General features: G+C 46.9%; 1 protein-coding gene, 2 long non-coding RNA genes and 1 pseudogene across 3 annotated transcripts in view; 3 read left to right on the top strand and 1 right to left on the bottom strand.

The window, feature by feature from the left end:
• Window positions 1-5604, top strand: part of LOC109026558 (uncharacterized) — a 6987-nt gene extending 1383 nt beyond the window's left edge. The window contains exons 2-4 of the long non-coding RNA XR_002005569.4: window positions 1217-1318; window positions 2101-2284; window positions 5485-5604. This is a non-coding gene — a long non-coding RNA (uncharacterized lncRNA). The remainder of the gene's footprint in view (window positions 1-1216; window positions 1319-2100; window positions 2285-5484) is intronic.
• An 8834-nt stretch (window positions 5605-14438) lies between these two features.
• Window positions 14439-18686, top strand: MSX1 (msh homeobox 1). Its single transcript, XM_004038381.5, has 2 exons — window positions 14439-15128; window positions 17477-18686. Exons 1-2 carry the CDS (start codon window positions 14660-14662, stop codon window positions 17917-17919), a joined length of 912 nt encoding a protein of 303 aa, XP_004038429.1. The 5' UTR covers window positions 14439-14659; the 3' UTR covers window positions 17920-18686.
• A 30265-nt stretch (window positions 18687-48951) lies between these two features.
• Window positions 48952-49961, bottom strand: LOC101135025 (L-lactate dehydrogenase A chain-like; annotated as a pseudogene).
• A 28597-nt stretch (window positions 49962-78558) lies between these two features.
• On the top strand, window positions 78559-139521 carry LOC109026501 (uncharacterized). Its single transcript, XR_002005495.3, has 3 exons — window positions 78559-78911; window positions 91555-91680; window positions 139332-139521. It is a non-coding gene; the product is annotated as an uncharacterized lncRNA (long non-coding RNA).
• The last annotated feature ends 4658 nt before the right edge of the window (window positions 139522-144179 follow it).

The raw sequence follows: 144179 nt of genomic DNA, 5'->3' as shown, positions 1-144179 counted from the left end.
AACGAGGTCAGGGCACAGTGGCTCACGCCTGTAATCTCAACACTTTGGAAGGCCAAGATGCGTGGATCACTTGAGGTCAGGAGTTTGAGACCAGCCTGGCCAATATGGTGAAACCTCATCTCTACTAAAAATACAAAAATTAGCCAGGTGTGATGGTGCAGGCCTGTAGTCCCAGCTACTCGGGAGGCTGAGGCAGGAGAATCGCTTGAACCTGGGAGGTGGGGGTTGCAGTGAGCTGAGATCACACCACTGCACTCCAGCCTGGGTGACAGAGCAAGACTCCATCTCAAAATAAATAAATAAATAAATAAATAAATAAATAAATAAATAAATAAATAAATAAAAGTGAATGGCATCAAGTCAGTGAAGCACTGGCCCACTTGGCAAGATTGTTAATTATATGACATTATCACAATCGCTGATTTATTTTTCTTTTTGAGATGGAGTCTTGCTCTGTCGCCCAGGCTGTAGTGCAGTGGTGTGATCTCAACTCACTGCAACCTCCGCCTTTCTGGTTCAAGTGATTCTCCCGCCTCAGCCTCCTGAGTAGTTGGGACTACAGGTGTGTGCCACCATGCCCTGCTAATTTTTGTATTTTTAGTAGAGACAGGGTCTCACCATGTTAGCCAGGCTGGTCTCAATCTCCTGACCTCAGATGATCCGCCCCCCTTGGCTTCCCAAAGTGCTGAGATTACAGGCGTGAGCCACCGCACCCAGCCACAAGCACTGATTTTTTAAAAGCCCTCATTGGGAGGCCCTGAATGCCCCATCTTAGGGCCTTGCATTCAGCAGCAGTAGGCTGAGCGCCTCGAGGGTTCCTCTTTGAAGGCGGCAACCCCACCTAGGCCCCCACCCCACTAGGGTACAGCAGACCCTGGTGGATCCAGGAGGCGGGTGGCTTTGATGCGCCTTCATTTCCTCCTCTTCCTGCTCCATCTTCCTCCCTCTCTCTCCCTTTCATCCCGGCTCCCTCCCTAGGGGAGACCCAGCCCCTGGCTTGGGATTTCAGAGCAATTCTGTCCCGCCTTTGATATCTTTGCACATGTGGAGAGGGGGCAATCCCAGGGGGCTTTTCCTGCCAGGGAAAAAGGCAACAAAAATGTTTGTTTCCTTTCATTGTACTTTCACAAGCCTGCCTAGTCTTCCCTACAAAGGGGCAGCTTCCTCTTGGAGGAGACTCTTTCAGAGGCTAAAGTCCTCCCTTCTCTTCCAGTAGTTGAATGACCTTGGGTGAGTGACTATTCACCCCCATTATATTCTCCATCTGTCAGATGGAGACTGTGATGTAAACCCCATGTGGCTGGGAGGACTAACCAAGGTAATGTGTGTAAAGAGCCTGCCCCTAGTAGGTGTTTGGAAGCTTCATGGTGGTGATCATTATGCCATTAATTTTCTCCACCTTCCTCACACGCGAGAAGCAAACACCATTCAGGAGGACTCTTGCCATAGACCACAGACTCTTGTGCCTCTGTTTTCTCATCTATTGAATGGGTTCATAGTGCCTGGGTATCAGGGTTGCTGGACACATTCAATGAGATACTAACAGTGCCTCACACTGAGCCAGCATCACACCTCTGCTTTCCCTTCTCACCACCTGTCTTTGAATTGTGAAGGCAAAGCCTAAATGTCAGCCCAAATTTGCCTTTCAAGACAGAAACTCCACAACACCCCCCACCCCCACCACAGGCAACCGGGGGCTACCAAGATCACTGCCAGCCCCAGGAGAGTCCCAGGGAGGGTTTGCGTCTGCACCCAGAGTGCAGAACTGGCACTCCTGCTTAGGAAGTGGGGAGGGGCATGCTGGGCTTACTTCTGTTGTCTGGAAAGCTTGTAAAAAGGAAAATGAAGGCTTGAGCAGGCAGCTGCAACGACTATCATTACAGGGGAGATGGAGTCCATGGAAGCCCATAACGGCCCCCTGACCTCCTCTGACCAAAGGCTGAGTTGGTAGAAGGGTCAGAAGCAGGGTGGGTTGCCGGAGCCTTGGGGTCACTCACACCCTGCATACCCTGCACCCTCCACCGCCCTGCCTTTGTCCTTTCACCCGCACCTGCTTAGCCCCCTCCACTCAGCTTGGCCAAATCCCGACCCTTCCTCCAGGTCCACATCTCCAGGACCGCTCTTAGCTCAGTCTTTCTGAGGGAAACTGCCTGGCACCAGTCCGTGTTGAAGGTGTCAGCCTATTGGAACCTGCCCTCTCAGATAGGTAAGATCCAAGGATGTCAGCCGCAAGCTTCCAGTCCCTGGATGAGAACTTAGAGTAGGGCCAAGAGAGCTCTCTCAGGTATGTGAAAGAGCTGCTTAGCTGTGTGACCTCTGGGTTAGTGTGTTGACCTCTCTGGGCCTTGTCCTCCCACTTACAAAAAGACCTAAACATCACTTGGCCAGCTCATAGAGTCACTGAAAGGCTCAGATAAAATACAGGATGGGAAGTGGCTTTATCTTCTGGGGTGAATGATAAAAACCTGGAATTAAGGTTGACCCTGCTGCACTAACTTCACTCAAGAGCAGAAACCTTCTGGAAAGTCCACTCACCTTTTTTAGTCAGGAAAAAACAAAAACAAAACAAAACAAAAAAACAGTTCTGCAGGTTTCCTTGGTGCCAGGCACTGCACCACGCACTTCCCATGCGTTCTCTAGTTTATTCCTCACAACAATATAAGATGCATAGACTTATTAGGCCCATTTTACAGATGAGAAAACTGAGGCTATAGAGGCCATGAAGTTACAGTGCGTATGTGAGAGATTTATTCAGTCATTCAAAAATATTTATTGGGCCAGGTGCGGTGGCTCATGCCTGTAATCCCAGCACTTTGAGAGGTCAAGGCGGGAGGATCGCTTGAGCCCAGGAGTTTGAGACCAGCCCGGGCAACATAGCGAGACCCAGTCTCTTTTTAAAATTTTTTATTAATTATTTACTATGTGCTGGGCTCTGTGCTGACTACTGGGGAGACAGCCATGAGCAAAACATAGTACCTGTCCACATGCAGCTGAAGTTCTAATGGGGAGAGACAGATAAGCAACTAACCGGAGATAATAATAAAATGTTGGATGGCAATGCATACTCTGGAGAAAGTTAAAGCAGGATTTTGGAAAAGATTGCCTGGGTGGGGAGAGGGTTGTCTATTATTTTAGTGAAGGTGGTCAGGGAAGCATTCTCTGAGGACATACCCACTAAGCAGAAACCCTGAAGGGAGGGATCAGGAGGATATCTGTGGGAACAGCATGTCAGGCAGAGGGAACAGCCACACGGGAGTCCTGAGGCAGGAGTGTGCTTGGCATGTGGGTCTAACTGCAATCCAAGAGTGTGACTGTTGGATTGAGCCAGACATGGTGGTGGAGGTGGCAGGGAGCGGGAGACGCGGAGAAGGGAGGGCGGCTCCTGTGGAGACCTGAGGCCCAGGACTTCGGGACTGGGAGGAGGAAGAGGCCAAGGACCTACATCCCCAGATGCGCTGTGCTCTGCCGCTGCCTACACTGGGCGGGTGCTGGATCCTGACTCAGATTCTGAGTTAAGAGCTATTCAGTGGCCTGGTGGGGTAGAAAGAACACCTGCCTGGGGCCACAAGCCTGGGTGGGGACACAGTCTCCAGACATTGGCCAATCTCAGTCACTGGACCTCTCTGGCCCCTGGCTTTCTCGCCTGTAGGGCAGCACAGGAGTAACCACATTCCGGGGCTGTTGTGATAGCAAAAAGGACTTGCTGGGCACCTGGATTTTCAGATCACTGAGCCCTGAGTCTGTGCCCACACAGCTCCAAGAACTTTAGAAGTGTTCATGTTCATTGAATCCTCACCATAATGGCAAACCAAGGCCCAAAGAACGTCAGTAATTTGTCCAAGGCCACAAAGCTGAAAGGGGTGGAGGCAGGATTTGAACCCACGGAGCAAGCTCCAGAGACTCCTCTGTGTTCTAAGAGTGGATTCACCCTGTTCTCCCCACACCACCTTTGCCTCCTCTGTGCTCTTGGCTGCCCCACCCACCATCTGAACCGCTGTGCCTTACCTGGCAACTGCCCTCCAGGCTGGCTCAGGTTACTGAAGGCCCTGAGGGGTCTGTTTAAACAAGTGTGTCTGAGCAGGAAAGTCAAAGAGACAGGGACCCTCCGGGCGCTGAGGGGACCACCCCAGGGACTACAGCCTGAATCTGATAAGGCCGGATCTATTTTCACTTAATTGGACTGTGGCCAAGGGTCCAGCATTTGATCAGATAGGGGGTCTCCCCAGGGATGGAATCTTCCATCAGATGGGGTGGTCCTACACCCTGGCTGGGACAGGAGAAGCTAGAGGGGGTTGGGAGAACCCTAGACTGGGGAGGGTCTGTCAGGAGAATAATTCTCTCTCCTCCACCAGAAAACCCATGGAGGGAAACGTGGCCTTCCTGGAAAGACGGGGCCACTGGATGACAGACGCTGCCACATCTTCCTAGGGGATGCTCAGCCCACCTTCCACTCCCACAGCCTGGCTCTGGACACTGGCGAGGCAGCAAGCGGCCGTGGGAGGTGCCTTGGGCAGGGGCAGGCTGCCTTGTGGGGACAGCCACTGGGCTTGGAGGCCACACAGATCGTTCTGTGTGACACCAAGCATGTTGCCTGACCTTTCTGGGCCTCAGCTTCCTTTTCAGTGGAGGAAGGGGTAGCTAGACACATCTTCAAGTGCAAAGGAGATTTAGGCCAGCCTCAGGGGCTCCCACCTGTAATCCCAGCACTTAGGGAGGCCAAGGCGGGAGAATCGCTTGAGCCCAGGAGTCTGCGACCAGCCTGGGCAACATAGTGAGACCCAGGCTCTACCGAACACTTTTAAAAATTAGCCAGGTATGGTGGTTCGAGCCTGTGGTTCCAGCTACTCAGGAGGCTGAGGTGTGAGGGTCGCTTGAGTCCAAGAGGTTGAGGATGCAGTGAGCTGAGACTGTGCCACTGCACTCCAGCCTGGCCAGCAGAGTGAGACCCTGTCTGGAAAAAAAAAAAAGGAAATTTAAACACAGGAGAATAAGCTATCGAAGAGGGGTGACTTCAGCTTTCTTTTTAAAATGTCATTCAAGAAACCTGGGACCAACACTCCAATGGATTTTCCCCACCCCTTACCCCCAGGCTCTGCCCTCAGGGCTTACCCACCACCCGGGTGCAGCTGCCCATATGTATGGGGTGCTCTGGGTTAGGAGCCCAGCCTGGTTGATGAAGGGTTGACTGCCTGGTAGTCAGCCATTCATCCCCCTCTGAGGTCCCCTCTTTATGTCAGGCTTTGTACTGGTCTCAGGGACCCATATGGGCTCACTCTGAGGAGCCACCCCATGGCCACACACAGGGATTGGCACTGGGGCAGCGAGAAGCAGCCTTCCCTGCCTTTCCTCATCAGGAAGTCCACAGCAGGGAGTCTCCGAAGTGGGACTCATCCCTGAAAATCCTGAGCGCCAGGAGATGTCTTGTTTTATGCTCATTTTTGCTCGTATAAACTGTTTAACTCCAGTTTCTCCTGCGTAACCTAGGGATAAAAATAGAGTTGCTATGAAGATGAAGTAAATGAAGACATGCTGAGAACTCAGAACATGCTTGGCAACAGTAATTGTTTCATACGTGCTATTATTAACAAGTAATAGTCTTTCCCATCCTGGTATTCGGCTCCTTGATTTTCCAGTCTCCTCGGACTCAGATCCTCCTCACACAACTTCAAGGAGGAAGACAGAATGGGGCTTAGCAGGTCCATTACACGGATGCAGCAACTGGGATCTGGGGATGGTCACTTCCTCAGGTCAGAGGTGGAGGCTGGCACCCCTACCCCCTCCCGCAGAGCCCAGTGGGGTGAGGTGGAGGGTGAGGCTTCTCAGGGAATCACTGTCCCGCCCCTTCTGCGTGCCCAGGGGACCTGCGAACACTCTAGACCTGGGGGGCCCAGGAAGTTCGAACCTCCCTGACCTTCGCGGTACAGGGAAAACCAAAGTCTGAGACATTTGCAGCCCCCAGGGCCAACCCACCTCATGCAGAGGCTAGAAGGCCTACAACCAGAGCCCCCTCCAGCCCGTGGTATACAGGAAACCACGCAATGGCGCCCATGGGTTCCAGTCCTGGTGGTCCCTATGCACAGCTGCGCTGCCAGGACCTCGCCGCTTCAACTCCCGGGGTGTCCACTTTCTCATCTGAAAAGTGGGGTGCTCACCTCTGGACTGTCATGAGAATTAACTTTGGTGGTGCATGTGAAGCACCTAGCAAGTAAGAGGAGCACGTAGTCAAAGTAGGTTTTCTCCAGGCGCCCCCTGCTCCAAGAACTGAACTCGGGCCCCTCCTCCCACACCAGGGAGCAGAAGAGATGCTCTCTGAACCTACGGGGCCAGAGTGCTGCAGGGTGCCCCACACTTTGCAGCCTTTTGCACCCCAGTCCTCACGAATGGGCATGGCCCTCTGCGAGGTCGCGAAGGTACAGGCCACATGGCACAGGTGGCTTCTGCTTAGAGAGGCTGCGGAATGCCCCAGGTATCTTGACCTTCCTGGGGACGGGGAAGGATAAGCACCAAGTGGGGGTTGGAAAACCTGCACTTAGTATCAGTTCTGCCAGTTTCTGGCTCAGAGACCTCCGGGAAAATGACTCCTGTTTGGGCCTCAGTGTCCCTTTCTATGGAGGATGGATGTTGCGCCAAATGTCTAGTTTCTTGCAACCCCTGTGTTTTTTTTTGTTTTGTTTTGTTTTGTTTTGTTCTCCTGGGCCTAAAGGAAGGCCTGCGGAGGAGTGAGCATGAACATCCCGCCCCTCCCCTCCCCTCCCCAGTCCCTCAGCTTGGTCTCAGCTGTGTCAGTGACCCTGGCTCAGAAAAGTGCAAGGAACAAAAAGGGTCACACAGCACCCACACCCCACCCCGGGGTGGGGAAGGACTGCCCTATTCTCCATAGCAAACCCAGGTTGGGGTGGGGGCTGTGGTGAGCAAGAGGCGGTGGCTGGAGGAAAGAGGCAAGGGAGGAAGAACCTTGTCCAGGTCTCACCGAGGTCACAGGGACCCTGGGTCATTCGTTCTCCACCTCCCCAACTTTCTCCACTGAAATGCAAACTCAGTGGACCCTCACCTTCCTCCCTTCATACTCAGCGAGCACTGATTGAGCACTTACTGCATGCGGGAGGCTTCCCAGTCACCGTCTCCTCTGGACCTCTGTTCTCTACCCAGAAAGGCCCTCCGGTAAGGTGAACACCCCTCCATCTTACTCAAGGGCGAGGAAAGTCAGGCCCAAAGATACAGGGCGTAGGCCTGCTGCTGCCTATCCTGGGCCGGCTGAGGTCTGGGCGGTAAGCCCAAGAGGGAAGAGGGCAGAGACTCTAGGTGGCCGGGGCTGTGGCTCTTCCAGCCCTGAAGACAGCGAGCCAGCAGCCAAAAGGGAACGTGCTGGGGTCCAGCCTGGGTGCCCTGAGCTGTGCCAGCTGCCCCTCCAGAAAACAGACGCTGCCTGCTGCCTCCAGCGGTGGGCTGCCTGTGGGTTCCCGGTGACCCTTTCCCCCTCCTCGAGATGCTCTGCATTGCGCCGCTCGCACACTCCAGTTCCCATCCTCGTGTTCTAGGACGGTAGGGATGAATCACTATAGGCTGGCTCTTTCTAGCTCAGCCCGGCCTGCTGCGGCCTGGGCCACTGCTCCTGGGTCCTCAGGGCTGCCTGGGGGAACGTAGTGCATTGTGCAGCGCGCGGTCCAGATGTGAAAAGGGAGGCGCGGAGATAAGCTGCCGGCAGGAGTTCCCTCTCCTGCCTGGGCCGACCCGGCGCTTTACTGCTTCTCACGAAGGTGCGCCGGCTGCTCCAGAAATCGCAGACTGCCTCCAGGAAGAACTTGCTGGAGTCACAGCAGCTTCTCAGCGACTTGACAGCAGTGATTCAGACTTAAACTTGGGCGGAGGGGCGGGGGAGGAGAAAGAGATTTCCAGAGAAAATGACTGAGCGGTAGGGAGGGGAAGAGAGACCGAGCCACGCGCCTCGAGAAGCAGTGCAGAGAGTGGAAGAGACAGAGGCTGCGAGACCTACCCACAGAGACCAAGAGAGACGCTCGGAGGGGAGACCGCCTTAGGCGCAGAGATTCAGAGGCAGACAGACAGGCAGACAGAAGGATACAGGAAAGGAATGTCGCCGAAAGGCAGGGACGAACCTGAGTCCTAGAAAAATAAGAGACTCCTCCCACCCACCAGGCTGTCCGCGGGCCGCCTTGTCACAGAAAGGCAGCTCCCCAGCCCCGCAGAGTCCCGACAGCTGCCCCCGCGAAGGTGGGGCGAGGGGCGGCTTTTCCGGGGGAAACTCTCTCCCTGGACGCCCCTCTTTTCCAGCCTCAGCTCTGGTCTTTCTCGGCATCCCCAGCTTGCCTTCAGTTTCACTCAATATCTGGGTCTCTCAGAGGAGTCGGGAGGTCGCCGTGTCCACGGAAGGACCCTCCCCAACCCTCTGTGGCTCTGCGCCTCTTGGGCCGGGGCATCTCTGTCTTCCGGAGTCTCTTGATCATTGCTCCTGCCCGTCCTCGCCCATTTCAAAGTCGACAAACAGAGGCTTAGAAAAATTGGCCCTCCACCCTCGGCTGGTTACCTGGCTCGCAGCCCTGGGTCTGTTTTCTTCTCAGAGACACCTGAGATCCTCGACATTTCCTAAATCCATGGAAAACCTCGACAGTGTTCAGGACTCCCAAAGAAGGTGGTGAGCGGGAGGGGGAGGAGCATAAGAGAAAAGTAGTGAGTACGGGCCCAAAGACCCATTTCGTGGATTGGGGGAGGGACGGGGAGGCTGTTCCACAAAAATACTGCGAGCATCCTATGGTATTTTTTTTTTTTTTTTTTTTTGAGATAGGGTCTTGCTTTGTCACCTAGGCTGGAGCAGTGGAGCGATCGCGGCTCACTGCAGCCTTGACCTCCTGGGCTCAAAAGATCCTCCCGCTTCAGCCTCCCCAGTAGCCGGGACCACTGGCGCGCGCCACCACTCCTGGCCTTTATTTTATTTTATTTATTATTATTATTTTTTTTTGGTACAGGCGAGGTCCCTCTATTTTGCCCAAGCTGGTATTGAACTCCTGGGCTCAAGCGATCTTCCCGACTTTCAAAGTACTGGGATTACAGGCGTAAGCCATCGTCCCTACTCGCTATATTTTAATGCATTTCCTCTTTTGAAAGCGCCCCGAGAGAGGCTGCACCCAGGAATGAAGGGACTGGATTCCAGGCGTTCAGACCCACCTGCGAACAGATCCTGATGCCACTACTAACTAGCTGTGTGACCCTGAGCAAGACACTTAACCTCTCTGATTCTGTTCTTTCATCTGAGGGGGAGCGGGGGGAAATCTGACAATAATACCTACCTCCCAGAGTACAGAGTAGAGAGGATTATAAAGAGATAAAGTTTGTGAAACCTCTGACAAGGGGCCTGACACCCAACTCAATATAAGTCAGTTATCTTCCTCGCATTCCCTCCCACCCCCTGCCGGAACTGAGATGGGGCCCACGGCGGGCTGCGCAGGGCAGAGCTGGAGGGGAGAAGGGCCAGCCTTCCTCCGCCGGGGGTGGGCAGAGCCAGAATGGAAGACGTTTGGTCGACCCTGGAGCCTCGGGGTCTGCCTGACATCTCCGGGCTTAAATAACCGTGCGCCTTTGTTATTCGTCGGCAGCAAAGTGGTTCGTTACGCCTGATTGGTCTAATTGCTTTGAAATGGGATATATTATCTATAATTATAGAGCTCTAGGAGAGCCGGCCGGCCTCTCCTTTCATCTTCCCAAGTGCACCCTCACGTCGCGATCACATTAATTTGGGCCATTTGAAAGGGGGGGGGGGAGGTTGGGGCTCTCTTCTCCTGCTGATCCTGGCCCTGCTCACCCCCTTCCAAATTTAAAGACACAAGGAAGCCCGGGCCTGGGACGGTAGGGAGAGCAGACAGTGGGGGAAGTGGGGGATGGGGGCAGAAGCCGGGAGTGGGGCTTGTCAATTTCGCCCTGGCGCCGGGTGAAATCCACTCCACGCGGACTGTACCACCCCACAAGTTGCACCCACTTTGAGGAGGATTTAGCAAGAAGGAGGAAACATTTTCACAAAGAGTTTGTATTTTGACTTCGCTGTTAAAAGGAGGTACCAAAACTCCTGAAAAGCGCAAGTTCTGCCCAGGTCTCCGGCAAGCAGAACGCTGTTTTTCTCCAGGTCTGTGTCGTGGATCTTCAACCAGTAGCTGAAGACTCCCTGGAGTGCTCAGGGCTCGGAGTTTTTCTCTGGAAAGCTGTGAAGTCCTCCCGAAGTTAGTGACTCCCAGACAGTTTGCTGAACCTGACTCCCAGCCCCTCACTTCTAGGCGACAGAGGCCAAAAGAGTGGAGATGGCTGGGTCGGGAGGCCCCCTTCGCAGATTGGGAGACCCCGTGACAGTGCTTTCTGTCTGCCCGTCAACCCCCACCCCCTCCCCGGGACCCCGGGACAAAATACCTCCTCTCTCTCCCCCTCCGTCGCCCTCCTGGCGATTGGTGAATTCCCACCAAAATAAATCGTTCCGGGTAATCGGTTTTCATAGCACATTCATTCTATTAAAGAGGACTGTTTGGGGCTCGCTAATTGCCGGGGGATCCCACTGAGCTGCACATTTTAAAAAATGCACGCGGGATTCCTGGGCCGAGGTCACAAAATGCAGTGGAAAGAGAGGGAGGGAGCATAAACAAAAACCCGACGGAGGCGACAACAAATGCCGAAGTGAGAAGTCAGCCTCCAGGCTCTTCCAACCGGTGCAGCAATACCCAGATAGGGATAACCGTCTTTAGGACGGGGTCCTTCTAAAAATTAATCTTTGCACGGGAGTGGTGTATACTTAGCAACACCACCATCCCTGCCTCCATCCCCCCAACCCCCGCAAAATTTTAGGAAAAAAAAAAAAAACACCTAAACCCACCACCAGTTTAGTTGCCCAGAAAGTAGACGAAGGATAATCCATCTTCAAGATCCGAAATGCAGAGGCCCTCTACTTGGGGGCGGGGAGTGCTTTAGGATGCCTGAAAATGAGGGGAGATGGAGCGAGAGGTGAGGGGAGAGAAGTCTAGAGGATGGAAGCGGAGCGCCAGTCCCCGAGCTTTATCTGCTGCGGGCCAGCCCTGCCCTTGCCAGGCATGAATTACTGCCCGGATTTCTCGGCTGCAGCGGCAGCGCAGAGAAATGCCGGGGGTACAAACGCCTCGAGGTTAGAGCTGGCGGCGAGATAACAGGCTCAGCCCCCGGGCCCGCCTGCTCGCTGAACCCCTGGGCCGGGAAATCGGTAAAGGCCTAGACAAAAAATAACTCAGAGAAGGCTCCCTCTCACTGCCCCTGTAACTCGTGCCTTTCCTCCCGCGGGAACAAACAACGCCCTGGGAAACAGGCAGACATTTTATTTCTTTTATCTGACTCCTTTCTCTTGAGACTGCCGGCACCTTTCTCTTGAGACTGCCGGCACCTTTCTCTCGCAATCCAGGGGCAGAGCAATGGGAGAGCCTCGCGCTTTTCTGACACGGAATCCAGTCTGAACCCCCTTCTCTGCCGATGCACTCTTCTCGCCTAGCAACGTTTACACGAGGTTAACCTGCCGCGCGGGGCGACAGCAGACACGAACCCAGGCCGAACCTATAAAGAAGACACCGTGGCGTTCAGACCCGGCTCGGGAAGCCGAGGGGCTGGCTGCGGGGCCGGTGCTGCGGGGCCAGGCGATTTGCTCCCTGGAGGCAGGGGCGCGACTTCAAGGGCCCGTGCGCCGGGTGCAGCCTTTGATCCGGCCGCCGCTGGCGCCTTAAAACAACATCCTAGTCTGCCTATTAGGCGCGCTGAGGAATCGTGACACATTGTTTATCCCCGCAATTAGCGATGCGGCCCTTTTCAGGCCGCCCGCCCCCCGCCCCCCCCACCCCCCCGCGCGGCGGAGTCCAGGCCTTGCTGCGCTCCTCAACTGCGACCGCCGCAAATTCCACACTAGCCCCCGCTGCACCCTGCGGCTTCACTCTCTGAGTTCAAGCCCCCGCTCAGCCCTAAAGCAGGGGTTCTTAACTGGAGGACTCCACTTGGGTCCAGAGCCCCTGAAGTTGTCTGCCCCGTTGCTTGTAATGTGTTTTTGTAGATGTGCATTTTTCTAGGGAAGAAGTTCTTGGCTGTATCAGATTCTTAAAGAGACCTGGGAGCAAAACATTTGCAGAAGGAGGGCGAGGGCGGAACTAAGCAAAGACTCGAAAAGGCACACTGCTCGCTTTTTAAATGGCCCCAAAAGCAGATAGGCCTCTGTTTCCTCTCCCCCTTTAACCTGGCCACAAAGGGAGATTCTGGCTGGGTGCAGAGGGGGTTGTTCTGACGAGAGTTTGATTAGAAAGGGAGCAATAGAAGTTCGCCGTCCTGGAATCGCTTGAACCTGGGAGGCGGAGGTTGGAGTGAACTGAGATCGCGCCATTGCACTCCAGCCTGGGCGACAAGAGCAAAACTCCGTCTCAAAGAAGAGGAAGAGGAAGAAGAAGGAGGAGGAGGAGGAGGAGAGGAGGAAGAGGAGGATGAGGAGGAGGAGGAGAAAAAGAGGAAGAAAAAGAGGAAGAGGAAGAAGAAGAAGAGGAAGAAGAAGAGGAAGATGTTGTTGCTTGCTGTCCTGGCTGGGCTACCAGCAAGGTATTTGCCCTACAGCCTTGCTCAGCCTCAGCGAGCTGAGCTTCAAAATTGGGTCTTAAGGTCTTCTATCCTTGTACCCTCTCGGGCAAACCTCCGGAGGCTCCGGTGCACCGCGCGTCCAGCCGGCCCAACTCGAGCTAGAAGCCCCAACCACTGCCCAGTGCCTGAGTTGCAGTCTTGGGTCCTTTAGAAACCTGGAGATGCGCGTAAAATTCAGATGCAGGTATTCCCGAACTTCCCCAGGCCTCAGCATATCTCGGCGGCCTGTGGACAGATGGGAGGCTACCAATCGCTCCGGCGTCCGCAGCCCGACCCCTGCCGCCAGACCCCGGACGTCTTCCGGATAATAAAGTTCCCGCTCTAATTCATTTTCCCTAATCTGGACGCCCCTAATCTACAGCTTTTATTGCGCCCAGTTAAAAGTCGAGGGAATTCGCTGTCCCTCCGCGCTCGGATAATTACCCCTAAATGGCCACGGCAGCCCCTTGTGTTTCCTGGAGATTAGAACCCCGCAGTCATCAATGGCAGGGCCGAGTGAGCCGCCAATCACCTCCGCTCACTCCCTGAGAGCCGCTGGCCTGGGCCGCGGAAGGAGAGGCCCTAAAGCGACAGGCGCAGAAAATGGCCAAGCCCCGACCCCGCTTCAGGCAGATCTTGCATCTCCCCTGACCCCAACTCATTTTTTCTGTCTTTATTATTATTATTATTATTAACAGCAAACATTAAATCACGTTTTCTCCGAAACTGGCAAAAGAAAAGTTCTCAAGTCCCACACTAGAGTCCACCTCCAGGAACTTTCCTCTTTTCCCAGCCCCCTCCCCCAAATGTGCCTCTCCCCTCCAGGATCAGCGACCCAGAGATAGGGACATGTCATTGTTTCCGAGGACGCGTTGTTTGAGGTCACCTTAAGACCAGATCGGTGTTTCATTGACGATTCTGTTGGTTTTATTTCAGTAAGTTCTATATCAAGAGGATCTGGCAGCTCCTTTCCCCGCCCGGGCGCTATAGGTGTTGTGACCCTTGGGACAGAAGTTCAGAGCGAGGGTGGGGGGAAATACACATCGTGTATGAAAACCGACTGCAGATTCTAGATAATCTTACGTATTCTCACATCCTTGGCACTACAGGAAGCTAGCTTCTTCCCGCAAGGTTTACTCCAGCTCTAAGTTAGAGACAAAGGCCCACTTTTACCTCGAGGTAAAGTTTAGAAGATTTCAGAACAGGAAGAAAATGAAAGTTTGGTTTTGTTTCGTTTCTTGAAAAGAAGTTAATAGTATGTCTTTCTCCTAGGATAAATAGCCATGCGTATTTTTTAAAAATATATAAAATGAATGTGTAAGAAATAACCTCAACTCAAATTATTGTGGTAGAAGAAGGTGGGGGGGTCAGACAGTGGAGAGGGGCACAGGGAAACCCAGCCACAGACTAAAGAGAAAGGTAAAAGAAGCAGTAGAGGAGAGAAACAAGGACGGGGGAAAAAAAGAGGAGCGGAAAAGAGGGCTGAGGAGGGGAGGGGAGGAGAGGAGGGCAGAAGAGAAGGAACGAGAACAAGGGAAAATCCCCCGGGAACACAGAAAGCTAGAGACCCAGGGGACTCCCGCAGAGAGGGCCTCTTGGGCTTCAGCGCAGAGGAAAGTTTCCCTGGCACCCCCTCTCCTCCCCTGCCCTCCGCCTCCTGGGCCCTGCCCTGCGTGCCCCCAGGCCCAGCGCGCCTCCGGGCGAGTCCCCAGGACCGCGGCCCAATGGATCGCTCCGGGCCCGCCCCCTCGCGCGCTGATTGGCCGCCGCCGCGCTGGCCTCGCCTTATTAGCAAGTTCTCTGGGGAGCCGCGGCAGGGCCCGGAGCCGGCGAGTGCTCCCGGGAACTCTGCCTGCGCGGCGGCGGCGACCGGGGGCCAGGCCCAGCACGCCGGAGCTGGCCTGCTGGGGAGGGGCGGGAGGCGCGCGCGGGAGGGTCCGCCCGGCCAGGGCCCCGGGCGCTCGCAGAGGCCGGCCGCGCTCCCAGCCCGCCCGGAGCCCATGCCCGGCGGCTGGCCAGTGCTGCGGCAGAAGGGGGGGCCCGGCTCTGCATGGCCCCGGCTGCTGACATGACTTCTTTGCCACTCGGTGTCAAAGGGGAGGACTCCGCCTTCGGCAAGCCGGCGGGGGGAGGCGCGGGCCAGGCCCCCAGCGCCGCCTCGGCCACGGCAGCCGCCATGGGCGCGGACGAGGAGGGGGCCAAGCCCAAAGTGTCCCCTTCGCTCCTGCCCTTCAGCGTGGAGGCGCTCATGGCCGACCACAGGAAGCCGGGGGCCAAGGAGAGCGCCCTGGCGCCCTCCGAGGGCGTGCAGGCGGCGGGTGGCTCGGCGCAGCCACTGGGCGTCCCGCCGGGGTCGCTGGGAGCCCCGGACGCGCCCTCTTCGCCGCGGCCGCTCGGCCATTTCTCGGTGGGGGGACTCCTCAAGCTGCCAGAAGATGCGCTCGTCAAAGCCGAGAGCCCCGAGAAGCCCGAGAGGACCCCGTGGATGCAGAGCCCCCGCTTCTCCCCGCCGCCGGCCAGTGAGTAGCCAGAACCCAGGCGCAGAGGGAGGGGGCCTGGCGGGGTGTGGGACCCGAGGGCTCCTGGTGGCCTCCGGCGCCTGCGTACCTGCAGCCGGTGCTAGGGAGCCGTGGGCTGCAAGGCCGGGTCTTGCGCCTCCCTCCACTCCCACCCAGGAAGAATGTTCCAGACCTCCTCGCCTTGGCCCGGAGATGCTGCGGGTGGGAGTTAACGGATAGGACACCGATGTCTGGGCACCCTGTCCTCCTGCCCCCACCAAACGACCTCAGGGGTCCATGATCCCTCATCTGATCCCAAACTCTGTTTCATCGGCTTCACCCCAGCGGATGAATGTGTGTGGTGCGGATATGTTCCCTGCACCCGGAGTTTCACTTTCTCGCAGTAGGAGCTGGTGTCCCCCAGCCCCTCTTCCCTTTCAAGTACCTCTTTGCCTAGAGGTTCCGAAGCTCCTACAGAATTCTACCTCCCCATGCCCTTTGAGTTTGAGGCAGATAGTTGGTGCTTTGGGCGGATGGATGATTCAGGGGTGGGGACATTCAGGTTCCAGTGGAGGGGGCGGGGCACCAAGTCAATTAGGGGAAGGCGCCCCCTCTAATCCTATCGGAAGCTCCCAAACGTCTAGGACTGAGCCATTAAAGTGGACTCCAGGTGCCCAAGGCGGTTCGCTCCAAGGCCTCACGGCCCCCTGGCTGCTCTACTCAGAGAACACGCTCGGAGATATTTCAGGAGCACGGGAAATTCCCAAGTTTTCCTCGTTTCCTCCGATTATTTTGCTCGGCATAATAGCAGCCAGATTTCAATGGCGTGATGCTGAGGAATGATTTTTATCTGGGGATTAAACGTCTTTGAAAGGCCAGTCCCTCCCTAAGCCTAATGGCCGGAGAAGGTGGCCCCGCTCTGGGTTGTCGCCGCTGAAGGGAGTGACGTTTCTCTCGGCGCCCGCCCCTCAGGCGGCCCGGCGGAAAGCTAGTTGGGGGCCAAGCGCTTCCCGGACTCCCGGTGGCCTCCAGCGGGGAAGAAGCGGGGTGTTAACACGAGATTTCGTTTGACTCACATCCTGGTGGTCTGAAAGTCCAAAGGATCGTTGTGTTTTCTTTGATTGTTTTGTTTTTTCTGTTTGTTTGTGGTTGTTTTTTAGAGAAGTGTGAAAAAATGCATACTTAGGCAAAACCCGCGTGGTGAAACATCTTTGATTTGAATTCACTTTCTGCCGGGAAAGCTGCTGCACAGGCAAAGTGTCCTTTCCAACGCTTAGGGCCTTGGGCCCCAAGACCCCGAAGTCAAAGCGATCCCGGCTGTGTTGGGATAATTTGTTCCACATTTTATCCGGGGGTAGTCCCCAGCGGACCCCATCCCCGACCTGCACTAGTCCTGCGCTCCGATACTTCTTCACTGTCCACCCTTGAGGTTTATTTTGAAGCCAAAAGAAAAAGACAGCTGGGCATGTTGGTGTCTGCTGACTATGCCACAGGTTGAGGGGAGAGGCGATCTCAACACTCCCACCCCCAACAACATCAACACACACACACACACACACACACACACACACACACACACACACACACACAAACGTTTGAGTGGGGCCAGAGGGCCCTGGCGCCAGGGGTGAACGCGATCCAACAGAGGACTGAGACAATCTAAAGAAAAAGCCCATTAGAATAAAGCAGCCCCTCGTTCTCCGCTCCAGATGACACTTTCTATTTCTAAGAGAGCTGGCCACAGTGCACCCTCCATGATGGTCTGCGCTGCTCCATCTCTGGTCTGCGGGAACTACTCCTAGAATCCCGTAGGAGCGAAGTGTTCCGGGGAAAGTGTAGAATTTGATTTGGATTCTATGCCACAAAATGGCCTAGCCCCACACTGAAGCACTCCGTGGGCACTGATAAATGTTTGGCCAACGCGTAAAACTAAATGTCCCCTTGGGCTGGGCGCAGGGCCTCTTTCTGCATGTTTCGTCAACTGTATTAACATCCACCTTTCCTCTGGGTGGCCCTGGGAGGAGGCCCGCCATGAAGGCCTTCCTAAGCCGCCGGGCAGCACAAAGGTGATTCCACATCTTCCCAGCTGTTTAGGCCTAAGACGTGGACATCGAGCCTTCAACATGGGTATTTTTCTCCTGGAATCTCAGTTTCTTCATTTGCAAAAAGTAGACAGGAACTTCTCCCCTGCGGGGTTGCAATGGGAATTGGAGAAAATATATTTCAAGTGCCTTGCGCGATGCCCGGCACCGAGGCACTTGGCGGCACTCAATATCTGGTATTGTTTGGCTATTATTACTACTTCTTGGGCTGATCATGCTCCAATGCTTCTCTCTTAACCCCTTGCTTTTTTTTCTTTCGACCCTCAGGGCGGCTGAGCCCCCCAGCCTGCACCCTCCGCAAACACAAGACGAACCGTAAGCCGCGGACGCCCTTCACCACCGCGCAGCTGCTGGCGTTGGAGCGCAAGTTCCGCCAGAAGCAGTACCTGTCCATCGCCGAGCGCGCGGAGTTCTCCAGCTCGCTCAGCCTCACTGAGACGCAGGTGAAGATATGGTTCCAGAACCGCCGCGCCAAGGCAAAGAGACTACAAGAGGCAGAGCTGGAGAAGCTGAAGATGGCCGCCAAGCCCATGCTGCCACCGGCTGCCTTCGGCCTCTCCTTCCCTCTCGGCGGCCCCGCAGCTGTAGCGGCCGCGGCGGGTGCCTCGCTCTACGGTGCCTCTGGCCCCTTCCAGCGCGCCGCGCTGCCTGTGGCGCCCGTGGGACTCTACACGGCCCATGTGGGCTACAGCATGTACCACCTGACATAGAGGGTCCCACGGTCGCCCACCTGTGGGCCAGCCGATTCCTCCAGCCCTGGTGCTGTACCCCCGACGTGCTCCCCTGCTCGGCACCGCCAGCCGCCTTCCCTTTAACCCTCACACTGCTCCAGTTTCACCTCTTTGCTCCCTGAGTTCACTCTCCGAAGTCTGATCCCTGCCAAAAAGTGGCTGGAAGAGTCCCTTAGTACTCTTCTAGCATTTAGATCTACACTCTCGAGTTAAAGATGGGGAAACTGAGGGCAGAGAGGTTAAGAGATTTATCTAAGGTCCCCAGCAGAATTGACAGTTGAACAGAGCTAGAGGCCGTGTCTCCTGCATAGCTTTTCCCTGTCCTGACACCAGGCAAGAAAAGCGCAGAGAAATCGGTGTCTAACGATTTTGGAAATGAGAACAATCTCAAAAAAAAAAAAAAAGAGACTAGACAGCCAGGGAGATGAATCCTAGCTTCTTCCATTGGAAAATTTAAGACAAGTTCAACAACAAAACATTTGCTCTGGGGGGCAGGGAAAACACAGATGTGTTGCAAAGGTAGGTTGAAGGGACCACTCTCTTACCAGTACCAGAAACACAATTGTAAAATTAAAAAAAAAAAAAACAAAAACTCTTTCTATTTAACAGTACATTTGTGTGGCTCTCAAACATCCCTTTGGAAGGGATTGTGTGTACTATGTAATATACTGTATATTTGAAATTTTATTATCATTTATATTATAGCTATATTTGTTAAATAAATTAATTTTAAGCTACAAAAATTATCTCTTTACTGATTGAGTCTTTTATTTTAATTTTGATTCTTGCCATCTCTTTATGTGTACAGTTGCTTTTCAGTTTCACGGTAGTTTTACGACAGCAACTTTGAAAGGTGATAACAGGGTATGCAGGGACAGAGGGGGGTGTCTTTTTGAACACACACGACAGATCTGCGTTAGGAAAGTCAAGTGGAGAGTTGAAGTAATTACCTAGGATAATTAGGCTCAATTTTCCAATTCACTTTAAGCTGAAATCGACACTTACTCGGGCAACCTATAACCAACTCTTGCTTTCTTTCTCTCCTTTTAACCTGTCTATGAAAACAAAGCAAATCTCCCAAATGGTTTGATGAGTGTGGACAGCTAATCCAGACAATTCCCACCTCCGCAAATCTGTTTTTCCCACGGGAGGCCAGGTGGGGGATGGAAGCGATTGCCTTGCCTCTCTAAATTACCCCCAGTGTAGACGCGGTTTGTGGAACTAATTTTGAGCTGCCAGAATATAAGAACCTTCTCACCCCCTATTCTGGCCGCTAAAAACACAACACAACCTAACAAAGTTTACAGAAAACCCAGGGCCACCTTCCACTCTCGCCTGGAAAGTCCTCGGCAGGAGCCCTGTTACCAAACCCTCACAAACTCGGTTTTTCTTAAGATCAGTCTTCCAGGAGAATATATTTGCACACGCGCCAAGTTTAGCTTTCCGGGGAGTTCTGCGAGGACGCCGAATGCAGAAAATTACCCCCTGATTAAATAAAGCCTATTAAGCTCCAGGCACCGCTCTGTTGTCTTTCGTGTTCGGGCGGCGGCAGACCTGCGCATCCCTCTCCTCCTTCAGCCTCTGTCCCGCGGTGACCCGCTCCTCCAAATTCCACGCAGGATAGCGCCGGAGAGTCTGCAGTAAGCCGTTAAGCCGGAGGTCAGTAGACTAAAGATGGTTCGAAACCTGGGTACCTGGCGTTGGACTTGAGCAGGGGTGAACAGCTTCACAGATAGAGACGTTAAAAACAGAGCCCTAAGGGCAGCGCGCGGTTTCTAGCCCCAGGACCCTGCGGTCGGTCTAGGAATTCCCAGCGAGCCCAGGGTTGCGGGAACGCGCCCTGGGCAGGTTCTGCACGGGCGCCGGGCACATTCCGGGGCGTCCTGGGCTTCGGATCCTCCAGCCTCTGCAGCTCGGGCAAAGGTTCTGTCTTCCCTGGCTGGAGCTGCAGTATGAACTTGTTACAACCCCGCTCCTTAAGAAGAAAAGCTTGCTGTGGAGGGCAGTTTCGCTCCTGGGGAGCCCCGGAGCTGTTGCCCTCGGCCCGGGAACTTCTAGAAAAGCACCAGAGCCCGGGTCTGGGCCTTTTCGCCCCCCAAAGGGGAGCTATGCATAACAAGGTCTCAGACTCCCACGCCACGCAGCTCTCTAAAGGTGCTTTAAGGCTGAAGTGCCTCGCCGCGTTTTTTTTCTTTTTTCTTTCCTCTATAAATTAAGTAACCCTCGAATGACGGCGCGCAGGACGCCCGGCTCTGGCAAATCTGGGTTCTTTTCTGGAACACGCTAGAGATGTCCTCGTCGTGGGGTTAGTATTGAACTTGGAGTCAGAGAGCCAATGTGGTTCAGTGTGGATCAAGCCCGCCACTTACTATAAAAGATCATATCATCTCTCTGCACCGCCGTTTTCTCGTCTGTGAAATGGGCCTTGGACCCTTCCCCCTACACCCCAGGATTTGGGGGAAGTGTCGACAAGCCCCCGCGCGGGAGGGCACCCAGGGAATACCGGGTGCATCTGACTTTTCTTGGCTTACTGCGCGTCCGCACCACCGAAGTTTTTTTCCGCGCGTCCGTGATAGGGAAATGGCAGGGCAGGATCGGGTGTCTCCCCCGGCCCCAGTTCCAGGGCCTCCTGGCTCCTTGGAGTTTGGCAATTTAGGGTAGAGGCAAATTTAGAGCAACATAATTGCGGTAATGAGCAACGGCTCACGCTCTGCAGACGCGTCGCGGCTCCAGCGAGGCGGTAGCTGCAGGCGAGGCGGGCACGCCTCCCCGCCCCCTCCCTGCGCCGCAGCCGGGGTGCGAGGGCCCGGCCGCCCTGGGACCCCGGCCCGCGCGCGCCTCCGCCTCTGGTTGCTGGCCTTGGATAGGGGCTTCCTTCCACTTCTGGGCCTCCGAATCTCCCCATTTTTGTTTCTGTCCGTCTAGCCCATTCTTTGCCCGCCTTTTGTTTCCGCATTCCCTCTCTGAACAGGGTGTGCACACACAAGGTGCTCGATAATTGTTTGCTAGATCGGAGCGGCACGCTGGTGTGGGGAGAACACCCAGAGCCACAGTCAGCCGGGTCCGGCCGGAAATCGCGGCTGCGCTTCCGGCACTGCTTCTCATCCATCCCAGTCCTTCGAACTGTGTTCCCTGGTTTATCAACCGAGGGCGGAGTGGGCAGGGGTTTCCTGGGCCTGTTCCTTTACGGACCAATTTCCTTCTCTGGCAAGAAACATGGGATCTACCAGGCGGAGAGGTCGGCCACCTTCCGCGCTGGGAGGTAGTGATGGAGCAGTCTGCACTCACAGCCTACTGTGTGCCGGGAGTTCCCGCTCACGCTGACTCCCAACAAACCTAGGAGATTTTTATAGCGCAAAGGACTGCAGCTCAGAAAGGTGACATGGTTTTCCCAAGGTTACACAGTTAATGAAGGACATAGCAGGAATTCCAACACGGATTCCACTCGAGGATCCGGTTTTTCCCGCATTGCCCATCTCCATCTGGTTGAGGGTCACCTGGTGCCTGAGCAGCTCTCCCGCGAAGTGCGCGTCGCGCTGGAAAACGGAGCGCAGAATCCGGGAACTAGTTCTGAATTTAACTCCTTGCGCTCTAACCACGAACAGGCACTGTCCCTTGAGGAATGAGAGGGGCGTCTCACCGGCCCTGCACGCTGTGAAAGCGTTTTCATTTTGTTGGGGAGGAGACGGAAGCCTCATTTTGCAAATTCAGCTTCTGACCACGCAGTCAAGACCAAAGCAGTCCGTGGCATGGAAGCGGGGCAGAAATGAGGTTACCTGGCGGCAAGGGACCTGGGGCGCCTCGAGCTTTGAGCATAGGTCCGCAGGGCCGGGGCAGTTGGGCACCGGGAGGCTGGGGTGGGTCTGAAGACCTCGCGCTAAGAGCGCCTTACTTTAAGGTTAGTTCCTCGGATCGCTGAACCCGGGGCTGAAGGACCAGATTGAGCAGGAGGCTCAGTGAGGACAGTTACTGGTAAGTCAGGGGCCCCGAGTGCGAATCCTACCGCTGCGCCCTCCTTAGTGACCCAAGGCCGGGAGGTGAGCCCAGCCGGGTCCAGGCCTGCGCCCCGCCTAGAGCCCTCGGGGGCGCAATAGGAAGCGGCGAGGAGAGGCCGCGGCCGCCTTTCAACTCTGCGGCTGGCGCCGGCCTGGCCAGGCCCCCGAGGCCGCGCGGCCTCCAAGGTTCCGTCCCGCCCTCCCAGACGCTCAGATCGCATCGCCCCACAGTGGAACAGTCCCCCGGCCCCGACGCCGGACGCCCTGGGAAGCCCCCGACCCCCAAGTGCCACCACCAAGTGCCCACTCTCCAGAGCACTCCCAGGCCCCCACTCCAGACTTGTGGAATTTTTTTCCGCTCCACTCAACAGCTCCCACGCCTGCCGCGCACTCCGCCCCCTTCCCAGGCCTAGGGGGACCCTGCCTCCACCCCGCCTGCCTCCCCCACAGCGCCCTCCCGCGGCCCTCAGCTCACAGCCAGCTCTCCCAGCGCCTGCTCACTGTAGTTCCGGTGCTGGACGCTGGCCTTGGCTCCCTGCGTTACAAGTAGATCCTCAAGTGCGCACACGCACACGACCAACACACGTCATCCACACGACATACCAACACACACCGAAACAGACACACATGACACTCACATGCAACACACATGTATAACCCATATGCAGACACCAACACACGCGGTACACACAAACGAATCAACACACATCACCCCACCACACATACCCAGCACATACACACAAGGCTGACAAATACAAACACAACACATAAATCAACACGTATCACCAACACACCCAGCCACGCACAACCAATACATGCTAGACACAAAACCAACACACACCCAACACCCACAATCAACACTCACATCCCACACCCACAAGCCCTAGTTATAGAGGCAACCATACACACTCAAGGCCACTCTCTAACATCTCCACAGGGGTTCTGGTGACACAGACACATATAATATTGGGAGAAAGGGGGAGGGAGACCCCAGAGATAGACATAGATGGGAGAGAGAAACCAAGGAGGTGCTGTATTGAGAGGCGTTCAGACTCAGGGACTACAGGGAGGAGGAGCAAAGCCACGCGAGACCTGAGCGGCGGAAGCTCAATACAGCAAGCGAGAAGCTCAGCTCAGAGCGCAAGGTGTGAGAGCGCTGGGTGTTCTGCTGTGCTGACACCAGAGGGTAAGCGCGGAGCCTGGCTCTACGCACGTGGGGTCAATCCCCGGACACAGACCTTTTACTGGAAGGCCTGGAGAATCGCCTGAGGGAACGCTGGGAGCTCCCCTCACCCCGCACAAGAACAGCCAGTGACTTCAGCTCTCCTTTCTCCCCCTGGGTACCCTCCTCTGGGACCCCCTTCGGCCCCACCTCGTCCTGTACACCCACCTTCTCCCATCTAGGCATAGGGTTTCAGAATGCCTTGATCAGACCCAACACCCTGCTTATTCGCCACGGACCAAAGCCAGAGATCAGGAATGCCCATCCCACCTCCCCTGGACAGAGAAGGCGGTACTTCAAGAAGCAGTCTCAGACCCTGGTTAGCGCGGGTGTCGAGTCGCCGGCCTGGAGTCAGATCATCTACTTATAAATTCTGGTTTTGGTACTTACTGTGTGACTTCGGGCAAGTTCCTTAACTTCACTGAGCCTCACTTTTTCCATATAAAGTGTGGAATCGTCACAATTGCTTCTATTGTTAAGGGAATAAAATGAAATGCTCTGTGAGATGCTTGGCCCTGACAGCAATTAACATTGATTATGAGTTCTGCACTTAGACACTTAGATCAATTTCAAAGGCGGGAGGGTTATGTCTGTACCTCCCTGGAAACTCCCAAAGAGTCAAGGCCGGCCATTGACTCGGACATGGGGCTCGAATCTAGGTTTCCCCCTCAGGATGAATGTCTGCCCCTAATGCCAGGCTCGCAGGGGCTAGCGCACCAGCGGGGTGCAATAAAGATCGGCACTTGTGTGTGTGTGGTGGGGGGGAGGAGTGGGGGGTGGGTAGTTAAAAGCGAATTCAAAAGCCCGCCCTCAATTTGGGGCCTGATTAGGGGCAGATGGAAGGAAGGGTCCCCGACCCTACGTGGCAGCCTTTGTTGCACATTTTACAGGCGAGGAGACAGTGGTGGGATCCAAGCCCGCTGCTGTGCGACCTCAGGAGTTGCTTTCTCCTTCACTAGCTGGGTGGAGATTTTGATGATGCACAGGGCGCGGCCTGACAGTGCGAGTGTGCGCCCACCGGGCGCTGCTGCCAGAGTTTGCGGGGTTCAGGGAGCGGGAGGAGGGTCTGAGAGACCCCAAAGCCTCCCCTTTGCGAGACCACTCCTTGCTTCCCCCGCCTGGCACTTTCCATAACCCTCTGCGGCGCCCTGCCTCTTTGTTGCCCCTTAGATGAGCTGCCCCAAGGGCGGGCTGGACTCTAGTGCTTTGAGTCCCTGTTTCTCTGACGATGCTGCTTTTAAAAAGATAACCCCGTTTCCTCTCTGATGACTCTCGTGGCCCCTGGGTGGCAGCAGGGGCTTCTCCACCGGAGAAACAGCCACATCGACTAAAAGGGAATGTGTGAGGCAGGCTGAGACCTTGGGTGGGGCCCCCCACCTCTCGAGTTTTCCAAGACTCAGGTTCCATCTCTGTTAAATGGACACAATCATGACCCCTGGCAGGTCCTGAAAGAGTAGAAGGGAAGGGGTTCTCCACGGGCTGTACCATCACTTGCGTCCCCAGTTTGGTGATGGTGGTGAGGTCATCACAGTTGTTCCGCCTGCGGTGACTGCAGCTGACATGTATGCGCGCTTGCCTACGGATCACAACCCTTAGAATCTAAGTTTTCCACGCGGGTTATCCCAACGAATCCTCACTACCAGGTGGGCACGTGCCATTGTGACCCGTTTCATAGACTGAAGCATAGAGAGTTGAATGACTCAGACAAGATCACACAGCTAGTGAGAGTGAAACAGAACTTCCAACTCAGACAGCCGGTGCCACCATCTGGCGCCCCTAAATCTCAGTTCCCTGGTCCGCGGAATGGGAACACTTTCGGGCTGGTGCAGAGGAAACTATGGGTGACTCCAAAGGCAGCGCGCGGTAAGAACTCCGGGTGAGAAGGGGAGCGCCCGAGGAGAGCGCCAAGCGTAGCGCGGAGCATAGAGGCAGGATGGGGACCTGAGCGCTCTTTGCTGGCCGGCTCTGCTCTCAGCAGCGCCATTGGAAGTCCTTAGGCTCCAGTCCCCCGAGGGTGTGTGTGGGTGAGGGGAGGTCCCTGAGGCCGAAGGGATGAGCGGAGTGGAAGCGGAGGAGAGTGTTCTTGCTCTTGGAAAGTGTCAGGAAGGGTGGAACACCATTTTCTGTGCGCCACTCTGGACCCGGAATTAAGACACCTTCACCTCTTTTAGTCTTCTCCCTGTGACGCAGGCACTCTTATTAATCTGTTTCAAGTGAGAAAACCGAGGCACAGAGAGCGTATGTGACTTGCCAAATGTCACATAGGTGTCTAAGACCCGGCCTGTATTTCCCACCAACCTCTGCCGCTGCTTCTGGCATGAATGCAGAAAGCAGCCAACGGCCGACCGGCAACTGGGAAGCAAGCGCCCAGGCCAGAGCCGGTTCCTATACTTGGCAGAATTCCCCTTTGGCCATGGTCAAAGTTGACCAAGTTTGCCTCACTCTAGATGCTGTCTGAATCCCTAAACCCACACTGGACTGGGAGAAACTGCTCTGAGCGTTACCCGAGTGATGCTCCATTGTCACCAATGGGCCAACATCCTTCTTTACGGATGAGATACTGAGGCTCAAAGGGGGTTCGTGATTTGGCCGAGATCCGGCAGAAAGGCTGGACAGAACCGGCATCCCCAATTTTGGTCCAGCTTCCTTAAATTAATTCATTCGGCGGCGTTGAACAAGACCAGCACACTAAGAAATACGAATTCGGGTAGAGCTTAATGCTTCTAAGGGGAAAAGTGACAAGACGGGGACAGGAAGCACAGTCGGAGCCTATTTTTGGCAGAGCGGTCAAGGCAGGCCTCTCGGCGGAGGCGACTTAAGGGTTGAGATTTGAAGGGTGAGGTGGGGCCGTAGTTTGAAGAAGGAATCTCCCATTGAGAGGGGTCGGCAAATGCAAAAGCCCCAAGGAGAGCTGAGGCCGGCGCGGCTGGAACCGGCCTTAGGCGAGAGTTTGGAGTAGGCTTAGCGTTTTGTGATGCTCTGGCGGCCACTTGGAGGAGAAAGATGGGGGCGAGGTAGAAGGGGCAGCGTGCCCTTGTAGGAGAGGGAAGTGTCAATGGCCGGGACCAGGGGTGGTTGCCTGAGACGTGCCTCGTCTTTGGTGATTCCCCTACCCCCAAATCCGAGAGGGTTCCGGAAGAAACTTCGCAGCCTTGCAGAGTGAAGCATCGCCGGGACCCAAGGATGTTTCTCTTCCCTACGGAGCTCACCCGGATTCCTTGGCGCCCAGCTGCGGCCCCGGAGTCCCCGAACTCGGCTGTGCCAGCCCGGGGCGGGGCCAGCTGAACCTCAGTTGTGGGGCGGAGTCCGTTGCGGACACCCTCACCCTCCGGGCAACCGCAGCTCCCAACTCCGCTGGCTTTCCCCTCCCTCTGACACCCTGCGCGGCTCCTGCGACCCAGCTGCGTGCCAGCTGTAGGAGCCTGCTCCGCCTGCGCTCCTGGAACGCAGTCATCCTCCAGGCCCTGCCCGCGCCCATTTCGCGGCCCAGGAAACTGAGGTCTGGAAGCCTGTGAAGGGAGGGACTGCTACCTATCGATTCCTACCGGATCCAGACCCTGTGCTAAACGCTCGGCGTGCATGGGGCCCCTTAATCCTCACAAAAGTCGAGCGACTTAGGGAGGAATATTATCCCATTGCACACATGAGCACACTGCCGCGCAGAGGCACGAAGGTACCTGCCCAGGGTCTCAGCTAGTCCCATTTCCAACCCAGGAAGGCAAGGGAGCAACCCGGGAAGCAAAATGTAAGGAGATACTTTCAGGGTTGTGCAAGTGTGGGGTGGGCACCTGGAGAGAAGGGAGGAGGGATGAACTATCCAGAGAGGAAGGCACGCCCGGCCCCGACTTATCGGAATAATTGTCTCAATTCTGCTTCGGCGGTGTCTGTTGTGTCCATTTAACAGAAGCAGAACGTGAGTCCGTATCTGCCCCTCGCCACCGCCACCAGCACCTGGGATTTGACTCACACTTCAATTCCTGCCCGAGGAATTTATGCCAGCGCCCGGTATGGCCCCGCGTGGGGAATCGAGCGCCCCATCCCTCGGTGAGGGCTTACTCTGAGCCTGAGTCTGCGGCAGGACCCCCCATAGCTACTGTCTGCCTTAATCCACGCCAAGGCCTCTAAAGGAAAACATTGCCTTGGTTCTTTTTCACAGACGTGTCAACTGTGGACCAGAGATGTCAAGCCATGTGCCCAAGCTCACCAAGCAGTTTCTGGGTGAGCCCTCAGGGAATCCGAAATCCCGACCCAAACCCGGGATTTCCCCTCGCCCTCGGGGGCCTCCAGGGGGAGCTGCGAGAGGCGGGGACGCAAGGAGGCGCTGGGACCAGTTTGCTCTGAGTGCTCCTGCTCCGGACTGCTCCTTGGAGAGGCGGGGCCTTGGGCAGCAGAATCCCAAGCTCCTCCCGGCGGGAAATCCGGCAGCTCCCGTCTGAGGGTAGGGCCAGCAGACCACCTGGCCCAGTAAACTCCACCGGCTTCGGGGGTGGGGAGTTGGGGCAGGTGCGCCCCAGGAGCTCGGTATACAAAGCCATGCCTGAGCCACGTCCTTAATTTCCAGGAGGAGAGCCCTGGATTTCCTGACAGCCGGGCTGGGGGAGGCAGGGGAAGCAGGCGGAGACCCCTGAGAGTACTTCTTCCTGCCCCTTCATTTCTTCCCTAAGTTTCTTCTTCCTTTATTGTCTGTCTTTTCCCTCATTTTATTTTAATACAATGACTATAATTTCTTATATTAAAAGGTGTGGCGTGGGCAGTGGTTCCCGGGACGCTGGCTCATTCAGCCACTCCTCCACGTGCAGGGTCAGGGTGAGGTGCTGAGGCCCCTGCTGTGCTGGGAAAGGGTCCCTGCCCCGCAGCAGCGCAGGATCTGAGTGGAAACTGGTGGCACTAAGAAGGAACGGAAAAATAACACTACCAAGCCAGGCAGTATATAAAACAGAGCGGCGAGATAGCGATCGGGGTGGGGGTTTTCCCGAAGAGGGAACATGGGGGACATTTGAATGGAATAAAGGAAGTCCAGGCCACGGGACCAGCAAATGCAAGGTTCCCCAAGTCAATGAGTGGGCAACATTGTGAGGCTGTGACCAGTCTTCAACCTTCAGATGACCCTGGCATGATTTGCCTCGCTGAAGGGACTCTGTGCTGTTCATGTGAATTCACAGACCTTGTCTCCTCTGGCCTTCATCATCTAGCAGGCAGCAGGGACGGGATCTCACTGTGCCCATTTTCTAGATAAGTGAACTGAGGCTCTGTGACCTGTCCGTGAGTGAGGAGGTCAATCTGGGATGAGAAAGCAGGCCTTGGTCATTCCAGGACACCCAGCTGACTCCAGGCAAACAGGTTTTGGAGAGTGCTGAGGTCTATGGCTGCATCTCACCAGCACCTTCATTCCAGGAGGAACAGGGCGAGTGGTTTGGATGAGCCGCAAGAAATGTTCCAGAGCATGGCGCACACAGAACACATCACCCTCTTGCTGAGAGAGAGGCCCCTGGAGGAGATCAGGAACTGTTGGTTTCAGAAGGGCGTTGATCTCAGGGGGTCTTTCTTTTTCCTGTATATGGTCTGCCCTACCTGGGTGGGATTCCAAAGATGTTTGGGTCCTTGTTCCTTCTGGGAGTAAGCACCTGCCACTGGGGTCCATTCACAGTCAGGTGGGACCAGCGTGCACCCGGCCAGGCTCACCGGGATTGTGTGGGGTCTCTGAAGTCATTTACCTGAATGAACCCCTGACCACTGCTTGGGGAGTGGCAGGGCCCAGTCTGATTTCATTCCCCCATGCTGGCTTCATGGGCATGGGGCCTGCGCTCAGAAGGGTGCCATGCTTGGGGTGTAGTGCTGCAGTCACTATCTTGGAGTTCTTAGTGATTTTTATCTTTGAATTTATGCGTTATAAGTGACGTTTGATGGGACAATGGAGTGTGTTCTGGGCACTTAGACCTGCCTCAAATGCCTCCCTGGGACAATTCTTGGCTGCTTGCTTTCCACTCCCTGGGAAGCCACCCCCTGCCCAGCCTCCAGCTCCCTGTCCCCAGTGTGACTGCTGCTGCCTTCCACCTGGCAGGGACCTGGGTGCCAGTGTGAGGAGAGTCAGGGCTCAATGTTCAATCCCCTGGCATCACCAGGTGAGGCATGGTGGGCACTGATCGTTCTTGCCCTGGGCTGGCAGTGACATATGTTTCATTGGCAATGTGGGTAAGGGTGAACCTTTCACCCAACCCTGATCCAGGTACCCAGCACATCCTAGCACTGAAATTGCAGTGCCTTTGGAGGTTACCCATCTGCCATGGCTTGGGGCAGTGGCCTGAGGGAAGAGGAGGTAGATGCTTGACTTGACTTCTTCACCCTGGGTCAAATTTGTCAGCTGGTGGAGAGCCCTGTGCTCCCATGCCAAGTCACTGTTGGGGGCCCCTAGGTGCCTGCAACAGTCTGCACTCACTTGCGAATATCCCTGAGAATGCATGAGTGAGTGTGGCATTAAATAGGAAACTTAAAAACAACAACAACAACAAAAATCATGACAGGTCAAGAGCAAGACCACAAAGAAAGGAAAAAGCTTTACATGAGAATACTTTTAGCAATGCTTCCCCCCTACTTTAAAACAGAGGCCCTGCATTTTCCTATTGTAGTGGACCCTACTGATTATGTAGCTGAATCCTGCCCCCATGTACTGGGTGTCTTGACCTGGTCAGCAGGGCTGAGCCACGAGAGGTCTGGGTACAGGCAAGAGCAGCCTCTCAGCCAATAAACATGTCTTCATAAAATAGGATGCCTCCCTTCCTCTGGGGCCCTAGCTTTACAAGGAGACACACTTGGCAGCATGCCAGCAGGAAATGCTGCCTGGTCAGGGCTGACATATCTGCAGCAGGGACTCTGGAAGTCCCAGGCTCGGAATCAGAGAGCTGGCAGGGCATGAAAACAGCCATGGGTACATGTCTTGAGGGGCCACCGGAGGACACTGAGGTTAAGAGGAGTTGGTAACAGCATTACACAAGGAGGTGGAGCTGAGCGGGATAGGGCACTCACGTGGTCTGGTCCAATTTCAGCCTCTTGCTTCACAAATCTACCCAGAGAAGGGACGGCACCCCAACCCCGGTTCCTTCTGAAGTCGTCGAGGGAGGAAAGCATCTTCTAGCTGGAAGGGATTCTCAAATCCCCCAATTTGAAGAATCCAAGCGCCTCTTTATTTGCACCTTTTCCAAGATCACATGGGGTCCTCTGTAGCTCCCGGCATTACTTCTCTTACTCCTAGCACTCATCATCCCCAGATGTCATCTATTGTTTCCTGTCTCTTTTAGCCCCACTGGAATGTGCAGGGGCTTCCCAGTTTCGCTCATTGCTGTGACCCTGTGAGTCCTTAGGGCTGATACATGGGGCAGCCCAGCAATGTTTGTTGAGTGAATAAATGAAACCAATCTCTGCTCTGATGCTTTCTTGTACGTTTCTGGGTATGGGGCACTCACCACCTTGGGGAAACAGTTAATTTTTCTGTCTATCTATCCACCTATTCAGTTAGCATTTATCTTACCCATAATGAGCGCCAACCACTTATTGAGCACCAACTATGTACCCAGGACCTGGGCTAGTGCTGGGGACACACTGGCAAAGAGGGACAAAAGCAAGATCTCTGCCCTTATGGAGGCTAGAGTCTAGGTGAGACAGATATTAACTAAAGATTATGAAAATACACTTCAAATGTTCATCTTCGTAAGTGACACTGTGCTGAGAGAAAACTCAACATATATTATATTATTTAATAATCACCTTGGACATGAGGTCACCACAGCACATGAAGACATTCTTACCCCTGTTTTATGAGAAGGAACACCAAGGCCAGAGAGGAGGAAATTGAAGTTCAGAGACGGCAGGTCACACAGAGGGAGCTGAGCTGCAGAAGCTTCTTTTTTTATTATAAATTTTTATTTTACTTTAAGTTCCGGGATACATGTGCAGAACGTACAGGTTTGTTACCTAGGTATATGTGTGCCATGGTGGTTTGCTGCACTTATCAGCCCATCACCTAGGTGTTAAGCCTCACATACATTAGCTATTTGTCCTGATACTTTCCCTTCCCCCACTGCCCCCTGCCATCGAAGCTTCTTGATGACTTATTTTATTTTTTGAGACGGAGTCTCGCTCTGTCGCCCAGGCTAGAGTTCAGTGGTGCCATCTCTGTTCACTGCAACCTCTGCCTCTCGGGTTCAAGTGATTCTCTTGCCTCAGCCTCCCCAGTAGCTGGGATTACAGGCGCCCACCACCATGCCCATCTAATTTTTTTTTTTTTTTTTTTTTTTGCATTTTTAGTAGAGACAGGATTTCTCCACGTTGGCCAGGCTGGTCTCGAACTCCTGACCTCAAGTGATCCTCCCACCTCGGCCTCCTAAAGTGCTAGAATTACAGGCATGAGCCATCATGCCCAGCCAATGACTCATTTTATAGATGGGGAAACAGAGGCTCAGAAAGCTTAGAGAACTTTTCTAAGGTCACACAGCTATTGAATATAACAGCCATAGTCTGAACCTTGTCTGGTTGACTTTGAGGCCTGGTTCTATACTATCCCTTGTCCTCCTAAGTCTTTTCTTTTGCTAAATGTTCCCCTTCCTCCAGTGTCCCTTACCCTGGCCTGCAAGTCCCTACAGGATGTAGCTCCCCTGCCTCTTGTGATTTCAATGACTGATGCCATTGAGTGATTCTGGCTGTCTCTCCAGCACAGTGCACACATCCCTGCCACAGGGCCTTTGAACTTGCTGTTCCCTCTTCCTGGAATGCTGTGCCCTGGTTATTTGTGTGCTTCTTTCTGTCCCTTTTTTCCCTGGCTCAAGTACCTGCTTGGTGGCTCAGAGAAGCCTTTCCTGACCCCTTGCCTAAAATTGTGCTGTTGTGAGTCTTTACGATCCCTCCTCACCTTGCTTTGTTTTTGTCCATTTAAACCGCTCCATGGCAGCAGAGGTCATGCTTACACGTTTGTTTATTCTTTATCTGTCCCTCACTAGGCTCTGGGCTCTGTGAGGGCAGTGGCTTCATCTGTGTAATTCCCTGATCTTCCCAGCACCAGGAACAGCACCCAGCACACAGTAGGACTTTGATATTTGTTAAGTGAATGAAGGATTTTTTTTTTTTTTTTTGAGACAGAATCTTCCTCTGTCACCCAAACTAGAGTGCAGTGGCGTGATCCCGGCTCACTGCAACCTCTGCCTCCCAGATAGGGTTCAAGCAATTCTCCTGCTTCAGCTTCCAAAGTAGCTGGGATCACAAGCACATGACACCAGGCCCAGCTAATTTTTTTATTTTTTAGTAGAGATGAGGTTTCACCATGTTGTTCAGGCTGGTCTCAAACTCCTGGCCTACGTCAAGTAGGTCTGCCTGCCTCGGCCTCCCAAAGTGTTGGGATTACAGGTGTGAGCCACTGCTCCTGGCCTGAAGGATTTCTGTCCTTGTTCTGCATAAGAGGAGCCTGAGGCTTGGAGGAGCCTCAGGATGGCAAACTGGACCCTGCTGAGCTCTGAGCCCAGCTCTAGGGCCTGTCCTTCCTGCCATCAATACTCGGAGGAGGCCCCACGGAACCCAGGGAGGCCCAGGAGGCATGGAGGTGGGTGCCGAGAAGTCAGCAGCCTCACCCTTGACAGCTGGCCATGGCAGTCAAGTCCCTGGAACCTGGATTTGGGGGAAAATGATAAAGGTGAAAAAGTTGGCCCTCATTTCCATGTAGGCCTGCCAGCTCCACGAATATCTTGCTACTTACCTGTCCTGACCAGACACAGGACACTTCAAGATTCCAAGAGATGGACAGGCTCAGGGTGATGGGGCTTCCGGGGCTGGTGCTGAAGGGAAGTGCCAATCTCCGAGGACTTCCATAAGCCAGAATGTTTATTTTCTAGTTCAATCCCCACAGTGATCAAAGAAGTTGGAATCTTAATACCACCTCCCCTTGGCTCTGAGATGGTGTGTGAGGACCCACAATTCCCCTTCTTTTCCTTCCATTTGGGAAACTTCTCTCAATTTTCCTAAAGGTTTACGTTTTATGGTGTGAGAGGAAGTATGAACACAGGAATTGGCTGAGTCTGGGGGCTCAGGAGCCAGGAAGCTTGAGTTCAAATCCTGGCCCCTCACTCCCTGGCTGTGTGACCTTGGGTGGATTTCTGAACCCCTTTAAGTGATCACGATCAGTTTTTTCATCTGGATGATGGGCTGTAATAACTCCTGCCTCATAGGATTGTTCTGAGGATCAAATGAGTTGATGCACGTGATGTGCTTAGAACAGTGCCAGGGACTTAGTGAGGCTGAGATAAGCTGTCTCTCGTGGGATTCAGAAGCCAGAAGCCCTGAGGGCTCTTTCCTGTCCTCCCACCCTACAGAGCCAGGGTAGGAGCAGAAAAGAGGAGGCAAGGAAAAACTGGAAGAAAAGACATACAGATAGTACCCTCACCTGCTCCCTCACCTTGTAAACCTCGTCACAAACCAGTGAGCTTGACAAGGCAGGGGTGTGATTCCCTTTAGCCAGATGAGGAAGCCACAGCCCGGAAAGATGGAAGGATTTGCCCAAGATTGCACGTGAGGGATAAGCCAGAATCGGAATCAGACATTTGGATTCCGGGGCCAGTGCTATATTCTGGTCACATTTGCACATGGCACCGCTTTTCCTTGGATCTGCCTTCTGAATGGCAATGGACTGATCATGACTCAGATGAGCTAGAACCTGAAGACACGATAGGGAGTTGGACCCTGTTTTACTGCTAATCCTAGGTCAGAGCACAGCCACTGAACTCCAAGGCTTTTCTAGAAGCTTTCAGCAGGCACTATCAGTCTGTAATAGCCGTGAGATATGTATGGACAAGGAGTTCCAAGAAATCCTCAAAATGTAGGTGGACGGATGAAATTCCACTCGGCCACAATTGTGGTAAAAGCCATTTAAGTAATTAGCATCTGAGTACTTTTCTGTATATGTGGATGGGGGAAAGGAAGAGTAATTTCTGTTTGCTAAGTACCCAGCAGGTTCTTCAAGTCTGTTCCTTAATCAATTAATTAATTTTTTTTGAGACACGGTCTTGCCCTGTCGCCCAGGCTGGAGTGTGGTAGCACGATCATGGCTCACTGCAGCCTGGACTTCCCAGGCTCAGGTGATTCTCCCATCTCTGCCTCCCGAGTAGCTGAGACTACAGGCACGTGCCACCACACCTGGCTAATTGTTGTATTTTTATGTAGAGACAAGGTTTCATCATGTTACCCAGGCTGATCTTGAACTCCTGGGCTCAAGCAATCCCTCCGCCTTGGCCTCCCAAAGTGCTGGGATTACAGGCATGAGCCACTGCACCCAGCCTTGTTCCTTAATTTACTACTCACATCAATAGCTGGGGAAATGAATGTCTGGTTCCAGTTTTTCAGGGAATCCTGGAGCCCAGTGAGAATGAGTCAGTTGCTCAGGATCACACAGTTAATAAACCAGTATCTGGAATTCATATTAAGTTCTGTGTGTCTCTAAAGCACATACCCTTTCAATCCACTCACGCTGAGGGACCTACGCTTGCATAAGTGCCTTTTTAACACATAAATAAGCTCTAAAGGCAGTGTGGAAAGTGGTTGCAAAAATATAAATCAAATAATATGCTTAGAGGAAGAACAAAGAATGTTAACTGAAAAAAATAGCAAACAACGAACAAACTCTGAACCCTCTCTTGGTGTTGATGACTTTCACTGGAGATCATAAAGAAATAGAAACTCTTAAAACCGGTCATCGGACTTGTTAATAATGGGCTGGTAGGAGAATGCTAATGAAATGTGATGAGTTTTTTTCTTGTTAAAATCTCATTTCAAATAACTCCGTTCGTCATCCATTTTTTACAAGGAACGAAAACAAATGTTTTCCAAACTTCAAACCAAAATCTCTGTGTGGGTTTCTTGTTTTGAGCCAAATATTCTGTGTCTTTTCCCAGCTGGGAATTCCCTCCCCCTCTTTGTTGGTCCAAGTCCTATGTGTCCTGTGGGTGCAACTCCTCCCTCCACCGTCCTCTGACAGAGAGTCAAAGTCCTGGGTTCAAATCCAGTATCCACCCCCCCTTTTTTAAATTAAAATTTATTTTTTGTTTTAATATAAACAGTTTTTAAATACATTTCCCCTGTAAAGGGTTACATATGTTTATAAAGCCTGTTTCCACTTCTCCCTAGAGGTTGTTTTTAAAAGTTGTTTGTAAAATTAATTTTGATTTTTTTAATTAAAGAAGTCATATATGATTTTAAAGGTCAAATGGTTTTCAACAGCATATAATGAAAAAGAGCAGCGCCACCCTGTGCCTGCCCAGCCCAAATATTTTCCCCAGATGGAGCATTTTCAACCTTTAGTTATTTCTCCCGGCATTTTCTTACCTCTTTCTAAATCACCTCTCTGCACTGATAATCCTTGATTTTTTAGTATTAAATATTATTGATGGACTTTCTGTTATGAAGATTAGCTCTTATGCTGCTTTCCCAAGTACCCTCTCACCATTCTCATAAGAGTATCATTTTTTGTTAGATCAGTATTCTGTGGTTACTATTATGACCACATAAATAGTGTCCATAGTTATGCCACATAATATGCTTTAATTACATTTCCTATCTTGTATAACCTTTTTTTCTTGAAGTTGATAATTGCCTTTATGCTTTCTTTAGTTACCTATGTGCTTGTCATTAATTTCACCTCTTCACTCTCTCAGAAATGGAGAACTATTCTGAGCAAATTTACACACGCCAGGTAACATCCCCATTCCCTTTCTCCTCTCGGAGTCACTTCTCTTGGAGAACGTTGCCCTCCTACCACTGGTTGTCCTGGAAGCCATCAAACAGCTGTCAACCCTGGACTTCCCTGCTCCATCATCTGAGAGGTCCCTTTTGCCCATTTCCTGAGTTGGAGCCCTGATTTCCTGGGTTTCAGGCCTTCCTTTTGCTTCATTGATTTCCTTTCTTGGAGCATCTCCTTCAGTAGCTTCCTGAGAGAAGCTGCATGGAAGGTAACATTTTCAAAGTTTTGCATGTCTGAGATTGTCTTTATCCTCCTCTTACATTTCAGTGATAGTTTGCTTGGATGTAGCATTGTACCTCCTCCAACCGTGGACCATTTCTCTGTGATCTTGTTTCCAGCTATTGATAGTCTGATGTCATTCTAATTCTTATTTTCTTTCCCTGTGGGGATTTGGATTCTTTTCCTTATCTCTGTTGCTTGGGAATTTCATCATCCTGTGCCTTGGTGTGGTTCTATTTTGTTGTTTGTGCTGGGCCCAAGTGAATCCTTTCAATCTGGAAACCTGTGGCCTTCAGTTGCAGGAAAGTATAGGTTAAGCATCTCTAATCTTAAAATCTGAAATCGGAAATGCTCCGAGATCTGAAATGTCTTGAGAGTGGACATGATGTCACAAGTGGAAAATTCCACATCTGATCTCATGTGACATGTCACAGTCAAAATACTGGTGCACAATACATCGTTTATTTCATATCCCCAAAGGTAAAAAAGGCCTTCTCAGCCCGCTTCAGTGGTGATATATCTTTTCCACGCACATCCAGATTCCCTCTGCCCCTCAAGCACTCACACAGGGAATAAAATAGCACTTGCACAGGCCGAGGCACCAATAACACGTTCCCCACTATGCCCCACATGAAGCCAAGATCTACCTGCATTACTCACTTGGTTCTTTTTCTTATTCTCTGCTGCGTGGTGTAAAGTTATTGATTAAGGCCAGGAGCGGTGGCTCACACCTGTAATCCCAGCACTTTGGGAGGCTGAGGCGGGCGGATCACCTGAGGTCAGGAGGCCGAGACCAGCCTGGCCAACATGGTGGAATCTCATCTCTATTAAAAATACAAAAATTAGCTGAGTGTGGTTGTGGGCACCGGTAATCCCAGCTACTCTGGAGGCTGAGGCAGGAGAATTGCTTGAGCCTGTGAGGCGGAGGTTGCAGTGAGCCGAGATCGTGCCACTGCACTCCAGCCTGGGCAACAAGAGCGAGACTCCATCTCAAAAATAAATAAATTAATTTAATTAAATAAAAATAAATAAATAAAGTTATTGATTAAAATTTTAAAGGCCTGCTGATACTCCCATGGGCTAAAAAAAAAAAAAAAAAAAAAGGAAGTGATAAGAAAAAAAGGAAGCATTTTGTGTTTATCTATAACATGGAAAGTCAAGCTGTTGGAGAAGCCGGACAGTGCTGCAGATGTAAAATATCAGATGGAAGAGCTCAGTGTTGGAATGACCATGGCACATGGCACATGACCTGAAGAAACAGAAGGATGAACTGTCAAAGTCCTATGCCACAAGAAATGAACAGAAGTTAATGAAACTAGAAAAAAACTGCGTAAAGCTAAAAATGAAGATCTCAGCTGTGTACTGAGAGTGACCCCGTCAGTGTTGTATGATGGTACCCTGATCATTAAAAAAGCAAGGATCGGTCAAGCTGAACAAAAAATTGAAGGAAACTGTGAATATTTAACAGGCCGGATGCAGAAATTTAAGAAAAGACAACATTAAGCTGAGCTCGGTGGCTCATGCCTGTAATCCTAACACTTTGAGAAGCTGAAGAGAAAGTGTTGCTTGAGCTCAGGAGTCTGAGCCAGCCTGGGCAACATAGTGAGACCTCGTCTATACAAAATCTTTTTTTCTAAGATTTTTTATTTCCACTGTATTTTTATTTCACATCATCCCAGATTCTTTTTATCTCCTTAAAAGACTGACTTACAAGATAATTTAAATATTTTAAAGCAGTTACGGTCAATTCCCCACTGTGTCTGCAATGAAAAAATACATATCCTGAATATTTGGGGATGAGAATTCTGTTTTGATTTTACTCCAGAAAAACCAATTACTGTACAAAACTTTTTAAAAATTAGCCAGGCATGGTATGTGCCTATAGTCCTAGCTACTTGGGAGGCTGAGGTGGAAGGAAGGCTTGAGCCCAGCAGGTTGAAGCTGCAGTCAACCATGATCGCACTGCTACAATCCAGCTTGGGTGAGAGAGTGAGACCCTGCCTCAAAAAAGAAAAGAAAAAATACCAAAATTAGCTCGGCATAGTGACTCACACCTGTAGTCCTAGCTACTCAGGTGGCTGAGGCAGGAGAATCACTTGAACCTTAGAGGCGGAGGTTGCAGTGAGCCCAGATCACGCCATTGCACTTCAGCCTGGAGACAGAGCGCAACTCCTTCTGGAAAAAAACAAAAACAAACAAACAAACAAAAACAAAAAAAAAAAGGAAAGAAAAGAAAAGAAAATTAAAGACAGCATTAAATTCTTAAAGATTTGTGGTGATAAAACATTTGCTGATCAAGAAGCAGTGAGGAAATTCATTAATGAGTTTGCCAAGTTCATCACTGATAAAACTCTACAGACACAAGAGCAACTCTACGATGCTGATGAAACATCACTGTTTTGCTGAGCTTGCCCCAGAAAGACACTGACTACAGCTGATGAGACAGCCCCTGTGGGAATGAAGGATGTCAGGGGCAGAACGACAGTGCTGGGATGTGCTAATGCAGCAGGCACGCATAAGTTTGAGCTTGCTGTGATGGGCAAACACTTGCACCCTCACTGTTTTCATGGAGTAAATTTCTTACCAGTCTAATTGTTATGCTAACAAAAATGCATGCAGCACCAATTCTGATTGATTTCACAAACGTTTTGTTTTTTAAAAACTCGATTTAATTTAGTTTAAAAAAATAGAGACAGGGTCTCATTATGTTGCTCAAGCTCGTCTTGAACTCCTGGGTTCAAGCAATCCTCCTGCCTCAACCTCCCAAAATGTTGAGATTACAGGTGTGAGCCACTGTGCCCGGCCTATTTCACAAACATTTTGTACCAGTGACTTGTGCTCAGGGAAGCTGAGCTAGATATGACTGCAAGATTTTCTTATTCCTTTTTTTAATTTTATTTTAAATTTTTAGAGACAAGGTGTCTCTCGGTCACCCGTGCTGAAGTGCAGTGGTGTTATCCTAGCTCACTGCAGTCTTGAACTCCTAGACTCAAGTGATCCTTCCACCTCAGCCTCTCAAGTAGCTAGGGCTACAGCTAATTTTTAAATTTTTTGTAAAGACAAGATCTCATTATGTTGCCCAGGCTGGTCTCAAACTCCTGGGCTCAAGCACTTCTCCCGCCTTGGCCTTCCAAAGTGCTGGAATTACAGGCATGAGGCACAAAACCTGGCCAGGTTTTGTTATTCCTTGACAACAGTTCTGCTCATCTTTCAGCTGAGATTCTCATAAAAAATGCTTATGCCATGTACTTTCCCCAAATGTGACTTCATTAATTCAGTCATGTGACCAGGTTATCCTTAGATCAATGAAGAGTAAATATAAAAACCCTTTCTTAAACAGCGCGCTAGCAGCAGTGAACAGTGGTGTGGGCGTGGGAGATTTTCAAGAGGAGTTGAGCGCAAAGGATGCTGTAAACCCTGTTGCCAATGCTGAGAACACAGTGACTAAAGACACAGCTGTGCATGCCTGGCACAACCTCTGGCCTGTGACTGTATTCAGTGATGATAATAAACAAGCTGGTGACTTTCAAGGATTCCGTAAGTCAAATGAGAAAAAAAAAATCATGTCTGACCTTATATGTGCAAAATACAGACCTTCAGAGTTTATCAGTAAGCTGGAAAAAGTGAATATAGAAGTTTTTAACATTGAGAATGGGCTCCAATTGTTAATTTATTGACTGATGGCAAAATAGCTGAAATGTTTCTGAATCAAGGTGATGGTGATAATAGTGATGATAAAGATGATGTTAGCACTGCAGAAAGTGTCTACACACGACATGATGAAGATGCAGGATGGGCTTATTGAAGGGCTAGAGTGCTGCACATTCACAACAGAACAAAAAAATCATGTCCTTTGATAAAATCAAAGAGAGACTCTCAGAAAAAAAACCTTATTAAGGAGGCAGAGGACTCTGCAGGAAGTGTTTAAAAAGCCATCTCGCAGAATGCGTCCTCATTCTGCCTGGAGGACTCACTTTCTTGTTCCTCAACTGCTTCTCATGTTTTTATTCGCCCAAAACAAACCAAAGCAAAAACAACAACAAAAAACATTTACTGGGCCAGGCACTGTGGCTCACGCCTGTAATCCCAGCACTTTGGGAGGCCAAGATGGGTGGACCACCTGAGATCAGGAGTTTGAGACCAGCCTGGCCAACATGGTGAAACCCCATCTCTACAGGGTATGGTGGCAGGCACCTGTAATCCCAGCTACTAGGGAGGCTGAGGCAGGAGAATCACTTGAACCTGGGAGGCGGAGGTTGCAGTGAGCCGAGATCACGCCATTACACTCCAGCCTGGGTGACAGAGCAAGACTGTCTCAAAACAAACAAACAAACAAAACCAGTTATTAGTAGCCTTTTAATCAGGCAACGCGTTGCTGGTGAAGTCGAACGCCGCCTTTGCTGGCTGCTGCTGGTTAGCGGTGATGCAGGAGTTCTCCTGATGCTGCTGCATGGGTGCCCCGAACACATGATTTTTCACTGTTTTAATGGCATATCTTTTTTTTTTTTTTTTTTTTTTTACTGTTAAAGTACTCGTGTGAATAAGTGTAAGAAAATGGTTATTTATTGGTAGAATATAAATTCAGAGTCAGGAATGTTGGTGATGCCAACCAACCATAGATTGTCCACATTGGTGGCTGAGATAATTACACCGTTGCTTTCTTTCTTTGTTTATTTATTTGTTTATTTATTTATTTGAGATGGAATCTTGCTCTGTCACCCAGGCTGGAGTGCAGTGGCACGATCTCAGCTCGCTGCAACCTCCGCCTCCCGGGTTCAAGCGATTCTTCTGCCTCAGCCTCCCGAGTAGCTGGAATAATAGGTGTGCACCACACCAGGCTAATTTTTGTATTTTTAGAAGAGACAGGGTTTTGCCATGTTGGCCAGGCTGGTCTTGAATTCTTGACCTCAGGTGATCTGCCCTCCTCGGCCTCCCAAAGTGCTGGGACCACAGGGGAGCCACTGTGCCCATTCCCTGCACCTTTGCTTTCTGATGTTTTAGTGTACACAAACTTTGTTTTCAGCCCAAGATTATTAAAATTATTGCATAAAATTACCTGCAAGCTATGTGTACGAGGTTTATATAAAACATAAATGAATTTATTGTTTAGACTTGGGTCCCACCCCCAAGATATCTCATTATATGTATGTAAATATTCCAAAATCTGATAAAAATTCTAATATGGTTTAGCTCTGTGTCCCCACCCAAATCTCATCTTGAATTGTAATCCCTACATGTTGAGGGAGGGATGTGGTGGGAGGTGATGGGGTCATGGGGGCTGTTTCCTTCATGCTGTTCTCATGATAGCGAGTGAGTTCTCACGAGATCTGATGGTTTCATAAGTGGCAGTTTCCCCTGTTCCTTTCCTCTTCTGCCACCATGTAAGACATGCCTTGCTTTTCCTTCGCCTTCTGCTGTGATTGTAAGTTTCCTGAGGCTTCCCCAGCCATATGAAACTGTGAGTCAAACCTCTTTCCTTCATGAATTACCCAGTCTCAGGTATTCTTTATAGCAGTCTGAAAATGGACTAATACAAATCCTAAATGCAGAGCACTCCTTGTTTCAAGAATTTCAGATAAGGGATACTCAACCTGTACCCTTAATTGCTAATCATTTCTCTTCCCAGAATTCCTATTACTTCCTATTATTTGGATGTTTTGCTGATTAGATCAATCCTTTAATTTTAAAAAATCTTTTAAAATCTCTCCTATGTTCCATTCTGAAGATTTTCTGCATTTTATCATTCATTCATTTCCTTGATGGTTTCATTTCTGCTGTCATATTCATAGTATTTAAGAGCTCTTCCGTATTCTCTGAATGTCACCTTTATTATAGCATCCTGTTCTTGTTTCACAGATGCAATATTTATCTCTCTGAGACTTGGAATTACAGATTTTTTTAAAAAATAAGTTTATTCTGCTTGCTGCATTTTCTCTCTTTTCTCTGAGTTCCTTCTCTCTCTCTCCCTTTCTGCTTTCATCTTCCTCTTTTATATCAAGAGATGCTTCCCAAACGACTGGTGACATTTGCCCAAAAACATGAAATAAGAGCTCTGTGGGCATAATCTGGGTTTGTGGGCAAGTCAGGCAATGAAGCAGTGATCCATCATTTCACTGGTGCTGCCGAAATGGCAGTTTGTGTAGGTCTTTCCCCTTATGCCAGTGGGTTTCCCTAGAGGGGGATCCTTCAGTTTCTTCCCAGGGGAGGGCAGCAAGGGCACAGCCTGGCTGCCAGGTTTCTGGGAGCCAAGTTGAGAAAGGTGCCCAGAGGTCTCACCATTGTGAGTGCAGAATTCCTCCACATGTTCTGGGATTAGCCAGGTGTCAGGACACCTCTTTCAGATGTGTTGGTGTTCCTGAAGCCAAAGCCTGTTTGGGGCAATTCCTCCAGAGAGGAAACCAGAGAGGTGGCTCATGAGGACAGGTGGTACTCATCTCGCTGCCTGTGATGAGGACCTTCCCACCAGGCCTGTGTGCTCCCCATTCATTTCCTGCCCCTGGGCCTCTCATTCCTGGGCTATTATTCCTGGATCTAGGCATAAGTGGCTTACTTGTGGTCACTCCCCTCAAAGGCTGGGATGGAACTGTGAGAGAATACATTTACCATGTTAAAAGACACCCAGCTTGTGGTTAATTGGTCACAGCAGCCTCAGGGAACTAATGATGCATTTGGGAAAAGTTTTCACAACAAAGGTATGAGTTTAGAACATCTCAGGATTCTCCCACACATGACCAACTGGACACCTGCTGAAGTATGACCTGGTTTCTAAAGACCCAGGGCAGCAATCTCAGGCTGATGTTTCTTTCCAGCTTAGGCTTGGTTAATTTATTGCAGGCTCTGCAGTTTTCAATGCAGGGTGTATGTGGAAACCACCTGGTTTCCATCCCAGAAGCTACCTGGTCTCCATCCCAGGGCATTTTAAAAGAGGTTCTGTATGTGCTTCGGGTTACACGGTCCTGGTGAAGAGTCATGGCTCTGAAACCAGCATTGGCCCCCAACATACAGGATAGAGGAGAGCAGACCCAGAGGGAGTCTCCTGGCCTGTTCTTGAATAGGGAGACCTCTGGGAGTGTCAGGGAGGAGGAGTGCTTTGGGACCCAACCTTGTGATTGAGAAACAGAGGCCCAGAAACTCATGAAGCTGGCAAGTGATGAAGCTGGAATTTGAACCAAGCTAGAAGTTAGGTCTCTTGACTCCAACCTCTGGTTTTCGTTTCCTTTGGGCATGTATCTCTGAGACTGGAAAATGTAACCTAATGGATCTATTCATGGTCTGGGGCCATGTGGCCAAATCCCACATAGGTCCCCTCCCACAGAGCCCCAAGATAAAGAATAAGGCAGAATAAAATGAACTAACTTTAATCAAAAGGAAATTCTCCTTGCGCTTCCTCTATGCCTGGCCGACACTGGGTGCTGGGACTAGGGAGTGAGGTGGTCCTTGCTGTCAAGGATGGAGGGAAGGAAACTCCCTAAGAGCAGCCTGTGCTGAGCCCATGACACGTGCACCAGACACAGACTCAGGGCCACTCAACTAGCAGCAGGTGTCGCCACTGAACAGGTAGGAAAGCCAAGGCTCAAAGGGTAACAGATCCTAGCAAGGGTCACCCAGGTTTAAAGTGGGGTTATGGGTCAAGTGCCTGTCCATATGCATATGCTGAAATCCACAACATTATAAAAATCCTAGTTCCCAGGTCAAGAGATGCCTACATAGCCCACAAACAAGCTCAAATTCTTGTGCTGATATCTAACCCCCTATGTGACAGCATTTGGAGGTGAGGCCTTTGGGAGGTGATGAGGTGATGAGGGCTGAGCCCTCATGATGGAATTTGTGCCTTATGAGAAGGGACCAGAGAGTCAGTGTCCCCTCTTTCCACCATGTGAGGATCCAAGGAGAAGTCAGGATTCTGCAACCCAGAAGGGGGCCCTTGCCAGACCTTGGCCATGCTGGAGCCTTGATCTTGGACTGGTGGCCTCCAGAATTGTGAGAAATAGGCGTCCATTGTTGATAGACCACCCAGTGTGGTACTTTGTTATAGCAGCTGGAGCTAAGACAAATGGTGAAGCCAGGTTAGAACTCAGCTCTCTCCGATTTACAACTTGTTGGGGCAGAGGGAATGAGAACAGGTCATTGCAGCCTTCCCCAAGATGTACTATCTCAGGTGGTCCTTCTTCCCCAGAAATTCTGCCCATCGCTAGCCCCAGGGGCTAGGATTGAAGGAGTGGAGGGGAAGAAGGACGTGCCCTCTGAAAAGGCATCTTCCCATGCCTGTGGGCAAAGGTAGGGCCTGTGTTGAGTTACAGGTCTTTGGCATAAGGTGTCACAGAACTGGGCTGTGTTTATGAACTACCTAGGGATCTCCTGACCTGGGAAGCAGGGTTGTTATAATGCTAAGCCTGGGGAAGGCAAGGGAACAGGGGTGATCAGAGGATACCTTGGTGGGTCTGACTCAGTCTCCCATATCTGTTTCTCAGACCTACTGAGTTCGCGGAGAAGACCCTTGAGTGAGCGGATGGCAGGCAGGTTGCTTCCTCACAACGAGGAGTAAGTCAGCCCCAGCTGTGGCAGGCCCTGCCCACCTGCCCTCAGCGGGTGAGCAGAGGAGCCTGGCGCTGTACCGAAGGAGGGCATCTCAGACCTAGGGGCAAACACACCTAGCTTCTGGGCTGCCCTGTGTGCTCCTCCACTTCTCTGAGCCTCAGTTTCCTCATCTCCAACATGGGATGACTCCGATGATAACACAGTAATGCCTACCTTACAAGGTTTTTGTTTTTTTTTTTTTTTTTTTTTTTAGAAGATTAAGAACTGCAGTGGGGGAGCATGTTTTGTAAAAACATCAAATCCAAATAAACATCAGATTTCCCTGTCTTATGCGCTCCCATGGCCCCTTCAATAGCACTGAAGTCTGCTACGTCACTGTCAATTTTACTGCATGTCTCCACGGTGAGGATGAAAGCTCTCTGCCAGCAGGCACTCAGGCTACTCTGCCCATTGTCAAATTCTTGCCTGATGCTTAGGTGCTTAATAAATATTGGCTAAATGACTATATGCAAATGTTATTGTTAATATGATTGCACAAGATAGGATTAATACATCTTTTGTCTTATGAATAGAGCATTCTATACTAGATTTTGTCTTCTAGGATATACATAGGGACTCCTCGACAGTCAATATCTCTCTCTTTCTTTCTCACCCTCTCCAAATTCCACCTCTGTCCATCTATCTGTCATCCCTGAGTCCAACCCAGCACAGATCCTTCTTCCTCAGCCCTCCCAGGCAGCTCCTGTCCTTTCCCACAGGGAATTTCCAGGCCCAGGCCTGGCAGAGGTCAAACTATCTGGACCTGGGACCCTCTTGAGCCTGGCAGAGGTCAAACTATCTGGACCTGGGACCCTCTTGAGTCCAAAGGCAGGCTCTGGTCTGACCCAGTACCGGTCTCAGTGATGGACTGAAGCCATCATAGGCTGTGGCTGGGCACAAACCTCCTGATCAACATGAAAAAGACATCAAGTATCGGAAAAAATCTATGTTTTGGCTGCAGGCTCGCCTTAACCCCTCATGAGCTGCCTCTGTTGAAAGGCTTTTTTTTTTTTTTAATTTTGTTTTGTTTTGCGTGTAGATTATCTGAGAACTGCTTGGCACTTGGGAATTTTCCACTGGCGCGAGCTAAGCCTGCTAATGCCAAGAAAGGAAAGAAGAAAAATCAGACAAAATGGGTCCCGCTCTCCTGCCAGTCTCAGTTTGGGAGACTTTTTCCATCCTTGGGGCCATTTGTGAAAAATCAAGCTCTGAGGCCTTCTAGGGAAAATCTCTGGGCTTTTGATTCTCCAGTATGGAAATTCTCCGCATTTGAATATTAAGTAGTGAAATGAGAAGGGTGTGGGCTACTGATGCCAAAACAGTTGTGTGCACTTATTTATTTATTTTTTTCCTTTATCATGGGGAGGCAGCGTGGTTTCTGTAGTCTGAGAAAGCTTAATCAAACTGTGACTTCGTTAGTTACTGCGTGGGTTGGAGAAATTACGTTGTTTCCCGAGCCTCAGTTTATTGCTCTGTAAAAAGAGCTAATGGTACTCATTTTGATGAGTTATTGGGAGGAGTTACTGTGTGGATTCTGTGTGTGTTCTGTGGTCTTCGTCTTCCTAGGGTGTGTGTGTGTATGTGTGTGTGTGTGTGTGTGTGTGTTTGTCTTTTATGAATGAGGGGCTAGGTGGAGATGGTGTTTTCCTGTAGGGGTTTCTGAGCCCCACTACCTAATTATCTCTAAAAGGCCCTTCCAGTGTTAATCAAATGAAGAGCTGTATCTTCAGCTGGGAAGCTGAAACTTGGAGGGTGGGCCCTGGGCTGGTAGCGGGGGACTTGCCTGAATCACTTCAGATTATCATTCCTCAAGGGCAGGTGTGTCTGGCAGGGTGGTCTTTCGGGCAGTGGTTGCTAAGATGGTAAGCAGAGCAGGTCAGAAGCCAGGATGGCATAGCCTGCTGAGATGATGCTGTTTTATGTTCCTCTCCATATTTATTTTGGACTTTAGGGAAAAAAATCTTCATAAAATAGAACCTTTTATTCATGTCTCAACTGTGCTATGGGATTTTAAAGGGAAGAATCTCTGTAAAGACAGCGAAAATGTGTAGGGGCCCTGAGAAAGCAAAGAGTTTGTCCTCCAAACTCATGTTCCCTAAATGTTGCCTTCATATTCATCTGGGGGTAGGAGTGGCAGATATGGGGAAGTAGGAACCCTGATTCTATATCTCTTTTGCTGTCAGAACAATTCTGCTCTGGCCCAAATTTGCAGGCTTTACAGAATAAAATAAAACTATAATTAACTCAGGCCCCTCTAATAAGATTAGATCAACCATCTGTTGATCATCAAGCCTGCCTTTGGGGGTCTTATTTTTCAATCCAGGAGGCCCCTCAAAGAATTCTTTCCTGTCACACTGCCCTTGAGATAATTTTGCTAAATATAATTCCCTCCATCTTACTCTCCCTGGAATGATCTGGTCCCTCTCATAGATGGCTTCAGAGACATGCTCAGCTGTTGGTTCTTTTTTCTCTCTTTCCTTTTATAGACAGGGTCTTGCTCTGATACTGAGACTGGAGTGCAGTGGGGCAACCGTAGCTTAGGTGAGACCACAGGTTCATGCCACCATGCCTGGCTAATGTTTTTTTTTTTTTAATCTTTGTAGAGGTGAGGTTTCACTGTTTCCCAGGCTGGTCTTGAACTCCTGGGCTCAACTGATGCTCTCACTTCTGCCTTCCAAAGTGCTGGGATGACAGGCATGAGCTATCATGCCTGGCCTTGTTGGTTCTTAATCTGGCTCTGTGAGGCTGTCTAAGGGGGACAACCAATCTCCCCTAGGCCAGAGAGGTGGATCATGGTAGCAGAAACCAGCATCATCCATGAAGTCAAGAGGATTGGGACTGTGAGGTCCCAAACCCCTTCCTTGATGGAGATTCTGTGTTGCAAACTTGAAAGTTAAGAGTTTGTTTAAATTAAGGAAACTGCTAGCTTATTATAGTTTATAAAAGAGCACAGGACTGGCATGTAGTAGGCATTACATATGAGACAACATGGTGCAGTGGTTATAAGAGGGGGTTTTAGACCAAAACTCTCTGGTTTCAAATATAATCACTATCAGCCATGTGACTTTGGGAAAATTACATAAGCGCCATGTACCCCATTTCCCCATCTGCAAAATAGGGATGATGACAGTACTACTTTACTTGGTTGTTCTGATGACTAAATGAGATAATACTTTAAAAATGCTATCAGTGGGTATGACATGCTGTGGTAGGCAGAATAATGGCTCCCAAAGATGTCCACTTCCTGATCTCCTGGACCTGTGACTACATTAGGTTCATGGCAAAGGGGAATTAGGGCAGCAGGTGAAATTGAGCTTGCTCATCAGCCATCCCTGAGATGCGGAGCTCATCTGGGATGATCTTGGTGGCCTGATGTAATCGAGAGGGTCCTTATAGGTGGAGGGGGGAGGCAGAAGATAGAGAACCAGACCGATTGTAACCTGAGAAGATTGTGGCCCACAATTGGTTGTTTTGATATGGAAGAGGAGGTCATAAACAAAAAAATGGAGGTGACTTCTGGAAGCTGGAAAAGGCAAGGAAACAGATTGACCCCTGGAGCCTCCAAAAAGGAACATAGTCCTGCTGGAACCTCGATTTAGACCCGTGCTGGATATTTGACCTACAAAACTATAAGAATATCTATTGTGTTGTTTTATTTTTATTTTTTTTCACTGTTCAAGGTTTATTGGGGGTTTTAGTTGGTATGACACTTGGATAGTTGGTTGCATTGTTTATATGTAGATGTTTCTTTTTGCACTATATGGCAATGTGTACTACTGATATATATCGTCCACAGAATAAGATCCTTTGGAACAATTATGCACAAGACATGCAATATTGGATTTATACACTGGATCCTAAGATGTGACTGATTGGAAAAAAATGTTGGACTAGGCATGTTCGGTGAAGGAGCCAGGAAGTTATATAACACACAGTAAACATCCATCTGGCTCAAGGGGTAACTGCAGCATTTGCAGCATTGGCAGTGGTGCCTCAAAGGTGGTAGACTTACAGGACTACGCGAGATTAGTACCATGAAGCATCAGGATATAGCTGTAGGATTTTACAAACCATGCCTCTTTCTAACTTTAGGAATTGATGCTTTTCCCAGTCTGTCTTAATATTACTGCTTTAATCACAGATCAGATAAAAAGGACAACATGCACAACCTCCAACTAAAATCCTGTTGTAGCCTAGACAGTGAAGTGGTGTGACCTCAGAAAACTTTAAAATTGCAGCTCTTTTTGGATCACCCAAAGTATCTGCACTCTTATTCAAACAGGCCTCTTCCTCAGGAGTCAGAGTCACCTTCACAAGGTCTGAGATTCCATTCTGTCCCAAGATGCAAGGAACACTAAGGAAGACATCATTCTTTATTCCATAGAGACCCTTAATCATGATGGAAATTGGGTGTCCCACCTAAGATTCAAAATACTGTCTGCCAAATCTGCCACAGAGAGTACAAAGGCCCAGGATGTGTAGCCTTTCAGTTTAATCACCTCATAAGCACTCTTGACCACCTGCTTTTGAACCTCTTTCCACCATTCCTTATCTGTATCAGTCCCTAAATCTGGATGCAGAGTCCTCAGGGAGACAGCAGCAACGTTCACTCCACTCCATACAGACACAGTAGAGTATCCATGTTTCCCAAGGACTCACCTATGACAGCTTAATGGGTGAACACCCAGCCTTTCCTCCATCAGGTAACGGAATTGGGCTGAATCCAGACTGCAGCCACTTCCAATAACACGGCTTTTGGGAAAGCCACTTATCTTCCAAGCCACATAGGTCAAGATATCCACTGGATTTAAAACAATAAGCAACTTGCAGTTGGGCTGTATTTTACAACATTAGAAATGATGAATTTAAAGATGTTTACATTACACTGGACCAAATTAAGAGAGCTTTCTCCTTCTTGCTGATGTGCCCCAGCTGTGATAATGACCAGCTTGGAATTTGCAGTTACATTATAGTCTTTGCCAGAGACAATCTTTGGCGTTCCAAGGAAAAGGCTGCCATGTTGGAGATTCATCATCTCTCCCTTCAATTTGTCCTCCATGACATCAACAAGAGCAAGTTCATCTGCCAAGTCCTTCATTAAGATACTGATGACACAGGCCACGTGAACAGCACCAACCTCAACAACTATAATCATATTCTGGGGGGTCTGTTCTTCCTTTAGAAGATTATGAATCAGCTGATCCTTGAGAATTGCCATATTGGACTTCAAACCAAAAGGAATCGGGAATGCACATCAGGTGGCCATCGGGGGCACGTGGCAAGGAGATCTGGACTTGGTGGCAGCAGCTCCAGACATTGTGTTGTTTTAAGCCACAAGTTCTTTGTAATATGTTACAGGATCAATAGAAAACTAATCACATATGGTAGGCATTGAAGAAATATAAACTTTCAATTTCCCTTTACAACTGTTCAGATGTTTCTTTTCTCACCCCCTAGAGAGCAGACATCGTAAATTTATTTGCAATTACCAGAACCACGCCAGGCATACAGGAGGCACTCTAGAATAGATGAAAAAACAAACTAATGAATATGGGTGTCTTGGTAACAAGCATTGGTTGTGTTCCTAAGGTGTGATGATGCGGTAGGCTGAATAATGGCCTCCATACATGTTCATGTCCTAATCCCAAGAATTGGTGAATATGTTACCTTAGAGGCAAAGGGAATTTGCACCTGTGATGAAATTAAGGTTTTTGAGATAGCATGATGGTTAATTTTATGTGTCAACTGATGGGGTCAAGTGATACTCAGATAGCTGGTAAAATATTTCTGAGTATGTCCGTGAGGGCCTTTCTGGAAGGGATTAGCACTGAATCAATAGACTGAGTAAAGAAACTCTGCCTTCACCAATGTGTTTGGGCATCAAACAATCTATTGAGGACCAGGTAGAACAAAAAAAGTGGAGGAAGAACGAATTTGCTCTGTCTTCTTCAGCTGGAACATCCATCTTCTGCCCTTGGACATTGAAGCTCTTGGTTCACGGGCCTTTGGATTCCAGGACTTGCTGGGAGTTACACCATCAACTTCCCCTGGATGGGGGTGGTCCCGGTGGTATAAGTCCTGGAGCCAATTCCCATAATAAACCTCCTTTTCTATCTCTCTGTATATCCTACTGGTCTGTTTCTCTGGAGAACTTTGACTAGTACACACAGTATTAGTTTTCTGTTGCTGTGTGACAATGTTACCGCAAATTTAGCAGCTTAAAAGGGCACATATTTACGAACTATCCTGGATTATCTGGGTTGACCTAATGTAACCATAAGTGTTTTTATAAAGGGACACAGAAGACTCAGAGTTAGAAAAGTGATGTGATGATGGAAGGAGGGGTTTGAAAAAGCTACACTGCTGGTTTCGAAGAGGAAGGAAGGGGCCATGAGCCAGGGAATAAAAATGGAATTTAGAAGCTGCAAAAGATAAGAAAATAATTCTGCCTTAGAGTCTCCCCAGGAGTAATCAGCCCTGCCAATGCCTCGATTTTAGCCCAGTGAGACTGATTTCAGAATTCTGACCTCTAGGACTGCAAGCAAGTATATTTGTGTTGTTTTAAGCCACTAAGCTTGTGGTACTCTATGACAGCATCTATAGAAAACTAGTAAGCTGAGTATAGGAGAATGGCTTCCTTCCCACTGGCTGAGTGTACATCTGAAAGGTGGTGTATTTTGCCCATTTTCAGAGTGGGAGACTAAGACTGTATTAGTTATGTATGATGGTGTAACAATGTTACTATAAACTTAGCAGCTTAAACCACTTCACATTTATTATCTCATAATTCTACGGGTCAGGAGTCTGGGCACAGAATGGCTGGGTCCTCTGCTCTATGCCTTCACAAAACTGCAATCAAGATATTGGCTGGGGCTGTGATCTCATCTGAGGTTTGACTGGGAGGATGATCTTCTCTGCTCATAGGTTTTGGCAGTTCCTTGTAGGCTGCTGGACTGAGGGCCTCACTATCATTTTTGGATGGAGGCTGGAGCTGCCCTTAGTTCACTGCCATGTGGCCCTCTCCATAGGACATCTTACAACATGGCAGCTTGCTTCTTCACACCCAGCAAGAGAGGTTGCAATCTTTTGTATCGTAATAATGTACATCTCGTCACAAATCATAGGCCCCACTGACACTCAGGGCAGGGGATCACACAAGAGTATAAATGTATTAGTTGTTTTCACACTGCTATAAAGATACTACTTGTGACTGGGTAATTTATAAACAAAAGAGGCTTAATTGACTCACAGTTCCACATGGCTGGGGAGGTCTCAGGAAACTTACAATAATGGCGGAAGGTGAAGGAGAAACAAGGGCTTTCTTCACATGGTGGCAGGAGAGAGAGTGGGGGGGGGGGAAATGCCACAGACTTTTAAACCGTCAGATCTTATGAGAACCCACTCACTATCACGAGAACAGGAAGGGGGAAATCCACACCCATGGTCCAATTACCTCCCACCAGGCCCCTCCCCTGACATGTGGGGTTTACAATTCAACATGAGATTTGGGTGGTGACACGGAGCCAAACCATATCAATAAACATCAGCTTATGGGGCCACCCCAGAGATTGTCAACCATAATGACCCAGAGAGGGTCATTATGAGTTGGAAGAGTTGGAAGCAGGAAGTTAGTGGCTCTCAAAGGGAGGCAGTGTGACAATGGAGTCAAGAATATTTGCCCAAGGAGACTGTGTTATATCAAATTCCAACTATGGCACTTCTTGACCTTGAGAACATTACTTATTCTGAGCCTCAGTTTCCTCATCTGTAAAATGGGAATGATAGAGCACAGGCCTCGTAGGACAGCTCTGAGGTTACTAGTTGATCTGAATGTAAAGGACTCTGCTCCTTGGGGGCTCTGAATCAATGCCACTCATGTTCACTATATTTCCTCCAAATTGGTTTGTTTTGCATGGTAGGGTGTCTGTAGTTGTAGATTCCTGAAAGCAGTTTGATTGGCAGCAGAGGATGCTCTTTTCTCCCAGTATCCATCAATCCAGTTTCCCTTTGATCATGGGATCCACGAGTTTGGGTTGGGAACGTGGCCATATAGCTGAAACCACTTTTCTTAACACCCCTTGCAGCAAGGGGTATGACCAAATTTTGATAACAAAATTTTGCGTACAAATTTCAGTCAAAGGGGTGTGAGAAGAGCCCATAAAAGGAGCACTCTTCCTCTTCTCTCTTCCTGCAGGTAGGAATGTGACAAGAGCATGCTTTGACACCAGTCATGGTGACAGCTGAGAATGAGCTAGAGTGCCCTGCTTCCCAGCTCCTCACAAGCCCTGGGCCATCTACTCAGACTCTACACAAGTGAAAAATAAACTCTTTCCTTTTGAAGTCACTGTACTCAAGGTTGCTTGTTAAAACAGCCTCATCTGGATCTTATTTAGTACATAGTTGTTCACTGGCTTTAGCTGTGAAGAACAATCACATGCAGCCAGATGGAGTAGCCCCTGCTTTAGAATCATGTGTGAATCCTGCCTGAGCCTGGATTCTCCAAAAGCAGAGCTGGAGACAGAAGCTTTTGTTCAAGGACTGTTAGGCAGTGTGGTCCCAGGATCAGGTATGGGACAGCACGTGAGGCTGGGTGGAGGAGTGCCTTGGCTCCACCTTCTGTGACTTCCTGATCTCCTCCAATGATTCCATGAGAATAGTCTCAGAGCAATCATTCAAGGTAGAGAGAGTGCAGAAATTTTCCACTGACTTGAAACTCCTGTTGGTTAAAGGTTAGCCTATTTGATGTTTATTCCTCACTGTTCTAAATAGTGCATGTGCCTGGCCAAGGAGGCTTCCTGCGGTATCCTGAGCCCAGTATTAATAAACGTTGGGTGAGATGCTGTCAGGTCACTGTTGCAGGAAGCTGGGCAGAGCCTGTGCAGACCTGGCCACCACAGCTGGGGCTATGATCATAGATAGATGAGGCCAAGAGGAGCTAAGGTGGTGCACAGGAGAGGGCCCTGGGAGTCATCAGAGGTGGTGGGTCAATGAGCCAAAAGCCATGCTCACTTTCCCCTGAACTCAAGGTGTCAGCAGGGCTGTGTTCCCCCACTCCCAAAGGCTCTAGGGGAGGATCCTTACTGCCTCTTCCAGCTTTTGGTGGCTCTAGGTGTTCCATGGCCTGAGGCTGCAACATTCCAATCTCTGCCTCCATACTCATATGGCCTCCGCTCTCTCTATCTCTCTCAATGTGGCTTCTCCTTTTCACTGTCTTATGAGGACTTGTCATTGGACTTATGACCTACCCTAATCCATGAACTCACTTTGAGATTCTTACCATAATTACATCTGCAAATATGCTGATTCCAAATAAGTTCACATTCTGAGGTTCTGGGTGGAAATTTCCTTTGGAGGCCACCCCATTCAACCCACGATATACACATTTAAAAACCATCTGGAGGTTTTCTGTTTTCTGTTTTAAGGGTCTGAAACCCAACTAATTTACAAAAGACAAGGGCTGACATGAGACTGGGAAGGATGGGAGTGGACCTGACCTCAGACATGATCAGGCAACCTTTTTTTCTCTGTTTCTCTCCATTTCCTTCCTCTGTGCCTTGGTCCTATCTTCTCCCTCTGACAGTGAGCCTTGTCCAAGCAGGAGGAGAAGCAGAGTCGCAGGCCACTCCCAGCTCCAGCCAAGCCAGACAGGAGAGACTTCCTCTCATGGTGACTATAATGAAGTCCCAGGCAAGGATTCTCTTGGCCCAGCTTGGGTCACACTCCTGAAAGGAGAGGCATGCAAGGATGCTGCGGGCAGCAGGTGCCCACAACCTATCAACTTAGTGCTCTAGATGCCCAGTGTTTATCTCCTGACTCTCCCACTGCACCTAACAGTGTTCTTCCCAAATCCTTCATGCTGTCTCCCCACTGTGCCTGGCACATACTGTTTTCTCTGTGTGAGCAGTCTTCCTGGGGAAATCTTACTACCCTGCCCCTGCCCGCAGCCCCCAGCCCTGGCTAAGCTGGGTCTCTCCTCAGTGCTCCCTTGACCTGCTTTGTTTCCAGCAATCACCAAGCTTAACATGTGTGTCCCAGTGATTTAGTGTCTCCCTCACTGCACCTGAGCTCACCGTGGCCAGGCACCAGGTCGCAACATCCTAGCGAGCAGGAGCTTAGGGAATGTGCACTGAATGAATGGAGGCATGAGTGAAGGAAATCTTGGGCAAGCTGGGAGACGAGTCATGGCTGCAGGTGTGGTGGGCAGTTCTGGGAGGCTGTATTAGTTTCCTGTGGCTGCTGTAACAAATGAGCAAAAACTTGTGGCTTCCGACAATAGCAATTTATTTGCTCACAGTTCTGGAAGCCAGAGGTCTGAAATCAAAGTGCCTTCAGCATTAGTTCCCTCCTGGAGGCTCTGAGGGATAAATCATCCCATGCCTCTCTCCTGGCTTCCAGTGGTTATCAGTGATCCTTGGTACTTTCTGGCTCATAGACAAATCTCTCCAGTCTCCACTCCATCCTCACATGGCCTTCTCTCTGTGCTTTCACATATCCTGCCTATAACAACATCAGCCATTGGATTCAGGGCCCACCTGAATCCAGTGTGTCTTCACATTAATTTAAGTAATTACATCTACAAAGACTCTATTTCCAAATACAGTCATATTCTGAGGCTCCAGGTGGACACAAATTTCGGGGGAACATTATTCAATACAGTATAGAGAACTTCTATACACATTTCAAAAGGTTCTCTGAGTCCTGAAAGCACACCCTCCCCCACTTCCTCCTGCTTCCTGGGGTCACCTCCCAAACAAACTACCCACACCCAAGCTCTGTCTCAGGCTGTGCTTTGGGGGGCACCAAAACTAAGATGGGGTAGAATGCATACCAACTTCAGATCTTTTTTTAGTACTGGCTGTTGGGGCCACCTAGTTCCCCACCCTGCAGCTAAGTCACCACAAACAGCCACAGACCAGAGACTGTATGATTACAGTTAAAGTCAATTGGAGACTTAGTATGTACAACTACTATTGTCCCCACTTTACAGGCAAGGATACTGTGGACCCGATCCATTCTATCACTTGCCCAAGGCCATACAGCCAAGGAGTGACAGAGCCAGGTTGAATCTAAGCCACTCTCCTGCTGAGCACAGGTTCCTGCCCTCTGTGTCTCCAGGGACCCCATTGAGCACCTAATTCCCTGTGTCCTTGGGCCAGCCACGTGACCCCTTGACCTGCTGCATGTGGCCATTCACCTCTGCCTTGAATTTCGCAGAGGTCATGGCTGAAGACCAGGATTCTTGCTGATGTCCACAACAGGGGAGGCTCAAGAAGGAAATTCATGAGTTGTTTCCTTTTCACGCTTTTTTTTTTGCAATTAAAATTGTTATTTACTTATTTAATTGACAAATAATAGTCATATATATTTATGGGTATGATGTGATGTTTTAATATATGCGTACACTGTAGGAAGTTTAAATCAAGCTAAATAACATATCCATCACCTCACTTATTTATTCTTTTCTCATAGTGAGAAAGTTTAAAATCTACTCTTTTAGTAATTATAAAATATACAATACATTATTACTAATTGTAGTCACCATGTTATGCGACAATCACAAAACCAACTCCTCCTGTGTAAGAGAAACTTTGTTTTGACCTACATCTCTCCTTTCCCCATTCATGACTCCCTCTCTAGCTTCTGGTAACCACCATTCCACTCTGTTTCTGTGAGGTCACCTTTATTTAGATTCTGCAGGTAAATGAGCCCATACAGTATTTGTCTTTCTGTGTCTGGCTTATTTCACAGAGCAGAATGTCTTCCAGTCTCATCCATGTACTTCCACGCAAACAACAGGATTTCCTTCTCTTTTTAAGTCTGAATAGGATTCCACTGAGCATATATGCCACATTTTCTTTATGTATTTATTCATTAATGGACACTTTAGTTACTTCCATATCTTCACTGTTGTGAATAATACTGCAGGCGCACAGATACCTCTTTGACATATTGATTTCAATTCCCTTGGGTATATACTCATTACTAGTCCATTTTCATACTGATATAAAAAATTGCCTGAGACTGGGTAATTTTTAAGGGAAAGAGGTTTAATTAACTGACAGTCCAACATGGCTGGGGAGGCCTCAGGAAACTTACAATCATAGCAGATGAGGAAGGGGAAGCAATGCGTCTTCTCCACAAGGTGGCAGGAAGGAGATGTGCTGAGCGAAGGGGAAGGAGCCCCTTATAAAACCATCAGATCTTATAAGAACTCACTCACTATCATGAGAATAGCATGGGAGAAACTGCCTCCATGATTGTTACATCCACCTGGTCTCTCCCTTGACACATAAGGAGTATGAGATTTGGGTGTGGACACAAGATGAGATTTGGGTGTGGACACAAAGCCTAACCATATCAGCTCAGCAGTGGTATTGCTGGATCATATGGTAGTTCTATTTTTCAGTTTTCTGAGGCACTTCTTTTTTTTTTTTTTTTTGAGACGGAGTCTGGCTTTGTCGCCCAGGCTGGAGTGCAGTGGCGCGATCTCAGCTCACTGCAAGCTCCGCCTTCCGGGTTCACGCCATACTCCTGCCTCAGCCTCCCGAGTAGCTGAGACTACAGGCACCTGCCACCATGCCCAGCTAATTTTTTGTATTTTTAGTAGAGACGGAATTTCACCATGTTAGCCAGGATAGTCTCTATCTCCTGACCTCGTGATTCGCCCGCCTCGGCCTCCCAAAGTGCTGAGATTACAGGTGTGAGCCACTGTGCCCGGCCAGTTTTCTGAGGCACTTCTATACTGTTTCCTTTAATGGCTGTACTAATTAAAATCCCAACAGTGTGCAAGTGTTTCCTTTTCTCTCCACCTTCACCAACACTTGTTGTCTTTTGTCTTCTTGATAATGGCCTTCACACTTTTTTATAAGGTAAATGGTGGGTTTGAAAAGACGTTCTTGCCTTGATGAAGATCCTTTGTGCCCAGAGCATGGCATAGGGATGAAATCTCAAATTACAGTCATGGGCACCCCTGCCCTCTGCCCTGTGCCTTCTCAGGATTCTCACTTGCTCTGGCACCTCTTAGGCTCTTGTTTTGCTGACCATGTTGAGGGGTGGAGAGGATGAGAAAAGGAGGAAAGACAAGAGGACTGATTGGGAGCTGGGGGACTGGGAAGGGGAGGAGAGAGAGAAAAAGATAATAGCAATTGTCATTAGACTTTGGGGACAGAGACAGCAAAGAGCATATCTTATTCTATTTGTGGAATAAACTCCCCTTTCATCGTTCTTTCAGAACCTCCTTTAGAAGAGGTTGACATTGCTGGCCAGTGGATTGGAGCCAGATTTCTGCTTCTCTTGGTGATGACATGTCGAGAAGGTCCTGCAGGAATTAAGACACAATATGCTGCAAACATCAGAAGGCTCATTCAAGGTGGCTTAACCTGTAAGGGTGGAAAATATTGGCTCAAACACTGGGAAAGCTCACAGGTAGAGCAGGCTTCTGGGTGGGTCCACATATCATTAGATGGAAGCTTAGTTTCTGTATGATCCTCTTGGTTCTGCCAGTCTCTAGGTATCATTCATCAGGTTTGCTCTCAAGCTGGCTTCCTCCAGGGAAGCCAAGGGGTTGCTGGAGGCTCCCAGAGCTACCTGCTTTCTCCTTCACTGGAGAAGAGAACAGGATTCTCTTCCCTTAGCCACCAAACAGAAGTTCTAAGCTTTATTCAGAATGGACTAACCCAGGTCACCCACCTATAGTCCGTAAGCATGGCTTGGAGGTTGTGGAAATTCTTCAGTTAGCTCAGTCTAATCAGGGCCCACCCTCAGACCTGGGTAGAATGGAGTGAGTCTTCATCAAACCACACAACTGCTATGCAGTGGGGTTTGAAAAGTTGGGCATTTATGGCTACCTGAGCCCTTATGGTGCCTTTACGTATATTAGGAAAATGTGCCACAATTTGTCCTTTACTTTGGGGGGATGTTTCAGCATACCCTAGATCAGTGAACCTCTCAAAACTTCACCTTTATGGCAGTTCTCACCCTTTGAAGCCCATACATCTTAAGGAGGAGTCAGTGTGATGGACCAATATGATATTCTGGGTTGTACCTAGATGGTCCAGGGTACTTCAGCCTTTCTGTTGCAATAGAAAGTAGGAAAATGAGAGTACTCATCCAACAGGGAAAAGCTATGAATGTGTACTGATACCCATCCCTTGTGAATGCATGCTGTTTCTAGTACCTTTCCTAATGGATATAAAAAATAATGCATTCTGCACATTAATAGCCACATACCACATATTAGAAGCTGCATTAAATTTCTCTAGTAAAGACACAATGTCTGGCACTGTGGCTGCAGTTGGGCCATTAATTGGTGAAATTTGCCATAGTCCACTGTTGCCATGATCCATCCAATTTTTCCAGAAGTCGGGCTGCTGAACTAAATGAGGATATGATGACCATCTGTTTACTCTTAACGTTTTTGAGGGTGGTACTAATCTCGCTCCATGTGAAATTGACTTTGGTTTACTATCTTCACCAAAGGCAGAGTTGTTTCGAAGGCTTTCCCTACTATAATGGTTTCCTCCCGGATTTTCCTACTACGATAACTTTTACTCCACAGGTAAAGGAACCAGCATGAGAGTTCTGGCAAATTGTCTATTCTGACTATACTTTCGGGAACTGGAGAAATGACCCAGTGGACATACTATGATATGAACCTGAGCCCTGAGTCCATTTATACCTGACTCTCACCTGTTTCTACCCTCATGGGGGAACCATGATGGCCCTTTGGCATTTTTCAGTGTCAACTTGGACCAGGTATCAAACAGTTCTCAAAAGACTTGGGCATTTCCTTTCCTTGGTGTAAGATCAGCCAAAATAATGTCCAGAGTCTTTTTTGGGAAGATATCAGGGAATCATTTCTGTATACTCTTCAGTGTTACATGGTCTCTCATCATGGAAACAGGACTCTTTTTTAATGAACAAATTCTAGAGAATCCATTCTTAAAAATGGGCAAAGGATTATGACTTTCCATGGGGATGGCTGGAATCAGAATTCTGCTCATTTATTTATTTATTTTTGTTGCTACATAGTAGATTTGCATATTTCATGGTGCATATGATAATTTAATACATTTGTATAATTTACAAAGATCAAATCAATGTAATTGGAATATCCATCACCTTAAATATTTGTCTTTATGCTAGAAACATTTGAATTATTCTCTTCTAGCTGTTTTGAAATATGCAATAGATTATTGTTAATTGTGGTCACTCTATTGATCCATCAAACACTACATCATATTTCCTCTGTCAAACTGTATATTTGTACCCATTAATCAGCCTCTCTTCATCCTCCTTTCCTCACTACCCTTCCTAGCCTCTGGTAACCACCAATCTACTCTCTATCTTCATAAGATCCACTTTTCTTTAGCTCCCACATATGAATGAGAACTTGTAATATCTGTCTTTCTGTGCTTGGCTTATTTCACTTAACATAATGAACTCCAGTTTCATTCACATTGCTGGAAATGACAAGACTTCATTCTGTCTTATGACTGAATAATATTCCATTGTGTATATGTGCCACACTTTCTTTATCTGTTCATTTGTTCGTGAACACTTAGGCTGACTCCATATTTCAGCTACTGTGAATAGGGCTGCAATAAACATGGGAGTGCAGATATCTCTTCAATATATTGATTTTCTTTCTTTTGAATATATATCCAGTAGTATAATTGCTGGGCCATAAGGTAGTTCTATTTTTAGTTTTTTGAAGAGCCCCCATACAGTTTCCCACAGTGGCTGTACTAATTTACATTGTCACAGTAGTATATGGGGGTTTCCCTTTCTCTACATCCTCACCAGCATCTGTCTTTGATGACAAATGATAAAAGCCATTTTAACGAGAGTGATATCTCATTGTGGTTTTGACTTGCATTTCGCTGATGATTAAGGATATTTAGTATTTCTTAACATACCTGTTGGCCATTTGTATGTCTTCTTTGGAGCAACGTCTATCCAGATCTTTTGCCCATTTAAAATCAGATTATTATTCTTATTATTATTATCATTATTATTCTTTGCTATTGCATTGCTTGTGCTTTTTATATATTCTGGTTATTAACCCCTTGTCATATAGATGGTTGGCAAACATTTTCTGTCATCCAGTAGGTTGTCCCTTCACTTTGTTGATTGTTTCCTTCACTGTGCAGAAGCTTTTTCGCTTGATGTAATCCTATTTGTCTATTTTTGTTTTGGTTGCCTGTGCTTTTGAGGTCTTACACAAAAATATCTTTGCCCAGACCAATGTACTGGACTATTTTTCCAATGTTTTCTTCTAGTAGTTTCATAGTTTCAGGTCTTAGATTTAAGCCTTTAACTCCTTTTGTCTTGATTATTCTCCTGCATATGGTTATCTAGTTTTCTCAGAACTATTTATTGAAGAAACTGCCCTTTCCCCATTGTATGTTCTTGGCACCTTTGTTGAAAATGTGTTGGCTGTGAGTACATGGATTTATATCTGGCTTCTCTATTCTGTTCCACAAATAGATACAACTGACATTTGCAGAACATTTCACCCAGCTGCTACAGAATACACATTATTTCTATCAGCACATGGAACATTCTTCAGAATAGAACATATGTGAGGCCATAAAAGATGTCAACAAATCTCTAAAAAGTAGAAATTATATCAAGTATTTTCTCTGGCCACAGTGGAATAAAACTAAACAACAAGAACCTCAGAAAATACACCAACACATGGAAATTAAGCTACATGCTCCTAAACTACAAGATGTCAATAAAGAAATTAAGAAGGAGATTAAAAACCTCCTTGAAACAAATGAAAATGGAAATACAACATCCCAAAATCTATGGGATAGAGTAAAAGAAATACTAAGAGGAAGTTTATAGCAATAAATCCCTATATCAGAAAAGTAGAAAGATTTTAAATAAACAACCTAACAGTGCATCTGAAGGAACTGGAAATGCAGGAATAAACCAAACCCAAAATTGGTAGAAGGAAAGAAAGAATAAAGATCAGAGAAGATATAAATGCAACTGAAATTTAAAAAATACACAAGATCAATAAACAAAAAGTTGTTTTTTTGAAAAAATAAACAAAATCAATAAACCTTTAGTTTTACTAAGAGAAAATAAAAAGAAGACCCAACTAAATAAAATCAGAAACAAAAATGGAGGCATAACAACTGAGACTACAGAAATACAAAGAATCGTTAGAGACGATTACAGACAACTATATGCTAACCAACTGGAAAATCTAGAAGAAATGGATAACTTCCTGGGTACATACAACTTACCAAGTCTGAACCATGAAGAAGTAGAAAGCCACAACAAACTGATAACTGTAACAGGATAAAAGCCGAAGTCAAAAACTTTCTCATCAAAGAAAAGCCCAGGGCCTTACAGTTTCACTGCCAAATTCTACCAAATATTTAAAAAAGATCTAATGTCAATTCTATTCAAACTCTTCCGAAAAAATTGAAGAGGAGGGAATACCTCCAAACTCTTTCTACAAGGCCAGTATAACCTTGATACCGAAACCAGACAAGAACATAATGAAACAAGAAAACTACCAGCCAGTATCTCTGATGAATACAAATGAAAAAATCCTCAACAAAATACTAGCAAACTGAATTCAGTAACACATTAAAAATATTTGTATCATGAAGTGGGATTCATCCCAGGAATGCAAGGATTGTTCAACATATACAAATCAATAAACATGATGCATCACATTAACAAAATCCAGAACAAAAAACAAATGATCATTTCAATAGATGATGAAAAATCATTTGATAAAATTCAACATCGCTTTATGGTAAAAACCCTCAACAAACTTGGCATAGAAGTAATATACCTCAAAATAGTAAGGGCATGTATGACAAACCCACAGCTAACATATTACTGAATAGGGAAAAATTGAAAGCCTTTCTTCTAAGATCTGAAACAAGACCAGGATGCCCACTTTCACCACTTTTATTCAATATAATACTAGAAGTCCGGACAGAGCAACTAGGCAAAGGAAAGAAATAAAGGGCATGTGGAATTGGAAGGAAGAAATCAAATTAGCGTTGTTCACAGATGATATAATCTTATATTTAGAAAAACCTGAAGACTCCATCAAAAAAAGGTTACAACTATTAAACAATTCAGTAAAATTGCAGGATACAAAATCAACACACAAAAATAAGTGGCATTTATATATGCCAACAGCCAACAATCTGAAAGAGAAATCAAGCAAGCAATACCATTTACCATAGCTACAAAAGTTACAAAATACCTAGGAGTCAACTTAACCAAAGTAGTAAAAGATCTATGCAACAGAAACCACAAAACCCTGATAAAAGAAATAGAAGAGGACACCAAAAATATGGAAAGATAGTCTATTCTCGTGGATAGGAAGAATTAATATTGTTAAAATGACAATGCTACTCAAAGGAATTCACAGATTCAATGCAATCACTATCAAAATACCAATGATGTTGTTCACAGAAATAGAAAAAATAATCTTAACATTTATATGGAAACACAAAAGACCCCGAATAGTCAGAGCAATCCTGAAGTAAAAGAACAAAGCTGAAATTAGCCAGATGTGGTGGTGCACACCTGTAATCCCAGCTATTCAGGAGGCTGAGGCAGGAGAATCACTTGAACCCAGGAGGTGGAGGTTGCAGTGAGCTGAGATCATGCCACTGCACTCCAGCCTGGGTGACAGAGTGAAACTCTGTCTCAAGAAACAAACAAACAAAAACAAAACAAAACAAAACAAAAAACAAAGCTGGAAGTATCACACTACCTGATTTCAAAATAGACTACAAAGCTATAGTTACCAAATCAGCCTGGTACTGGCATGAAGACAGACACATAGACCAAGGGTCATTCATTCTTGTTCTCTTTTGATTATACATTGTGATACCTTTTCTTGGTTTTCTAGCTATCTTACCTTAGGAATGCCATATTCTATTAACTATGTCTATAGGTATTTGTGGGTTAGGGACCCCTGGTTTCCTATTTAGGGTAATTATCCTGACAATTAAGTGCTGCCCCTCTACTCTGCTATTCTGGGATCTTATCATCCCCATTGCTACTAAGTAGCCCAATTTATCATAGCATCTCTCACCACTGGCCCAGATTATAGAGGACAGTCACTAGGAGCTTAATGTTACTTCTGCTGCTCTTCCTAGAGCATTTAATGCAGTCTTCGTAAATGGAGCATCCTTCAAAGCCTTCCTGGAGAACAGAGTTAAGCCAATAGGTTTTCTGGTTTGATATACATATCCATAAGGCATGGCCACTTTTGTTAATCTTTTGATCCCTTCTTCTAGAACATCCTATCACAGTTCTGGCATCTCTAGTTAATATAATTAGGTCCATCACTTTTCCTGAGCACCTAAAAACAGCATGTTAGAAATTTCTCCTGGGCCCCTTGCCAAGATATTAAATGCTATAAAATGAGAGAGTGTCCCATGCCAGTAAAATCCCCCGTACCCAGCTTTATATTCCAACTTTTCAATCCAGCACCTTCAGGGTCTGCTCCTGAGAAGATGCTCAACTTCCTGCTGGTATATATTAGCCAGTCCAGAAACTTTATTGGGACCTATTATCCTGGTCATCCTTTAGAGTACTTACCACTTCCCTACCTGGGTCATGCTGAGATTTGAGGCTACCTATTAGTCTGATGGCTAGAAGAGGAAATGAGGAAGATTCTGAGGAGGAAAAGTGCTGTCTTGCAGGGCATCCACCTCACTAGACCCATGTACGGTCTTCAAGCTGTGGACCCCCATTAACTTCCAACAAGGGGGATGGGCCATTCTGTAGGGTCAGAGGGCTCAAGGGAATTTCAAAGTTCTCAGTTACATCTATGCAAATATCTCTAATCCAGGTCTCAAGATTCTATTCTGTGCTTCTGTTCCTCTATGGCACAGAAGACTCACCTAGGCTGAGCAATCAATCTTCCTTGAAGTTCTGCTATCTTCCAATTAAGTCCTGTGTCTGGTCTCCAGCTCAGTCCAACTCCAGCTGCAGAGAAAAAAGTCACTGAAACCTTGCCAAAGAGATCTTCTGATTCTCACACTCATCTTTTAATTGGTGATTTATCAATCTGAGCCTGTGGTTTTCTCCCTTCCATTCATCTGTGGCAGGGGTCCCCAATCCCTGGGCTGTGGACTGGTACTGATCCTTGGCCTGTTAGGAACTGGGCTACACAGCAGGTGAGTGGTGGGTGAGCGAACATTACTGCCTGAGCTCCCCCTCCTGTCAGATCCACAGCGGCATCAGATTCTCATAGGAGCATGAACCCTACTGTGAAGTGTGCATGCGAGGGATCTAGGTTGCGCGTTCCTTATAAGAATCTAACTAATGAGGGATGATCTAAAGTTGAACAGTTTCATCCCAAAACCATCCCCTGCCACCACAGTCCATGGAAAAATTGTCTTCTGTGAAACTGGTCCCTGGTGACAAAAAGGTTGGGAACCTCTGATCTATGGTGTTTAGCAACAGCCTCTCAGTTCCACAGATCTTACCATTACTGTTTCTCCTATATCTCTTGTTTTAGTCAGTTTGGGCTGTTATAACAAAAATGCCATCTACTGCATGGCTTAAACGACAGAAATCTGGCTGGGTGTGGTGGCTTATGCCTGTAGTCCCAGCATTTTGGGAGGCTGAGGCAGGTGGATCACCTGAGGCCAGGAGTTCGAGACCAGCCTGGCCAACATGGTGAAACCCCATCTCTACTAAGAATACAAAAATTAGCTGGGCATGGTGGTGCACTCAGGAGGCTGAGGCTGGAGAATCGCTTGAGCCCAGGAGGTGGAGGTTTCAGTGAGCCAAGATCGCACCATTGCACTCCAGTCTAGTTAAAATTTAGTTAGGAGAAAGAAAAAAAAAAAGCCGGAAATCTATTTCTCACAGTTATAGAGGCTGGGAAGTTCAAGGTCAAGGTGCCAGCTGATTTGGTTCCTGGTGAGGGCTCTCCTCCTGGTCTGCAGACAGATGCCCTCTGACTGTATCCTTACAAGGCAGAGAGAGATCATTTCCCTCATATTTCTTTTTTATAAGGGCACTAATTCCATCAAGACAGCCCTGCCCTCATGACCTCATCTAAACCTAAGTATCTCCCCAAGGCCTCACCTCCTAATATTATCCCTCTGGGGATTCAGTCTTCAATGTATGAATTTGGGCCGATACAAACATTCAGCCCATAGCACCTCTCAAACTTCAGAAACGTTGCACAGGTAAGTGAATCGCCCTTTCACCTATATATTGCCTCAGTGAACACAGATGAGACTCTTAGCAATTGCACTGTTACAGCATGCCAGGGATGCCCCTGTTACCGGTGATGGGTTCCTCATGGCCATCGGGCTGGCGAGGGATCCAACTCCAGATTCCTGCCCTTAGGGTCTGTTTCCTAGAGCTGCTCGGGTACCACATGTGCTGGGTTGGAATCCCCAGGAATCGAAGCCTGGGACAAGGGATCTGGTACAATTGAGATATTGAGGGAATACTTTCCGAGAAATTGGGAAGAGAGTGAGAGAAGCAGCACAGGGTAGGGGAGCAGCTTGGCAAAGTCACGGGTTCAACTGAAGTCTGGCCTTCCCTGCATCCCATGGGGAGCCCTGGAGTGTCTCATTTTGAGGCAAGGTAGAGAAAACTTTGTATACACGTTAGTCAGAAATTGGCTCAGGCAGACCCTGGCCAGCTTGGGGACAGGGTGTAGCTCCTCAAATATATTCCAAAAGGCCAAGGGCCATTCTCCAGAGAAGAGGACAGCTGAGAGACATTAGCGGTGTGAGCAGGGTGGGGTGCCCACCTTGGTGAGTGGGGTCTGGATGAGCAGCCTCAGCGTTTCTTACTGTTTATCTTTGGACAAGTATTACTTGGTTTTCTCATCTTTTAAAGTCATTGTCTTCATTAGCACCTTTGATTTTAGTCCCAGAAACCCTAAAATGATGTGAAATGAAATCCAATGATGAGCAGGAAAGTAGGAGGAAAGCTGAAAGAGGAATTGAGCTGGGCTAATAGAAATGCTTTCACTCGGCCAGGCGCGGTGGCTCACGCCTGTAATCCCAGCACTTTGGGAGGCCGAGGCGGGCGGATCACGAGGTCAGGAGATCGAGACCATCCTGGCTAACACAGTGAAACCCCGTCTCTACTGAAAATACAAAAAAATTAGCTAGGCATGGTGGCGGGCACCTGTAGTCCCAGCTACTCACGAGGCTGAGGCAGGAAAATGGCGTGAACCCAGGAGGCGGAGCTTGCAGTGAGCCGAGATAGCACCCCTGCACTCCAGCCTGGGCGACAGAGAGAGACTCCGTCCAAAAAAAAAATGCTTTCACTCTAAAGCTGTTTTTAGCTGTTAACTAAAAGTCGCTTTTATTCATCAGCACTTTACTGTTTGCAAAGCACTCTCAGATCTTTTTGATTCGGATGATCTGCACGGCAACGTGTGTGTGTGGGCAGCATCTCACTGTTCCCAGAGGAGTGAAGTGTCTATCCCAAGGCCAAGGGGCTGGTAGGTGGCAAAGTCAGAGAGAGAAGCCAGGGCCCAGCACCTTCCATCAGAGTTAGCCAAGTCCGTCCACTTCTACATGTTCACTTAGGCGCTATCACTCGGTCTCAAAGGCGTACTTTTTCCTTCACTCAGAGGAAATACAAGCTAGTATGGTATGAGATGTTCTTGAGCTGTAAGCTAATGTTTTAGGGTTACAATGTGAATATTTCCAAGCTTTTAAAGTTAGCCACCTAAGTTTATTTTTTTCTCTGTAAAGGTGAAAGGGCCTCGTGGTCTGCTTAGCTGCCTTTCTATCTGCCCACCCCTTTCTGGGTTTAAATCAAGGTTTGCTTCTCTCTCCACTTGAGAAACAGGCTGGATGTTTTGACCAGTGAAAACATTTGGTTCCGTTACCAGCTGACAGCTGTTTGGCAGCACCAGGTGAGGTGATGGACTTTGCACACAGTAGGCAGGTTTCTCAAAGTTCTCAGGTTGGAGCAGAGCAAGGTGGCGTGTCCAAGAAGCTGTCTCCCGGCCGCTTCATTATATAAGCGCGGCTGCAAATCACTACAGTATGTCATGGACATTTTCCACTCTGCAAACTCAGCTTGTGACCGTACTTTTCCCCCCCTCCAGATGATAGACGACTACAGACTTTCATATCCAGGCCAGCAATCCTTCCTCCCTTCCTGGCTGCAGAATTCCTCCACTCTAGGGACCTCTCTTTTCACAATCTGACCGCGTCTCAAAGGTTCTTTGTGATTATCCTGCCAGACCCGTCTGTTCTTGAAGCCTGCACCTCTGAAATTCAAGCGTCTCCACAGTCACTGTCTCAACAGTTCACTTTAATTCTCTTCTTTGCACTCAGTGTAATCATTTTTCCAGGCTATATATTTATGCCATGTCTGCTTCCCTTACTGAGGGGCAAGCTGTATGAGGGCAAGTACTGGGCCTGTCTTGCTCACTGAGGGCCCTGGCACAGAGTAGGTGCTCAATAAATACTTACTGAAGGCAGGCCTCATGCTTTGCATGTCTTACTCCCTGAATCCTGCCCCACCCCTGCCAGGAAATGAGGAGGCAGGCTGTACAACTCCCAGAGTTGCACAGCTGATTCTACCTAATTCCTCCCAGAATTCCACAGAAGAGGGGTTCATAGCCCCTGTCAAGTTCTGCCTCTAGTGGGCTGCATGCCGTTATCTCCTCCTGGGAACACCCATTCTGTACCGAGAGTAAACCCAGACAATGAGCAGACATCCGCCAGATACAGGTTTGTGGATGCTTTATTTATTTATTTTTAGAGATAGGGTCTCACTCTGTTACCCAGGCTGGAGTGTCCTGGCGTAATCATAGCTCACTGCAGCCTCCAACTCCTGGGCTCAAACAGTCCTCCTACCTCAGCCTCCCAAGTAGCTGGGACTGCAAACACACACCACCATGACCAGACATGTTAATATTTTTTAGTAGAGACAGGGTCTCACTATGTTGCCCAGTCTGGTCTTGAACTCCTGGCCTCTAGCAGTTCTCCCATCTTGACCTCCCAAAGTGTTGGGATTGTGAATGTGAGCCACTGTGCCTGGCCTCATGGATGCTTTATGATGGACAGAATGTCAATGGAGAAAAGTGAGGCAGGGCTGGGACAATGTTAGAGCTAACACTACACTCACACTGCATCATCTCAGCAAGATGCCAGGTGAAACCAGGGCACTGTGATTCAGTGGACATGAGCAGAACACCCCTAAACGGAAACCAGATCCCCGGCCTATGGAAGAAAAGCTAGTTCTAGACGTCATCTGCTAGTGTTGGTGTGGCTTATATTGCATAGGAGAAGAGGATAGTGTTAGCATTGAATGTGTGTGTCTCCCCCAAATTCATATGTTGAAACCCTAGCCCACAAAGTAATGGTGTTAGGAGGTGATTAGGTCTTGAGGCTGGTGCCTTTAGGATTGGGATTGGTGTCTTTATAAGAAGAGGCCAGAGAGCCGGTGAGCTCTCTTTTCACCATATGAGGATTAAACAGAGAAGTTGGTGTGTGCAACCCAGAAGAGAGCCTACTTCGCCAGCACCCAACCATGCCCACACCCGGATCTCAGCCTGCCAGCCCCCAGAATCGTGAAAAATGAATGTCTGCTGCTTATAGGTCAGCTCTAAGGTACCTTGCTTAGCAGCCTGAACAGACTAAAGTGGATAGAGATCTACATTTGTTTGAGCGCACGCTAGGCACCATCTTCCCATGGCATATTCCATATTGATTTCTTTGTTGCCCTGTCTATTTATCATCTAACAACCCATCACCAACTTCATCCTCAGATGAACCAAAGTGACTTGTCATGTTCAAAATCCAATTTGGTTGAAAACAAAGCTGAGAGAAAAAAAACAGGTCAAAGAGGCAATGAGGGTGAGGAAAAACAAAGGCAAGCCAGGGTGAAACTGGTGTGTGAAATTTTGACAATGAGGTCAGGAGACTTGGTAGAGCTGGGTCATAGATTTTGTGCTGACCTCTCTAGCAGCCAGTGCTGAGAGCCATGTGATCAGGCACGTGATTGTGTCTGCAAGGTAGCACTAAACGGGTTGCTCAGAAGCCCATATGGTGCTAAGAGTAGCAAGATTATTTCTGGTACTAAAGCTGAGCCTGGTTGGGCACAGTAGTTCATGCCTATAATCTCAACACTTTGGGAGACTGAAGTAAGAGGATTGCATAAGCCCAGGAATTTGAGACCAGCCTGGGCAACATAGTGAGACCCCATCTCTACACACACACACACACACACACACACACAAATAGCTGGGCATGGTGATGCTTACCTGTGGTCCTAGCTACTTGGGAGGCTAAGGTGAGAGGATCACTTGAGTCAGTCAGGTCAAGGTTGCAGTGAGCTAAGATTGTGCCACTGCTCTCTAGCCTGGGTGACAGAGTGAGACCTGTCTCAAAATAAGTAAATAGGTAAATGAAATACAGCTGAACCTTCTCCCACAAGTCTTCATGGATGACACATGGGAGGATGACACTGTGTGAAGCAGTGAGCAACGTCCTCAACAGTGCCTGCCCAGTAACCACAGTGGGTGGTTTCTTAAAGCAGCTCAGGTGAGGCCCAGGTAGAACAAAAAAGTGGAGGAAGAATGAATTTGCACTCTCTTCTACATCCATCTTCTCCTGCCCTTGGACATTGGACCTCTTTGTTCTCTGGCCTTTGGACTCCAAAACTTGCAGGAAGTTACACCGTCAGCTTCCTGGTAGAATAAGTTCTGGAGCCAATTCCCCTAAAAAGCCCCGTCTTATATCTTTCTATATATCCTAACAATTCTGTTTCTGCTGTTCTTAGCACTGAATTTATCACACCAGAATGAAACATCATAACCTCTTTTTTAAGGGGGATTAGGTGGGATAAAATGTAGACTAGTTAGGAGAATGGGTAGACCCTAACTTCTCCATCAGTACTTTGTTTTCTTCTCAACTGAGCTTCTAACCCTGCTGCGTGGTGGTCCCTGTAGTTCTATTTTTTGTTGCCAGTGAGGTGTTCACTTGTCCATTTGTACAGCCATCCACACCAATCTGCATTAACACTCTCTCCAACCCTGTGAATTAAGCCTTACTGTCTCCATTTTCAGTGGGGCCAAGAGGACTGAGTAACTTGCCCAAATTACCCAAGTAGTAAGTAGCAAACTTGGGTTCCAAACCCCCATCAGCCTGATTCCAAAGCTGGGATCTTTCCCTGCACCATACCGGTTGGATTCTTGTCCTCCAGGTGACAGACCCAGGGAAAGTAAGAACTGAATGGTTTTACTAATCTTACAAAATGGGAGCCAAGCCATGTCCATTCAGATATCAACTTCCTCACTCTCCAGTAGTTCCCAGGAACCCATGGAGCAGCCTGTTCTTTTGACTGGATGGCAACCAGTAGGAATTTCTGTATTTTCTAACCAGGCCTCACCCTTCTCACCCTTGCCTTTGTTTGCTGCTCTCTAGTTTCTCAAACACAACCCCCCTGATTGACTGTGGGTGGCTGCCAAACACATCTGGCCCAAAGGAAGTCCAGAATAGCAGTCAGTCATCCAGGTGTTGGGTAGACCTAGCCAATGGGTCATCTGCGGTCAACAGTGCCACCCCCTGATTGGCCTGGGTCTGGCCCTCCCCCCTCTTCTTTGGAGCCTTCCTCCTGAGGACAGGCCCTGGGGAAGGGGGAGGGAAACGGACTGGGCCAAACATTTGGAAACGCTTGCCTTTCAAAGAGTCAGCCAAAAAAAGAGAGATTTAAACATTTCTTCTACCACACAATTGAGGAAAGCTTAGCTTGAAATTTCATAATTTTTATGCTTCATTAAGATAAAGTGTCATAGATAATGTGCAGAACTTTGGTTTGTCTGCAGAGGTAGAACCCACCATGGACCCCTAGCATGGGGAAGCTGCTGGGAACCGTGGAGGCTCCAGAGCAAACTCCTCTTATGTAGATGTGGAAATAGCCCAGAGAGGGAAAGGGACTTGTTACACTACAGGGTGGCCATGCTGGGATTTGACTCTGGGGATCAGGAAAACCAATGCTGTTCTTTCCCTACTCCTGCCTCTCAGCCTCTCCAGCCTGTCAATCAAATGGAAGGGGTCTCCAGGATGGGTGGTGCAGACTGAGCAGGAGGAGGGGCACAGAGTACCAAGGCCTTATTCAGGAATGGGCAGTCACACTGTCTGAAGATCACTGGCCATGCATTTCCAGAAAATGGCATTGTTTTACAAATCCTACTGTTGTTTAAGTTCAGGCTCCAGGCAAGCCAGTTTGCTGAGCACCCTTGGCTAGGTGCTTGTGGGATTATCATGACTGACCCTCTCTGTTGGCTCTCTAAGGTTGCAGATGAGGAATCCAAGGCAGAGAGAGATGATGCAACCCAACAATGAGAGAAAAGCCAGGATTTGTACCCAGATGATTCCTTCCTTCCTCTGGGCACCTGCAAGAGTTTTCAACAACAAAAAATAACATTGTATGTAGCCAAGGTTTTGTAGGAAGCAGAATCCCACTCAAAAGGGCCCATAGAAGCAAAATTTAATGAAGGAACCATTTACAGAACTGTGGGCAGGGTTAAGGAAGCTGGCAAGGGATGTAGAGGCTCTCGGTGCTGGTAACGCAGGAAGTCATCACCTCCTTTGGGTCTGAAGAGATGAAGGAGGAAGTAGTGGTATTGGCAGCCAGTAAGAACTATGGCAGGGACCAGGGGTTGCCCTGCTGCCAGCCACTTCTGGGATTTGTCTGGCCCCTGAAATTGTTTAAGTTTGCAACTTGGTCATCAGAAAGCAAATCCCCTCCCTCTCTCCTTCTTCTCTCCCACCACCCCCAACACCTGTCAGTGTCCTCACTAGCTGACCCCACCTGGAAGGCAGGGTGCAGGGGACCCTGAGTGCTGCAGCCTATGGATTAGATCCCAAGGATACACCTGCTTTGAACCATATGGCATTTTCTACAAAAAACAGGCTTCATTGCCAACACTTAGTAGTTGGAGCCATCACATAAAATTCTGTATTTCTGGCTTCTTTTGAGGAAGAGAGAAGATTTGTTATCGCTGGAACTGTGTTCCGTTTGGCAGAGGGAGGCTGAAGTTGAACCACCGCCCTGTTTAGGGCTGCTGTGTTTGCCAGCCCCACTCCCTGTCCTCTCAAACCCTACCCCTTTTTGTCCATTGATGACTCCCGCCTGGGCCCCAGAGTTGGTCATGTGCTTGGAGGGAAGGTAGAAAAGCAGGGCCAGGGAGGATGAGTGACTCCGCAAGGGTCACCAGCTCCAGGACTGGCACTGAGGTCCTCTCTCCTGCAGCCCCAGTTGAATGTTCTTTCAAGGCGTATGTTGCTGTCTTGTGGGGGCTTTGCCTACCGCTGTGATTCCCCCCAGTCCCAACTGGATCTGGGACTCTTCAGCCTGTGCCATGGGGGCACAGACCTCTGCAGAGCCCACCCTTTTCTGGGTGGGTTTCATTTCAGGGTCAGTCAGCATCTCCCAGGCGTGCAGCTGGAGGAGGAAGCCACCAGCATGCGGGCAGATCCGCAGGTGACTGGGCTCCGGGTTTAAAAATGATCCCTCCCATTTATCCTGGTGTTTCATACCTCACAGTACCCTCACAGCCAGTGTCCTGTGAGCTCTGGGATGGCCCCGCCAGATGAAGGAGGAGGGCTCCAAAGGGGGCTGCTGGGTCGGGGGGCAGGTGGCAGCCCTGGGGCTGAGCTGGGATTTGACCCCCTATGTAGGTCGTCTTGTCAGGAGCTCACTGCAGCAGTCTCCCTGGAACTGGGTCCGACTTGTTGTGAGGAGGGGTCACCAATTTAGCTTTGGATTTTTCTAGATTGGCTGCATGGTAGTCCCAGGTCAGGTCACTGAATGACGGGGAACAGGAGTCTACACCCAGACTCTTAGAGAAGCTGGGCTCACACTTTGGTGCCCTCTAATGCCACCACCCCTTCCCATCTGTGGCCTACATTCTCAACTGAGGCAGCAATAAACCCAGCTCCAATCTGGACTCTGCTTCCTGGAGTGGCAGGGTCTGTCCTGCTCTGGCAGCACCTGCCCCTGCAACTTCGTTCAGGGATCTCCTTCCTGCATTTCTTGTCGAAGGCTTGGACTCACTCCTCTCAGCTCCAAAAACCCATGTCTTCCTCATTTCCAAGGTGGAACAGGGGCTAAAATCTTTTAAGCCCACTCCCACAGAGTGAGGGCAGAAGAAGAGTGCTCATTCCGTATCACAGGTTGTGGAGTCCCTGGAGAGTCAGGTCTGCCCTCAGCCACTATGTAAAACCCACCTCCTGCACAGTTCCATTTGTCTTCAAAGCCTTTGTCATCATTTGCAACATGATACGTTAACTTGCTTGGTTTTCATTGTGTCTCCCTGTTCTCATGATAGTGAGTGAATTCTCATGAGATCTGGGAAAAGCCACTCCCTTGATTCAGTGATCTCTACCTGGTCCTGCCCTTGACACATGAGAATTATTTAATTCAAGGTGAGATTTGAGTGGGGACACAGAGCCAAACCATATCATTCCACCCCTGGCCCTACCAAATCTCATGTCCTCGCATTTCAAAACACAATCATGTCCTTCCAACAGTCCCCCAAAGTCTTAACTCATTCCAGCAATAACCCAAAAGTGCAAGTCCAAAGTCTCATCTGAGACAAGTCCCTTCCACCTATGAGCCTGTAAAATCAAAAGCAAGTTAGTTACTTCCTAGGTACAATGGGGGTACAGGCTTTGGGTAAATACACCCATTCCAAATTGGAGAAATTGGCCAAAACAAAGGGGCTACAGGCCCCATGCAAGTGTGAAATCCAATAGGGCACTCATTAAACCTTAAATTTCCAAAATTATCTCCTTTGATTCCAGGTCTTACATCTAGGTCATGCTGATGCAAAAGGTGGGTTCCCATGGCCTTGGGCAGTTCTGCCCCTGTGGCTTTGCAGGGTACAGCCCTCCTTTCTGGCTGTTTTCACAAGCTGGCATTGAGTGCCTGTGGCTTTTCCAGGCACATGGTGCAAACTGTCAGTGAATCTACCATTCTGGGGTCTGGAGGATGGTGGTCCTCTTCTGACAGCTCCACTAGGCAGTGCCTTAGTAGGGACTCTGTGTGGAGGCTCCAACCCCACATTTCCCTTCCACACTACCATAGCAGAGGTTCTCCATGACGGCCCCACTTCTGCAGCAGACTTCTGTCTGGACATGGAGGCATTTCCCTACATCCTCTGAAATCTAGGCGGAGGTTCTCAAACTTCAATTCTTGACTTCTGTGCACCTGCAGGCTCAACACCACATGGAAGCTGCCAAGGCTTGGGGCTTTCGCCCTCTGAAGCCATGTCCTGAGCTGTACTTTGGCCTCTTTTCGCCATGGCTGGAGCTGCAGGGAGGCAGGGCACCAAGTCCCTAGGCTAAAGCATAACAAGAGTCACCTTCGCACCTAAGAAGTTCCCAATAAGTTCCTCATCTCCATCTGAGACCACCTCAGCTTGGACTTTATTGTCCATATCACTATCAGCATTTTGGTCAAAGCCATTCAACAAGTCTGTAGGATGTTTCAAACTTTCCCTCATTTTCTTGTCTTCTTCTGAGCTCTCCAAACTGTTCCAACCTCTGCCTGTTACCCAGTTCCAAAGTCACTTCCACATTTTCAGGTATCTTTATAGCAGCATCCCACTCCTGGTACCAATATACTGTATTAGTCCATTCTCATGCTGCCATAAAGAACTGCCCAAAACTGAGTAGTTTATAAAGAAAAGAGGTTTAATTGGCTCGCAGTTCCACATGGCTTGGGAGGCCTCAGGAAACTTATAATCATGGTGGAAGGTACCTCTTTACAGCACAGGAGGAGACAGAATGAGTGCCAAGCAAAGGGGGAAGCCCCTTATAAAACCATCAGATCTTGTGAGAGCTCACTCATTATCATGAGAACAGCATGGGCAAATTTGCTTCCACGGTTCAATTATCTCCACCTGGTCCCACCTTTGACATGTGGGGATTATTACAATTCAAGGTGAGATTTGGGTGGGAACACAGAGCCAAACCATATCACTTCCCCTCTACATGATGTAAACTTTACAGGGGTGGGGACTGAACCTGTAAGGTTCAGTGCTGTATCTTTTGTGCATGGAACAGTGTCTGGCATATCATAGGTGCTCCAAAGTATTTGTTAAATAAATAAATGCCCAAACATTGTTTGCCTCCTGTGGGGTGGGTGTCTGCCCCTCATCTCTCCTGTCTTTACCTGTCCCCACAGGTGCTGCCCCCACTCTGAGCTGTCAGCCCCACCTCCTGGCCACTCCAAACTCAACTATGATGTTGCTACTCCCATTGATTCTGGGGGCTGCTACCTTGTGTAACCCCTGACGTCATGCTCCCTGCTGGACTGGGCTAACATGGGCCACAAAACCTAGATTCGTTAATAATGCAAGAAACACTTGCCCTGGGACCCCAGTGGGTAAGGCTTTGCCTTCTAAGTTTACAATCTAGGGGTTAGAGGAGGCAGAAAAACAAACAACAAACATGGCACCAGACATTGGGTGTGGCCTGGGGAGGACAACAATGTCACATCCTTCAAGGGCGGGATCTCGGTGAGTTGTTGGGTGTCTTCGGTTGCAGATGTCAGAAGCAAAATGTAACCAGCTTAAGTCCAGGAGGAACGTCTATTGGCTCAAGTCCTCAAAGATGGAAAAGGAGCCCAGACGTTGCAGAAAAGCCAGCTCAGCCGGAAACAGAGTGACATTTTCTCCACAAGAGTACCTGCTTCTGTTTGCACACTATGGCTTAGTTTTCTTCTGCTACAGTTAACTGGGGAGACATGCCCCTGGAGCCACATCTGACTCAAGAGGAAAGCGTCTTCTGTCTCCTGCTCCCCCCTGGAAAATCCTCTGGAAGGATGAGGTTGACTCCCCTGGGGTACGAGCTCCCCCTTGGGCCCAAGACTGTGGTCTAAGAGATGAGGCACCAGGCAGCCAGGAGGCCTTGCACGCACCTCTGTGAGCAGAGAGATGGGGGCTGCTACCAGACAAGGAGGAAGAGGGCAGGGATTGCACAAAGGGCTCTCTCTAGGCACTCCCTGGGATCTGGGTCTGCAGCCATATCACACCTCCCTCTCCTTGGCCCGCCTAGTTGGGCTTCTTCCTGCCTGATGGCCCATGCTGCAGAAGACCTTCATGCCTTGCTGCTGAGACTGTACACGGTATCGCCCTGTGCCTAAGGCCACTGAGCTTCCACCCTGTCCCAGAGTCTAGATGCCCTCTGTCCTTACCTGCCCAACAGAATGGTCGCTGCTGCCTACCCACCAGCCTCTGCATATGCCCTCCCCACACCCCCGCCCCCACCCCCACAAAAGCAAACTCCTATTACCCTATAACAGTCAGTGCAAGTGCCAGCTTCACCATTCGGAGCTATTCTTGGGCTGTCAATGCCCCAGGACCTCCTCAGGCTTCCCTAGGTCTCTGAGCCCAGCAGGCTGCAGAGCCAGGGACTGAGGGCTGGGCCATGATAGGTCCATGCCCTGGAGCACGGATCTGCAGAGCGGCTCTTTGTGGCTGAGCAGGGGCCATCTTGGTTTAGTGCCTGGACTGGGATTATTTTCCTCTTTTCTCCCCTGGTTCATCTCTCCCTGTCTCCCTGTGCAGATGGGAACCCCGGGAAAGGCAACTGGAGCCCCACTTTAAGTGATGTGCAAAACATCCCAGGGGCCAGCAGGCTAGTGCAGTAAAGGAGAGGCTGTCGGGTGTGTGGGGGTAGGGAGGTGGGGGCTAGGTTCCCTTTGCCTGGTTACCTTGGAGCCCATCTTACTAAAGAGGATGGCTTCATTAGCTAGGCCCTGGTGTCCCAGAGTTCTGGGTAAATAAATTATCTTTAGGATCCAACTTCCTGGGTGGCTTTGCCTGACTTCACTTCCTTGGAAGCAACCTTGAGTTCCTGGACACAGTTGTGCCTGCCACTTGCCACTCAGAGCTGTCCAGAGAGAGCACACCAAGCACACCCAGAGTGGGAAGCTCTCGGAGGGCAGAAAGGCCCAGTGGTCAAAGTAAGCAGATGCAATAGAACAGGCTGAGGGAGCCCAGCAACAATAGCACCAAGAACTCACTGCAGGCCAGGCATCCAGAGAGCACGCTCTGTGCCCACATGCAGCTCACAGCCCAGTGGCTGGCTTGGCTGTGGGACACCAGTGACTCACTCGGTACTGTTCAGCCCATGTGAATCATGGCGCCGCTGGTTGCCCAGGCCAGGCCCCTGGCCAACCTCTGCACAGCTGGGTAAGATTAAGAACTTGGCGACACCCGCAGCATGCAGCAGATCCTCTGGGCCCTCCTCTTGCTGTTGTTGTTGTCAGATGTTGATGGGAGTTTGGGAAGCAAGTAAGGAGCGTGTTCATTCTGGGCTGGGTCAAAACTGGGCCGGGCTGAAAGGCAGGGTGGGCCTGAGGTGACAGCCTGCAGGGCATCTGGCCCCTTTTTAGCTCAGTTGTCAGCTCTGAGCTGTGGCATCCTGGGTGCATTCATGATCTTCTCCATGCCCCAGGGTCCCCATCTATTAAAGGGGACATTGGGGGACCCTGGGAGGACTGGGTGAGAGTGTATATAGAGAATACCCAGAACAGTGCTGGTACATACCAGCTGCCCCACACACCTTGGCCATCCTGGGTGCCTCAGTCTCTCCTATGTCCCTTTCTTCTCCCCCACCCTTCCCCGTCTGCCACCCCATTCACACGTTCACACCAGCTACAGTTGGCGGGCATCCACGTTCTCTTGAGGGTCCACCTGCTTTTTCCCATCCTCTTTGTCTCCTCCCTCACCAAGATTTTCTTAATATTCTAAGCTCTAGAGCCCTAGCATGTTCCAATTTCTAGCACTCTAGAACATTCTAGGCCCCAACAAGCATGTGCCTCTTTGTCTTTGCTCACTAGGTTCCCTCAGCCTTCAACACCTTGAGAGCTTGTTTGGAGGCCCTAGCAGGGGTGCAAAGCTACTCATATACCCTTGGCTGAAGACCAGTCCTCCTCTATCGGGGATTGTCGTGAGTGCAGCTTTGGGAAGGACGCATATGGAGTGATGAGGGAGGAAGGGGACACCTGCCTAGCCAGCCAGATCAGCTGAATCAACTTTGGCAATCAATGGGGTGACAGATGTCACAGCCAGATCACCCTCACATCCCCCTAGCCTTGAACACCTTTCCCCATCTTCTTCACCTGGCACTTTTTCTTGTGGCAGGAGATGGCAGGATGAGATTGTGGTCTTCCATCCACACAGGTAAGTGACAGTCCTCAGCTCAAATCACCTCCTCTGTGTAGCCTTCCTAACCTCACCTCCCCACCCAGGTGGACTCAGCTGTGTCTTCCTCTGTGCCCCATGGAGAGGTGGACATCTGCACCCCACAGTGGCCCACCCCATTGCTCTGTGCTCACCTCCAATTTCCTCCCATTTAGGAGCTCCTGCACAGTAGACAGCCACTGGGGCAAGCTTGTGGGGGCGTCCTCCCACACTTTTTGTAAAACTAAATGAAGGACTAACAGGAGGTGCGGAAAACGCTGGCTTGGCAATTAGGAGAGCAAAGCTTCCATGTTCTCCCACACCCCCAATCTTTGTCCCAGACCTTGTCAGGCCTTGCTTTCTATTTGAGGACCCCAGGACTCTGAGAAGACCCAAAGCCAACCTGCTCAGTTGCCGGCTGAAAACCTCACACTATCAAGAACATTGAACATGGTCTCCTTGGGTGCATTCAGGAGCTTTATGAATGCTCCAATTACCCTGTAGTCGCATGGTAGGAGAGAGAGATGGAATTGGGAAGAGACCTGAGAAATTTTTTTTTTTTTTTTTGAGATGGAGTTTTGCTCTTGTTGCTCAGGCTAGAGTGCAATGGCGGGATTTTAGCTCACTGCAGCCTCAGTGTTCTGGGTTCGGGTGATTCTCCTGCCTCAGCCTCCCAGATAGCTGTGAATACAGGCATGCACCACCATGTATTTTTAGTAGAGACGGGATTTCATCATGTTGTCCAGGCTGGTCTCGAACTCCTGACCTCAGGTGATCCACCCACCTTGGCCTCCCAAGTGCTGGGATTACAGGTGTGAGCCACCATGCCCAGAAAGACCTGAGAAGTTACCGTCATATTTCAGTTAATGAAATCCTTTGACAGCTTTCCACTTTGAGTCCCCTATTGCAAGTACATCTGCAGGGAGGTGTGAAAGTGAGGCAAGCAGGGGATGTGGGGAGAGGTGGTGATATACCCAGATCCTTACAATCATCTAAGATTATTCAGGATTTATTTTTTAAAAGTTATCCAAAGATACATCAAAGATTAGATTCCTGGAAATGGGGAGAGAGTTCAGTCTCTGGAAGGTTAACACTGTGCAGCTGATTTGTCCAAGTCCAACAGATTTTTCTCCCCAAAAGACTGCTGGGCCTTGGGACCCTGTAATTAGACTGCTGGGAGCCCCAGCCCTCTTCCTTCTATTTCCTTCTCTCCATTGTCTCCCGAATGTCCCAGCCTCCTCCTGGCTAGTAGATGCTGATGGCCCTGGGTAACCGTCCAAGTGGCTGCAAGCCTTGGATTTCTCTCCTAGGAAATAGAGAATAATTTTTCTCTATCATGCTCATAGGGAGGATGAGAGCTGTGGAGACAAAGCGGACTCAAACATGAGAAATAACAAATTTCCTATCAAATGTAAAATGGTGAAGAGGAAAAGGAAGTGGGCAGAGAGCTGGGACTTGTGGGTCTGAGCCATGGCTTCCTCTAGTTCATGAAGGGAGGGACCTTGTTTGAGTCACTCACCATCTCTGGACCCTGGTTTTCCTGATGTATGAATAAGTGTCTTGGACCTGCTCATTTGGGGGATGCGGCCAGCTTCCAACTTCCAGACCCTGCATACCCCATTTCCTGACTTAGCAGTCCTTGAGGAGAGGTTCCCATCAGGTTTGGTGAAAGTTTCTTTCCAAAGGATACTGCCATGGAATGCTGGGTCAGGATCTACTCAGAGGCTGCGGCTCCCTCCATCTCCGAGACCATGCTAGCAGACTGGGGCTCTCACATTTTGAAGCATGTTATGGAGTCTGACCTGGCCTGGATTTCCCGGCAGTGCGGTTATGTCCTTCCAACTTGGCCATCTGAAGTAGGACCCCAGGCAAGAGGACACCTTCTCAGAAACTATTCATGTTTATGAAAGTCATTCATCACTGTTGAGGGGGTGAGGCTCCCTGTTCATGGCAGAATTTCCTCCAGGATTGGTTTCTCCAGCAGTGAGCTGTCTTGCCAATACACATAGAAAGCTTGGGGGTTGAGGGTGCTAGTGTCTTGGGCCAATCATGATGTAGATGCAGACATTAGCTCCAGTTCCTTCCTGCTTTTGCCACTTCCTAGCCTTGTAGCCTCAGAGAAGTCACTTGACATTCCAAGGTCTCTGTGTCCCCATAGGCAAAATGGCAGGAAAGAAATTCCCCTGCCCATCTCACAGGGTGCTGTGAGGCTCAGAGGAAACAGTGGGTGGGAAGGGGCTTTATGATCTGTGAGGCATTATTGAGTCATGTGCTGGGGTGATTCTTGCTTGTCATGGTTACTTATCAATGATGATGACAGTACCCTACTGTGACAAGTCCTCCAATCAAGTCATGTTGCTGAGGACAGGAATGGTTGCAGTGGGGCAGACTTTCCCATGCGGCAGAATGGGAGGAGCACAGGAGTGGGAGTCAGACCTGGCTTCCAGCTCCACCACCCATCACTGCCACAATTGGGGTGGATCCTAAAATCTGATATGGTTTGGCTCTGTGTCTCCACCAAAATCTTATCTCAAATTGTAATCCCCACTTGTTGAGGAAGGGGGGTGATTGGATCATGGGGGCAGTTTCTCCCATGCTGTTCTCCTGATAGTGAGTGAGTTCTCACAAGATCTGATGGTTTTATAAGCGTTTGGAAGTTCCGCCTTTGCTCTTCTCTCTACTGCTGCCTTGTGAAGAAGGTGCCTGCTTCCCCTTTGCCTTCCGCCATGATTGTAAGTTTCCTGTGGCCTCCCCAGCCATATGGAACTGTGAGTCAATTAAACCTCTTTCCTTTATAAATTATCCAGTCTCGGGCAGTTCTTTATAGCAGTGTGAAAACAGACTACTACACCCCCAAACCTGGCTACCCCATCCATCAAAGAGGGACAATAATAGTGTTGCCCAATAATTAGATTGCATTCACCCAAAGCAGACCCCAATACATAGATTTGATTGAAGTAATTTATTTGGTGATGACCCAGAAGTCAGGGGTCAGGAACGAGAAGAGAGGCAGAAAGGGAGGTAAATTCATTCTAGTGGGAAGATGGGCAGGTCTTCACCAAGGGCAACCGGGCTTGATCCCCCAGGAGCCTCTTCAGGAGTACATGGAGCACACCTCAGAGCTGCCCCACTGTGGGGTGACGAACCTGGGTGTTTATCCATTATCTGTGGGTTGCTCTTAGGGTGTTAGTGCCTCAGAACCCCCCCCCCCCCCCCACCAGGTGTGTGGAGCAAGCACACCCCTGTGACCAGAGAACACCCTCAGCCACAGAGATGCAGGAAGCCAAGGCTATGTTTGGGAACTCTAGGGTAGGCAGAGGGGCATGGGCCAAGAGCTGATGGCACCTGCTGTGCCAACTCGGTTGCTGTGAGGGTGATGCTTAGAACAGTGCCTGGCATGTGACCAGCTCCAGAGAACTCACTTATTATTATTATTAGCTATGGTCCATCTTCCTCCATTCCAAGTGAACCCAGAGTTTTTTTCAGCATCAACCTTCCTCCTCGCAGCCATGGGCTTCAAGGGAGGCTGACTCCAGCCCAGCTCCAGGGCTGGGGTCTTGGTTGGTGTCAGTCAGTCATGGCCCCCATCCATAGTGCCTTCTCTAAAATTTTCCTCAGGAGAGGAACTAGAGCACAGGTTTACCTCCAGGATAAGCTTCTCACCTTCTCACAGGGTCAATATCCATGTGTCTCCTTCTTTAAGAGAATAAAAGATGAGGTTGGGGAAGTTCTCCTGGATAATATACTGAAGAGTGTTTTCCAACTTGGTTCCATTCTCCCAGCCACTTTCAGGTACACCAATAAAACGTAGGTTTGGTATTTTCACATAGTTCCATGTTTCTTGGAGGCTTTGCTCATTCCTTTTCATTCTTTTTTCTCTAATCTTGTCTTCATACTTAATTTCATTAAGTTGATCTTCAATATCTGATATCCTTTCTTCCACTTAATCAATTCAGCTATTGATACCTGTGAATTCTTCACGAAGTTCTCATGCTGTTTTTCAGCTCCATCAGGTTATTTATGTTCTTCCCTAAACTGCTTATTCTAGTTAGCAATTCCGCTAACCTTTTTTCAAGGTTCTTGGCTTCCTTGCATTGGGTTAAAACATGCTCCTTTAGCTCAGAGGAGTTTGTTATTGTCCACCTTCTGAAGCCTACTTCTCTCAATTCATCAAACTCATTCTCCATCCAGTTTTGTTCCCTTGCTTGCAAGGAGTTGTAATCCTTTGGAGAAGAAGAAGTGTCTGGTTTTTGGAATTTTCAGCCTTTTTATGCAGGTTTTTCATCTTCTTCATGGGTTTATCTACCTTTGGTCTTTGATGTTGGTGACCTTCGAATGGGGTTTTTGTGCAGACATCCTTTTTGTTGATGTTGATGCTATTCCTTTCTGTTTGTTAGTTTTCCCTCTAACAGTCAGGCCTCTCTGCTGCAAGTCTGCTGAAGTTTGCTGGAGGTCCACTCTAGACCCTCTTTGCCTGGGTATCACCAGTGGAGGCTGTAGAGCAGCAAAGATTGCTGCCTGTTCCTTCCTCTGGAAGCTTCATCCAGAAGGGCACCTGCCAGATGCCAGCTGGAGCTCTCCAAGATACTCCTCGAGAAGAGCAACCCCAAGACACATAATCATTAGATTCACCAAGGTTGAAATGAAGGAAAAAGTGTTAAGGGCAGCCAGAGAGAAAGGTCAAGTTATCCACAAAGGGAAGCCCATACACTAACAGCGGATCTCTCTGCAGAAACCTTACAAGCCAGAAGAGAGTGAGGGTGAATATTCAACATTCTTAAAGAAAACAATTTTCAACCTAGAATTTCATATCCAGCCAAACTAAGCTTCATAAATGTAACAGAAATAAAATCCTTTACAGACAAGCAAATGCTGAAGAATTTTGTCACCATCAGGCCTGCCTTACAGAAGCTCCTGAAGGAAGCACTAAATATTGAAAGAAAAACTGGTACCAGCCACTGCAAAAACACAACAAATTGTAAAGACCATCGACACTATGAAGAAACTCCATCAACTAATGGGAAAAATAACCAACTAACATTATAATGACAGGATCAAATTCACACATCACAATATTAACATTTGCTGGGGATAGGCCCCCAAATCTGGCCATAAACTGGCCCCAAAACTGGCCATAAACAAAATCTCTGCAGCACTGTGACATGTTCATGATGGCCATCATGCCCATGCTGAAGGTTGTGGGTTTACCAGAATGACGACAAGGAACACCTGGCCCACCCAGGGTGGAAAACTGCTCAAAGGCATTCCTAAGCCACAAACAACAGCATGAGTGATCTGTGCCTTAAGGACATGGTCCTGCTGCAGATAACTAGCCAGAGCCCATTCCTTTATTTCGGCCTATCTGTTTGTTTCCTGTAAGGAATACTTTTAGTTAATCTATGATCTATAGAAACCATGCTTATCACTGGCTTGCTGTCAATTAATATGTGGGTAAATCTCTGTTCAGGGCTCTCAGTTGTGAAGGCTGTCAGTCCCCTGATTTCCCACTCCACACACTATATTTCTGTGTGTGTGTCTTTAATTCCTCTAGTGCCACTGGGTTAGGTTCTCCATGACTGAGCTGGTCTCGACAACTTCAAATGTAAACAGGCTAAATGTCCCAATTAAGAGACACAAACTGGCAAATTGGATAAAGAGTCAAGACCCATTGGTGTGCTGTATTCAGGAGACCCATCTCACATGCAGAGACATATATAGGCTCAAAATAAAGGGATGCAGGAATATTTACCAAGCAAATGGAAAGAAAAAAAAACAGAGCTTGCAATTCTAGTCTCTGATAAAATAGACTTTATACCAACAAAGATCAAAAAAGAAAAAGAAGGGCATTACATAATGGTAAAGGGATCAATGCAACAAGAAGAGCTAACTTTCCTAAATACATATGCACCCAATATAGGAGCACCCAGATTCATAAAGCAAATTCTTAGAGACCTGCAAAGAGACTTAGACTCCCACACAATAATAGTGGGAGACTTTAACACCCCACTTTCAATATTAGATAAATCAATGAGACAGAAAATTAACAAGGATATTCAGGACTTCAACTCAACTCTGGACCAAGCAGACCTAGTAGACATCTACAGGACTCTCCACCCCAAATCAACAGCATATACATTCTTCTCAGCACCACATTGCACTTATTCTAAAATTGACCATGTAATTGGAAGTAAAACACTCCTCAGCAAATGCAGAAGCATGGAAATCATAACAAACAGTCTCTCAGACCACAGTGCAATCAAATAAGAACTCAGAATTAAGAAACTCACTCAAAACCGCACAACTATATGGAAACTGAACAACCTGCTCCTGAATGACTACTAGGTAAATAAGAAAATTAAGGCAGAAATCAGGAAGTTCTTTGAAACCAATGAGAACAAAGATACAACATACCAGAATCTCTGGGACACAGCTAAACCAGTGTTTAGAGGGAAATTTATAGCTCTAAATGCCCAAAGAGGAAAGCGGGAAAGACCTAAAATTGACACCCTAGCATCACAATTAAAAGAACTAGAGAAGCAAGGGCAAACAAATTTAAAAGCTACTAGAAGATAAGAAATAACTAAGATCAGAGCAGAACTGGAGGAGATAGAGACACAAAAAACCTTCAAAAAATCAATGAATCCAGGAGCTGGTTTTTTGAAAAAATTAATAAAATAGATAGATTGCTAGCAAGACTAATAAAGAAGAGAAGAGAGAAGAATCAAATAGACACAGTAAAAAATGATAAAGGGGGTATCACCACTGATCCCACAGAAATACAAACCACCATCAGAGAATACTGTAAACACCTTTATGCAAATAAACTAGAAAATCTAGAAGAAATGGATAAATTTCTGGACACATACACCCTCCCAGGACTAAACCAGGAAGAAGTAGAATCCCTGAATAGACCAATAACAAGTTCTGAAATTGAGGCAGCAATTAATAGATTACCAACCAAAAAAAGCCCAGGACCAGATGGATTCACAGCCAAATTGTCCCAGACGTACAAAGAGGAGCTGGTACCATTTCTTCTGAAACGACGCCAAACAATCAAAGAAGAGGGACTCCTCCCTAACTCATTTTATGAGGCCAGCTTCATCCTGATACCAAAACCTGGCAGAGACACAACAAAAAAAGAAAACTTCAGGCCAATATCCCTGATGAACATCATTGCAAAAATCCTCAATAAAATACTGGCAAACCGAATCCAGCAGCAAGTCAAAAAGCTTATCCGCCACGATCAAGTCAGCTTCATCCCTGGGATGCAAGGCTGGTTCAACGTACACAAATCAATAAATGTAATCCATCAGATAAACAGAACCAATGACAAAAACCACATGATTATCTCAATAGATTCAGAAAAGGCCTTTGATAAAATACAACATCCCTTCATGTTAAAAACTCTCAATAAACTAGATATTGATGGAATGTATCTCAAAATAATGAGAGCTATTTATGACAAACCTACAGCCAGTATCATTCTGAATAGGCAAAAGCTGGAAGCATTCCCTTTGAAAACCAGCACAAGACAAGGATGCCCTCTCTCACCACTGCTGTTCGACATAGTATTGGAAGTTCTGGCCAGGGCAATTAGGCAAGAGAAAGAAATAAATGGTACTCAAATAGGAAGAGAGGAAGTCAAATTGTCTCTGGTTACAGATGACATGATTATATATTTAGAAAACCCCATCGTCTCAGCCTAAAAACTTCCTAAGCTGATAAGCAATTTCAGCAAAGTCACAGGATACAAAACCAACGTGCAAAAATCACAAGCATTCCTATATGCCAATAATAGACACACAGAGAGCCAAATCGTGAGTGAACTCCCATTCACAATTGCTACAAAGAGAATAAAATACCTAGGAATACAACTTACAAGGTACGTGAAGGACCTCTTCAAGGAGAACTACAAACCACTGCTCAAGGAAATAAGAGAGGACACAAACAAATGGAAAAACGTTCCATGCTCACGGATGGGAAGAATCAATATCATGAAAATGGCCATACTGCCCAAAGTAAATTATAAATTAAATGCTATTCCCCATCAACTACCACTGACTTTCTTCACAGAATTAGAAAAAACTACTTTAAATTTCATATAGAACCAAAAAAGAGCCCATATAGCCAAGACAATCTTAAGCAAAAAGAACAAAGCTGGAGGCATCACACTACCTGACTTCAAACTATACTATGAGGCTACAGTAACCAAAACAGCATAGTACTGGTATTAAAACAAATACAGAGGCCAATGGAACAGAACAGATACCGCAGAAATAATGCCACACATCTAAAAACATCTGATCTTTGACTAACCTGACAAAAACAAGCAATGGGGAAAGGATTCTCTGTTTAATAAATGGTGTTGGGAAAACTGGCTAGCCATATGCAGAAAACTGAAACTGGACCCCTTCCTAACATCTTATACAAAAATGAACTCAAGATAGATTACAGATTTAAATGTAAGACCTAAAACCATAAAAACCCTAGTAGAAACCCTAGTTAATACCATTCAAAACATAGGCATGGGAAAAGACTTCATGAATAAAACACCAAAAGCAATGGCAACAAAAGCCAAAACTGACAAACGGTATCTAATTAAACTAAAGAGCTTCTGCAGAGCAAAAGAAACTAGCATGAGTGAACAGGCAACCTACAGAATGGGAGAAAATTTTTGCAATCTATCCAACTGACAAAGGGCTAATATCCAGAATCTACAAGGAACTTAGGCAAATTTAAAAGAAAAAACAAACAACCCCATCAAAAAGTAGGCGAAGGATATGAACAGACACTTCTCAAAAGAAGGCATTTATGTGGCCAACAAACATGAAAAAAAGCTCATCATCATTGGTCATTAGAGAAATGCAAATCAAAACCACAGTGAGAGAGTGTAAATTAGTTCAGCCATTACGGAAGACAGTGTGGTGATTTCTCAAGGATCTAGAACCAGAAATATCATTTGAAACAGCAACCTCATTACTGGATATATACTCAAAGGATTATAAATCATTTTACTATAAAGACACATGCACACGTATGTTTATTGAAGCACTATTCACAATAGCAAAGACTAGGAACCAACCCAAATGCCCATCAGTGATTAACTGGATAAAGAAAATGTGGCACATATACACCATGGAATACTATGCAGCCATAAAAAAGGATGAGTTCATGTCCTTTGCAGGGACATGAATGAAGCTGGAAACCATGATTCTCAGCAAACTAACACAGGAACAGAAAACCAACACCACATGTTCTCATTCATAAGTGGAAGCTGAACAATGAGAACTCATGGACACAGGGAGGGGAACATCAGACACTGGGGCTTGTTGGGGGATGAGTGGCTAGGGGAGGGATAGCATTAGGAGAAATGCCTAATGTAGATGATGGGTTGATTGGTGCAGCAAACCACTATGGCAAGTGTATACCTATGTAACCTGCACGTTCTGCGCATGTATCCCAGAACTTAAAGTATAATAATAATAAAAAAAGAAAACAAAAGGCTTTGGCATTTTTCCTTTAGTACCCTCCCTGTCTTCACAAAGGTCTCGGGTTTGCAGTCAATGTGCCTGTTTCTTGTTCTGAAGTCTGGAGGGCTGGGCCTAGAAAGCAGGAAGGCAGTCATTTGTGATGAAACTGAGAAAATTGGATGAAACTTCCACATTCTTGCAAATTCACACCTTCTCTGAGTGCTGCACTTAGCCACGTGCTAAGTATTTCAGTGCCTTCTGGGGGCCTGGGAGGCTGGATGAAATTATTGAGTTATGAAGCAATTTTACTTGGAATGAATAGTGAATTTTTTTTTTTGCAACAAAGAGACACCAACATGTATTTTTGGTTTTTGTTTTTTGTTGTTTTTGTTGTTTTTTTTCCTTTGCAATTAATTTTAGGAAGTACTTGTGAATGCAATCAAGGTGAGGGTGGACAAAGTCATACTCGGCGTTGTGTCAGAGTTGCAGAGCCAAGCAACAGCCTTAATGAACAAAGCCACATGGTCTTGGGGTTGGAGGGAAGGTTTATAACTGACTCAAGGCCTCAGCAATTGTGGGACACTGAGGGCTCACTCAGGCCCAGAGATGTGGGGAACCCTGGAGGCTGGGAGGCTTCCTTGACCCCTGCATAGAAAAACAATGCATCAGGGAGAAAGCCCTTCACTTTTGCTGCTTTAGAATGGCCTGATGGAGCTATGTGGACCCTTCTGGTAAATTGGGACACTGGCTATTAGAAAAGAGGTGCACAGGCAGTGAGGGGGAGAAGTTAATAATATTAATAATAATTCTGATGATTACTCTGCACGAGGCACTATTTCTGTTCCCTATAGCTCTCCTGCAAGATAGACATTATTAGGCCCATTTTTATATGCAAGGAAATTGAGCCTCAGAGCATTAAGTAACTTGCCCTGGAGCATGTGTCTGGTAGCAGGGCAATCAACTGTCCCAATTTGCTTGGGACTGTCATGGTTTTAGCACTGAAATTTCTGCATCTCTGGAAACCTTCTATTCTGGGCAAACTAGGACAGTTGGTCACCCTAGAGGAGTCAGGGCCAAGATGACAGCCAGGTCCACCTGGTTCCCAAGACTGTTGCTCAACACCATGCCAGCCTCATATGTAAGGCAAAGCTCTTTCCCATAAGGCCGCATGAATAGGAAGCTGCAGAAGAAGAATTTGAACCTAGGACTGTCTTCCTCCAGAGTGGGTATTTTCTTACCAGGCCATCAAGACAGGAGCACCTGACTGTTGATACACAATGGCAGAAGGTTCCAGAATACCTGTAGCCCTGTGGTGCTGCTGTGAACCGATAGGTAGGCCTAGTGGTTATGCCTTTCCAGGGGCACACATATTCCTGGGGGAGAAGCTGGAGTCTTTGCAGCATCTGCATCCTGGCTCTGATTTCAGCCCAGGTCTGGTGGAGAGCAGGGATGTCCTAAAGCTTTGAGGAGTGAAGGAGGGAGGAGATTGCACACAACGTTGCTTTCATTTAAAGAGCAACACCAGGCTGGGCAAGGTGGCTCAGCAAAATGCTGTAATCCCAGCACTTTGGGAGGCCAAGGCGGGTGGATCACCTGAGGTCAGGAGTTTGAGACCAGCCTGGCCAACATGGTGAAACCCCATCTCTACTAAAAATAAAAATAAAAAAATTGGCCGAGCATGGTGGTGGGTGCCTGTCATCCCAGCTACTTGGGAGGCTGAGGCAGGAAAATCCCTTGAACCCGGGAGGCAGAGGTTGCAGTGAGTTGAGATCGCACCACTGCACTCCAGCCTGGGGTGACAGAGCAAGACAATAAATAAATAAACAAACAAAGAGCAACACCAATGTTCAACTGCTCAATAATCGGCAGACACAAATACAGATATAAAATAAAGACCAATTTTAGTTGAGGTGTCACTTCTCTTTGTCTCTCTGTCTTTCTCTCTCTCTCTCTTTCTCTCTCTCTACATACAATGTGTATAAATAATATATAACATATTCTGTCACCATATTTATATGCTCACAAAAGTTTTTCAAGCTGTTTCTCCTTCCTTGAAGCTGTTTTGAATTTATGAGCAACTAGAGTAGAAAACTTCATTGTGGCTGGCATTAAACATCACATTTAGCTCCTTGTCCTAATTATCCCTAGATTTGTTTCTATGTTTTGCTACTCCCCGGAATCCCTGTCTTTCCAACCTCCCTGGTTCCAGGACCCCTGTGTCCTCATTCCTTGGAGCTAGAAAAGATCCCAGATGGAAAGATATGCCAGCCGAGTCTATTTCAAGTGACTTTGCACCTTGGCTGTTGGCACACTGCTGGTGTGTTCTGATATCCGTTCTCCCCTCTTTCTATGGTAATAAAAGCCTGACGTTTTGGCTGAGCACACAGCCACCCCTGAAGTAAAGACTACATTTAGCAGCATTCTTTGCAGCCAACTGTGGCTCTTTGACTAAGTTTTGGCCAAAGGATATGAGTGTGACTTATACAAGCTCTGAGTTATGCCCTTAAAGGGAAGCCTTATACCCTCTCCAGCACCATTTCTTCTCTTCCTGCTAGTTGGAATACAAATGTGTTGGTGAACTCTTTGGGAGAATTTCTTCATTTATTTAACTGGGATAATCTTGAATAAAAAAGCAAACAAAGAAAAAAGACTCCATGGTGAATAACCAGCAGAAATAAAAGACAATAGAAATAGACCTACAAAGATGTCAGATATTCGAATTATCAGAGGCTGACCACAAAACAACATCACAGAGATGGCAGAACAACATCCTGGGAGAAGCTTGGGTTCCTGATACCTTGGGGGCTGCCTGGCTAGCCTGCATATGTAAGGGAGAAGTCAATGTCTAACTTGAGTTTCTGCTATGGTAACTGACACCATGTCCGAGTAGCATACTGCTTCTCTGTAGCAGCTAATTTCATTCCTGAGTCATTGTCTTCCAGTCGGTATGTTAGTATACGCTATCGTTTGGATATGGCTTATTTGGCCCTGCCAAGTCTCATGTTGGAATTTGATCCCAGTGGGGCCTTGTGGGAGGTGTTTGGGTTGTGGAGGTAGATCCCTCATGAATGGCTTGGTGCCATTCTTGTGGGAGTAAGTGAGTTTTCATTCTTAATTCTTGCAAGAGCTGGTTGTTGAAAAGAGCCTAGTACCTCTTTCCATCTCTCTCTCAGCTACCCCTTCACCATGTGATCTCCGCATACCAGCTACCTTTTGCCTTCTGACATGAACGGAAGAAGCCTGCAGCCCTCACCAGAAGCAGATGCTGGTGCCATGCTTCTTGTACAGCCGGCAGAACTGTGAGTCAAATAAGCCTCTTTTCTTTATAAATTACCCAGCTTTGGGTATTCCTTTGCAGCAACACAAGTGGACTAATAATAATATATTTATTAGCAGAGTCATTTTCAGAAATAGCTTAAGCTGACACCAAACAAAATCTTCAACTTCTAGGGCTTTTTAAATCATAATTTTGGTGAGAACCTGACCACTCTTTTTTTAAATGATGGCAATTGCAAGGGTCCAGAAAGATCTAGAATTGGTTGGAATTGGTAGAAAAAGAGAAGGAGATGAAGATGGTGGAGGTGAAGGATAAGGCATGATAGCATCTAACCTTTATTGAGTGATAACTCTGCCCCAACACTATGCTAAACACTTTACATATATACTCCTGTGAGTTATGCACTATTACAACTTCCACCTTGTAAGTGAGGAAACTGAGGCTTACTGTGCCCAGTCACACTGGTTTCCCTGCAGGTTCTCTCTAACAGTGTGCTTTGTCCTATGATCATCACTTTGCATATGCTAGTCCCTCTGTCCTGAATACCCTTCCTACCTCAGGTTGCCAGATACACAAACAAAACTCAATGAATAAACCAAAACAGGAGGTGCAGTTAAATGTGAATATCAGATAAACGATGAGTAAGATTTTATTATAAACACATCTCATGCAATATAATAATGTTTTGCTAAACATTATTTGTTGTCTATTTGAAATTGAAATGTAACTGGGTGCCTGGGCAGCCCCATTTCTTTTTCTTTTATTTATTTATTTATTTATTTATTTATTTATTTATTTATTTATTTTTAGGCAGAGTCTCGCTCTGTCACCAGGCTGCAGTACAGTGATGCAATCTCGGCTCACTGCAACCTCTAACTCCCTGGTTCAAGCAATTCTCCTGCCTCAGCCTCCCGAGTAGCTGGGATTACAGGCACACGCCACCACACCCAGCTACTTTTGGTATTTTTAATAGAGACCGGGTTTCACCATGTTGGCCAGGATGGTCTTGATCTCCTGACCTCGTGATCCGCCCGCCTTGGCCTCCCAAAGTGTTGGGATTACAGGCGTGAGCCACCACGCCCAGCCTTGGGCAGCCCCATTTTTATCCCAACCCTCTTCCTTTTTTTTTTTTTTTTCTGAGGGACTCTTGCTCTGTTGCCCAGGCTGGAGTGCAATGGTGTGATCTAGGCTCACTGCAACCTCTGCCTCCTGGGTTCAGGTAACTCTCATGTCTCAGCCTCCCAAGTAGCTGTGACTACAGGTGTGCACCACCAGGCCCAGCTAATTTTTTTGTATTTTTAGTAGAGACGGGGTTTCACCATGTTGGCCGGGCTGGTTTCAAACTCCTGACTTCAGGTGATCCACCCACCTCGGACTCCCAAAGTGCTGGGATTACAGGCGTGGACCACCATGCCCAGTCCCAACCCTGTTACTTTACCTGGATATTTCCTGCCTACCCTTCCAATCTCAGCTTGAGTGCAGCTTCCTTAGGGAAGCTTTCCCTGACTCATGGCACAGAAGGGGCCCCTTCCATATAGCTTCTCCGGGACTGTGCATCATGCCGTCACAGGCCTTACCTCCATTAGCCTGTTTGATTAACACGCTCTCCCTCAATTGGACTGCAATGACCTTGATGGCAAGGTGCACACCTGCTTTTGCTCACCACTGCATGTCTCCCCCGCTCCTAGCACATGCCTGGCACATAGCAGGAACATGATAAAAAGAATTGTGAAATGAAATAAAGGGCGGTGGAGTAACTGGCCTAAGACCACCCACTTAGCAAGTAGGAGAATTAGGAGTCAATGCTAAGAAGCAAAGGCAAGAGATATTTGGAAGGAAAACATCCCTCCTTAGCATGGCCTCTCGGGCCTGCTACCTGCCTCCATAGCCCCTCTTAAGGAAGGCAGCTCTGTGGGTTAGTCACGAGCCCTGGAGCAAGACTGCCCTAGATGGAACCCAGGCTCAGCCGCTGAGAATCTGGATGGTCATGGGCTAGCCACCTCACATCCCTGGGTCTCAGCTTCTCTGTCTGTAAAATGGTGACCAAAACTTCTGACAGGGCTTTTGGAAGGATTAACCGAGTCAAGACCTATGAAGCCACAGAACAGTGCTGGCACCTCCTATGTGCCCGGTAAATGTGAGCAAGTGTGGTGCCACCTCCACCTCGCTCACTGTGTTCCACTTGAGCCTGCAGAGTGCTTTCAGACCCCAGGGCCTTTGCATGTGCTATTTCCTCTGCCGCTGAAGCACTTCTCATCTTCTTTTTTCCTGGTCAGCTCCCTCTCATTCTTGAAGGGCCTTTCTTCAGCTGGGCGTGGTGGCTCACGCTTGTAATCCCAGCACTTTGGGAGCCCGAGGCGGGTGGATCATGAGGTCAGGAGTTTGAGATGAGCCTGGCCAACATGATGAAACCCCATCTCTAGTAAAAGTGTAAAAATTAGCTGGCTGTGGTGGTGTGCACCTGTAATCCCAGCTGCTCAGGAGGCTGAGGCAGAATTTCTTGAACCCAGGAGGTAGAGGTTGCAGTGAGCCAAGATCACGCCACTGCACTCCAGCCTGGGTGAGAGAACAAGGCTCTGTCTGAAAACAATAACAGCAACAGAACCTTTCTTCTTCCCACCCACTGAAGGTTCATACTCTTTCCCTCCCCATCCTGTTTCACTGGAGCCCTGTGTGCAGTATGTAATGAAACGAATATTTGGTGTGTATTTGTATAGGGTCTGTTTTCTTCTGCCAAACTAAGTTCTACAAGGACAAGGACCTCTCCTGATTTGCTCCCCACAACATCCACAGTGGCCAGCATAGCATGAGTCATACAGTAGGCACTCATGGTGAACTAATACACAGTGACAAAACCTGCAGGACCTGGTGGCTGTTGGCACGGAGTAGGGAGAAGAGAGGACAAGGAGGGTCCTGAGAAGTGGGGAACAGCTTTGCCTTTAATGGAAGCAGGGCATGGGGAGGGCCTTGGATGCCATTCAGTTCAGTAAATGTTTATTGAGTGTCTGCTAGTTGTTCTACTTCTTTCCCATCAGTTAATCATACAAGCTAGCTCAGAACATGGAAAACATCTCATGGGCCAAATAACGCAGATGAAAGCTCTATGACCTTGGAAGCTACTCCCATAGCAGCTGCCTTGAGATCTCTATGTGTATCTAGGGACAGATGGAAATAAGAATCATAATTGATGCCAGGAATTGCCAATTTAAAAATATAAATGATATACAATGATTTTTAAAAATCCCATAAGATACATATATTTTCCATTTTGCAGAAATGATAACTCAGTCTTAGAGGCAACAAGAGATTTGTCCAAAATCACAGAAAGTAGCAGGACTGTTGAGATTTTACCCCTTGTCCATCTGGCTCTAAAGCCTGTGCTGTTGCCCCATTTACCCTGCAGCCTCTGAAAAGCTGAACCTTGACATGATTGGTCTGTCTGCCATTCCCAGCTTAGCTCGATGCAACACGAGCCAGAGGTCTCATGATTCAAGCACTCAGTGCTGACTAAGCACGCCCTCTAGGACCTTGGGGAGCAAGGGGAGCAAATTCAGCAGTCATTATTCTGATTTGCTATTCTTTCATTGATTCTTTCATCTTTTGATTTACCGATTAATGTATTCATTCGTTCATTCAACAAAATGAATTGCACAGGCAGACATGTAAATAGGAAATTGTAGCAAGATGTGATTACCTGGGAGTGGCAGTGTTGGAGCAGATTGGCCCTTGTGCTACCAAGGTTCCTAGGATTGGAGGACCAGACAAGTTCTTGAATCTCTAGGACAGGGTGCAGAAATGGAAATCCACTGGAGACATCAAGCATGGCAGCTCCTGTCGGATCCCTGGGAAGGCCAAGCACGTCTCATCTCTTGTTATTCCTCATGTCCTTGCTGCCTTAATCAAAAACAATCTCAGTATGTGTGACTTAAAAGGAATGCCCAAGAGGGATAATTCAAAACAGGCATGTCTAGAACTAAGCACCCCACTAGATGGGAATCAAGTGATTATGTGAACAAAGAGAAGGTATCAAGTCAGAGGCCATCTGTTCATTCACAGGCACTCCTCAAGGACTCAGTGCCGGGGCCAGGGCCTCATGGGGCCTACAGTCTAGGGGGCAGAAGAACAATGAACAATGACCATGCAGCAAGCCATGTGCTGGAAGGAGAGATAAACGCAGAGCTGTGAGCGTGGCGGTCTGTGTCTGTAACTGTCCATCTCACCTCTTTCCACACTCAGGACCTGGAGGCCAGAGCATGCCTCTTCGTCGTGTCTGTCTCCCCAGGCAAGGCTGCTAGAGTGCAAAATGAAAATGGCGGGCCCCTTTTTCAAAAAGGAGAAAAGATGTTGACATAGATGTGGTGAAGAGAGAACACTTTTACACCGCTGATAGGAATGTAAATTAGTTCAACCACCATGGAAAACAGGGTGGAGATTCCCAAAAGAACTAAAAGTAGAACTACCATTCAATCCAGAAATCCCATTACTGGGTGTCTACGCAAAGGAAAAGAAGTCATTATATTGAAAAATACACTCGCACACGCATGTTTATAGCAGCACAATTCACAATTGCAAAGGTATGGAACCAACCTAAGTGCTCATTGACCAACGAGTGGATAAAGAAAATGTAGTATATATGCACCATGGAATACTACTCAGCCAAAAAATTGAACAAAATAATGTCTTTTGCAGCAATTTGGACAGAGCTCGAGGCCTTTCTAAGTGAAGTAACTCAGGAATGGAAAGCCAAATATCATATATTCTCACGAATAAGTAGGAGCTAAGCTAAGAGGACACAAAGGCGTAAGAGTGATCAGGGACCCTGACGAAGTAGGGAGTAGGATGAGGGATAAAAACTACATATTAGGTACAGTGTAACTGCTCAGGTGGCAGGTGCACTAAAATCTCAGAATCACCACTTAAGAACTTATCCACGTAGCCCAAAACCACCAGTATCCCAAAAAATATTGAAAAATAAAGTTACTGAAATATAAAGCATCTTTTCTTTTGTGGTTTTCTTCTTGCCCTGCGATTCTTTAAATTTACTATTAAACTGCAATCATGGCAGGGTGCGGTGGCTGGCTCATGCCTGTAATCCCAGTACTTTGGGAAGCTGAGGTGGGCAGATCCCCCACGGTCAGGAGTTCAAGACCAGCCTGACCAACACGGTGAAATCCCATCTCTACTAAAAATTAGCTGGGCTTGGTGGTGGGCGCCTGTGATTCTAGCTACTCAGAAAGCTGAGGCAGAAGAGTCACTTGAACCCAGGAGGTAGAGGTTGCAGTCAGCTGAGATCATGCCATTGCACTCCAGCCTGGGCAATAGAGCGAGACTCCATCTCAAAAAAACAAAAACAAACAAAAACCCTGCAATCTAAGTTAAAATAAAACTAAAAATCCTTAGCATGAATTTTATCACTTATCTTTAAACTGTGTGATGCCAGTCTTCCATGCAAATATGAGCTCATCGATCTCTTATATAGAATCTCAGGAATTACACTTTCCTATCCTATCCTGTAGCTCCTCTGGGCACATGTATTTCATTCTTACCTGAACACTGGAAACGAGGCACAAAACAAACTCATCGGTTTTGGCTGCACCTCTGACACACACATATTCTACCAATGCTCTCTATCTGTGCCTTCCTGCTGAGTAAGGAAGGACTGGACAAAAAGGGAATTGTGTCCTGCCCTGTCTTTCTTTCAATGCCATCATCTCCAGTGTTGGTGACTGGTTAATTCAGAGAAGCAACATCAGTACAAAAGGATCAGACAAAGTCCCTCCTTCATTCATGTTTCTTTGAACATCATGGTCCTCTTTCTGCATTTTGACCCAAGTTCAGGTTGTAACAAAAAGCATGGGCTCAGGGGCAGTTGGAGCCCCTGTTACCGAGATGGAGAGGCCTCATGCTTGCGGTATAGTTGCTCTGGGTCACGCTGAACTCTCATGAATCATTGATCCATCAGAATTCTGGACCAGCTGAGTGCTTCATGGAAATGGGGTGGCAGGGAATGGCGGGTACACTGGACACATGCTGTGGTATTTCCTCTGCTCACGTGCAGGCTCTATTGTCCCATCAGACTTTACTCACAAAACACAAGTTCAAAGACAAAGCCGTTAAGAATTTCAAGACTGTGATAGCAAAACATTAAACCAAGCATGGGGCCCAAGGTCTTGGTAAACTTTTGCTGACAAATGAAAACTTTCCCCAAGGTGATCGTATTTGACTTAGGATCAATAGGTCAAATGGAAGTCTTCTAGGCAGGGAAGGGGGTAAGATAGGCCCAAGTGGAGGCAGGAGAAAGTATACCATGATGGGAAATTGTGGTCAAATTGGCATGGCTGACAGGTCTTGTGCCAGGAAGGGAGGGGCACTTACGAGGCTGAATAGGAAAGCTGGAGCCAGCCAGATTGGAGCCATTTTTGTCTTCTAAACTAAGGACACTGGAACTCTGCTCACTGACAATGGGAAACAAGTGAAGATGCCATCAGGTCTTGGGTTCAGAAAGAGAACTCCACTGCAGGGGAAGCCGGATTAGAGGAACTGGCAATGAGGCTGATGCAAACTGTCAAAGCCTAGGGCCATGTGGGCTGGACCTGGGTGGGGCTTCAGGACTGGCAAGAGGGGTCCGTTTGAGGGAGAATTCAGAGACACAACCAAGAGAGGGGGTGAGCAGCCTGCAGGAGGCAGAGAGGCAGGTGGGAGCTGAGGGCAATCCATGGCTTGCTTTCCCATTTGGTCAGCTGTGTTTTCTGACTTCTGAACTCAAGAGCTTGGAGACACTACAGGGTTGAGAGACCTCTGAAAATTCCCTTTGGATCCCACTGCCTGCAATTTCTTCCATTTACTGTTTTCTTCTGCTTAGGATGAGAGCATTTAAGCAAGGGAAGGAAAACATTGTGCAGGGCATGCTATTTTTTAGAAAGCCCATGGCACAAATAAAAAATATAATATTTCAAGGCTTCGTTTATTTGCAAGGAAGAGACTATGTCTACCTATAGGTTCTGGACAGCACCCCAAACCCCACTGGCCTCTGTAAACACTCTTGGATGGTAAATAATAGTAGCACCAGTGTTAAATCTATTCGTTAGGGTCTTGGCATGAGCATACTATGATTTCAGAAGTCCCTCTTGAATTCTAGGAAACAGAACTTACTGCTTGGGGTTTCTATGCAGAGTTATTGCTGGAGAAAGGTGGAAGGGCGTGTTTGTGCCAACGGAAACTTGTTATTTTTATTTACTTATTAGGTCATGAGCATCATCCATACCTTACACTTGCAACATAAATTCTCTCATGCTATATAACTACATAGCATGAGAGTGAGATTTTCCTCACACTCGTAGGTTGGAGCCTAGGCCCCCCTCTTATATGAGAAAACAGGGGCTCCCGGAGGCTAGTGACTTGCCTAGCATCATACAGTTGGAAAACACTAGAACTTTCTCTCAGTACTTCATGGTCCAAGTTTCCACTAGACCAGTGTTTCGTTTTTCCATGAAAGCACTCCTGTTAAGGAGTGAGGCCGTCCTAAGGGTTCTGGGAGAAAAGTTTACAGTGGGTTCCTCTAATAAGAAAAATGTGATAAAAATCTAATACTTTATCTTCATTCATGCATACCTTCCATCTTGCTGTATACTACACCAAGTATGTTTTTAACATAGAAATAGTGCTTTGAATGACTTATCAGTAGGATGAATGCTTAAGAACACATGTCACATATATCTTGTGTCTTAGCCATTAGGTAAGTCCTCGTACTACTCAATCTCACACTGAGGTGAACTGCTCCATACTGCAGCTGCCACTGAGCCCTAAAAACAGGATGAGAAGATATATATTACCCACAATAACACTACCTAACCAACAAACCCAGAATCTCAGCAGCACACAACAATCAGCATTTAGTTAGCTCAGAGGTCAGCTGGAGGGTGACTGATCTTGGCCCATGCTCAGCCAGGCTCCCCTGGGGCAGCCCAGCTCAGGCCCCACAGACCTCTCATCCTCCTCCAGAGACCAAGGCTCTAACCCAGGTGTGCTTTTCTCATGGCAATGGTACAAAAACCCAACCACCCAAACACATCCCGGCCGCTGGTGATGTCACACCTGTTAGCATTCCACTGACCAAAGCAAGCTACGTGGCTGAACTCCAAGTCAATGGGTGGGGAAATAGTCTTGTTTTGTTTTTGTTTTTGTTTTTGTTTTTGTTTTTTTAAGAGATAAAACTGAAATAATCATATGGCAAAGAGTGTGATACAGGGAGGGGTGAGGATTTGGGTCTATTAATGAAATCTTCCATAATCGTGAGATAACTGGCCAGGTTATTATGTGACAGTCCTACTGACTTGTGTCAGGGACCTAAATTTTAATGGCAGCTCAGCTACTTTTTAGCTATGTGACCTTCGACAAGATCTTTTCTCTCTCTGAACCTTATTTTTCTTCTCTGTATAGTAGGAAAAATAGCTCCTTTTTAATAGAGGTCTTACCAGGATAAAGTAAATGATTTTATGGAAAAGCATATTATGAGAAAGCACTGTGAAGACATTCTTACTATTACCCCACGTCATAGGTTTCTTGAGTTGCTATACTTAGCTCCAAATAACTTCTGATGCTAAAATTAATCAAATCCAGGCTATCGGCTGCTTTAGAACAGGGATATCATTATCAAAAGTAATGAAAGCAACAACAACAGCATCCATGATAAAATAACAATAGGAATACAGTCGGCCCTCTGTATCCACGGGGGATTGGGTCCAGGACCCCCGAGGATATCAAAATCCATGGATGCTCAAATACCTTCTAATCAGCTCTCAGTACCCATGGGTCCCATGTGGACACCGAGGGCTGGCTTTACCATCGTATTTACAATTGCACTTCCTAGTGGTATCTCAAAAACTAAGATGTAGTACTTATTCCAATGAATACTTGCTGAGTGAATGAACGAATGCATGAATGAATGAATTGGCAACAACAGCGATACATTTGAAAAACATTTCTCTGGTTTTAAAATTGGTTTCCAAAGGGGAACTCTAGAAAAATATCTAGGTGAAGCGCCCTGGGAAGCCAGAGTTTTACCTGCTTTGAGGAGTAATTACTCATCTCTTTTTACCATGAGGGACCTCTTTTTTACCATGAGCTTTTTACCATGAGGGACCAGGCCACAAGCAATGCTTGTCATCACCCCCTGCCTTTCAGAGTGGGGTTGAGAAACTGGTGGAGGCTGAAGGCCTCTGCACCCTGGAGGCCAGGGGAGTCTGTGGACACTGAACACATTTGAACGGCAGCCCCTCAGCCCATACATTTGTGCAGTGCTCCCTGGGACTGATTTCCCCCACCGGCTCTTTATTAAAAGCATGACTGAGCTTCAGAAGCAGCCTGGCTGGCAGAGGAGACTTGTGAAAGAGCAGTGGCACGGTGGATTGTGAGCTGTCAAAACAGGAAACAGATTCGCAATGGTGGTTTCAGGCTGGTTGACTCTGTGTGCGAGGGAACCAGCCCGTGACGTGAAGGTCTGTTTTGGCAGTCTGTGGGCAGCTAAGGCATTTCTATCACATGGGCTGGGGACTTCAAATGGTCCAGCAGCTGCCCCTTTTTGCCTCTCGGAGTGAATGGCTGCGTAGAACTGATTCTGCACAAAGACCAGCTCTGCTTCCTGAGAGAAAGAGCTCTGCCCTGTGCCCTATGCAGAGTTTCACCACTCACCTGCTGTGTGATCTTGACACATTACTTAGTCTCTCTGTGCTTCAGCCTCCTCCTCTTTCAGATGGAGGCAAGAGTAGTGGAGAGTAAATGAAATGCGTAATTAAATGGTTCATCCTCTAATATTATGGATATTAAGTAATTTCAGAGCAATGCAAACAGAGGCACTCAGCACAGGTTGGTTAATGCTCTTGACTATCTCTGACCGTGTACCTTCTGATGCAGGCCAATGAGAGGGAGTTTTGGCTACTTCAACTCTGCCTGGGGTCATCAACCCAAAGTTTTTGGACCTGAGCATTTATCCCTAAAATTAACATCAACTGCTCGTTGAACAGCTCCAGTTTACCTGGCATTGTTTTTGTCCCTCGTACATAGCATCTCATTTAATTGAAACAACAAATCTGTGCACTAATCATACAATAAAACTAGCCAGTGAGCATTATTTGAACATTTGAGGTGGACTTTTAAGCACTTTGCATGTATTAACTCTATTAATTAGGTTTTAGGTCTTATTTCCCCCATTTTGCTCATAGAGAAACTTGCAGCTTAGATAGCTGAACTGAACAGACCAGGTCTGGGCACTGCAGATCATGGGGAGACTTAATTTCCTCTGGATAAAACCTCTCTCTCTCTCTCTCTGTCTCTCTCTCTTTCTCATACACCCCCCCACACACGCATACACACGCCATCACACATGTGTGCAACTGTGCATGGAAATAGCATTATTGGAATGGTAGGGAAGGGGTTCCATGGGCTATCCAGGTGGCCTGCCTTGGCCTGTAAGCTCACCTCCCTGGAGCCCAGTGTACGATGGAAGTGGCTGGGGGCCGGGAGGACGAGCTAAAGAGGCCCATGAGCAGCAGAGGCAGGGGCTGTGCCATAGCAGGGCAGGCAGGAGGCTGGAGGACAGTTGAAAGAGATGGTGTATTAGTCCATCTTCACACTGCTGAAAAAGACATACCCGAGACTGGGTAATTTATAAAGAAAAAGAGGTTTAATGGACTCACAGTTCCATGTGGCTGGAGAGGCCTCACAGTCATGGTCGAAGGCAAAAGGCATGTCTTACATGGTGGCAGGCAAGAGAGAATTGAGAGAACCAAGTGAAAGGGGCAACCGCTCATAAAATCATCAGATCTTGGGACTTATTCACTACCACAAGAATGGTGTGGGGGGAACCACCCCCATGATTCAATTATCTCTCACTGGGTCCCCCCCACAACACATGGGAATTATGAGAGCTACAATTCAAGATGAGATTTGGGTGGGGACACAGCCAAACCGTATCAGAAGGGATGGAGGCTGGATGTCATGCTGGGTCCTGGCTTGCCAGTTTTTCTGGTATCAGGAGGATCTACAGGGGGGTCTAGATTTTCTGGCAAGCCAAAAAATATCCATGTTTCATTGGCCGCCTCTACTGTGAATGCACTCATCCCTCCCACAGCCCCAAGCTCTCCCTAGTGAGTGAACTTTTATTCATTATTTCAGATCAGTTTGGGGTTCCTCCTTGACTGCCCAAGAGAGTGGTTCCCTGGGCTCCCATGGCATTTGGAACTTTCTTCCACCTGAGCATCTGCTTGTAGCCTGAGTTCTGCTCTTGACTGAAGGAACCCTCAGGGCCATCTGGGTTCTGCCCAGCTTAGCACAGGGGTGTGGGACATAATGGGAGATGAATAAAAGTTGGTTGACTGATGAAAAATAGGAAGCCTCAGGAAGGAGGATCCAAAAGGAGTTTTTAATTAAAAAGGGGGAAAGAGGAATGAATACAACAATCTCATTGTACAGATCAGAAGGCTGGGACTTGGCCAGTGTTATGGGGCTGAACTGTGTCCCCCCAAATCCATATGTTGAAGTCCTAACCTCCAGGAGCTCAGAATGTGACAGTATTTGGAGATAGAGGCTTTAAATATGTAATTAAGTAAAACGGAGTGTTAGAGTGGCCCCTTATCCAATATGGCTGGTGTCCTCACAAAAAGGAGAAATTGGACACAGAGGCACATACAGACAGAAAACTGCGTGAAGACACAGGGAGAAGATGGCCATCTAGAAGCCAAGGAGAGGGGCCTGGAACTTATCCTCCCCTCACAGCCCTCGGGAAGAACCAACACTGCCCACACCCTGATCTTGGACTTCTGGCCTCCAGAACTGTGAGAGAATACACTTCTGATGTTGAAGGCTTCAAGGCTGTGGTACTTTGTTACACAGCCCTAACTGATTCATACAGTGAGTTGAAGTGACTTGTTTATTGCCACAGGCCTCGTGGTGGCAGAGCCAAGATTTAAACCCAAGTCAGCTTACTCCAAGGCCCATTTGTTGATCTCCCCACTCTGTGCATCTTTCTTAGGCGTTCTCCCATCTTCCTTTTGGGAGAAGAACTGTTCTTGTATTTACCCAGCCCCTACTACTGGCACTCAAGTAAAACTCCATTTGGTCAGGAGGAGAATGGAGATTCTGAAGCAGGATGGTGAATGGAAGAGTTACATTCAATGGGCCGGGCGTGGTGGCTCACGCCTGTAATCCCAGCACTTTGGGAGGCCAAGGCGGGTGGATCACCTGAGGTCAGGAGTTTGAGACCAGCCTGGCCAACATGGTGAAACCCCATCTCTACTAAAAATACAAAAATTAGCTAGGCATGGTAGCATGTGCCTGTAATCCCAGCTACTCTGGAGGCTGAGGCAGGAGAATCGCTTTAACCTGGGAAGCGGAGGTCTCAGTGAGTTGAGATCACGCCATTTGCACTCCAGCCTGGGTGACAAGAGTGAAATGCCATCTCAAAACCAGACAAAAAAATTCAATAAACAAAACAAGTGCTTACTATTTCATCTTGATGAAATTTTTATTGTAAAGACCATCAACCTTTACATTGACCCTTTCTGTACATCTTATCTCAGGAATGAAAGCTTTACAACTGTATGGAAACAAATGTGTCTGCGTTAAGTCCCTTCACATATAAACTAATGAACACACAATGAGGTGGACATCAGTGGTGCCTCCAGGCCTGGGGCCCAGCATCTGGACCAGGATGGTTCGGAATGTGGACTAAGACATGGAGTGCCTGCGTTCAAACCCTGCCTTTGCTGTTGTAACTCGAGGCACCTGCGTTCAAACCCTGCCTTTGCTGTTGTAACTTGAGGCACCTGCGTTCAAACCCTGCCTTTGCTGTTGTAACTCGAGGCACCTGCGTTCAAACCCTGCCTTTGCTGTTGTAACTCGAGGCAAGGCATTCAATCTGTCTAGGTATTAATTCCCTCCTCTTAAACATGGGGGCAAAGTTAGTACCTACCTCAGACATTTCCTTTGTGTTTCCTGGGAGGATTGGCTGAGGTGGGTAGTGCAAGCCCAGTGCTTACAATAGTGCCTGTTCTGCGCTAAGTACTCTAGTAGGTGGGTTATTGCTATTGTTCTTGTCATCATTGAGATCAGAGGTTCTTGAATGTCTCCACAGGTCAAAGGCGCTACAAGAAATATTAAAATAATTTAAAAATCAATTATGAGTCAATCACACAAACACACTTAAAAGGTTTGATTTTGTATTTTGCTTCCAAACATTGTTGATATGGGAATGCAGACATTTTGCGAGGCTGGCCGCTCTTCCTATTATTACTACAAACCCCTCCCTGTGCCTGGAGTTTTACTTGGCACCTTGCACATGTTGAAACTTCCTTCTCAACTGCATAATTCTGTGTTACGTAGTACTGAAGTCCATTTCCCAGGGCAGAAAAGACCAGGAGGCTTGCCTGATGCAGGGCTTTGGGAAGAGGCAGATCCCAGATTCTAACCGAGTTCTATTTTACTCCAGAGCACTTTGGGGAGGATTATTTCTATATGGTGAGTTTCTAGGAGTAAAAGACTTCTAATTCTCAGAGCCCATTTTCCAACCTCTATGTTCCCTCTTGGAATGCTAAGAACATTATAATTCCTCAAAAACCCAATGTCTGGATTGAATTAATGAGCAAAACAAAGCAACAAAGCAACGAGTTTAATTCATAGGCCCTGCCATGGGTTGGAATGTTGAGTTAGGCATCTTCATGCTTTTAACAACTCAGCCAAGTTGCGTTAGGTTCTGCACTCAGACTGAATGCCCTGGTCCTGCTCCTCTGTCTCTAGTTGGGTGCAGCATGGGAATTTGGATTCCACCTTGGAAGGCTGTTCTTAGCACTTGGTTTGCAGAAAGGAACCATGATTTTGCCTGTATCCAACAGTCATTGTGGAAGGGGGTGATGGGGTTCAGATGTTTCTGTTTTTTCGCAAGAGTTTTCCTCTGTCTCTGGTTGTCATTCGTTCCTGGTACTAAACATTCCATTTTCTAGGAACAGCTTGGGGATCTGACCATCTCCAGGAGCTGAGAGACAGAAAGAAATTGCAGATCCCTCGAGGATGCCTGCAGGGGGAGGGAGAAGAGAGATGTATGAATTCCCCAGTCTCAGAGCTCCCAGGAATTGCAATGTCTTTTTCGTGGGAACAGTGTGAATAGTTAAATAAATACTGGCTGTAAAACCGTTATGGAATCCAAGCAGTACTTGTCAATAATGGCAATTGCTAGGAATTGGAGGTGATGGCATGGACTCAGAGAGATAATAGAGGAAGATGTAAAGAGCCATCGGTCTAAGTGTAAGGAACTGGATAATAATGATAAAACCAACAATAACTAGCGAGGCCAACTTGTCTCAGTGTTCCTGGAATTTCCCTGGTTATAAAACCAAAAGTCCTGTGTCCCAGAAAGCTCCTAGGCCCTGGGCAAACCAGCACAGTTGGTGACCCTAATAATAATGAGTGTCTTAGATAACATGAGTTCATTCAAATAAAGAGACAGATTTGCAACACATTTTAAACAATGACTAAAATGCATCATCCTAAAATGTCTCAGGAAGAGGCATTTTGCAGTCCTTGGTTGATAGTTCCACCGTGAGCCCTGGAAAACCTCAGTCGCTCTCAGGCTCAGCACCTCAGAGCCAGCCTTCTCAGGACATTTAGCTCTGACCTATCCCCTGAGACCTCAGGACTCACCAGAAGCCCTGAAATCTTCATCACAGCCCCTTGCAATCTGCGAAGTGATGCATCACCCGTTATTCTACATCAGTCTCCCAGCAGCCCAGAAAGCAGAAATAGCGGGCATGGCTGGTCCCATTTTTCAGATTAGCAAACTGATATTCAGAGAGGTTTAGCCACTTGCCCAAGGTCACATAGCCAGTTGGTGACCAAGCCAGGATTGAAGGCCTGGTCTGGCTGACGCCAAAGTCTGGGGGCTTTTCACCGTGATATCTACAATTTCCCTGAGTTATTTCCTTCATGTGAAAAACCAAGATCTCATGCATCCAACGGACCAAGGCCAAGATTACCTCCAGTCATGGGAGTCTAGGGAGCACCTGGATGAGCCAAACCCCCACACTCCTGCGCCAGGCCATGGGGACAATGACAAGTTTTCAGGAACCTCAGATCCTCCTGGGGCAGTCACACATGCTTAATGACACCGGCCAGCTGTGCATGGATGTAGCATTGGCTGCAGTGGAGGGAGAGTGGCTTTGGAGTGAGATCAAGTGTGGTTTAAACCCAGCTCCATCCCTTACTGACTGGGAGCCTTGGTTTCCCCATCTGTAAAATGGCATTATGGTAACCTTGCAAGGTGATGGTGAGAATTAAGTGGGAGGACATTTGTCCACACAGGAGACAGGAGAGCTACCATTCACTGAGCACTACCCTTGTGCCAAACATGGTTCTAAGCACTTTGATGGATGAAATAATTTAATAGTCTCTGCAGAGATGGGTTAGGCTGGTATGTGAATTAGATGCAGGTCAGCAGAAATGGGACTGGAGCTGGGACAGGCAGGAGCAGCAGCTGGATAGGGTTGCTAGATACAAGTTTTTAGTCTAAGTGTGCTCCATGCAATATTTGGGACACACATAGACCAAATAATTATATGAAATTCCAATTTAACTGGGCACCCTCTATTTTTATTTGCTAAGTCTGGCAGCTTTAGGTCTGGACAACTGTCTCCAATAAAACCAAAGCATTTGTGGCTCACCTGCACTGTTCCTTGGGCACTAGATGGTTGGAGGGGCATGCAGAGGGTCAGAAAGCCTTTTAAGCCTTAAACATACCAAGTCAGGGCATCCCTGCGAATAATTAATTTTGCTTAGATCCCAGTTTCTCCAGCTTTCTATGCAGGCCAAGTGGATTTTTGCCAAACTCTTAAGTTTGTCTAACTTTCTTTTTTGGTGAACTCAATCATTCATCTGAATCCCCATTTCTTTTGTTTCCTGATGCCAGTCAAAATGATTTGTGTAGCTCCCCATTTTTCCTGCTAGTCCTTGCTTATACCCCAGAATTATTTTGAGTATGAATAAGGAAGGAAATATTCTCTCTCATTATCTTGTAAGAAATGTTTTAGGGTAGCGATTCTCAAAGTGTGGGCCTAGGACCACTGGCATCAACATCGCCCGAGAACTTGTTAGAAATGCAAATTCACTGGAAACTCTGGAATAGAGCCCAGCAATCTGTGTTTCCACAAGCCCTCCAGGGCCTGCTGAGGCTCATTCAAGTTTGAGAACTTCTGGTTTAAGGGAAACACCTTGCACTAGGGAGCAGGAGAGTTTGGATACCAGTTCCATTCCTCCCAAGCTGATTCAGCTTATGAAAAGCACTCACTCTCCTACTCTGTTTCCTTCTGTTGAGTGCAATGGTGGAACCAGGGCTCCTATTTCCTTGCAGATGAAGGCGACATGCAGGGGTTCCCTCAGCACTGTGTCTGGGAGGAGGAGCAGTCAGCTAGGTGGAGGCCCATGGTGCTTCTTGTCCAGACCTAGACACTGCCTGTTCCCTGACACCCAGCCTGCAGGTCCCCAGCCAAGAACAAAATGACGCGTGCTGCCAGTTGGCCTTGCAATGGGAGGTGGCCCAGCGCCAGCCCTTACTAATTGCTAATTTGCACTGAAACAGCAAACAAAGCCCTTCATGTGAATGCCCTGATTATTTGGCCAGTTCTCCCCCAGGGCACCATCCCCCAAATCTGGAGCCATTCACCCCAGGATTCCAGGAGGCCACTTGGGCCAGGGGTTCTTCCCAGTCCCAAGAAAAGCCAGTTTCTCTCTGCAGCTAATTGGGATTGGGGAGGAGCTTGCTATTTTTCTGTTCTATTTCTTTCCAATGTTTATGCTTCACCACAAATAAGAAAATATAATGATTTTTCCCCTGTGGGCAGAGCTTTGGAGACAAAGCAGAGAGGCAGGAAGAGCAAGATCCTCAGCTCATTCACATTCACGTTGTAACCTTGTGAATTTCCAAGCTTTTCAGACTTGCAGAGATTCACTTCCATACCTGTTTCAGGAGTATCCATTCACGCCTCCCCGGCACCGAGACCTAGGTAGGAATGCCTCCAACTGCAATTCATGGTCCAAGGACCCCCAAATCTCCCCAGGGAGTCTGTTAACCCTGGTTTTACTTTCTCATGGCTCAACTCCCACGTCCTCATTCTCTTTCATTCACCCTCATCACCCTGATGCACACAGAGCAATTCCTTCACCAAGTCGGCAAGAAAAGAGGAATCCACAGGTTCCAAGCATTCTGCAATCTTGTAGCATAGACAGAAAACTGGCAGGGGTTGGAGAGGGTGGAGGAGTTGAGTTGGGTGGCATTTCCCACCCTCTGGCTACCCAGCCCCTGCACCCAACCCTGCCACATGCAGCTCCCCCAGGTCTCTGAAATGTTCAGAGCTGATCAGGCCATTTTTCCAGCAAGGCTGACTGTGTTTCTCAGAGGAACTTGGTTCCAAGAGCATGAACTTTTCTTCATCTTGTTACATGTCATCAGTGAGAGTGGACTAAGTCCCTTTCTTTTGAAAGCTTACATTTTAGTGGGAGGAGAAGAAAAAAATGACACAAGTGAGTAATTATAGAATGTGTCAGGTGGCGATAGAGCCAGTGAGTTTGGATTTGGACAGCCTCTCTTGTACTTTCTACTTTGCATGCCACTAGCATGAAAGCTCCAGGAGACAAGATTTTTTAAGAGTAGCTTTATTAAGCATAATGGAATATAATAAACTATACATAAAGCATACAATTTGCTAAGTCCTGACAAATGTAGACACTTGTGAAGCCATCATCACCATGGAGATAGTAAACAGATCCGTTGCCCCAAGTTTCCTGTGCCTCCTTGTAAATCCCTCCTTTTGCTCCTCCCATCTCCTCCTCATTCCCTCTCATCCTCAGACAACCACTGATCTCTCCCTCACTGCAGATTGCTTTGCATATTCTAGAATTTTATATAAGTGGACTCATCTGGTGCATATTCATTTATGTCTGGCTTCTTTTTTTTAGCATTATTGTTTTGATGTTCATCTCTGTTGATGCATTCATCATTAATCCATCTGTTTTTATTGCTAAGATTGTTCCATTTATGGGTATACCACTGTTTGTTTCTCCATTTACCTATTGATCGACATTTGGATTGTATTATTATTATTATTATTTTGAAACAGGGTCTCGCTCTGTCACCGAGGCTGGGGTGCAGTAGCACAATCACAGCTCACTGCAACCTCTGCCTCCTGGGCTGAAGCCATCCTCGATCTCAGCCTCCTGAGTAGCTGGGACTACAGGCAAGCGCCACCACCGGCTAATTTTTGTAGAGACAGGGTTTTACTATGTTGAGGAAGCTGGTTTCAAGCTCCTGGACTCAAGCAATCCTCCCACCTCAGCCTCACAAAGTGCTGGGATTATAGGCATGAGCCACCACGACCAGCCTATTTTTTAAATTATTAAAAACAAAGCTGCTGTGAACATTTGTGCATAAATCTTTGCACAGATGCATATTTAATTTATTATGGTTAAATACCTAGGAGTGGAATGCCTGAATCATAGGGCAGATGTATGTCTAACTTTTTAAAAAATTGCTGTTTTCCAACATAATTGTGCCATTTTACATCTTCATCAGTACTGTATGAGGGCTCCAGTTGCTGCATATTCTTGTCAAAACCTGGTATTAATCAATTTTTAAAATTACAGACACTGTGATAGGCATGTAATAGTATTTCATTGTGATATAATTTGCATTTCATAATAACTAATCATGCTGAGCATCTTTTCTTGTGTTTATACCGTCCAAATACCATCTTGGGTAAACTGCCTGTTCAAATATTTTGCCCATTTAAATAATTGGGTTGCTTTTCATAATATTGTAAACAGACTTTTATTTCAATTTCTGATTGTTAATTGCTAGTATTTAGAGATACAATTGAATTTTCTATATTGATCTTACGTCTTGCAAACTCAAAATAAACTCACTTCACTCCAGTAGCTTTTTTTTTTTTTTTTTTTTTTGGTTTATTGCATCAGGTTTGCTACATAAAGGATCATGACATTTGTGAATCAAAATAATTTTACTTGTTTTTTCCCCATTTGGGTATCTATCTTTTTTCTTGCCTTATTACAGTGGCTACAACCTCCAGTACAATGTTGAGGAGAAGAGACGAAACCAGAAATCCTTTTCTTGTTCTTGATCTTAGAAGGAAAACAGTGGATCATTCACCATTAATTATAATATTAGGTATAATTTTGTTATATATGCTCATTATCAGATTGAAGAAGTTCTCATATGCTGACTTGCTGAGATTTTTAAAAACCAGAAATGAAGGTTGGATTATGTAAAATGTGTTTTCTGCATTTGTAATGATGATATGTGTTTTTTCTGATTTGTTCTGTTTATAATGTGAATTATATTGAGCAATTTTTAATGTTGTATTAGGCCATTTCTGCATTGCTATAGAATACCTGAGGCTGGGTAATTTATAAAAAAAGAGGTGTAATTGGCTCACCGTTCTGCAACGTGTAATCTTTTTTTCTAATTTCTTAAGTTAGAAGTTGAAATCATTGATTTGAGGTCTTCCTTCTTTTTAAATACAGACATTTTACATTATACGTATCCTTCTGAGATTGCTTTAGGTGAATCATAGAACTTTGAATATGTTGTGTTTTCGTTTTTATTCAATTAAAAATATTTCAAGTATCTCTTTTGATTTCCTCTTTTACTCACGGGTTCTTTGTCAGTGCATTATTTAGTTTCCAAATATTTGGGGATTTTAAAAGACACTTTTCAGTTATTGATTTCTAATTTCTATTTTAACTCTGTCATAGTTGGAGGGAGTACTTTGTGCATTTAAATTTAAATTGAGTTTAAATTTATTTATTTATTTATTTAGAAACACATTCTCACTCTGTTGCCCAGGTTGGAGTGCAGGCATGATCACAGCTCACTGCAGCCTTGACTTTTTAGGCTCAGGTGATTCTCCCATCTCAGTCTCCATAGTAGCTGGGATTATAGGCCTGTGCCACCACGCCTGGCTAACTTTTGCATTTTTTTGTAGAGACAGGGTTTCACCGTGTTGCCTAAGCTAGCCCCAAACTCCTGGACTCAACCAATCCACCTGCTTCAGTTGGCCAAAGTTCTGGGATTACAGACATGAGTCACCATGCCCAGCCAAGTTAAAATTTATTGAGACTTGTTTTACAGCCAAGAATATGGACTACTTTGGTTAATATTTTATATGCACTTGAAGATAATGTGTTCTGTTGTTGTTAAGTAGGGTGTTCTCTAAATGTCAATTAGGCTAAGTTGGTTGATAGTATGGTTCAAGTAATAGCTATATTACTAATTTTCTGTTTACTTTTTCTATCAATTATTGAGATGGGGTGCTGAAATCAGACTATTATGGATTTCTCTATTTGTCCATTTGTCCTTTTAGTCCTGTCAGTTTTTGCTTAATGTGTTTTGAAACTCTGTGATTATGGGTCCATAAATGCTTAGAAGTTTTGCATCCTCTTAATGAATTTACTCCTTTATCATTATGAAATTACTCTATTTGTTCCTGGTAATATTCTTTGCTGAAATCTACTTTGTCTGATGTTAATATAGCCATCCTAGTTTTCTTTGATTAGTATTAACATGGTGTATCTTTTTCTAATCTGTTACTTTTAACCCTGTTGTGTCTTCATATTTAAATATTTTTTCATTTTGAGGGGGTTATTTTTCAGTTTTTTTTCCCCTTTTGGTAGTGGCATATAGTTAGGTCTTATTTTTTTCCTTATTTGATAATCACTCCCTTTTAACTAGTGTGTTAAATGTCATATATTTAAAAGCATTTGACATTTAATTTGTTTATTGATATCATTGAGTTTAACTTGCTGCTTATTTTGTATTAGTTCCATCTGTTTATAGATCCTTTTGCCTGGTTTTGGATAAAATGAGTATTTTTAATGATCCCATTTAACCTCTTTTGTTTACTTATTAGATATCACTATGTATGTATATGTGTGCGAATGTGTGTGTGTGTGTGTGTGTTTTAGTGGTTGCTTTAGTTGTTCATATTATTTATCTTTAATAGATCAAAATTTACCTTTGTAAGAATAGTATACCACTTTGTGTACAGCATAAAAGCCTTACAACAGTATACTTCTATTTCTTTTTGGTCTTTATGCTATTGTTATTATACATTTGGCTTTTATATATGTTATTAATAACACACCACATTAATATCAGTTTTAATTGAAAGAGTTCATTCTTTTTAAAAAGAGATTTAAATCACAGGAGGAAAACTTTTCCTGTTTATCTACATAGTTATAATTTTGAGTGCTCTTCCTTTCTTTGTATAGCTTCAGACTTTACCTGATATTATTTTCTTTTTGTCCAAGGGACTTCCCTCAATATTTATTGTAGGGGAAGTCTGCTGTTGAGGGATTCTTTCAGCTTTTGTATGTTTAAAAATATTTCCATTTTATCTTCATTTTTTGAAAGATAGTTTTGCTGGGTATAGAATTCTAGGTTGACAGTTCCCTTTTTTCCCCTATACTCTAAAGATGTTGCTCTACTGTCTTGTGGCTTCATTATTTCTAACAGTCTGCTTGTAATCCTTATCATGTTTCCTGTATATATGACATGTGCTCTTTGCTCTGGTTGCTTCCAATGTTTTGTATTTATCACTGTTATTTATTTATTTATTTATATTATTTAAAAGTTTTTTGAGACAAGGTCTCGCTTTATTACCCAGACTGGAGTGCAGTGGCAGGATCATGGCTTACTGCAGCATTGATCCTCTCACTTCAGCCTCCTGAGTAGCTGGGATTATAGTCATGTGCCACTATTCCTGACCAATTTCAAAGCGGAAGAGGGAGGCAGAAGCAGTATAATCAAAGATATGACAGTATCGCACTATGTTACCCAGGCTGCTCTCAAACTCCTGGGCTTAAGCAAACCATCCTCTTTGGCCTCCCAAAGTGCTGGGATAACAGGTGTGAGCCACTGCACCTGGCCTATCACTGGTTTTGAGCAAGTAAGTTTATGATGTTTCTTAGTCTTATTTTCTTCAGGATTTTTGTGCTTGTCCTGTGTTGAGCTTCTTGGATCTGTGAGTTTATGGTTTTAACCAACTTTGGAAGTTTCTAGCTATTATTTCTTCAAATACTTTTTCTTCCCATTTTTCTATCTCCTCTGTTTCATGATTCCAGTTATACATGTCTACTTTTTGGGGGAGGAGCGTTCTTTTTGCTCTCCTTGTGTCAATTTAAATAGCTTCAGTTAAATCTTAAATTTAACAAATTATTTCTTCTGCAGTATCAAATCTGTCCTTAATCCCATCCAATGTATTTTTTATCTTAGAAGTATTTTTAACCCCTAGAAGTTCAATTTGGGTATTTTAAATATCTTTTGTGTTGCTTCTTAATATGCTTAATCTTTCATCTACATTTTTGAATACATAAAACATAGTGAGAATAATTGTTTTTGATGCCCTTGTCTACTAATTCTACAACCCATGTCATTTCTGGGTCTGTTTCTATTGACTGCTCTTTCTCTTAGTGATATGTTATATTTTCCTACTTCTTTGCATGCCTGGTAACTGTTTGGTCGATGACAGGCATTGTAAATTTTACCTTGTTGGGTGCTAGATATTTTTGTATTTTGTTATATTTTTGTGCTTTCTTTTGGGATACAGGCAAGTTACTTGAAAACAGTTTAATTATTTTGGTTATTTCTTTTAAGCTTGTGAGGTGGGACCAGACCATCGTTTAGTCTAGGACAAATTTCTCTCCACTACTGAAGTAATAGGTTTCTGATTTTTCTACTGGATGTTCCACAAATAGTAAGGTTTTCCACTCTGGCTGGAGGGAAGAGGAACTCTTCTTGTATTTAAGTAAGCTGCAGAGATTGTTCCCTCTAATCCTTTCTAGTGGTTCTTTCCCTAGTCTCAGGTATTTTTCTTTTATTCCCTACTTTTCCTTATTCCTCTTTTGTAATCTCCTTTGTGGATTTTACCTGCTTTAGCTTCCCTGGACTCTCAGCTCAATCACTTCCACTCAAGGTGATCCCTGGGCTCCATCTGGGCTACTGCTTTCCCTGTCACTTCATGGGAATTCTCTCCAGGCTGGGTGTGGTTGGCAGGAAAATGGCTGCCTAAAGATTTCCATGCGGTGATGTGGTTTGTATTTGTGTCCCCACTCAAATCTCATGTCACACTGGAGGAGGGGCTTGGTAGGAGGCAATTGGATCATTGGAGCAGATTTCCCCCTTGCTGTTCTCATGATAGTGAGTGAGTTCTTAGGAGATTTGAAGGTTTAAAAGTGTGTGGTACTTCCTCCTTCATGCTCTCTCTCTCTCCTGCCACCACATAAAGAAGGTGCTTGCTTCCCCTTTGCCTGCTGCCATGATTGTAAGTTTCCCGAGGACTCTTAGTCATGCTTCTGGTTAGGCCTACACAACTGTGAGTCAATTAAACCTCTTTTCATCATAAATTACCCAGTCTCAGGTAGTTCTTCATAGCAATGTGAGGACGGACTAATAGAGATGGCAAAGGGGAATTAAGGTTGCAGATGGAACTAAAGTTCTAATCAGTTAACCATAAAAAGAGAAGCTTATCCTAGTTTATTTTGGTGAGCCTTTGAATAATCACAAGGATTCTTCAAAGCAGAAGTGGGAGGCAGAAGCAGTATACTCAAAGATATGACAATATAAGAAGAACTTGGTCCAACATTACTGACTGAAGATAGAGATATAGGACCACAAGCCAAGAAATGTGGGCAGTCTCTAGAAACTGGAAAAGGCAAGAAATCTCCCCTACAGCATTTAGAAGGGAATGGAGTTCTGCCAACACCTTGGTTTTAGCCCAGTGAGACCTATTTGCATTTCTGACCTCCTAAACTGTAAGATAACCAATTTTGTTGTTTATGCCATTAATATTGTGGTAATATGAGACACCAGCAATAGGAAACAATAATACATGTTTGTAACCACAAATGGTGTGCTGCTACAAGAAATACCTAAAAATGTGGAAGTCACTTTGGAATTCGGCAATTGGTGGAGTTTGGAAGAATTTTCAGGAGCATGATAGATGAGGACTAAATTGCCTTGAACCTACTCTCAGTAGAAATAGGGATCTTAAGAACTCTGCTGGTGAAGACTCAGGATCAAGTAAGGGACACAGCAGGGAAAGCCTATATTGTCTTAGAGAATACCTAAATCATCATAAATAGGCTGTTGGTAGAAGTATGGGTGCTGTTGGTGAAGACTCAAAATGAATTGAGAGGCGTGTTATTGGGAACTGGAGTAAAGTGAGTCCTAGTTACAGAGCAGCAGAAGACTTAGTGGAATTCTGACCAACCATTATTTGGAAAGCAGAACTTGTAGACTATGAAAATGGACATTTAGCTGACAAAATTCCAATCAAAGAGTTGAAAGTCTGGACATTACCCGCAACATATTCCCTCCTACCCCTTTCCAATTGATCCCTGCCCCCACATCTGTAAAGGTAACCTCTGTTTCTTCAACTATAGATTAGATTAGCTTGTTTTAGATCTTTATATAAATGGAATCATCTAATATGTACTCTTGTGTAAGGCTTCTTTCACTCACATCATATTTTGGAGATTATCTGTGTTTGTGGGTGTATTGGCAGTTCATTTTTTTTTCCAGAGTAGTATATCATTGTTTAAATACCACGGCTTGTTTACCTGCTTTCTTATGAATGGACTGTTTCCAATTTTGGCTGTCATGAATAAAGCTGCTATAAACATTCATGAGCATATGTTTTCATTTTTATTATTTCATCTTTAAGTTATGATGTTAACTGGGAAACAGCAGGGCCTTGAGAATTGGAAATGGACACATGGGCAGATTCCAGTGACAGTGAAAACTTTGAACTTCTAGACTTTGCCAAGCCTCCTTTGCCAGCAGAAGCAGCACTCCTCCCCTGTCTGAGGAGATTCACCTCCTGTTGCTTGCAACTCTAGTAAGATTCACTGAGGTTGTTGCTGATGGGGGGACTGCCAACCCTCCTCAAGACCTCCTGCAAAAACACTTCATTACATCTAAGCCAATAACAACCCTCAAATTCTGGCGTTATCCAGTGGGCTGGGGCAAAGTGTGACCAGGGAGAAAGAATCACACATAACAAGACAAAGTCCAGGATGCTTTCAATGTATGTAAGAGACTCAAAACACATCACATTATTTTTTCACATTAAGGAATCAGTAAAAATTTGGTATTAAGATAATTTGATATTTTAGAGTGGTAGTCTTTTGACTCCAGTTAAATATACAGTTCAATAATTGATTTATATTTGTGATTTTAAGTGGAAATCTTACTAAGCTTAATATATAATATAAAATATATATTTTATATAGACATAAGATATAGATCTTATATCTGTAAGATGTACATCTCATATCCTGTAGATGTCATATCTATGATATAAGATATAGATCTCCTACCTTATATATCATATATCTATATCTCATATATATGTACTTCATTATTTATGTAAGTTCATCTGATGTGTAAGAATTACTTCAGTATTGGGAAGAGTTGTCAGATCATTGAGGTATTTAAAATCAAATTGAATGTAAGCAATTTATAAATGTAATTCAAAGTTTTGAAGATGTTTAATTATTTGATTTGGTTAGTGGGATCCAGCATTATTTTTGGATCCCTTATAAGTGATTATTTGCTGAGCATAGAACCAGCTTTTAAAACACTAATAGAAAGTGACAGTGGCTCATCAAAATCCGTGTCTTTTGCTCCTTGGTGGACACTATGTTTCCCCATCTCGTGGCAGTGAAAGTAGCCAAGTAACTAAGTTCTAGCCAAATGGAATTGAGCAGAAGTGATGTGTGCCATTTTCCTTCTTGGCTGATGAAAACCTCTCACAGGCCTTCCTCCCTCCTATTGGCTGGAATGGAGATGATGAAGGCAACTTTGCAAGCAACTAGCTGGAGGGGGCAAAGCCTTGGTCAGCTTGGGTCCCTGAGTGGCTTCATCAAATAAGGGACATTCCCACATCCATTTTTCACTTGTGCTATTCTGTCACCACTGTGGCTGTTACATAAGCAAGAAATACACTTCTTTGTGTTGGGCTACTCCATGTTTAAGACTATTGGTTACCTAGCCTTCCCTGATGAATACATTAACAGAATACCAAAGCCTAAGAGACAATTAGGTGTTGGTGAGCCAGGCACTGTGGCACATGCCTATAGACTGAGGCAGAAGGATCCCTTGAACCCAGGAGTTCAAGGCTGTAGTGTACTATGAATGCACCTGTGAATAGCCACTGCACTCCAGTCTGGGCAATACAGCACAACCCTATCTGCCTAAAAAAAAATTAGGTGTTAAGAGTTTGTAACTTTGTAAAAAGCAAAGCAAACTTCTGCCCAGACTTTTCTTGGCACAAGAATTACCTTTTGCAAATCTTCACATTGGTGGTGATTTTTCACTTGGGGGCTCATACCTAACAGAGCTGTTGGGGAATGTCACTTTTTCCTTCTTCTCTAGTCTCACTTCTGATTTTCTCCCATGACAGATCTAAACCCTGCTGTAAGGGAGTTCACAGATCAAGAATAACGTTGAGGAGAATGTTAAAATAAAATCTCTTTCAATTTTTAAAGGTAATATGCACTCAAAACATTTGGAAAACATAGAAAAGTCAGAAAAGTATCATAGAAAGTCAACCACTGACAATATTCAGTATTTCAAGTTATTTTTTGTTTTACATAGTGATATCATATTATATACAAAAGATTATTCTTTTTTTTTCTTTTTTATTTCTTTTCTTGAGACAGGGTCTCACTCTCGGCTTACAGCAACTTCCGACTCCTAGGCTCAAGTGATTCTCCTGCCTCAGCCTCCTGAGTAGTTGGGATTATAGGTGCATGCCACTACCACCCACTTAATTTTTGTATTTTTAGTAAAGATGGGGTTTCACCATGTTGGCTAGGCTTGTCTTGAACTCCTGACCTCAAATGATCCACCCGCCTCAGCCTCCCAAAGTGCTGGGATTACAGGCATGAGCCACCATGCCTGGCCCAAAAGGTTATTCTTATGTTGCAATTTAAGGAGTTTAAAGTCTGGAAAGAAGTTGGAAATAGATTCAGGAGTCAGACAGATCTTAGCTTCATTGCTGGAGGGGAGAATTCAGCCTGACTCTGCCACCATACCCAGGCCTGCTGAGGCCTGCCATAGGACCCTCTATGGGGAGATTTTACCTATGGCAGGACATTCGCCTGGCCAACTGCAAGGCGAATCACCAGCTCACATACCTTGGAGGCTTCAGAAGTGAAAGAGAGATGGAAGATACAGGAAAGTAGTTTTTAACGTATTAACATACCCACTTGAGAAAAGTAGATGAATGCATGGCAGCCTCTCACTGCATAAAAAGTCTGCCTCTGCTGTTATTTTTTTATTTTTTCATGTTTGACTGATGATGGCTTTTCAGTCTCACCCACCCTTTCCTTATCTGAGCAAACTGATAAAAAAAAAAACTGGATTCTCTCTCCATTGGCATCGGTGGGAGATTCAACCGGGTAAGCCCTTGCCCACAGTGTGCAGGAATTTTCACCCAGCCCAGCCCCCTAGCCATGATAAAATCCCCAAGCTAGTCTCCTTTTTCCACTTTCTCAAGCCATTTTTGGACCTGTTGGAGAGGCCTATCTGGCTCTCCCCAGAGACAGTCATGATGTCAGTAATAAACCTTTTGATTCCCTTGGGGCATGCATGTGACAGCATCAGCCTTAACCTTTGACTATCTTGGCTGGGAGCCCATGTGCCTCTGCAGATGACCCTACAAGTGCCATCTCATCTATCAGATAAATCATTTCTGTGTATATCTGTATGCATGCACATTTATTTATTTTGCTAACTGACACTACCCTCAGCAATGCTGTGTGTAAAGACATCTCTGGACCTGGAGTTATACTGTTCCCTTGGGATAACATATTAGAACGGGGAGAATGTAGGGGAAAGGCTGTGCTCATTTTAAGTTTCCTGAGATGTATCGGCGAGTAGCTTTTCAAAATGTTGAGCCACATCCCAAGGGAGCCAGACAGTGTGGCAATCATGAGTGTGCTGTGAAGACCTCCAAGACAGGGAGCTATGGACCAAGGGCCCCAGCAGCTGCTCTCTGAGGGTCTGGGAGAAACTGAAGTTCCCTGACAGTGACTTTGGTTTGAAGACGCGACAGTGGCTTTGCTCAACCCTCTCTAGGCTGCACCTCTAGGGCACTTCCACCAACCTTCCTTCCCTCTCTCCTTCATGGGGGCACCTGGCCATATAGTTCCCCAGCCTTCCCTGTGTCCTCTTGCAGGTGTTTCCCCTAACAAAAGGGGAAGGTGTTTCCCCTTTGCACATTTCATCCCACCTCGGTATCTGCTTCTTAGAGTATCTGGACTGACACAGAGGGAGGAGTGGGCAGAATAGCAGCTCAGAATCTGAACTTCTGAGTCCCAGGCCCAGCTCTGCTCCTCCCTAGCTGTGGGAACATGGCCAGTTGACCTTCCCTCTGAGTTCTTCTCAGTTCCTGCCTCTGAAGGATAGGGATTCATGATACACGTTTGACAAAGTCACTGTGAAAACAGTGAAACTCTGAATGTGCAATGCACACACACGGCCACCTTTTCATTCCTTTCACATTTCATAGAAAATCTGGCCTGTTTAAACATGTACAAAGGTATACACGGCACAGAGGCACCCATGTGCCCAAGATTCAGTGTGAACCTGAGCTGTCATTGCAGGCACCTCCTGATGGGAAACTGTAGAATGTCGCTTTCCAAGTGTCAACCTTGGCCCATGCTTTAGTGACTCATGGGAACTCAGGCCAGACCCTGCCCTGGGCGCCTCATCTGCGTGAGTCAGGAACACAGATCTTAGCCCATGGCCTTTGGCTCATATCTGGACAGCTGACCTAGGGTGGGGTTTCTAGGAGAGATTGTTTGGAAGACAAGTCCACATGGCGAGAAGATTCGGCAAGTCCCTGACATCTGAACGAGCACAGCCAGGCTAACAGAATTTGTACTGGAGGCAGGGCAGGGACCTATCCCGAAGAATTATTCCAATGACTCTAAATCTCAGGCTGGGAGGCTTTTAGCAAGTCACTCTGAAGCTGGAGTTTTAAGTCTGTGACCAGAGACTTATTCACTGCTGCTTGTTCTCCATTGGTCATTTTTTATATTTAAGACATCTTGGGTTTGACCTCCAGCTTAAGAGAGAAAGGTCATGAATGAAGAAAGTCCTTAGGGCACTTGATTTTCCTCTTCATATTTGGTAAATATTGGGGATAAGAGATAATTAGTATAATAATGCTCATAGTCAGAAGGCAGTAGCATTTGCTGGGATTACGATGAACCAGAGTTCTCAGCCCATTCAATTCTCCCCAGTCTTGTGAGGCAGATGCTCCATTGCCCTCATATTACAGATGAGGAAACTGAGGCTTAGAGAGGGGAAGCAAACAGACCCAAGTGTCAAGGTGAACTTTCATGAATCCCTGTAACTGGACCTCGAGGTTCTTCTTGGTTTTCTTCCCTGGGGCTTTAGGCTTCCTGCTGGGACTGAGGGTGGCTGTGAAATGTTCCAGAGAGAAATCTTGGATCCTACTGAGGATAAGCCTTTCTTTTATTTTGCTCTTGATTTAAAATGTTCAAACACAAAAACAATTACTGAGGGCAACATAACAAAGACCCATGCTCCACAACCAGGATTTCCTAATGTTAATATTTTCTCCTATTTGCTCAAATTTTTATTTTCAAAAGAAATTAAGTACTGCAGACATAGCTGGAGTCCCATCTCTGCCCTCCTTTGGGCCCAGTCTCTCTGTAGTATCTCAGAGACAACTATTTTCTGAATATGAGGGTGACTTTCCTATCCAGGTTTTCATGTTTTTACATGTATGCATATGTTCATAAAGAATACTGCATATAATGCTGTTTTCTGGTCTTCAAATTTTACAGATGTTTCTTACTGGACATATTTTTGCACAGCTTATCTTTTTCCTACTTGATCTTCTTCTCACTCTCTAACCTTGCTGATCCAAACAGATCTGGCTAGTGTATTTTAACTATTACATGGCAATCAGTCATATAACTATACTACCACTGATCTTTCCATTTCCATATTGATTGGTGTATATGTTGCTGTCAATTCTTTGACATTATAAACAGCACAGAAAGGAACATCCTTATTTGCATTTTCTTGTGCAAAAGTTCTTCTAGCATATAGACCAAGGACTGTACCTGTTGAGTCATAGAGAATGCACATTTTCCTTTCTCCATCTCTCCCTCTCCTGTTGTTTCTTCTTTTATTAGTGCACAGAACTAAACTATTTATCATTCTTGATTCAACAAACTCTCATTAGTGGTCTATGCATGGCTCACTTGTTTGTTTGTTCTTTCTATTTATCTATCTATCTATCTATCTATCTATCTATCTACCTATCTCTCTCTCTCATCTCTCTATCTTTCTATGTATGTATCTATCCATCTACGTCCAAATGTATCCCCCAAATTTGATATGTTGAAACTTAATCTCAGTGTGATAGTAGCAAGAGGTGAGACAGTTAGGGGGTGATTAAGTCATGTGGGTGAAAGCATTATGGTGGAATTAAGGCTTTGTGAATATGGGAATAAACAAACTCAGTTTCTCTTAATAAATTATCACAGCATGTTTCTGTCATCAGATATGTGGGGATTTTCCTTCCACACATCAAAAAAGCAGTCAGTTCCGTAGTGGACACCAGCAAGGTGTCCTGTAATTCAGTTCAATTCTGACATAGTCTACCTGGAAACAGTGTCAGATCCCACAGGTTGAGGGCTCAGTCCTACAAAGCTGCCCCTCAACTTCAGATGCCAATCACAAGCTCCAGATTGTCTTATCTGTGCTTCTGACCCACTGGCTATAAATTGGGATTCCCAAGACCCTGTCTTTGGGTTCAATTAATTTGCTAGAGTGGCTCAAATATCTCAGGGAGATACCTACTTACATTTACTGGTTTGTTATAAAGGATATTACAAAGGATACAGGTGAAGAGATGCATAGGCTGAGATATGGGGAAAGGGGCCCAGAGCTTCCGTGCCCTCTCCAGGTGCATCACCCTCCAGGAACCTCTGTGTGTTCAACTATCCTGAAGCTCTCCAAACTCAGTCCTTTTGGATTTTTATGGAAGCTTCATTATATAGGCATGATTGATTAAATCATTAGCCATTGGTGATTAAGATAACTTTTAGCCCTTCTGTCCTTTCTGGAGGTTGGGGTTGGGGGTCTGAAAGATCCAATCTTCTAATCCTGCCTTGGTCTTTCCAACCCCTATCCTGAAGCTACCTAGGGGCTGCTGCCATCAGTCAACTCATTAGTATACAAAAAGGCACATCACTTTGAAGATTCTAAGGATTTTATGAGTTGGATGCCAGGACACTGGGATGAAGACCAAGACCAGATACATATTTTACAACATCACAAGGGGCCTTATAAAAGGGCTTGAGAGCATGGGCTCATTTCCTTACATCTCTTCTGCCATGTGAGGACAGCATCTATCCCTTTTGCCCTTCCACCCTGTGTGGACACAGCAACAGGGCACCATCTTGGAAGCAGGGAATAGACTCTGAGCAGACGCTGAATCTACCAGCACCTTGATCTTGGATTTCCCAGCCTCCAGAACTGTGAGAATACATTTCTATTGTTTATAAATTACCCAGTCTCAGGTATTTTGTTATAGCAGAACAAACAAACTAAGACACTATCATCTATCTTTCAATTATTTTTAATAGCATAATAAGAAATTTGAAATCCATCACTAAAACAAAATCTAACCTATATCTAATATGTTTCTGTCTCCTCCCACCTGAAACATCTAGCCAACCAGAGACAGAGGAACTTCATGATTTTCTTTTTGGTGCTTTTGGGCATCACAAGGCATCTGAGGGTGGCTATAATATAGCTGTTAGATGGCTCTGTGGGTACGGCTATATATTTTTGGTACAAAGCCTTTGTCAGTGATATTTCGACTAAATATTTCAACTTCTCCAAACCATGTGCATTTTTCATTTTACTGAATATTGCCAGTCGCTCTCAAGTCACTGCATAGGCATACTTTTCTGGAATTGCGCAGAAGTTCCCACCTGCAAACATTCCATCCACACCACTGTTATCAGGCTTAATATTGTTTGCCAGTCTGGTGACAGTAGTATGGTGTTGTCTTTGCTTGATCTTGTGGTTTTATGATTCCTAGCAAGAACGAGCATCTTTTTATATGTTTATACACCATTTGGACTTTCTGTTCTGTGAATTGTCTCTCATGTATTTTGTCCATTTATTTTCTATTATGCTGTTTGTCTTTTTCTCAAGGGTTTAAAAGCATTTTAATTTGTTCCTATTCTAAAGGTTGCTAATATGTTCTCTCAAGCTGTCTTTTACATTTTTGTGGTGCTTTTTGTCTTACATGCATTAAATTTCCATGTAGTCACAGTTATTCATATGCTTGTGATTAGTGTTTTTTATTGTCACAAAATACACATCACATAAAACTTACCATTTTAAACGTTTTAAAGTCTATAGTTCTGTGCCATTAAGTATATTCACGTTGCTGTGTAACCATCACCACCATCCATCTCCAGAACTTTTTCATCCTCCCCGGTTGAAACTCTTTCTCCATTAAATGCTAACTCCCCATTCCCCTTCCCCTATCCCCTGGTACTCACCATTCTACTTTTTGTCTCTATGAACTGACTATTTTAGGTACCTCATTTAAAAGTGGAATTATAAAATATTTATCCTTTTTAATTGGCTTATTTAACTGAGCATAAGGTCTTCACAGTTCATTTATGTTGTAGCATATATCAAAATTTTTCTTCTTTTTAAGGCTGAGTAAACTCTCAGTGTGTGTGTGTGTGTGTACCACATTTTGCTTACCCCTCATCCATTAATAGATAGTTGATATAGTTTTGGTGTCCCCATCCAAATCTCATGTTGGACTGTAATCCCCACATGTTGAAGGAGGGCCTGGTAGGAGGTGATTGATTCATGGGGGCAGACATCCCCCCTTACTTTTCCAGTGAGTGAGTTCTCATGAGATCTGGTTGTTTAAACGTTTGGAGCACTTCCCCCATCTCTCTCTTTCCCCTGCTGCCATGTGAATAAGGTGCTTGCTTCCCCCTTGCCTTCACCTTGATTGTAAGTTTCCTGAGGCCTCCTGGCCATACTTCTTGTTAAGCCTGTGGAACTGTGAAACAATTAAACCTCTTTTCTTGATAAATTACCCAGTCTCAGGTAGTTCTTTATAGCTGTGTGAGAATGGACTAATACAGAAAATTGGTACCAGGAAAGTGGGGCATTGCTATAAAGATACCTGAAAATGTGGAAGTGACTTTGGAACTGGGTAGTGGGCAGAGGTTGGAACAGTATGGAGGGGCCAAAAGAAAATGGGAAGATGTGGGAAAGTTTGGAACTTTCTAGAGACTTGTTGAATGGTTGTGACCAAAATGCTGATAGTGATATGGACAATGAAGTCCAGGCTGAGGAGGTCTCAGATGGAGATGAGGAACTTGTTGGGAACTGTAGTAAAGGTCACTCTCGCTATGCTTTAGCAAAGAGACTGCCAGCATTTTCCCCCTGTCCTAGAGATCTGTGATACTTTGAACTTGAAATAGATGATTTAGCATATCTGGCAGAAGAAATTTCTAAGCAGCAAAGCATTCAAGAGGTGACCTGGCTTTTTCTAAAAGTATACACTCATATGTGTTCTCAGAGGTAGTCTAAAATTGGAACTTATGTTTAAAAGGGAAGCATAAGGTAAAAGTTTGGAAAACTTGAGGCCTGACCATGTGCTAGAAAAGAAAAACCCATTTTTGGGGGAGAAATTCAAGCTGCCGGCTGCAGGAATTTGCATAAGTAAAGAGAAGCTGAATGTTAATCACCAAGACGTTGGGGGAAATGTCTCCAGGGCATTTCAGAGACCTTCAGGGCAGCCCCTCTCATCACAGACCTGAAGGCCTAAGAGGGAAAAATGGTTTTGTGGGCTGGGTCAGGGCCTTGCATCTCTGTGCAGCCTCAGGGCATGTCATCCTGCAACCCAGTGCTCCAGCTCCAGCTGTGGCTATAAGGGGCCAAGGTGCAGCTCAGGCTATTGCTTCAAAAGGTTTAAGTCCCAAGCCTTGGCAGCTTCCATATGGTGTTGGGCCTGTGGGTGCACAGAAGGCAAGAGTTGAGTTTGGAAACCTCTGCCTAGATTTTGGAAGACGTATGGAAATGCCTAGATGTCCAGGCAGAAGTCTTCTGCAGGGGTGGAGCCCTCATGGATAATCTCTGGTATGACAGTGCACGGGGTGGAAATGTGGGGTTGGAGCCCCCACAGAGAGTGCCCACTGGGGCACTGCCTAGTGGAGCTGTGAGAAGAGGGCTGTCATCCTCCAGATCCCAGAATGGTAGATCCACTGACAGCTTGCACCATGCTCCTGGAAAATCTGCAGGCTCTCAGCACCAGCCCGTAAAAACAGCCATGGGGGCTCTACCCAGCAGAGCCACAGGAGTGGAGCTGCCCAAGGCCTTGGGAGCTCACCCCTAGCATTAACATGCCCTGGATGTGAAACATGGAGTCAAAGAAGATTTTGGAGCTTTATAATTTAATGACTACCCTGCTGGGTTTTGGACTTGCATGGGGCTTGTAGTCCCTTTGTTTTGGTCAATTTCTCCCATTTGGAGAGGAAATATTCACCCAATGCCTGTACTCTGTATTTATGCAATGTCTGTACCTGATTGTATCTTGGAAGTAACTGACTTGTTTTAGATTTTATGGGCTCATAGGTAAAAAGGACTTGCCTTGTCTCAGATGAGACTTTAACTTGGACTTTTAAGTTAATGCTGGAATGAGTTAAGATTTTGGGGGACTGTTGGAAAGGCAGGATTGGTTTTGAAATGTGAGAAGGACATGAGATTTGAGAGGGGCCAGGGCTGGAATGATATGGTTTAGCTCTGTGTCCCCACCAAAATCTCAGGTTGAACTGTAATCCCCATGTCTTGAAGGAGGGCCTGGTGGGAGGTATTGATTCATGGGGGCAGACTTCCCTCTTGCTATTCTAATGAGTGAATTCTCATGAGATCTGATTGTTTCTTCTCAAAAAAGGAGGTTTGAAAGTCTGTAGCACTTTCCCCATCTCTCTCTATCTCCTGCTGCCACATGAATAAGTTACTTTCTTCTCCTTTGTCTTTCACCATGACTCTAAGTTTCCTGAGGCCTCCCAGCCATTCTTCCTGCAGAACTATGAGTCAATTAAACCTCTTTTCTTCATAAATTACCCAGTCTCAGGTAGTTCTTTATAGCAGTGTGAGAATGGACTAATACAACAGTTGAGTTACTTCCAACTTTTTGGCTATTGGGAATAATGCTGCTCTCAGCATAGGTATATAAATATGTGTTTGAGTCCCTGCTTTCACCTCTTTTGGGTATAAACCCAGAAGTGGAATTGCTGGATCATATTTTTAATTTTTCTGAGTAATTTCTATTATATTTTCCACAGTGGCTGTGCCATTTTACATTCTTATCAATAATACACAAGGGTTCCAATTTCTCCACCTTCTCACCAACACTTGATTTTTCTGTTATTTTTTTTTAAATAATAGTCATCCTAATGGGTGTGCAGTGGTATCCTGGTTTTGATTTGCATTTCCCTAATGATTAGTGATGTTGAGCTTCTTTTCATGTGTTTATTGGCCATTTGTATATCTTCTTGGGAGAAATGTCTATCAAGTCCTTTGCCCATTTTTGAATTGTGCTGTTTCTTTTTTGTTGTTGTTTAATTCTGGGAGTTCTTTATTCTGGATTTAAATCCCTTATCAGATATATAATTTGCACATTTTTTCTCCCATTTTATGAGCTACCTTTTTGCTCTGTTGATAGTGCTCTTTGATACAGAAAAGCTTTTAATTTTGATGAAATCCTGCTTATCTATTTTTTCTTTTTTAGATTGTGCTTTTGAGTTCATATCCAAGAAATCATTGCCAAATTCAATGTCATGAACTCTCCTCCTCCTTTTTTGCATTTTAAGGTATCTTTACCTTCAATAAACTTATATTTTATTTTAAAATGTCTTTTATTTTTTATATTTAATCTTTTGTTGAGGAAAAATATATTTTTATGAATGAAATGAGAAAGGGATCCAATGTATTTAATTTCATGAGGCTTCCTGATTGCTACAAACCATTTCTTGAATAATACTTTTTCTCCAATTATTTGTAATGCTAGCTTTGTACCTATATATGGGAGTGGGGAAGTCTACCTCTCTCATGCTCTTTATTCATTTTTACTAATCTGTATCTTACCCCTGGGTCACCATTACACTGTGATTAAATCATTAATACAGTATATAATTAGCTTTGCTCTCTGGTAGGGCCTGTTCCCCTTTGTGGAGAAAAGAGCTCATATAGCAGTCCTGATACTGCTCTCTTTAGAAAGTCCTGCTTACAAAGTTGACCCTGGAATGATGGATGGGAACTTGGATTTGGGGATGGTTGCCACCATTTCCAGAACTGAGAAGAGTGGCTCACTGTGTCTAAAGCATTTGTACAAAGAGTAGGTTCATGTTAACCACCTGCTTTACTTCCAGGGATCTGGAAGTTTGGTGCATGTCAGGCAGAGGGGCCCATGTATCCAGCCAGCAGTAAAAACCCTGGACAATGAGTCTCAGTGGCCTTCCCTGATAGATGTGCTGTCATAGCACATTGCTGGAAGAATCAAGTGAGTCCCATGCAACTCCACTGGGAGAGGACTTTTAGAAGCTTGCACCGAGTTTTCTCTGGACTTTGCCCCTGTGCCTTTTCCCTTTGATAATTTTGCTTTGCATCCTTAACTGTCATAAGTTATAGCCATGAGGGTGACCACATGTCAAGTCCTGTGAGTCTCCTGGTGAATCATTAAACCTGGGGTGGTCTTGGGACCCTGAACACACCGTTTCTCCTTCTCTGGTGCCTCTTTCTTCTTCTTTTTATTCAACAATATCTTGGTTATCCTCATATTTTTATTCATTTGTATGACTCTTACAATTCTCGAGGATTCAATTGACATCTCATTGCATTTTCCAATAAATCTGGGGGTGGAAAGGGATCAATATCTATGTCTGTGTCAAATATTGTGTCTTCATTCTCAGTACCAGCCTCATCATCCTGAGCTCTTCCCTGTGCCTCTGGATCATGAAGCCCAAAAACTACGTTTCCCAGACTCTGTTGTTCATGGGCCCAGTGACAGTTCATCATGCGAGGCACTGGCATGAGGAAGTGAAGGCCTATTTCGTCTCTCTGGGACTCTGTGTGTATGGCAAAGCACAGACAAGGAATTTTGACCACAACTTTGAGCATCCTTTTGAGAAGCACTCACATTGGGCTCCAGCATCTGCCCTGTGATCCCAGAACCCTCAGAATTCCTGACCATGCCCTTCCTGGGTTTTGCTCCCTCAACTTTCCAAAGACTATGAAAACCTCCAATTCTGTATCGTGTCTCTTCATCCTTGGAGTTCCCAGAATATTTTTTCTTTCCCTGGCCAGATCTTAACTAATATTGTTAAATCAAGTTTAGCCTAAAGCTGCCTCCTTATATATTTTACGTTCAGTCTAAAGGTTTATCTGTACATAATAAACTGCAACTGAATTGGATGTGTAAACAGACTAACCTACTCTTGTGCCAATCACTGTGTTTGGGCGAATTAAAGACAGCCAAATGTTCAAACTTTTCAAATAAGGCAAATGCCAAGCTATAACCAATCTAGCTCTTTCTGTGCCTCAATTCTATTGTCTGTAGGTCACTTTCCTTTTTCTGACGATAAATGTTCTTCCACCACATGGCTGTGCTGGAGTCTCTGAGCCTACTCTGGTTCAGAAGTTTGCCTGATTTGCACATCATTCTTTGTTCAACTAAACTCTTTCAATTTTAACTTGTCTACGGTTTTGCTTTTAACAATATAACACCAGCTGGGCACAGTGGCTCATGCATGTAATCCCAGCACTTTGAGAAGCTGAGGTGGGTGGATCACTTGAGGTCAGGAGTTCGAGACCAGCCTGGCCAACATGACGAAACCCCGTCTCTAGTAAAAATACAAAAATTAGCTGGGCATGGTGGCACCCACTTGGAATTCCAGCTACCTGGGAGGCTGAGGCAGGAGAATTGCTTAAACTCAGGAGGTGGGGGTTGCAGTGACCAAGATCCCAACATTGCACTCCAGCCTGGGTGACAAGAGTGAGACTCCATCTCAAAAACAAAAACAAAAATGAAAACAAAAAACAATATAATACCACTCTGGTTCTTCCATGCTCTATCACTTCATTTATTTAAGTCTTTTTTATATCCTTGATAGTTTTATAAATTTCTCTATAAATTCCCCCAGCAGATTTGAGCTCCCATTGTCCACAGCAGCATTCATGGTAACTGTTATGATCTGAATGTTTGTATCTTTGCAAATGCATATGTTGAAAGCTAATCACCAATATTATAGTATAAGACGGCAGGGTCTCTGGGAGATGATTAGGTCATGGGGGTGGAGACCTCATGACTGGGACAAATGAGGCCCACAGAGCTCCCTTGCCCCTTCCACAGTGTGAAGATGCAGCAAGAAGGCCCCATCTAGAAACCATAAGAAGGCCTCATCTAGAAACCATAAGAAGGCCTCATCTGGAAACTATAAAGCAGGCTTCTCGAGACACTAAATCTGCAGTGCTTTGGTCTTGGACTTGCCAGCCTCCAGAACTGTAAGAGATAAATATCTGTTGTTTATACGCCACCCAGTTTATAGTATTTTCTTATAGCTGTGTGAACGGACTAAGACAATAGCAAACCCTCACACTGGTTTCTTTTCCTGCTTTCCTGTCTCATTTGCCTTGTTCCCTTACTCCTGCTTCCTGGGATCATCTTCCTTAATAAGCCATGTGTTCAAGTCCATTCTCACACTGCTATAAAGAAATACCTGAGACAGTCATTTATAAGGAAAAAGTTTATTTGGCTCAGAGTTCCACGGGCTGTACAGGAAGCATGACTCTGGCATCTGCTCAGCTTCTGGGGAGGTCTCAGAAAGCTTACAATCATGGCAGAAGGCAAACGGGGAGTGAAGCATCTCACATGGCAGGAGCAGGAGCAAGAGAGAGAGGGAGGAGGTGCTACACACTTTTAAACAACCAGATATTGTGATAACTCACTCACTATCATAAGAATAGCACCAAGGGGATGGTGCTAAACCATTCATGAAGGACCACCCCATGATCCAATCACCTCCCACTGGGCCCCACTTCCAACTTTGGGGATTAGAATTTGACATGAAATTTTGGTGGGGACACAGATCGAAAACATATCACTGCTTATACCTAAATCCCTGTCTCAGCTTGAAAGAAACCCACACTAAAATATGCATTTACTCAGAAGCCATAATAGCAATAGCTACTATTACTGGATATTTACCATATGCTGGGCATATGGTTATGCTGAACAAACACTATCTCCTTTAATTCTCCCAGAATTCCCATGGTGCACTTACTTTATGAACAAGGAAACGAAACACAGAATTGAAATAACTTGCTTGAAGTCAGAAAGCAAGGACCTGGCAGAGTCTGGGTTCTAACCCGGGACTCTCCAACTCCAAATTTTTGAACTTGCCCCACCCCTACTCTGATGTCAAAGTCCAGAGCCTTCCATGAGTGTGTTGTGTGACTTTGGTTCCATCATTTTAAATCTCTGAACTCACCTGGGTCTGAATTAGATGATCTCAAAATCTCTTTCTAGCATTAGCAGATGATAGCCCCATGACTCCAGGATGCAGATCACCTCCCGAGTGTCCCTTCCTCAGTGGTTTGCATGGAACTAAGGACATAGTTCCACCTCCAGTTCTACAGCCCTTGCAGATCCCCTACACCATGGCTGTCTCACTGATAAAGGCCAGAGCCCAAGTCTGGAAATCCACAATCCAAGCAGAAAGATGGAAGGAGCCTGGGAAGAGGGAATGAGCTCCCTCCGTGAGGCCCAGGGGCAAGAGGAGCCCCTTACTGTTCCAGCCCCGACAAGGGATGGCTTTATGCTTCCTGCAGAGGGTAGCCTTGCAATGTGCATAAATTAAGCACGGTTCAGTCTTTATTGCCATGCAAAGCCTTGGGAGGACTGTTTTATATGTCTCTGTTCACATGGCGTTAGCATCATATAGGCTGAAATTAATTCCACCAGACGGGCTGCTCACAAGCAGAGCCAAGAATTTCCTGGGAAGGAGTTAGGTCTGACTTTGGCAGCTGCTGTGTGCAGTGATAAAGGCCTCTCAGACGGTCTCACACAGCTGGGGCATCCAAGGGTATTATATTCTTTGGCCCCCGAGGGCTATTTCTCCCTCTTCCAGAAAACTGGGTGTGGAGTATGGGCTTGGAGTCAAGGCTGATCACAGATGGGAAATAGACCCTGGCGTTCTCCCTCATCCCTGGATCATTTGATCGATGAGGCTAGGGAATCCCAAACAGGCCAGCCATCGTCCCTGTCTCAGAGCGCCGGAGCCATGGGGCCTGACTTCTGGGCTGGCTCACCTGCCCTGAAACCAGACTATTACCCACAGGAGATGGTTCCCTGAGCCCTGTGGCCTTGTTTCTGCCTTGAGTTCTGTTGGTCCTTTGTTTTGCAAAGAACTTCTAATATGTTGTCCAATTTGAGGCACCCCAGAGGCCGGGAAAGTAGGGGAGGTGACATTATTAGGCATGCTAATAATCATTATGATAATCACCACCATTTACCAAGTATTTCCCTCTGTACCAGCCCCCTTGGAAGCACTTTACACACATGAACACATTGCTTTGCAGAGAGGCCCATAGAGGAGAACGAAATGACCAAGGGCAGAGACACTCCCAGGGAATCTGCTCTGTGCCAGCCTCCTCCCCAGAAATTTCACAATCCAGAACTGTTGCAAAGCTTGCAGCTTGCCAAACATATTGTGTTAATCTCCATCCCTTTGCTTATGCTCTTCCATTTATGTGTCTAGCATTCACTGGAAAATGCCTATTCATCCCTCAAAACTCAGCTCAGGATGCGTTTCCTTCTGCAAGCCGTGTTGTATCTCCCCAGGCTGATTGCATCTCCATTCAACCAGCATGTATTGGGAAGATTTCAAAAGGAATAAAGAACTCTTGTCTGCACGGGAGCTTAGTTTAGCGGCTGCTGAGTCCAGTCCCTCTTCAGAGCCACTCCCCTCCCTGACTGTCCCAGCCATCTTTCTCACCCTCCAGATTCCTGTTGGGTTTGGCCAAGGGGCGACATCAGCAAGAGATCTGAGGGCGACAGAAGAGTGGGAATGGGTGTTGGTTCCCCTAACTCCCTCTCTGTGTGGTGTATGCACCATGTCTTTTGTGTTCTGTATTCAGATTCTTTGACCTCTGAGGCCTTGCTAATCCTGGAGGGACTGCCCCTCCCAGGGCTGGCCAACCTAGAAATGGTCAACAATTCGCTCAAGAGTGTGCTTTTCAAACGCCAACCAACTGATCCAGAGCCCACACCCTCCACCTCCTCCCCTGTGGGGCTGTCACACTCCACCTGCCCTGATCATCCCAGGGCTGGAAACCAGACAACTCAGGGCAGCAACTCTGAGCCCCATATCAGCTAAAATTATTCAAACCAGCAATCCTAAGCCTGCCTGCCCTGCCTCTTTCATTCCTTCCAATCAAAACCTCAATGGAGGTTCTTGCCTACCGTGTCTCCCCTCCCTGTCTCCTGACTCACCTAGGTGTTTCCCCAGTGGCTCCTCATAGCATGGTGGGCCCTTTCTTATTGGGAACTCTGAGGGACAAATGATCTTTTCAGTGTCAGTCCTCTCCCAATCTGCTGGCCTTATCATACCGAAATAATATTCGTATGGCCAGGCGTGGTGGCTCAGGCCTGTAATCCCAACACTTTGGGAGGCCAAGGTGGACGGATCACCTGAGGTCGGGAGTTCGAGACCAGCCTGACCAACATGGAGAAACCCCGTCTCTATTAAAAATACAAAATTAGCTGGGCGTGGTGGCGCATGCCTGTAATCGCAACTACCTGGGAGGCTGAGGCAGGAGAATCGCTTGAACTCGGGAGGCAGAGGTTGCGGTGAGCCAAGATCACATTTTTGCCCTCCAGCCTGGGCAACAAAAGCAAAACTCCGTCTAATAATAATAATAATACATACATACTTACATACATACATACATGAACACATGAGGTTGCTTAGGACGGGCTGCTTCTGTCTGCTAGAGCCCCACTCTCTGGCCCGTTGCTCCCATCTTGTGTTTCTGTCTCCGTTCCAGTGACCACCCCCTCACTCCCCATCAGGCCTAGGAGCAGTGACACCACCCCCTGCCCTTAGCCCCTGGGTTCTACACTGTCTCTTGCTGGTTACCCAAACCTCGTTCACAACTTGGTGAGTAGTCTTTGTATTAAAGTCTTTGTATTAAAGTACACAGTTTGAGAGTCTCTGTTTCTTGGCAGGGATGGAGCCATGAGCAGACCAGTTGAATACCCTCCTCTCCATCTATCCAACCGCCTTCACTTGCTTGTCTCGAAATCTGCCTCTGGCAGAACTCTTGAGTCCAGCCTCTGCTTCCCACATCTTGGTGTCCCTGCACAGCAAAGCAATCCCCATCCTGCAGGGAGCTGAGACAAGCAGCAGGATGGAAGGACAGCATTTGGTGGTTGGTCCAATGGAGGGATTGACGGAGGAGTCACAGAGGATGCCCAGGTCTCCAGTGTCACCAGTGGTGGGGCCAGACAGAGAATAGGCTTGTGGGGCAAAGAGATGAATTCATTCATGCTGTACAGAACTTGAGGGGCCTGTGGCATCCACATGGCCAGTGAACCATGGAAGAAGGGGTCATGGTGTGGAGAGACCCCCCAGGAACCATGCAGAGAGGAATGGGAGTGGGTCCAGGGGAGCCGGGCTGGCATGTGGAAGCAGGAAGAAGCCACTGCTGGGGCGAAAAGCAGAGAGAGGAGAGGGCAGAGCCCAAGGACCAGGCAAGGCAGGCTCTCACGGGGAAGTCCCAGGGACGTGGGCTGAGAGGGACCTTTGAATTCGCCCACTGAAACGTCATGCGGGCCTGTGGGGTTTGCGGCAAGGAGGAGGGGGCAAAGGTGTGTTGGAGCAGGCGAGGATGAGCATGGAAGGTGCGTGAGTCCTGACATGGGTGTGCTCAGAGGATAGCCTCGGATACGCGCAGGTGCGTGAGAAACTGTTGAAGGAAAGCGAACACGGGCAGGAGGGGTGTTGGGGGCTAAACTGTGTCCCCCTCACCCCCATTCACATGTGGAAGTCCTGAAACCCCATACTTCAGAGTGTGATTGTCATTGGAGATAGGGCCTTTAGGGAGGTGATTAAGGTGAAATGAGATCATCAGAGTGGGGCCCCAATCTAGTACAGCTGGTGTCCTCATAAGGAGGGGAAGAGACACCAGAGCCCTCTCCCCTCGAGCATCCACACAGGAAAGACTGTGTGAGGACACAGCAAGAAGGTGGCTGTCTACAAGCCAGGTAGAGAGGCCTTACCAGGAACCAACCCTGTTGCACCTTTATCCTGGACTTCCAGCCTGCCGAACTGTGAGAAAAGAAACTCCTGTTCTTTAAGCTGCCTGGTCTGTAGTGTTCTGTTAGAGCAGCCTGAGCTGACTAATACAACAGGTATGGCCACCTGGCCCAGGTGGGGCAGGTGGGGGAAGGACAGGAAATGGAGACAGCTGAAGGACAGGCAAAGCTGAGTGGCTGAAAGGGTAGGGAACAGCATTTCATGCAGAGGGAATTGCATGTCCAAAGCCCGGCATGCAGCAAGCATGGCTCATTGGAATAATCAAAAAACAGATCATTTTTAGAGTAGGATTTGCCTGTGTGTGTGTGTGTGTGTGTGTGTGTGTGTCTGTGTTTAGCTTTTCCTTATGTTTTCTTTCTTATGGAGCCTCATATGCAGAGGGTTGTGGTGATGATATTCTTATTTCCTGACCTCATCCCCATCTAGTAGGAGAAAGCCTTTATTTTCACTGATTTCTTCCCTCTTAGCCCCATATCCCAGCTCCGTTCGTCCCATAGTCAACCGTTCTACAGTTTTGACGTGTACTCTTCAATTATAAAATATGTGCTGCTATTTGTATGGATATATTTTTTTTGTAGGATGTGTTGGGTCCTATATCTCAATTTCTCCCTTTCTTCTTTCTTTCCTCCTGTCCTTTCTTCCTTCTCCTTCCTTCCTTCTTTCTTTCTTCCTTCTCAGCCTTGTGTGAGGTCTTAAGATCCATCGTGTTGCTGTGAAGTGGTGAAATCTGTCACTTATACGCCAGGGCATTGCATCCCCCTCCATTTTCCCTGTGATGGACACACAGGGTCTTTTCCTCTTCTTCTCCTAGGGTGGAGGTTTGCAGAGTGTCTGATGAAGGAGGGAGTGAGACAGGAGGCCAGCAACCCCAGGGATGGCAGGATGGGGAGGGTCTAGTTCAGGACAAGGGAGAAGAAGGAGGTCCTATGACCTTGTGTGATTTCTCCAGGGACAGTGTGAGTGGATGGATTTGCCCAGGGTTGGGAATGGCTGGGACCCACGAGATGACAGGGAAGGGAGCAGATGACGGCACCTTCTAGAACACCCTTTCATTTCACCCTGTGAGCAGGGGAGGCCCAACTGAGACTGGCTAGTTGCTCTGGGAGGTGGGCTAGTTGGCATCCTTTCAACAGATTGTCTTTAAATACTTGTGGAACACTTATTTGCTGGGGTACAGAGAGGAACTTATTTTTATTAATAAAAATTGCATGCCTCTCTATGCTCAAAATAAGAGATTTATTATGTGCATTTATTATAGGTGATTTTCCAAACCAGACAGCATCTTGGGAGGCATATTAAAGAGTCTAAAATGTAGATAATAAAATAAAGCCCTCATCTGGGGTCAACAGCCCTACATAATACCTCATTCTGTTTCTGAATCTCAGCTGGCTGTGATTTGCAACTTCACATTCCCTATTGATGGCTGGAGCCAAGTGGATACAGCTTGCGGAGCTTGGCACAGAAATCTATGGCTGAGGCAGGTCATCCAGAGAATAGCATGGTTTAATTTCCACTCCAGGCAGTGTCCACACTGGCAGGACCAGGGTTCAAGCTCCCATTTGGCCAACTCTGTAAGCTATCGTGAGTGGAGACCTGCGCTAACTGGAGCTGGATTTCTGATTTTTGCCAGTGATGTTTTCCTGCCCTTATGAGCCGTGTCTCAGGCAGAGGCCTGGCTGGCCACTCTTGACACATCACTAGAGGTAGCTGCTGTAGTCCTTATTTTACAGCTGATGGCACAGGGACTCAGAATGGCTAAGTGACTTGCTAAAAGCCACATAACAAGCCTGGGCATGGTGGTTCATGCCTGTAATCCCAGCACTTTGGGAGACTGAGATGGGAGGATTGCTTGGGCCCAGGAATTCAAGATCAGCCTGGGCAACAAAGTAAGACCCCCATCTCTACAAAAATTGAAAAAATTAGGCAAGCATGATGGCACGCACGAGCTACTTGAGAGGCTGAGGTGGGAGGATTGCTTGAGCCTGGGAAGTTGAGGCTGCAGTGAGCTGTGATCACACCACTGCACCCAATCCTGGGTGACAGAGTGAGACCTTATTTCAAAAAATGAAAATTAAAAAATGAAAAGCCACCAACGCAAAAGCAATGAAACTGGGATTTGAATTCAGCTGATCTCAGAGCCCTGCTATTGCATTGGGCCTCGTAGTATATAAACCATGTCTTTTTTTTTTTTTTCTGAGATGGAGTCTCACTCTGTCGCCCAGGCTGGAGTGCAGTGGCGCAATCTCGGCTCACTGCAAGCTCCACCTCCTGGGTTCACGCCATTCTCCTGCCTCAGCCTCCCGAGTAGCTGGGACTACAGGTGCCCGCCACCACGCCCGGCTAATTTTTTGTATTTTTTAATAGAGACGGGTTTCACCGTGTTAGCCAGGATGGTCTTGATCTCCTGACCTCGTGATCCACCCGCCTCGGCCTCCCAAAGTGCTGGGGTTACAGGCATGAGACACTGTGCCCGGCCAAACCATGTCTTTTATTTTCTGTATTTTGATGCTTTCATGTCTGAGACCTTGCAGACCTTAGAGAGACTGCCCCTTCCCAGAGCTAGCCAATTTCTATAGATTGGAAACCACTCCTGTGAGTGTGACTTTCAGATGTAAACCAACCAGTCCAGATCCCACACCCCAACCACCTCCTCTATTGAGCTCTCAGTCAGAACCACTGTTCCCCTCTATGCCCCTAGACAACCCAGGGTAGCTACGCTGCCTTGCCCATTCCTTCCCATGGAAACCACAGGAAAGGCTCTTGCCCACATGTTTCTGCCCCCTCTGCCTCCTGACTGACCCTGGTGACTTGCACGGAGTGCTGTGCCTGTCATTTCCGGGATCCGTGAGAGAAAAACTTTTTCATTCATGATAGTCACTTCTTTGAGTCTTATATTTGATTAAAATAAATCCCAGGTCCTCTTAAGAATGCACAGATTTTCTAACAATCAATATCCTGTTGATGCCAGGTGCCTGGCTCAGAGCTTTCACCCTCCCTTTTTCATTTTGGGTATAATCACATACAGTAAAATGCCACCCGTCTTATCTTCATCAGCCCCAGCACCACCTCCTATCGTCCCCAGTTTACCCACAAGGAAACTGGATGGCAGAGAGGTTCAGTAATTTGCTGGACATGCAGAATAAACCAGCAGCTGAGAAGGAATCAAGTCAATGTCTCATCAATTCCTCTGACTCTCTAACGACAAGGTTGGAAAATAGCCTCCCGTTACTTCTGCTTGTGCACCTGACTGAGCCCTCTCTAAATTCTACAAGTATCACTCACTCATTCATTGTCTCACGTGCTCATTCACTGTCAGTGACTCTGTGCCCAGCCCTACACAAGGCACTTGGGCAATAGAGAAATGATTCCAATGTGGTCCTTGTCCTCAAGGCCCTGCAGCCCAGCTGGGGTCGGGCCTGCACAGAGAAGCTGGCAAGGCTCAGTGGAGTTGGCGCTGGACTGGGGGAAGCAGAAGCATCCAGGGGCCTCCCTGGCCCCGCATGATAGAGGGAACCTACAGCCGACAAGCCCCGGGCTAGCTGGGCTCCGCCCGTGCCCTTGAGATCACAGCCCTCCATGTCCTCTCTTGTTTTAACAAGCAGGGAATTTCCGCATCTTCTACCACCTGGAAGCAAATTCCACCAGCCCCTCTGCTCGCCACTCTTCCCTTCTCTTCCCACAAACCCCTTCTGTCTTTCCTACCTGGTACTGAGGGCTGTGTGATGTTGTCTTTTTCCTGCAAATGACAATGTGAACCTTAGTTATGAGGGTATCCAAAGCCACTTTCTAAATTATCACAATTATCAACTTATCCTCTTATCTGCAGGGGATATGTTCCAAGACCTGCAGTGGATGCCTGAAACCTCAGATAGAATCAAACCCTAAATGCACTATGTCTTTTCCTATACGCTCATACCTATAAGGTTTAATTTATAAATTAGGCAGGCACGATAAGAGATTGACAACATTAATAATAAAATAGAACAATCATAACAATCTACTGTAATATAAGAACAATTATAACAATCTACTGTTATTATAACAATCTACTGTAATAACAATTATAGCAATCTATTATAATAAAAGTTATGTGAATATGGTCTCTCTCTCTCTTTCAAAATATCTTATTGTACTGTACTCATCTATTTCCAGAGCTCAGTTGATCGTGGATAACTGACACAAGGAAGGCAAAAGTGGGTGAGGGAGGCCTGCTGAATTGGGAAATTGTTAGACAACATTCTGCAATGGCTGAACAGTGCTTGTCATTTCAGTGCTGTACAAGAATATTAATGATGTGGAAAGCTGTCCATTATCATAAAGTTCAAAAAGAACTTGCAAAATACAAGATGCATTATGATCCCATTTGGTATAAATATTGGAAATGTATGCATCAGTGTCTAAGGATTGGGATTCAGGAGGTTTTCCTTTTCTCCCAGCTCATCTGTGGTCTTCTCTATTTCTATAAGAACAGGTATTGTGTAAAACAAAAACATTTGCATTTACTACGGTCCCTCCCTGCTTTCTACCAAGTCTGTGTTACTGGGCACAGAGATGGTCCTGGAAGAACAGAGATCTTAAGAAGGAACGGGCCTGTTCCAGGAGCCGGGAATTTGATTGTTTGCCTTTTTGTCCCACGGTGATCCCTCCAGGTCCCCAGGTTGGGTTGAGAGCTCTGTCACAACAACCTTTGGGTTGTGGTCCACGCCCATGTCACGCAGTAGAGGGTTCCTCTGTAAAGTCGAAATAATCGCCTCCACTCTCCCTGTTGGAAATTGAATGGCTTTATGCACATAAAGCACCCAGCCCGAGGCCTGGTACACACTGAGTGCGCAGTAAAAGCCCAGCCATGGGCACCCTACCTTGTGCTCTTCTCTCAGCTGTCCTTGTGCTCTTCTCTCAGCTGTCCTTGTGCTTCTCCGCTTCCATTCCTGATTCCTCCTCGCTCCGTCTTTTCTCACCTTCCGTCTCTAGTCCTTACTCCCATAATTCCTTCTTTCTTTTGCTGTCTCAGCAGGACAGGAGCAATCCTTGTTATCAAGACCAAGTTTTTTTCCAATGGTGTTATTACATCGAAGCCTCCTAACCTTGCCGTCAAATCAGTGGTGTCATGCCCATTTTACAGAAAAGGAAACTGAGGCCCTGCATGATGCACTGTGCATTGGGATTGGTTTTGGATGGCTATCTCAAGTCTCCAACGATCCTGTAAGCACTAAGGGTAAAGACTGCGTCTCCTTCACCCTCTGTATCCCACACCCCCTCCATGCACCCATCTTGTGAAGCCAAAAGAGGTGGGGCCTGGGTGAGCAGGAAGGATCTAGTAGGACGGTGGTGGTGAGAGGATTATGCCACAGTGTAGAAAGAGTAGTTAAATTGGCCGGGCGCGGTGGCTCACGCCTGTAATCCCAGCACTTTGGGAGGCCGAGGCGGGCGGATCACGAGGTCAGGAGATCGAGACCATCCTGGCTAACATGGTGAAACCCCGTCTCTACTAAAAATACAAAAAATTAACCGGGCGTAGTGGCGGGCGCCTGTAGTCCCAGCTACTCGGGAGGCTGAGGCAGGAGAATGGCGTGAACCCGGGAGGCGGAGCTTGCAGTGAGCTGAGATTGCGCCACTGCACTCCAGCCTGGGCGACAGAGCCAGACTCCGTCTCAAAAAAAAAAAAAAAAAAAAAAAAGAGTAGTTAAATTTAGAATCTTAGCTCCTGTTCTGGCGGCCTCAAGCCAGTAGCTGACTTCTCTAAGCCCAGTTTCCTCATCTGTAAACCAGAGATAATAACAGTCCCCACACTCCATGGGCCTCTGTGATGATTAAACGAGAAACATACATAAAACTCCTAACAGGAGAACCGGGTGGGCCATGTATGTGCAGGCAGGTCAGCCGGGTGGCGCAGTGCTCTGGACTGGAGGCAGGGTGGGGTCTTCAGCTTTCTCACCTGGGGCAATGACTCTGCCCCAGCCTTACCAGCCTGGTGTTCTGGGTGCTAATGGAATGGGGGTGGCACTCAGCTGAGGGTTGGGGGCTTCACAGCAAATTCCTTTCCACCCACCCAGACCATCCCCTGCCCTCTTTCTTACCAGGACTCATGAAAACCGGGTCACATTTTCCCTTTGCTCTTGATGAACCAATAACCTTGAACATCTGAAAATAAAACGTCTACGGCCCCCACAGCCTACTGAGGTTGTGTGGCTCTGCAGACATTATAAAACATCAAATTAGATGGAAAATTGCCCGGGGTCCCTGTAAATGAAAATTACTCTTTTTTATAGGCGGAAAAAATGACCCTTATAATCGCAACAAACAATTCTGGGCTCTTCCTTTTATTAGGCAGCTCACATGGCAAGCAGTATTTTCTCATTCCACCGCTTTGGCCCCAACCCATGTTTTTACCACATTTTGCTTGCACATTTTCACAGCATTGTAATGTGAAAACGAGGTTCTGCCCTTGTCTTGAGTTCCTGTTGGAAGGGGATGTTTTGCCTCCGCAAAGTTTTAGCCTCCTGGTGAGTGCTGGCTGGATCCAGGCTTGGCGTAGGGTGGTGAAAGAGCACTGGATAGGGGGTTAGATGACTAAGCCTGCTGTGTGACTTCCAGCTGGTTGCTTAACCTCTCTGGGCTGCACTTCCTTCCTCCGTGATAGGAGAGGGCTGGATTGGGTTAGGGATGGCACAGTCTATGCCTCTAGGTGCCAGCAAGGTGATGTCCACGTGTAATGGCCCTGTGTAAAACACCCTCGACCTCCATGGGGTCAAGCCAGGGCTTGTGGCCTCCCATTCATGTCCACATCCCAACATAAAAACTTAGGCATTTTTTTTTCTTTTTTCCTGTAGAACCTCACAAGAATATTTTGGAAACAAGACAAAGAGGGAAGATGCTGTTGGCTGTAGCTCAGAGCTTCTCAACACAGGGCTGATTTGGGCCCTGATTTGGCCATGTCTGGGGCGTTTTTGGCTGTCATGACTGGGCCATCATCTGGTGATGCTGCTGACATCCTGTAGGTGGAGGCCGGGTCGGTGGCTAAACACCCCACAGTGCAAAGCCTCACCACCGACAAAGGACTAGGTGGCCCCAGACGCCCCCAGTGCCCAAGGCTGAGAGCCCTGCAACAGGGCGGGGTTGGGTTGGATTTGGGAGTGGAGACTGGCTGGCCTGGGTGGGTCCCTGCCACTGGCTTGACACCCTGTGATGCAAAGCAGTGCCCGTGGAGCCTTGGCTCGCTGGCTGTCAGCCACACGAGTCAGCAGGGCCCGAGCACAGCCTCTATGCTCTCTGGCTGTGATGGGCCTACAGACTGACCTTTGTCAAGGGCTGGAGAACCTCGGACGCCTGCCACCAAGCCCCAGGCAGAGCCTAAAGATTTGTCAGGGTTGGGGGTGGGGGACCAAAGATACTGGTTAAGTGTTGAGGAGTGAGAAAGCCGCAGTGACTAAGCCGCGCCTGGGCGCCGTGGGCTGATCCTAATGAAGCCTAGCCAGTCTCTCCTCCACAGTTTTGACACAGTTAGAAAAACTTTCTCTTGTTTAACTGGAAACAGCCACCCACACTCACCCTCTCACATACCAGTTGCCTTCTTGCAGATCATAGGAAATAAACTGACCTTTTAAAAAATCACAAGTGAAATTATAAGGAAACAGAGTGAGCGGAGGCGTTAGGGGTCTTGAATTCGGCCCACTGGGCAGGAGTGAGCATGAGTGAGATATGTGAGGCTGTGTGAGTCCATCCTGCTTCCACTCTCTGTGCTCCCGTCTGTGGAGTGGGGCAGTGGACACGGGCTCCTCAAGCCTGCTGGCTCTCTCGGTTTAGGTGTCTCCTGACGGGAGTGGGAATCCGGGCAGGGGCGGGTGGCTGCTTCTCAGGGCCTTCTCACGGCTCCCTTCTCGGGACATTTCATTCACAGATTTGTGAATCTGCAATTTTGGGAGGATGACTAAAGGTCACCTTGTCCAACCTCAAATGCAGATATGCCCTCTACTTTCTTCCCAAGAGGTAACATTGTCTCTCCTTGGTGGCTCCTGGGATGAGGGGCTTATTCCTATGCCCAGGCCAGCCAATTTCATTCCTGGACACCCCTGGACAGCTCTGGCTTCCGTGTGTGCTGTTTTTTGTTTTGTTTTGTTTTTGAGACAGACTCCAGCCTTGCTCTGTCGCCCAGGCTGGAGTGCAGTGGCGCCATCACCACTCACTGCAGCCTCGTCCTGCAGACTCAAGCGATCCTCCCACCTCAGCTGGGATTACAGGCATGTGTTACCATACCTGACTAATTTTTGTATTTTTAGTAGAGACAGAGTTTTGCCATGCTGCCCAAGCTGGTCTTGAACTCCTGGACGCAAGAGATCCTCCTGCCTCAGACTCCCAAAGTGCTAGGGTTATGAGTGTGTGCCACTGTGCCTGGCCTCCATGTGTGCTCTTAATTCTACTTTTTGGCACCAACTGGAACAGAGCTAATAATCACCTCCAGCCCCAGATGGAAGCCAGGCACACAGCCACAGAGCTCTTGGGTATTTTTTTTTTTTTTTTTTTTGAGACGGAGTCTCGCTCTGTCGCCCAGGCTGGAGTGCAGTGGTGCGATCTCGGCTCGGTGCAAGCTCCGCCTCCCGGGTTCACGCCATTCTCCTGCCTCAGCCTCCCGAGTAGCTGGGACTACAGGTGCCTGCCATCACGCATGGCTAATTTTTTGTATATTTAGTAGAGACGGGGTTTCACCGTGTTAGCCAGGATGGTCTCGATCTCCTGACCTTGTGATCCGCCCGCCTCGGCCTCCCAAAGTGCTGGGATTACAGGCTTGAGCAATCGTGCCCGGCCAGCTCTTGGGTATTTTATCTGCTCCAAGTCTTCCTAGTTTTAGGGTGAGCACCCCGAGATTCTTCATGTGACGTTCCTAGTGGCTATTTGGGTGTGTGTTTGGGGGTCCCTCCTCTTGGCACACACATCAGTGTTCACTCTGGGTTGGACTGCATGCTGGGACAGGTACCCTGAGCTGTATCCAGGGGGCATCACCTC

The sequence above is a fragment of the Gorilla gorilla genome, chromosome 3 (assembly GCF_029281585.2).
Source record: "Gorilla gorilla gorilla isolate KB3781 chromosome 3, NHGRI_mGorGor1-v2.1_pri, whole genome shotgun sequence".
Classification (NCBI taxonomy): domain Eukaryota; kingdom Metazoa; phylum Chordata; class Mammalia; order Primates; family Hominidae; genus Gorilla; species Gorilla gorilla.
The sequence above is the reverse complement of the archived record's forward strand: the minus strand, read 5'-3'. Positions and strand labels throughout refer to the sequence as shown.

Coding starts and splice junctions, on each gene's coding strand:
- MSX1 (XM_004038381.5), top strand. CDS start 14,660: ATGGCCCCGGCTGCTGACATGACTTCTTTGCCACTCGGTGTCAAAGGG. Junction 15,129..17,476: donor CTTCTCCCCGCCGCCGGCCA/GTGAGTAGCCAG, acceptor TTCGACCCTCAG/GGCGGCTGAGCCCCCCAGCC.